Source organism: Mirounga angustirostris, unplaced genomic scaffold, assembly GCF_029215605.1.
Source record: "Mirounga angustirostris isolate CCGP_5_RB_7025 unplaced genomic scaffold, mMirAng1.0.hap1 SCAF_9, whole genome shotgun sequence".
NCBI lineage: Eukaryota > Metazoa > Chordata > Mammalia > Carnivora > Phocidae > Mirounga > Mirounga angustirostris.
The window spans coordinates 11,627,815-11,771,993 of NW_026991717.1; the positions used below are offsets into that span (position 1 = coordinate 11,627,815).

A 144,179-nucleotide genomic window follows, 5' to 3' on the forward strand; every position below is an offset into this window, starting at 1 on the left:
CAGAGAGTGACCTCACCCAAGGGCATGTCTTTCCTAGGGTAACACTTCCAATAACCCATTGTGGGGAATATAAATATCTGGCATTTTCCACTCAATGGGGAAAAACTCTGATTGGCCAAATATGATCAAGGGTTCTCCAAACAGTTGACCAAGCTTTTTGTTAGGCCCACATAGCAGTTCCACTCCCCCCACTACCAGCCCAGCCTTGCTTCCTTTCCCTCTTTTCCATTGTGGTTCACAGAGAAATGAGGTGCCCAAAACCCCGTTCAAGTAAGGACGTGGTGTCCAGTGTGGAAGATACAGTCAGCAGCCTCCAGTGTCAGCTCCTTCCAGGTCTGTGTCAGGGGCAGAGAGCCACCAAGCAGAAGTCACCCCCCTCTTGGGGACAGCCTACATCCAGCAGCTCAGCAAGCAGGGCTATAGAGGCTCTGCCATTTCAGCCCCATTCAAGACACATCTCCTGGACAATATTTGCTCCAGAGTCCCCCTGCCTCTGAACCGCCCCAGTTAGATTGAGGCTGTATTGACCTGCACCGCAGTTCAATTCGCTTTCTGCCCAATCCTGCTCCGTTCTCCTTCTTTCACAGGTGTTGATCCCTGATAAACATCTTTACAACCCAAACTGTGTTCCAGAGAACCCAACCTGCAACAAAGAGAAGGGGGAAATATGAATGAAAGTCACCCCAAATCATAGTTCCCACCATAACTATAGAGTATGTCTCAGAAACACGATAGCTCTGTCATAAGTATATGAAATCAGCCAAATAAATTGTAAACTGTTAAGTCACCCTTCTGTTTACTCAATGACAGTGTCAAAATCTCAATGTTTTCATCAGAATAAAATATAAAAGCCTGCCAGTACCTCATCTAAGTGATGTGTAGTCCCCAAACATTTTAAGATTGCTACATTTACACCATCCAGACATCCACTATTCTCCTATATATACCTCCAGATCTCTCACCCTGAGTATTAGTTATCTAGTGCTACAGAACAAATTACCACAAGCATGACAGCTCAAAACAACACACATTTATTATCTCACTGTTTCTGTGGGTCAGGAATCTAGGAATGGCTACACGGCTTAGTTGGATCCTCTTTTTTAGAGTCTCCCACAGGCTGCAATCAAAATGTTGTCCAGAGTGGGGTCTCAACTAGAGGCTCAATGGGAAAAGCTCGCTCGATGGTTGTTGGCAAGATTCATTTCCCTATGGGCTATTGGACTGAGGGCCTCAGTTCCCCACTGACTGTAGCTAGGGGCCACCCTCCATTCCCTGCCAGGTGGGCCTTTCTGACATAGCTGGTTGCCTTCATCAACATAAGCAAGCCAAAAAAGCAACAGAGCCCAAAAGCAAGACAAAATTCACAATCTTTTGTAACCTAATCATGCAACTGACATCCCCTCAGTGTTGCTGGATTCTGCTGCTTAGAAACAAGTTACTCACCTGAAGAGGGTTATACAAGGCTGTGAATACCAGGAAGCAGACCACACCATGCAAATATGTACATGTTAGTGTTTGCAAAAGTGGGATCATATGGTTTTATAATCTTCAACTTCCTAAAATGCAAACCAACTTCTATATACATAAATATCACCAAGTTATGATTGTTAATGACCACACAGTACTCCACTGAATAGCTATCACGTGATTTGTTCATGAAGGCCTACTGCTAGCCATTAGGTTGTTCTCAATATTTCATTTCTATAAATGACATCGTTATAAACATCTTTGTATCTGGACATGTCCACATGCATTTACGTATTTCCTTAGGAAAAAAATGTCTAAAGATGGGCGGAATTATTGGGTTGAGGGCATGTTCTTTTTAAAGATTTCTGTTACTTTGTGAGATGTTTCCAACTCCAATTAATGGACTTGTTTGGCTAACGAGAGGCCTCCATTCTTCTCTGTAACTCATACCATTAACTGCTCCCAGACTGTGCAGGAAGAGCAGACCTCCCAGGGGTCTGCATACTTCTATTCTCACTGACCATCAATTCACCTTACAGAACAAGTGTCTCCTATAACAGGGCTTCTGCATATCATTAAATTGACCTCCAGCGAAGTTGTTCCAATTTACCCTCCTGTGAACAGTATATGGGATTCTCCCCATTTATTGAAAATCTATTATATGAGAAGGTGAGGACCCATCATCAGTGAAGTATGCACATTCTGGGTTCTTTTTCCCAATAATGTGGGCTTCGTGTTGATTCAGTTCCCAGATGCCCTTGGAGCCAGACAGAGATCACAAGTGTATGAATCAGACTAGATCCAAAACAAGTGGTGGAGCCTATTGAGAGCTGGGAAGTCTGTGGTACCCTAAAGGTTTCCAGACTCAAAAACATTTTTAAACACTTTGCTGGTCCAAGAAAATATTTGGGAGGCTTAGATTAAACTTGGGCTATGAGTTTATGATCCATGATTTACACTTGAGAGAAAGTTGGTGGAGAACAGTTATTACATCTGAACATGGAAAAAAAAAAAAAAAAGCATTGCCTAAGCAAAGCTAATTGCCTCATACAGGTGACCCAAAAGCAATAAATATATCCTTACTACAAAAAAAAAAAAATCTCATCCAAAATGGGCCAGTAGGTACTGCAAGATGGACAAAGTGCACAAAAATTAATAAGCTTTCTCTTCTCGGGAAGCAAAACTAGGTGTCATAAAAAGCATAAATGAATGAACAAACGATGACAGCTTTTGGGTACAGCGTTCACTTCCTCCTTATCTGCCACAGGAGCAGAGCTCACCCGCTTTCAGAACCTGGGAGCAGTGGGAGACGCACTTATAAATACTCCCACACTTGCCGTGAATCACAGTCGCTTCTCATCCCTGGGGGACTGACTATACGAATCCATTAAGTTAATGAGGGGTTGGGTGCAGCTACATCTGTGCCACATGTGACAAGCGTCACCCCGTAAGTGAACCAGGGATCTTTTCCAAACACGCTGGGGGTGCGGAAAAGCCCTGGCATCTATTTCTTCCCATCAAGGCACTGGGTACAGCGCTGGGCTCTTAAAGGGAAGATACTGAATAGTGCCTCATGGCCGGTGCGTGAGCTGTGAGGACACAGACGCTGTACTAAGATCACCCTCTTCCTCCATGCCCAAAGAAGTGGATTTTCATTTTATGTACCTGCCTTGGGGGAGGGGGAGATGCATGGAGAGAAAGGCTGATTCTTGGTCAGGATAACTGGGGAAGTGGAAACATTTCGTATTTTCTAACTCTCCGATTTAAACAGCTAGAAACGCACATCTACTGTAGTTGTGCCCAAATCAGGGACAGTGCAAGGTGTTGATCTATTACTGATTTTCACTGATAGTGTGATGTGTCCATCTATCATTGATCTCCATTATTGATTATCTGAAGAACTGCTCCAATTTCATTTCCTCACCAAGGCTAGAAGGGACGTTAAGAAAAGGACCCCTCTGCAGAGATAACTGGGATCATCCAACCAGTTTCTGGTGATTCATGTCCATCTCCCATCTCGTTTGTTTTGAATACTGATTTCCCGAGATAGTGTGTCTACTTCTTATCCCAGTTACATGCTTGAAACTGGCTGATGGAAACTGGCTTCTGTGGGTCTAACACAGGTCAATAAGCAAAATGCAAGATTTTTGTCCTCTGGGTGATTGTGTCCTTTCTCTGTTCGCATTCTCTCGATTTCTCTTTTGACCCTCCCTGGCCCAGCATCTACCCGACACAGGCTCAGCCCTGCAATGCCACTTCATTTTGGAGACCCTTGTCTAGCACCATGCCACCTGGTGGCCCCTCTCTGCTGTTGCAACAGGACAACAAAAGCCAGGAAAAGATCACCACATGCGTGAGCATGAATAAACCCAGGATTGACCCATGCAAGAAATCAAATGACTGGGGGGGGGGGGGGGGGGGGAGAGGGAGAGGGAGAGAGGGAGGGAGAGAGAGAGAGAGAGAGAGAGAGAAATTCCTCCTTTTGTGGAATGGCCCATAAATTCCTAAGTTGTATGAAAGCACAGGAAGGATTGATTCTGTGGAGACTATTTGACAAACATCAAAACTATACTCCTCTCCACACCTTCTCTCAAAATACCTTTTCTATTGTATTTTGTCAGCGGACAAGGATCACTTTTGAGTGGTTAACCACTCCCTATGGAAGCCTTCTCTTTACTGGCTTCTGAAAGCGAGACTGTAAAATGGTTTTTTATTACCTAGCAAATTATGATGAATCATCAATATTATTGATACTTAAGAGTTTATCCGTTCAAAGGACTGCAGCCACCTTGGAAGGGTAATTCCTGCTTCAGCGGGAGGGGACTGGCTCTCACAATGGCTAGCTGTGCGTTACAGTCCCAGATCCCCATGGGTCGTCTGCCCCGCGAGGGAAAAAAAAAAAAAGAATGAAGTGGCAATTATCCCTTTTTTTTTTTTGACTACACTTTGGTAATGACAACAAAAATATGTGTTTGGTGTGATTTTTAAATTTCTCCACCTTTTAAAGTGGATGCTGCTGAGTGATTTCCACCCCATCGTTATTTGTGGTCAATTCCATTCTAGAAACAGGAAAATAAAAGTTCTTTTCTTGCCAGTCTCACCTTTCCCATTGGTTTCCTCACGCCATGCGAGCCCCTAATGGATTTTGAAAGGAATGCAGTGTTGCTTTGGCTTCCTGGTTTGCGGAAGGGGCACAGCTGTGGTCTGAGCGGTCGGACCCCCATCCTGCAGGAAGGGCACTGGCCCCTCCCAAAAGCTGGCGGACAGGAGGGAAGGAAGGGGAGGGGAAGATGTGTTCCCCTTTGCTGGGCCTGGAACCATAAGAGAATATTGTCTTTTGACATGAACCTCGCTACAGAACATAAAATCTTCCTGAAATACATGAGTCAGGAAGTGAGCAATTCAGGTGGAAAGGGAGAAGGGCAATGCTGGAAATGGGAGTGGTCCTTAGAAAAAGCCAGATGAAGTCCCTTATACCTCCAAGTTTTTAAACTACAAAGTAAGTACCACAGGACCCATCTTAAATGGTCCAAACTGGGGATTATTCACACAGAGTACGAGAGAAAAGGAAGGACATTGTCAAGAAAGTCTTCTGAGTCCAGCCATCAGTGGTTCCTTTTGGACCTTCCCTGTGCACTCAAGAACCACACTCCACATACACAGCTGAATCAGTGGACTGGAGCCAGTGGGTCCCTCCGGTAAAATTTAGAGAGTTTGGCCGAGGATCTTATGGGTACTTAGAGAAGTATAATAACCCTCTATGGGGCCTTTCTGGATCTGAGACCCTGGCATTTTCCTTTTGGAATAAAACTGAAAGATCAAGCTTCCTAATCTCTCTTGGACATATGTTCTGCTGTATTGGGAAAATCACATAGCATTTTTCTGACTCAGTATGTGAGTAATTTAAATGATCACTGGGGTTCTGTTACTGGTCAAGGTCTTGCAAGCAAATAAATCATGGCCATTACCAATAATATGTTGATCCAAAGGCCGGTACACAGCCATAAATCTCCATAACCATTTGGAATTGTCAAAATTATCTCCCTGTTGGTAAACATTTACTCTAAGCTTTAGTTATTTTTTTATTTTATTTTGTTTTGTTTTATTTTATTTTATTTTATTTTAGAGAGGAGGAGAGAAGGAGGGGGAGGAGGGCAGAGGGAGAGGGAGAGGGAGAGAGAGACTTTTAAGCAGGCTCCACACCCAGCATGGAGCCCGATGCAGGGCTCTATCTCTCGATCCTGAGATCATGACCTGAGCTGAAATCAAGAGTCTGACACTTGACTGACTGAGCCACCCAGGCGCCCCCTAAGCTTTAGTTACATGCAGGATCCCAGGGCTCTCTGAAAAATACTTGTAACAAAAAAACATGCAACAACTGGGTCATAAAGATCATCTTTCCCCCCAAAAATGTTAACTATGATAAATGTTAGGTAGTAATAATGCCCTCTTATGGGCGCCTGGGTGGCTCAGTTGGTTAAGCAACTGCCTTCGGCTCAGGTCATGATCCTGGAGTCCCTGGATCAAGTCCCGCATCAGGCTCCCTGCTCAGCAGGGAGCCTGCTTCTGCCTCTGACCCTCCCCCCTCTCATGTGCTCTCTCTCTCTCATTCTCTCTGTCTCAAATAAATAAATAAAACCTTTAAAAAAAAATAATGCCCTCTTAGAATCTGGAAGAGTTGGAGACACTTTGGATTTTACAGTTTGGATTTAAAAATAAAAAAACTCTCTGGGGAAACTTATATTATTGCTTTCTTTTTCATCTCAATAAATTTCCTCCCACTGAAAAAAGGAGGGGAGCAGATATTCCAAAATATGAAGTAGTCACATAGCTGGCCTCAAGGTGAGGATCATTCTGCTCTCAAAGAGAGCTTTGCATAGTGAGATGACCTGATGGCCCAGCCAAGGACTTTATGTGATGACTTGAAGAAAAAGGATGTCTTGATTATGACCCTCTTATTTGTCTTTTCCCCTCTGCCCCTCGTTTTAACATATCCTCAATATCGCTGCCTGCCTAAAACCATTGGCAGCAGAGTTTGAGCTGGAGAGTCCATCTCTTCAGCCCCAGGAGCTGGGGGATTGGGGCGCCATGTGGGTGTGAAGCTATTGCCCTACTGTCCCTGCACACAGCTCTCTGAGTCACCCCTTTGCTCCAGAAGCTGGGACTTGGCCGTGATGCAGAGCAATCAACAGAGAAGCCCAGGTTAGGTGATGATCGGGTGACATCAGGTAAGAAAGTAGGAGAGAGACACATCTCCAGGGCTTTCTGATGCTAGTGGGCAAAGTTTTGTAAGACTGTGTATTCCTTCATCAGAAACTGCAGTATGAATATTAGGTAGCTGTTCATGAAACATCAAAGGAAGGTTGGAAATTGTTTGCAAAACCAATTTTCTTTACTATGTGTGTTTCTATTGGGTTATTAAGAAAAAATATTAAACTCTGGCAGGACAAAAAATTCAGTGCAGAGCAAATAGTCACCACAAATTGTAATGACTTTTTTCCCTGATTACAGAGTAATTTATGGTCATCGTAGAAAATTTATAAAATGGAGAAAAATAAAGATCAACCCAAATTTCACCATCTGGAGATAACTGCTATTTGCATTTTATATATGTGTGTGTGTGTGTGTGTGTATCCTTTCTATTTTTGCATTATCCTAAATAATAAACAGAAGTCCATATGTAATGAACACTTACTTTATGCCAACATGCTCTTAAGTACTTGAGTTATATGATCTTAGATCATTCTTACCAAAACTCATGAGTTAAGTGTTATTATCTTCTCCATTTAATATCGGGAAGACTGGAACTTAGATCCAAAAAAAAAAGGAAAAAAGCTAAGTTCCAAACAGCAATCTGTGTGGTCTCAAAATCAGCTCAGAGCAAGAACCACTTGGAGTGTGGTCCAGGGACCAGTGTGTGAACTGGGCGTTTCTGGTCCACGCTGAGATGCGCACAGAAATTGAATTGAAGACAAGCCTTTAGAAACATTCACAGCAGTTTCACGTGTTGCGGCATCTGTGTGATCAGTGACTCCCCTCGATGAAGAGTGTGGAGGTGCTCGACGCACATGGTGAGAGGCCCATGATGTGAAACGCACACAGTTCCCATGGTAGGACACCTGTTGTTCTGCAGTTGATGAGATTTAAAAACAGAGAAAAACCCTGGTCCTATACACAAAGAGTTTGCAAAGTTCTGCTCTAACCCGTGTTTTTAAATGAACAGGTGTTGCTATAATTCAGCTGCGGGGAAGCCCATGATCAGGAGGCCGTGGCCATTGAAAAGATAATCTGTTACAGCTCCCAAGAGGAGGGCGCAGGCCATGCGACACGGGAACACACACACACACACATACACATACACATACACAGAGGCTCCAGGGTCGGTCAGCAGGCAGAGGAGTGGGAAAAAAACGTGGGCAAGGAGCTTCCTGGTGGTTGTCATGGGAAGGAAGAGGCGAGTCAGGGTAAACAAGCTTAGGATTCACTCTTTGTAATTTTGGTGGGCCCTGGGGCACAGGGTATGTCCCTCGTTGTCTTTTATGGGGCCTTGGGGTGATTAGGGTGGGGGGAATAGTGCCCCAGAGAGTGACAGCCCATACAGGAGGTGGATGGGGTGTAGGTTCTGGATTGGCTTGTTTGCAGATGAAAGGCATACTCCCAGACAAATCCCTTACTCTCTCTGGGATTGACCAGCCCCAGGAGAGTACTTTCCAGGGTCAGGGAAAGCCTAGATGTCAACTCATTAGAATAAAAGGATCTGCTTAGTACAGATCAAGCCTCCTAGGATGCCTCCCTACGGTGGTAACAAAGAAAGAGTGTGGCAAAGTAGGGCACTAAGAAACAGGAAGCTAGGACAGTCTGAAACTCAGCTTCAGGAACAGCTCTGTGGCCACAGACTCGGGTATTTCTGGTCAGGCCACACAATCATCTTAAGGCAGGGCTAATGTGGAGAGAAAAACCCTGCGGTGGTCTTTTCTGTCCCCCATTGTGGCAGAGCCCACCAGTTGCTCCTCACATCTGCCCTTCCCCTTCTTCCACAATGGGCTTCTCAGCTGAGTGTGCAGAAGGCCCAAATCCCCTGCAGCTAGGTGTGGTGGCATGACAGTGTTCTGGACCAAGAGGAGTCAGCAGAAGTACTGTGCGGTAGGTTTCGGGAACTTTCCTTTCTTTTTATCTCTTCCTCCATTCTACCCCTGGGAATCTGGAGGTGATGAGCGGTGAGGCAGGGCCTCATCAAAGGGATGGCAGACAGGAAAGCTGGAAGGACCTGAATCCTAAAGACTTTAGGGAGCTCCATGGCCAAACCAGCCCTGGCTGTCTACTGGGGGCATTTGCACATGAGAGAGAAAGAAACTTCTTTTGAAGAAGCCATTGGCATTTGGGGTTTACGTTGCTTAACCTAATCCAAATATACTCATGCAGCCAAAAACCACTGTCTCTTGATCTTCCTGCAGTTTTCCAGTCTGTTTTGTCAAACCAGACTGGGGGAACTGGGAAGAGAGGATAAACAACACAAAGACTCTGTGTGGGGTAGGGAGACGTAGAAGAGGACTCCCAAAGGGACATTTTACAAGAAACCTACTTGGGGCCCAGGGCACTCTCCTCTGGCCAGTGCACTGTGCCAAGATCCTAGCAGGTTCACATTCCACTGAATGCTGCCACGGTTCAGGAGACTCTCCCATCTGGAGTTTCCTTTAGAAATGGTATTTCGCCAAGCATGCTCACCAATTCGTTGGGATTGTGCCAACCTCCTGTTGCCGCTGGTCACCAGTATCGTGCTAGAGGCAGTTCCTGCTGATTCTGAAACAGCCATTATTAGAAATTAAAGCCTGCAAACTTCCAACTACATAAATGTATTAAAAACAAAGGCCATACATGCTCAGAACTCATCACTTCCAAACTTTATCTTCTAACTTTTACCATTATCCATGCCCTTGAGATTATTGCATCTATTGTTTGTATGTGGTGGGCATACCATATCATGGCGGGCCAGGGCACACCCTTCCCAATGTTGCCTTCAGTGACATAATGATGGTGGCTTGAAACTGGGCATGGTGGGAACACGTAGTCACTGGATAATGTGGGACCAGAAGAGGAAGAAAGCTGCTTACTCCTTGGGAGTTTACAATCTCATTGAACTGTCATGAAAAATGACATGGGAGAGCGTAGGTACGGGAAACCTGGCACGGAGCTCAGCTCAGAGACAGGAGAGACAGAATTCTGCTCTCAGCTCTGAAACTCGCTAATGAAGTACTGTATGGTGACCAACATAACATAAAAAAAATTTTGGGGGGCGCGCCTGGGTGGCTCAGTCATTAAGTGTCTGCCTTCGGCTCAGGTCATGATCCCAGGGTCCTGGGATCGAGCCCCACATCGGGCTCCCTGCTCCGCAGGAAGCCTGCTTCTCCCCCTCCCACTCCCCCTGCTTGTGTTCCCTCTCTCGCTGTGTCTCTCTCTGTCAAATAAATAAATAAAATCTTTAAAAAAAATTTTTTTAATTAAAAAAATAAAATAAAATAAAATAAAATGAAACTAGCAATGGACCTGTGGGCCATCTCTTGATCTCTGGGTCCCAGGGTTTTCCATCTGTAAAAATCCCACGGGACTCCAAGCTCCATAAGGGCAGAAACTCTCCCTAGAGTTCACCACTGCATGCCAGGCTTCTAGCATAATTCCTGACACACCATAGTTGAGTGAGTGAATGGACAGGGGTACACCCTCTCTACCAAACTGCCCAGCTCTGAGAATGCAGAGGTCCATGATCCAAACAGAGGCTACAGAAAGTGACACAAGACAAGACGGAGAGCCAGGGATGGCTGACCAGGGCCAGCTTCCTTAGATGTTCCTGGGAAGGGGGTCGTGCTGGAGTTTGGGCAAAGTTGGATGAGCTGATTCAGAGATCCCAGTTGTAATTTCGCTGAAGCACTGTTGAGAAACGTGAGAGGACATTCCTTTTCATTTATCTCTGCCACCTGGTCCTTGACTTCATGCTTTGGTTCAAAACCACCTTTAATCCTGACTGAAGAATTTGGAAAAATCCCAGCAAAAAAAATGAACCACTGCCCCCACCCCCCACTCTTCTATCACTTCCAGCTCCCTGTGGAGCTTATTCCCACGTCCCTCAAGGTCTCTTGCAGATAATCCCAGAAACATTTACAGCACTTGCCTGGGTATATTTCTTTCCTTTCTTCAGCTAATATACAATTTTGCTATTTACAAAAGCTACAAATGGAATGCAAATGTGCCCGTTTATTTTCCCATATTGTTATCACTGGATTCTGATTTTGAAGGGGGAAATGTTGCATTTGTGAGAACATTCAAATTTAGTATAAATTTCAAAAGGGAAATCTGGTTCTCTCAGTTATGGGAGGTACAGGAATACAATAGCCTATTAGTCTATTCCAACTAAGATATTCTACGTCTTTACACAGACCCCCACAGCCCCCCCCCACACACACTGAACAATTCCTAGCTCCTCCTTCGGAGATGATGATAAAGAAGACTGTTACCACTCTAGTTTTTTCTTAAACATTCTAAATTGCTTTCTGAGCCAGTTCAAGGGTAGTTTGGTACTGGGTCAGAATTTTGGATAAGAAAAATTATTATTTATTATTGAGGTTTTTTTTTTTTTTTAAAGATTGGATTAAAAAGACTGCTTTCTTCTGTGTGGAGAGATGAAAATTGAGATTTATGATTACGATCTCACCAATGATGGAGGGTGTGCAGTGAGTGAAGATAAATTTGTTCCCTGAATCCTGACATACCAGAATGAAGGGCATTCGGTAAAAATCAAAGGTGGTGCCTATTTACAAATCCATTTAGAACTGCCCAATGGGCTGGAGAGGACCTTGGCATTCCCACAATCCCAGAAGTCACCGAGGCCCAGGGGAGGCCGGCTGCACTGAAATTCCCTTTCTGCCAACAGAGCTTATCTTGGGCAACCGAGCCCTGTCTGAGCCTCAGTTTCCTCCATTGTAAAATGAAGATGATGGTACCTGTGTAAAAGGATTGCCAAGAGAAGTCTTTATTACCCCCAAGACGTAGTTCAGATGAAAACTCTCCATATCTGGAGTGAAAGGCACAGAGAGGTTAGTTGATGTGTAAATGATACATATGGTTTTTGGGTTTTCAGGACCTTCAACTCTGGTTGGGGGTCCCCACTCTTGAGGTCAGCGCCTAGAAGGAAAAGCATGCCCTTAGTCAGAGTCGGAGACAAGGAAGAGCTGTCCGATTGCTGCGTGTGATTCTAAGGGACCCCTTCTGGGCTCTGCAGAGCTCCCTGCTCCTCTATCCCTCATTCATACGAACTTCCCAGAACCCTATCAGTTGCCTGAATAGCTAATCTACTCCATTAATTTGAGTTAAAATGTTAGTGGGTGGTAATGACTTTTAATTTGCTGCCACTCCCATATAACTCTTGTGTTTTAACCCAAACATTCAATAAGTTAACCTAAAGAAGTGATTACTGTGAGTTCTCCCAGTTTCTTAGAAAGACCAACGCAGGAAAAGGGACTTGTTTAAACAGAGGGGTCAGGACAGCCGAGCCAAGTGTGTGCCCATGTGGCAGTTTATACCGCATGAGCAGACACGACACTTGATGCCAATCCACTCATCTTCCCTCTTTCCAGACCCCAGGAACAAACTCAGTTTTCAGAGACAGCCTCGAGGCAGTGAGCATGTATAGACCACCATAAAAGGAGCTGGCCCACGTCGATTCAGATGCAAGTGCTGCTTCCAGACAGCATTCTGTGGTCAGCTATGACCAGGGTGCCTACCACTCTCCAAGTAAAACCCCGTCTCAGTGACTCTCAGTGCAAGGATAGGCTCAACATTACAAAGCTAGCTCTTTCCCAGCAGGTGTACTTGATGGATGTTGCTCTGTGGCTCTCGTTATAAGGATTTCTCTAGAAGGGATGGAAGTGTTCAACAGTTTCCACGTTTCCTGTCCACTCATGATGACTCTTCTCAAGTGAGTCCAGAGAAGGGAGGCCCTGAGCCTGGGATGACAACTGGGTCACCTAATAGGAGATGGGTACACTCTGTTGTCACAGTTGCGATCTGGGTGAATTTAGGATCACAGCAATCTCTCCATGATGTTCAGCATAGTAAGAGTGTAGTTGGCTGAGAAGCAGAGAGCAGAGAAGAGGGAGGCCAGCCAGTTTCTTCTTGCTCTCTTGTGTGGTCTTATTAATCAATTATAAGCTATGCAGGAGATCATAGTTGTACTGTAGCTTGCTCACATCCCACACCATAATTACAGCTGTCTTCCTCCTAAAGCATGAGCCACTAGAGGGCAGGAAATGCCTCTCTCTCTTTCTTTCCCTCTCTCCCTCTCCCTCTCTCCCTCTCTCCTCTCTTTGTAGCTCTAGCCCCAAGCACAGAGTGTCTAGCACAGGGTAAGTGCTCAATAAACATTGCTGAGTAATGAAGTCAACAAATGAGTGATTGAAATATGGAGCAGCATAACAGGTGCACCCTGTTTTTACCTCTCCCTGTTCAGATACCACAACCATTCATCTCAGAAAAACAAGACAAAACAACAACAAATACAATTCTACAACTCCTTAACCACCCATCAAGCAAGACAAGGGAAAGATCAAGGCACTCAGAAAAATTGGAGACATGATGGTTAAAACCATGTGGTCAGCCACACTGATGGTAAACCCTCTTTTGATGACTGTTACCACCTCTAATGGACCGGGAGACTGACATCCTACGTTGTACTCAATATCACAAAATCTCACTCCAAGAAAAATAGGTGGTATTCCAGAGGAGCTCACTGTAGGAGTGGAGGTACACAGATTTTGTAAGGGGCTAGGAAAGAAATGAAGTGCGGTCATGGGGATCAGTGCACCCCTCCTCTGGGGAAAAGACATCTGTTCCCCACACCTAGAGCTTTCCCCCTTTTTCTGGGCTGCTTCCCTCTTCTGCTCTCCAGGCAGGGTGATGGGAACTACTCTTGCAGGGGAGAACTTATCTTGGCTTCCAGGGTCAACAAGAGCTGTCCAGCAGCCCCCTAACTTGGAAGACTTCCTCCTGTCCCTCCTTCCTACACACAGAGGCAGAAGGACTCTGGGCACAGGCAGCCCTCTTACCCCACCCCACCCCCAAGGGCTTCTGAAGGGACTTAGCCACTGACATCCCCTCCCCAAACCCCTGTGAGAACTGGTTCTGTGTGGGTGGTCCTGGGGGAAACAGCCAATCTGCACCTCTCCCCTTCATTCCTGAGTCCTTTCCAAGCAATTAGGATATTCCATATAGCTTCTTGAACAGGACCCTTTTCCCTAAACTCAGACCTCAAGGACCCTTTCATAAACCAGATGATCACTTCTGGGAAGTTACATTTCCTGATTTGAGGATTGTTACAATTAGTGCAACAACAACAAAAAAAAAAATAGGTAATTATCTAGTTCCAGTAAAACTTAATGGGGCCCTTCCCAGGCTAATGGTTGGTGCAAAATGTCATTTGAGTTAAATTGTCTAAGGCTGGGGAAGCGAAAAATATTAGGCTCGGGGGGCATTACCCCTTGTGGGAGCCATATTTTCTAGCAGGCCTTTAGATCAAGATAGGAACCCCGGGGCGGGAGGAGGGGGGCGCTACTGATTTTGCAAGGAGAGGGCAAGAGCTGGGGAGGCAAGCCCACCCCAGAGTCAGAAGGGCCAGGGCTGAGGCAGGGCAGGGCGGATGCTGAGTCTGCCACCGTGGGTACAGCAGCCACTCCAGAGTTCTAGCCAAGACTGCGTGACCTCAGGCAACTCGGGGAGCCTCTCCGGATCCAGTCTCGGTTCTGTCGGTGGTGACCAAGATGACCGCCCGGAGGGGGTGGCTTTTAGGGGGCTGAGCACCTCGCCCACAGATTGCAATCAGCATCTCCGCTGAAGTTGGCCTATCTTGGATTATCTCTTCTCTCCTCCCCTTCCCCCACCACCCCTCCTAATTCGTCAACTGCCGAAACATCTGCCTGGTTGAAACCGCCTCCTCGCCGAGCGCCGGGGGCTGTCCCCAGGTGTAGGTCTTTGTGTCGCCAAAACTTTGCGAGAAAGCGAGGGCGCTGGACAAAGAGGAGCGCGGGAGGGCGTTTGCCAGCGGGCTGGGGACGCCGGGCGGTGCGCACTCTTCCCTGGGTTCAGCTCGCTACCCGGACGCCCGCGGTGCCCCGAGCCCAGCCTCCCTCGGCGGGGAGTGGCGGTTTCTGGCCACATCCGAGCGCCCTGGGGAGCTGAAAGAAGCCAGGCGGGAGGAGCAAAGGCGGATGGCTGGACCTAGGAGTTGACTAGGGTGGGAGGAGGCGAGCAGAGGCGCCGAGCAAAGCTGTCAAACTGCACTCTGAGCCCCGCGCGGGGCGGAGGAGGGAGGGGAGGGGAAAGGGAGGGGAGGAGGAGGGAGGGGAGGAGGAGGGCGGGAGCGGAAAGGGAGCGAGCGAGCTCGCCGCGCCTGAGCAACCCCTGTCTGCCGCTGTCGCCGCCGCCGCCGCTGGCCCGCACTCGCCCGGAGCGCAGGGTGTCTGCCCCGCTGCGCGCCGCGCGCGGAGGCTCCGGCGCCTGCCGCTGCGCCCTCCAGCCCCCGCTCCTCGCGCCGGCCCGCGCGGCTCCCGGCGGGCGCGAACCCACCATGCAGCTGCAGTTCCGGAGCTGGATGCTGGCTGCGCTCACGCTGCTCGTGGTCTTCCTCATCTTCGCAGACATCTCGGAGATCGAAGAAGAAACCGGGTAAATAGCTGCGCCCAGGCCCGTGCAGAGCCCTGGCGGGATCTCTCCCACCCCGGTACTCCGCCCCCCACACCCGCTTTGTGTGCGCCGCGCCCCCCTATCGCTCAGCTGGAGAAGTGGGGGAAGGTTTTGGCCCGGGGAGGCGGTGCCGGGGGACCGGGACGCTTTGGGGAGCGGAGCATGGGGGCGCGGCTGCCGTGGGGTGTCCCCAAGCCGGGAGCACGGGCAGCCTCCAGCTGGCCCGCGTCAGGGAGCAGACTCGCCTACCCTACCCCCCCTTCCCTAGCGTGTCCGCGAGCGATGTCGCCGGGGTCGAGGGAGGGCGCCGGGGAGTGTCTGGGGTGGGCGGAGGGGCCGAGAGTGGAGGAGGCAGGAGTTTCTTTGTCTCCAGCTCGGCCGCTTTCTCGCCTTGGCAAAGTGGGCAGGGGGCGCGCGGGGATCTCTGCGCTGGGGGAGGGGATCCCCGGGTTGGAACGGAGGGCGGTGTCTCTGCACTGGCTCGCGGTAAGGGGAGTGTCCCCAGTACCTACGGACTGGCACACGATCCTCCCGCCGGCCCGGGAGCCCGGCGTTAGGGCGCCGGCTGGTACCGCTAGCGGCGGAGCGCGCAGGGCTGGGCTGAGACTCTCTCCCTCGCCTGGCTTTGGACGCTCAGCTAACCCCACGGCGCCCCCTGCGCCCCCGGCTTCGCGTGCGCTCTCATTGCGGAGACGGAAACCTTTCGGGAAAGTCTGTATCGCCGCCGGGTGGTCTTCGGGGCCCCCAGGCGCGCTGTCTCGCCCGGGCTTCTCTCCCGATCTCTCCAGAGGTGGGGCGGGACCGCGAGCCCCTGCCCTGGCGCGGGACTTCGAGGAGTGCGCGCTTGCGGCGCGGGACGCACCCGCCGTCGGTCCTGGAGGCTGGGACTCGTGCCCCGCCCGGCAGCCTCCAGCACGCTCGGCCGGGTCTCTCTGCTTCGGCGCCACAAAGAGCGTCCAATCCGCGGCGGGCAGGTGGGGAGGCAGCTAGGGTTCTGAGGGGCCCTGAGGAGAGCTTCCTGGCCCAGGGCAGGGAAAAGGTGAGGTCGCCGAGTGGGCAGAAGGTCCCCTCCTCCTTGGGGCTAGAGCCGAGCCTGGCGCCCTACTTGAGTCCCGCCCCGCGTGCGCCCCCTCCTTTGTCCCATTTGTTTCATTCATTATCAGCTCGAGTTGGAGGGCCCGCTACGCTGACAGGTCCCTCAAAGGGAAATGCCAGGATCCCGAGGCCCTAAGGAGCCAAACCTGGGGCAGGCGCCAACTTCCTGCTTTCTCCTTTTCTCCCTGCCCCTTCCCATCTCAGAAACCCAGGAATTCCTTCTGTGAACTCCACCACACTTCAAGAACCCCTCCCTGTCTGCCTCCTCCTCTTCCTCATCCTCGGTTTCCCCAAAGCTCCGAAAACTTTCACAAATACGGTTCCGTTAATACGTGACGCGCTCCCATGCGGAAATAGAGAAATCCGTTACTTTCCATAGCTGTTCGCCTCAAAAACCAGGGTCGGAGAGGAAATCAGGAAAGCCAAGTCGTGGGTGATGGATGACCCGGTGAGGAGGGCCTTCCTCTTGGTTCTCCCTCTCTTCTCCCAGCTGTGGGCTCTGCTTGGCCGGACTACTTGCTGACCTTGACAGGTGAGAGGGAAGGACCAGCAGCTGCCCATTGTTCTGCTATAGAAACGTAAGAAGTGTGGAGCTCATTCAGGGATCCCTGGCTTACCCATTCACTGAACTTTTACTGAATAGCTTCTACATGCCAGGGACTTTTAATTTTTAAAATGCAATCAGGAAATCATTTTGCACACAATGCTGCACTTTCCTGCCAAATGCTTTACAGAGCCCTCCACCCCCCACTCCACATCAGGTTATTCGAACAGGGTATCCAGGGATAAGCTCCTAGGCCAGAGCTAAGAAGGGCATTTACCTATATATTTAAAACCCAGAGCTCCTCTGCTATGGGTGTGCCCTGGGACCTGTTTCATTAGGGAGGGGAGTGTCTGTTTGGGCTGACCCTGGGAAAAATTGTCAGATGGGTCAAATGTGTAATCTTCTGTGGCATTATCCCTCCTTCTTGGTGTCCCTGTCCTCAGGCTGACCCCTGGCTAGACCAGTTTTGACCCAGGCTTGAGACATCTCCCCCAGTCAATCCCTCCCCCAGTCCCACCCCCAGTCTGTCCCACACATGTTTAAGTGGAGTGGAGGCATATCTGGGATTTGGCAGGGCTGGAGGAAGAAGGACATCGGGCAGAGGACCAGAATCCCAACAGGTCTGATGTCTGCTTAGAAGCCAGGTTCCAAGCTCAGTCACTTTAATCCTTGGAACTACCCCAACTTTGAGTGGCCAGCCAGGGCTCAGTGGGTTAAGGGCCCTGGCACAGTGGCCAGTGAGGGGTGCCAGGAGTGGGGCTCTGTCTTTCTCATCTTATTCCTTCCTGGGAGACCTGGATGCATATTCAAGACCATGGTGCCTCTGAACCAGCCGTGCCCACCCTTCCCCAACTTGATCTCGACCTGCACCAGGGACGATTGCAAATTACCTGCCAGTGTCAGTCCCTGGAAGAAAACATTAGTTCTATAAACGGATGGTTGTTTCTGGAAGGGGGGACCCTATGGTGTTGTTAGGAAGGGAGGAAGGAAGACGTCTCTTTCTGGAGTAAGTGTTCAAGGATTAAGGAATGAGAAGTGAATGAGGAAAGAGAATTGCACACGCATTGTCTGGTGGAACAAAAGTGAAATACACTTTGCTTAAGCTCTTGATCCCCTTTCTTCTAAAATGAAGCTTTTGGTATGGTAGTCTCAGAGGTCCTGTCTTGCCCAAGGGATCATACAATGGGTTGCGAGGGGCAGGTTTTTCTTCCTGAAGCTTTTTCTGAGAGACTCGTTTCTTTTCCTCAGTGATGATTTTCAACTTCTAACTTGCTTGCTTGTGGAAACGCCTCCCTGGGGCTGAAAGGGAAAAGGAAATGTAGAAAGATGAGTTCTCTGCAAAGCACTCAAAGAGCGAATTCAAATTCTGTATCAGACATTGGGTGGGGCTTTGATAAAACAGCCTCCATCAATTCATGCAGTGCCCCAATTTTTAGACCAAGTTATAAGCTAAAATGTTTTTTCTGATTGTCCCCTGAGCTTTAGTCTTGAGGGTAACTTACAAGAGAGGGGAGTGAGGCCTGACTCTCTTATCCACCGAGGTGTCCCCAGAACCCGGCGCACAGAGGCGTTCAATAAACTTCTATTGCACTGGCCCAGTGATGGGCACATATGGTATCTTTGGGCAAAGCAGACACCCACGCAGCCTTAGGATGGGAAGGAAGTGTGAGGTTCCTCCTAGGAAACCTCTTTTTTTACAGTTAGTATAAATGTGACCCTGCGAAGCAATATCGCCTATCCAATATCACACCCTGACCTGGTAAAGAGAGGACAAGCCTGCACAAGTCTCCTTATTTGCAACCCAATGCCCTCATCCCCAAATGAGCTCCTTGAACATAGTCTCTGGTTTAAAAAAAGGTTACTAGTGGGCGCCTGGGTGGCTCAGTCGTTGGGCGTCTGCCTTCGGCTCGGGTCATGGTCCCAGGGTCCTGGGATCGAGTCCCACATCGGGCTCCCTGCTCAGCGGGAAGCCTGCTTCTCCCTCTCCCTCTCCCCCTGCTTGTGTTCCCTCTCTCCTCGTCTCTCTGTCAAATAAATAGATAAAAAATCTTTAAAAAAAAAAAGCTATTAAAAAAAAGAAGGTAACTAGTAATAATAGTAATAATAATGATAATGGTGAAGATGCAGGTGATGATGGTCATTAGCATTTATTGATTTATTGAGTGCTGGCTATGAGCCAGGAGCCATTCCAAGCACTTCATTGATCTTAACACATCTTTTCGTCATGGCAACCCAATAGTCACCTCCCCGGGGCAACAAGAGCTCCTACTGGTCGAACTCTGTGTGCCAGACTCTGGGCTAATGGCTTTAAAGTAGTACTTTGCTCAATCCTCTTGAACCTCTTTAAGTTGGTACTGTGGCTATCTCCGGGTTGTCAGTGAGGAAACTGAGGCTCAGAGAGGTTTGGTGATCAAGCAAGGGACCCTAGTTCTGTGAGAAGCCAAAGACCACCTTGCTAGACTGCCCTGTCCTCTGGGTTCTTTCGCCCTGCAATAATACTACGGAATGGGTCTCAGAACTTAACTCATTTCCCAGGGATGTTGCCCAGGCCGAGAGTTTTCCTAAGAGCGTGGTCTGGCCTCAGCAGCTTGCAAAGAGGGAAGGAGAGTGAAGGAGACTGTGGGAAGGACGGAGGGCTCGTGTGTGTCCCTGAAATGCCCCTTTGGTCCCATCAAGTTCAGTGTGATGCTAGAGGACAGTTTGGGGCACTATTTGGCCCCTGGCTTGCCAGACAAGCTCACGTGCCACAGGCAGGAGCATCCTAGACTCACAGGTGGGGCCTGGGGCTGAAGCTTCCGGAGAGAAGACTCCCATCCATTTGCAAATCTGATTCGGATGTCAATTGAAAGAGAATTCTGGCATCTACACACCATATGATTGGGCACCTGGGGGCCTGGAGCAGGTGTGATTGTAGAGATATTTCGCAACGGGTCCCTGTGAACACTGGCCTATTGGCATGGACGTCTGACTGGTCAGGACAGATGCCATCCAGGCACCCTGGCCAGGGGTCCCTGTTCACCCCAGGCAGACATCAGGCCACGACTGGGGAGAGTTAAGACGGGGGGCAGGGCTAGCTCTGGTCCTTGGCTGTGACCAGGTCTGTGAGGAGGCAGCCGCTGTGGCCATCAGCCAGGAGTGAGGTGAGGTGCACCTTTTGGTGGTGGGTGAGTGCAGGCTGATGTGAAAGAAAATGAGCTCCTCTTTGAGCACTTGAAGTGCAGGCACCTTGTAAGAAGAATACATATTTGCTCAAGACGATGCAATCTTTTTTTTTTTTTGGAAAAAGCTCATTCTTCTTCCCAATCCTGATGTACTTCCCTCTCATATAAACATGACTGGAGGATAAAATAGGAGAGAGAAAACTCTGGTTTTTAACTCACTTGCTCCAAGTCCTGTTGCCAACTGTTCCTAGCATCAAATTTAAATTGTAAATAGATATCCATCTTAGAAACCGATTCACCACTCAAGGCCTCTTTCCCCTTATAAAGCAGGGTTGCTAGGTTTTAAAATTGTTTAGGTTTTACAAATTGGGGATATTGTAAATTGCAAATTATAAATACTTCTCAGAGAGAGTGGAATTCTAGAAAGGCTCCCATGCTTTGAGCGTGGTGTACAAGGTAATACATAATCTGGCCCCAGCCTCCTGTTTCAACCTCCTTGGGCTCCAGCCATTCTGTTTTGCTCACAGTTTCCTGGAATGAGCCATAACTCCATGCCTCCATGCTTTTGAACGCATTCTTCCTCCTTTTGGGAAAAATCTCTTTGCACACCATTTCCCTCCTGACTCCCACCCCATGCTATCCTACCTTCCCCTGACTCCACCTTCAAGGCTAAGGTTGGTAGCATTTCCTTTGTAAAGCATTCCCAGGGTCCAGACCCTCCCTGGACAGTCTGGGGTGGCCATCCCTCCTGTGGATTACCCTTAGCACACTGTCATGCCAGTATCTACACCAATGGAGAGGGCCTCAACAATTCTGTTTTATTTCTCTCTGCCCCCGGCCCCTGGTGATAAGCATATGGTTTAGTGCATGAAACGCATAATATAGTTTTCGGGCCTAGGATGTGGCAAAAATAAGCTTTCAGTCTTCTCCCAAAGGTCTATACTATTCTTTTTTTTAAAAGATTTTATTTATTTATTTGACAGAGAGAGAGCACGCACAAGCACAAGCAGGGGGAGAGGCAGGCAGAGGGAGAGGGAGAAGCAGGCTCCTTGGGGAGCAGAGAGCCCGACACAGAGCTCGATCCCAGGACCCTGGGATCATGACCTGAGCCAAAGGCAGACGCTTCACTAATTGAGCTACCCAGGTACCCCTATACTATTTTAATAACAAGTAAACACCCTCTACTTACTTGGAAGGTCCTGCTTTTCTCACCTTAGGTATCCGCCCAGTTAAGGGCGTTGTTCATCATCCTAGAAGGTCGGAGGCGGACCAGTGGAAAAGCCCTTTCTAGTTTGTAAAAGTAGAGGGCCCAGTGGTTAGGTTTCCAGCTGCCAGTTCAGATAAAAACCAAAGCTGTCGAGACCCACCTCCACGCCTCTGTTCAGCCCTTGACTCTCCAGAGAGCAGGCTTAACTTAGAGCCAACTCTTTCCTTCCAAGGGCTGGTCCCCAGAATGGATGCTGGAAGTTGTGTGTTTGAAACATTGAGAGAGTATGAAATGTGAGGTCAGGCCAGTGTGTGGGATCTCCAAGACTTTTCTTATTAAACATTTTTAAGTGGTGCTTTGATTTGCAAACACTGATCAAACCAGGGAACCGTGATGGATGGGTCAACACTGTGGCAGCTGCGTGGACCCTAGAGAAGCTCCAGAACCTCCTATCTCTTAGCTCTCTCAAGCAAAAGTGAGTTCTGGAGACAAGATGGAACGATACAGGGAAAGGACTGTGGGAGGTGCAGAAACATAAACGATGTCATGGGGGAGGGGTAGAGCAGGAGGGGGGTGTGCATCAGGTGGCTGTCTGTCTCCTGCAGGGGGTGGGGGGTGGGGGAGGGGTGGAGCAGGAGGGGGTGCGCATCAGGTGGCTGTCTCCTGCGGGGGGCGTGGGGTCGGTCCATTTCTCCAAGAGAAGCCCCCGGGGTGAGAGACACTTGGGTGCCATCTGCGTCCAGGAAAACCATCTCCTGTGTCTGAATGACTGCCGGTCTGGGGCTTGTCCTTAAGTGTTGAGATTAGTCACTCTCCTGGATGGCAGCTGGGCTGGTTTTAAATTCTCCCCAGTCGCCTGCAGTCAGTCACTCGGCTAGGAAGCCGCCCGGTGTCCTGACGGGACCTGTTTGTCCCAGCATTTTCTCAGCTTCAGCTGTCACAGACTTCACAGTGGCAAAGGGAACTGCTCCATCCGGGGAGATGGATACAAGCCATGTATCCGTGTTATACGCCAGGAGCGGCTCCTCCTGACACTTGTCCACTTGGAATCCTGACTCGCTGCTCTTGGAGATCCAGCGTCCCGCCTTCCGATGTGTGTGTGTGGGGGGGGGAGGGGGGGTGTGTGTGTTCCTAAATTGCTCTGCAAGAAGGAGGCTCTCGCTTTGTCGGAGAGTTTCCCCAGCACCTTTTTTGTTCTGACTGGGGGAATACAGAGGCCCTCAGCCCTGCCTCCCAGCCCCTTTTCCATGCTCAAGGCGACAATTTTTCCTCCTCCTCTGGCCTCTTAGTCAGCGGCGGGGGAATCGAAATGACCCCGAGGTCAGCGGTCCCCAAGGCTGATCTGCAGAAGACCGGGGATCCAAAAGGGAGAAGAAAAGAAAGAAGAAAAAGAAAAAGCACAACGTGTCCATGACAATTATGTTCATTTCAAGTTGCTAACCACCAATCCTGAGAATGACTCTTCTTTGTTCTAAGATGATGTTCTTCTTTCCTTTGGGGTGTAAAGGTGTCCTCTCTTTCCTGAGAGAGGGCAATGGTCTTCCGTGGCCGAGGAGGTTGGTGACCCTGTGACTCCCCGACCCCAATTTTGGGGAAATGTTACCGATCCCTGAAATCTAACAGTCTGGGGTCCGAGTGTGCCTTGAAGGGTAAGCGGGGGGGATGGCTTCACTCCTCACACATCTTTTCCTCTCAGAGGTGGACGCCGCAGAGAATAACGCATCACTCTGGGGTGTCTGCTCTGCGCTGAATGATACTTGAAGCCCGTTAGCCTTCTTCACAACCTGTCCTCTCAGCAATCCTGTGAGGGCTGTGCTACTCTTACCTCCATTTCACAGATGAGGAAACTGAGGCACGGAGCAGTTAAGGAATGGGACCAAAGTCACACAGCTAGTAAGCTGCAGAGCTGGTATTTGAACCCAGGCTGCGGGGAGCAAGGAGAACTACCCAGAAATGATGTACTAAATGGCATCTGGTGGCACATCTGGGAAATCTACACACACCTCCTTCCAGAGGCTAAAGCTGGGAAACTTGAAGGTCTGTGGGGAGCAACGGTACTGAGAGAGAGCTCCAGGGCAGTGGAAGGAAGCTGGCTGGGAGGGGACAGGCTGGTGCAGGGAGGTGGCATGTGCCCAGGGAGCCCCGTTTTCCAGGGACTGACACGTGTGCACCGTTCCACTCCCTTAAACCCCACAACCACCCCGTTTGCCCATTTGCAGATGAGGAAGGGGAGGCCCAGAGAGGTACCAGGATTTGCTAAGGTCACACAGGTGGGAAACTGAGGCACTGGAATCCCAGGCAGGCTTGCCTGACGCCACAGCCCACGCAGGCCTTAGCTACTTTGGGTACTGGAATTATGGGGCTGCTGCCCTATTCCAACAGCTCCCTCTGTCCCACACAGAGAGTTTGTAAAGGGAAGCTGGGGACATCTGAGACATCAGGAAAGGCTCATGGCAGGTCAGAGGAGCCCCCCAGACGCAGTGCTGGCTGCTGCCGTCGAGCGCCCCATTTCAGCGGATGCTGAGGAAGGGGCAGCCACACTTGCACTCTGCCCAGGGAGGTGTGGGCGTGTGTTGTTAGCTCCCCAGCTCCGATTTCCAGAATAAGAACATTGGCTGCGCTTGGAGGAGCGATATCCAGGATTAATTCACACCTTCTTTCTCGGTAAATGCCAGCGTGGCTTAAATAATGAAGGGAGGAGGCATAAGATCTCCAGAGAAAATGAGTTGGTAAATTGATAGGGTTGGTGACTTTCAGTTGCTATTCTCCTGTAAGAAGCAAAGCCTCTCCGGGGCGCCTGGGTGGCTCAGTTGGTTAAGCGTCTGCCTTCGGCTCAGGTTGTGATCTTAGGGTCCTGGGATGGAGCCCCTCATCGGGCTCCCTGCTCAGCGGGGAGCCTGCTTCTCCCTCCCCCTCTGCCACTCCCCCTGCTCATGCACTCCCTCATGCTCTCTGTCAAGTAGATAAATAAAAGCTTAAAAAAGAAGAAGAAGAAGCAAAGCCTCTCTGACTGTACCTCCATGGTTCCCAAAACTTGGGATTTGACCCTCAGAGGACTCTGTATGATGTCTGACTGTACCCGGATCAATAGGTTGAGTTCCGAGGAGAAGCAAAGAGAAGAGCAAGACAGAAACCCCCAGGGCTGTATCCATCCTGGCCTGCTCAGGATGCCTCTTAGGCCGTGGAACGCAAGGACAGCGTGCTGGCAAATGGCCTTGCTCAGATCCGCGGCGGTCCAGCCTTGGGCGTGGAACCAGCCAAGACTCTGAAGCCCCTTCCCTGGCCTGCCTGGTGCTCCCCACTAAAGCTCTAACCTCCAGCAGTGTCAGAATAACTCGCTTAGGTCTTCACTGTAAATTTCTCCCAGCTGCCGATGTGAGGATAACTATGGGAAGATTGAGGCTCTCATCTCTGGAGAAACACTCCCTGTGTGACCTCAGGCAGGTGACCTCACCTCTCAGAGCCCCAGCTTCCTAATCTAAATAACGGGGTTAATAATATCCAACTCACAGTGTTCTGAGGTTTAAATAAAACACACATCATGGGAATGAAAAATGGTGCAGCCATGATGGAAATCAGTGTGGCGGTTCCTCAAAAAAATTAAAACTAGAATTACCATAGGCTCTAGCACTCCCACTTCTGGGTGTGGACCCAGAAGAACTGAAAGCAGGGGCTCGAACAGGTATTTGTATACCCATGTTCATAGCAGTAGTATTTGCAGTAGCCAAAAGATGCCCAAGGATGGATGAAAGGATAAGTAAAATGTGGCATATAGGTATGAGGGGATGTTACTCAGCCTTAAAAAGGAGGGACATTCTCACACAGGCTACACTATGACATGGATGGACCTTGAGGACATTATGCTAAGTGCAATAAACCGATCACAAAAGGACAAATACTGTCTGATGCCATCTCCATGAGGTGCCGAGAGTCATCAAATTCCCAGAGACAGAAAGATGAATGGTGGTTGCTGGGGGCTGGGGGAGGAAGGAGTTATTATTTAATATGTACGGAGTTTCAGTTTTGCGAGATGAGAAGAACTCTGGAGATGGGTTATACAACATCGTGAATGTCCTTAACACGACTGAACCATACAGTTAAAAATGGTTAAGATGGGAAATTTTATGTTATGTGTATATTAACCACAATTAAAAACACACATATGGATGCGAACCGCCAAAAAGAGCACCTGGCAGGTGCTCAAGACACATTGATTTATTTTAAGAGGGTGGTTATGCTTTTAACCAAGCAACATCAATGGGAGTACTATTTAATTCAAAAAACAATAGAGTACCAAAAAGCATGGTGGGGAGGAAGTAGAAGGAGAAAAAGGAAGAAGGAATATAGACCTAGATTTACAGAAATACAAACCACTTGCTGGAGGTGGCCAAATACCCAACACTTGGGATTTAGGATTGTGGAAAGTGCAAACACAGGATTTCTTTGTTGTACTCTGTGAATACTTGTGGCCTGCCTGCCCGTCTAAGTTCAGTGGAGGGGCCCATGAGGTCTCATAAAAGCCCAAGCTGCATGGAAGGCACAGAATGGTGAGGGGAGTAGGTGGGGTAGGGGGATAGACAGCCCAAACCACCCTCCCACCCAGATCTAGGTCCTTATGGCTGCCTCTTGCCTTAGCACCTGCATCAGGATAGCCTCGGTAAGTGTTTTTGGGTCAATGGTCAATCTGAAAAAAAGAAGAGAGCCCCCAAATGCTAGCCCCCAGAGATTTAGCTCTCTCTGGCCTGGGAAGGGCTGAGATACAGCTGTATCTCTCTCTTTTAGGCTCAGGCCACACAGTTCCCCTAACACAGGAGGAATGAGCAAGTGCCGTGGATTCCAGCGGCAGGAAGTGCCAAAGCTATGGCTCAGCATCCCATGAGGGTTGTAAGAAAGAGTGCTAGCCCCACCCCAGGGTTTCTGATTCAGCAGGTCTGGAGTGCGGTCTGAGAGTCCAAATCTCAAATGAATAAGTTCCAGGTGATGCTGTTACCCTTGGTGCCTCCAAGGATCACACTCGGAGAACCACGGGGCTAGAGCCTTGTCACTCAAAGGGTGGTCCTCAGACCAGCCACATGGCATCATCTGGAGTTTTGGTGGAAATGCAAAATCTCAGGCCTCACCGTAGACCCTAATGAAATTGAATCTGCATCATTATAAGACCCCAGGTGATTTGTATGAACACTCCCTCCATTGGTGGGAATAGCTGGTTTCCTGGCCTTCTGCAGAGCCCCAGCCCAAGTCAGTGAGGTTGGCCCATCAGACCAGGGGAAACTTGTCCAAGGATCCCTGTTACCCATCACAGAGTTGGCCTAGAGTTACTCTCAAATGTCAGAAAAACTTATGAATAGTTATTATTATAGCCACTCACTGGATGCCTATATATGCACCAGGAGCTTTTCATACATTATTTCACACATTTATTATAAAATGTCTACAAAACCCACTTTATGGAGAGGTAAACTGAGACTCAGGTAAAGTAACTGCTTCCTAAACTCAGAAAAAGAGAACTGAATTTTCTCAAGGTCTAGATGGCCATTTCCCAGGTGCTGGAGATTCAGCCCCAGGGATTAGCCTGCTTCTCTCTCTGCCCCTCCCCAGATGAGGCCCAAGACATGAGGCAAGGCAAGGAGAAATCCCAGCCAAGGGTGGAACTGATTTATGAAATCAGTTTTTTAAGGAGGCTGCAGTCAGTGTGTCTATACCAGAAACAACCTCAACCCAGAGCTACAGCACATGGTTGAAATTTCCAGAGAAGCTGGACAGCAAAGCCCTCGTTGGCTGGATCATTAAGCCCCCTCATGAGCTTGGCTGGGATGTGGTCATTCACACAGGAAATGGCCCCCCTTCCCTGTTGGTATACGCAGTAACAGTACCCTGGAGTTCCTGGGGTTCCTGGGTGGTTTTGGTGGCTTACCCAGCCTGCAGTCTCATCCCAAACTCTGCTCTGTTACAGAAAGCAGAGGAATTGAGGTGGGGGAAGACTCTGGGGGTGATCAGAGATAGGTATAAGGGAGCCCTTAGAACCAACCTGCTCCTTCAGGTAAAGACAGCCTCTGGGCAGGCTGGTAACCAAGAATTTAATTGTATTTATTTTTGCCATTACTTTCTATTTAGGGCAGGGGATATTGGTATTCTATTTATAGCAGTGATATAAAGATTCCTTTTATGATAAATTCATTTACGCTTTTAAGTGAGTCATTGTAAAGAAAAGTATTAAGTCAATAAAGTGGAGTTAGCAAAACCCGAAGGTAGATCCAGGAAAAGACTGATGTCTACGCAGTGATGATGGGCTAGCCTTACTTCCTCCCTGTGATCGTTATCTGCCCCTTTGGTAGCAAAGCTGTGACAATCCTTGCAAAACTTCTATAGAGAGGAAGTGAGTTAATCTTCCCAGAAAGTAACTAGTTACAGAGACACTTGCTCACTGGACCTGGGAAATTGCCCAGGGTACAAATAAGGAATTGGCCAATGAAACAGTCTTGTGAATGCCTCGAAAGGCAAGGGCGATTTAGGCCCAAGAGGCGCCTCACCCCCAGCAACGCCACGAGGTTAGACCCCTATCTCGCAGTCTCCTGACACACTCTACTTCTCTTTTGCGCTGCACCTTATGCTTTGTGTGTCTTGCGTGGTACCTTTCTTGCCTGCGAGATGGTAGCCCTAGGAGGGCTGGGGCCATTGCAGACCTGTGCTTCTTGTGCTTCCAGCTCCTTGCATGGTGCCTCTCAGAGACTAAGTGCTGGTTTGGAGAAAAAAGGAAGGAAAAGAGAGGGGGCAGGAAAGGGGGGGAATTCGTTCCTTGAGGCTCAGAAAGGCCCCTGCTGCCTACATCCTGAGATGGAGTCTACGTTTCTCTCCATGGCCAAAGGAGAGAAAATGTGAATTATACGAGCCCCCCGTAGAACTGTCTGATTTGAAATCCATTAAGTGCCATCCTGTTTACAGAGGAAGCCCTCTTTCCTTTTTCCTGGTTCCATGAAGAAAGACCAGCCCCCCGATAACATAAATATCGCTCGCAGGGTAACTCACGGTTCTATACAGTCTCCGTGACCTGGTACACAGAAGCCAGAAGACTGGAGAAATGTGGCCAGAATCAGGAATCAGGGGAGCTGGTTCCTGGCAGGCTGAGATCAAGCTGATAACGAGGAGATTAATAAAGGTCTGCAACCTCCTCCATCCTGTAGCAGCAAGGAGGGTTTTTAAATCAAGGCTGGTCTGGCTGGCTTAATGGTACCTAATCTTACCTTTTAAAACTGGAACATTTGGGAGTTGAGATCAATTGAGAGAAAATAAAGTAAAATGTGTTGACTTTTGGATTTTTTAGTCTTCATCAGAGTGCCATTGTGTAGTGTTGTTTTTATTTTCTGTCTTGGAAATTGGCGGAGATTAGCTGCTGAGATGATTGTTCAGCCTGGACTAGGCGGTGGTGTATTTACTTTTGTTCTTATTGTTTTCATCCACCACAAGACAACCTCCACGAGAGAAAGGTCCATTTCCGCCCCGTTCACCAATGTGTCCCCAGTGCATGGCACGTGGTAAATGCTCAGTAACGGTTTCTCAAATGTCACATTTTGGCGTGACCAGCACATACTATCTGCCATGGGCCAGTCCGCTGGAAAAGTCTGCTCCTGATAAGGTTAGAAACAGCATGGTGCCCCTGGAGAAAAACTCCCCTGATACCTAGATTCTGTGACAGTTACCGCAAGCTTTATGTGCTCATCACAAAGCCGCACCCAACTCGCTGTACACAAGCCCTGTGTTGGATGCTGGCGCCCTGCAAAGCTGAACCCAGTATAGAGAGAAGGCTCAAGGCGTTTGTGGTCTGACCGGGCAGAGACTTCTTAGGGGTTGATGACAGATGTGTCTGGAGTGAGCAACAATTTGGGGATCTGGGCTTTGGTTGTGGATTCGCCACCACCAGGCCATTCACCTTAAGGGCAGGCCTGAAGCTCTCCGGGCCTCAGTTTCCCTATCTGTAGAATGAACGGGTCTTCTCTGGCTCCAACGCATCACAACTGGGTGCCTCCCTCGATGCGTTTCCCTGTTGGAGGGAGTCCAGACTCACTGGAAATAGCAAATCCTTTTGTTATGCCTCTGAATTCCTTGCCCTGAAATTTTAGAGCAGGGCAATAAATAGGTGCTGGTCTATTTTCACCCACCACCTGCTCTACATTAAACAGAAAAAAAAACGGCCACCATCAGAGAAGGCAAACTTACATACTGAGCACCTGTTACATGCCAGGCATTGCAATAGACACTCTCACGTCTCAATGAAGCGCCTTGATAAACTTGCAAGAGAGGTTCAGTAGCATCACTGTTTCCTGTCTTCCACTACCACTTGGAGAATCATTATATTACAGCAGGACTGGTGTTCCAGATAAGTTATGCTCAATATTCCATGTGTTAGAAAAGCACCTGAGTGTGTGTAATAAAATATAAAAAAGCTGTTATCAAAGATAGCTAAGTTGGGCAGTTTTGGAAGCCTTCTTCCTTTGGTTATCAGGAAGATTCATGTGACCAGCAAGCCTCTCGGGTGTGCAATGGCAGTGCCTGTCCTCAGCGGTGAGCCCTGCCTTGTAATAAAAATGAAAGTGACATTATTGTGCCAACAGCATTGATGATTCGTATTATAGGAGCTCCAAAGAGGGCTGAGGACAAGAAAGGTATTTTCCAGAGGAGGCAGGATCAGGGTGGGACTTGCGTCCAAGGAAGGGTCCAAGGACTTAGCCAGAAAAAGAATGAAGGTGGTGATCCAGATGGGGAGAATGGCCTAAGGCAAAGAAGGTATGAGTGACAGCAAGGAGCTTGGCTGGAGTGGAGGCTTCAGGAGTGCCTGGAGGTGGATGGAAATATGGCAGGACAGAGGGCTCAGAGCCAAGCTGTCAGCACTGAGGATATCACACTTGGTTCTTTTGGGAGCCACTTTGGTTTAAGCTGGGGTCCAAAGACCTCTAAAGAGTCTGTGATGGATCTTAGGAGATCCATGAACCTCTTGAAAGTCTAGGCATTTTTCTGGGCAAAGGATCCACATATTTTAAAGGATTCTCAAAGGGATCCACAAAGCTGAAGAGAAGATGCTATGGACAATAGGGACACTTGAAGCGTTCTGAACAGGATTGTGCAGAGAATATGGGAGCTGCTTAGAGGAGGATGAGCTGGGGAGACCACTCAGGTCATTCACAGGAGGAGCATGAAGGGTATGGGCTGCAGTTGTGTTGATGGAAAGGAAGAGAGAGTTAGGGCATCGTGGTACAGAGAAGAAGTGACAGCACTCTGGGGACCATCAGTGGTGGCTAGGACAATGGTTTGGTCTTAAACATGATGATTATAAAAGGATGCAGTTTATTTATGTGGAGATGAAGACATTTAAAAATCACTGAATCACTAATTATCGGAGCATAGGGACAAAAGTCAGCTGGCTCATTCCCTTTATTCTTCAAGTGTGACAACAAAGGGCCCCGAGATGAGAAGAGATTGTCCATGGTCACGTAGATGGTGGGCAACCAGGGACCAAGCCATAAGAGAATAATATTTAGGAGGGAGATTGTTGGAGATGGAGATTGGAAGCCATTTGTAGGGAGAAGTTGAAGCCAGGAGTGGAGACAAAATCCCTAAAGAAGCAGAGACCCCAGGATTAAGCCTTGGTCATCGCCCTCATTTAGAGGGTGGGAAGGAGAAGCCAAGGTAGCAAAGTCCATGGAGAAGGGTGGACAAAGATGAGAGGGGAACCAAGGGCCCAAAGCAGTGAGCAAGAGAGGTGAGTGCTCCTGGCAGGAGGACCTTAGGTTTGAGGGTGCTCAGGGGCCACTGGGCTTGGCCATCAGCAGGTCCCTGGTGACATTTGGGAGAATGTTGGTGTGAAAGAAGATTTCAAAGAGAGGTCCCTGATCAAAGGGGCAGCGACTACAGTCTGGCCGCACAAGAGGCTTAAGAAGGAAGGAGAAGCATATCAGGGGTGTGGAGACCAGGCAGGAGGAGAATCGTTTACAAAGGAAAGAGTATGCATTTGTAAAAGTAAGGTAGAGAAACAAAGATGAGTGGGAGAAGGACAGGAGAGGTTATATGATAAAGCCACAATGTTGAGGTGAAAATGGGACCAATAACCAGAGTTGGGGAGAGGAAGAGTGGGATGAAGGCTCAGAGACCATATTCTAGAGTGGGGAGTCTCCAGAAACATGAATTTTAAAGGAGGGAAGATCTGGGATCCACCAATCCATCAGGCTCTTCTTACCTGAGCAGACCCATCTGCCTGGGGCTCTTTTCACAGCCCTTTGTGAGTCTGGCTCCTGCTCAGATTTCAGGATTCTGATGGAATGCCGGCTCCTTCGGCAGCTCCTCCCTGTCCCCTACGGAGCTTGCCTCCAGTCCCTACACACCCATCACCACTCCTATTTTCTTCTTAGTGCCACCGAGTACATGTTTACGACTCTGTTCCTTTGCTGGGGTATTTGCCTTTCTTGTATGTGTATGTGTGTGCTTCCTGTCTCCAAAAATTCGATTTTTTTAGAGATTTTATTTATTTACTAGAGAGAGAGAGAGCACAAGCAGGGGGAGTGGCAGAGGGAGAGGGAGAAACAGGCTTTCCACTGAGCAGGGAGCCCGATGAGGGGCTCGATCCCAGGACCCCAGGATCATGACCTGAGCCAAAGGCAGACGCTTAACTGACTGCGCCACCCAGGCGCCCCTCCAAATTTAGATTTTAAGCACCTTCAAACCTGGTGCTATCTGTCTATCCCCACTGTGCCCCCAGCACCCAGCTCAGGGCCTGTCGCATAGTAGGTGCCCAGTAAGTACATGCTAATTGGAAGAAAATGACGGGAAGACAAAGGAATCCAGCCATGACCTATCTCTCTTCTCAGAAGAGTTTTAATGAGAAAAATAATAAAAATAAAGTAAAAATAGCATCTGCCAAGCTGTTTGTATATATTCATTACCTCATTTACTCTTCAAAGTTTACTCACTTTAAGAAGGGAAGAGGCTCAGCTTTAAATACTCTGCTCGTGAAGGCAGAGCTAGGGATCACACCAAAGCTTGTGTTCTTCTGCCACTCTTTTTTTTGACAGTATTGGATCAAAGAGGCATCTCTGTCAAAAAAAATAAAATAAAACAAAATAAAAATGCAGAGAGGCTAGATCCCTTTCTGCCATCCCTCTGCCAGGGGGTGGGGAGGTCCTGGGCATCCTCTCCTCGCTCCTCCCCATTCTGAATGTGCCCATGGAAAGCCCTTCACATGCCAGGGTGTTTTACAAGAGCCTAAGAAGGGTTAAATTTCCCATCCACTTATCCAGTCCACTGTGGGCACATGGAGAAGTCAGCTGGTGAAGAATTCTCTTTGCCTCTGGATTTTTCTAAAGTCCAGGGAGGGGCAGACTAGCCCTCACTTCACCCTAGCTTCTTCCCTGGCATTTTCTAGGTGAATTCAGTGCAGAAGTGAGGGAAGGGGTAAGGCTGAGGAAGCCCCAGTCCAAAGCCAGAAATTCTACCTTGAGCCATTGTCCCCAGAGCACCATGCAGAGCCACCAACCCAGACCCTGGAGGCAGACAGGCAGAACCCCCCTGGGAGTCCAGACTGATGCTCAGGGCAAGAGGAAAAGCAAAGGAGGGGCTACTTGTCCAGTCCATCTTTGCGCCTCTCACTTTTGCGTGTTCACAACGGAAACCAGGCTCCCTGAAAAGCTTCTAGAAAAATTTGAAGCATTAGGGCCAAACCCTCCTAGAATGAGAAGGCAGGAATCCAGTCAATGGACAACCCCAGGCCCCTGCACACACACCCCCTGGAGGACTTGGCTTCCTGCTTCCTCCTCTTGGCTCTGCCAGGGGACGTTTTGGGCATCTGTCTGGAGTCTAGTGTAGTGTCCCAGGTACAATGGCCATCTGGCCCTGCTCTCTGGCTTCTCTTCTGGGTTTGCTCCAGTTTTGACTCCACTCGGACTTTGACCACCCCCACGCCCAACCCTTTGCACCATGTTCCCAATTTGGAGACAATCTGTTAGACAAAGCCAGCTTCAGATCTTGCCTCTAGCCCCTCCTTGCTGTAAATCCTTGGATTCAATGCTTAACGTCTCTAATTGAATAGGAATACTAAAATTGCCCACCTCATAGGGTTGTGATAGAGATGAAAGGAGAAAATCCACAGTGAGGGCATGGACTGTGATGCTGGATGCTGTGCTCAGGCAGTAAGAACTCAGGATGATCAGTCCTCTGGGCTCTGTCATCCAAGCACAGTCCTTCTCAAGTCCCCACCCAGACACCTGTTTCTAGCATCAACCTGACACACGCTTGGGTGCCACCATCCTCTACGCCCATCCTCACCCCACCCCCACCTGCTACAAGCTAGACATTTGTTGAGTGATGTCATTTTCTAGACCCTAACTCAACATGGCTGGAGGTCATGTTTTCCACCCTGAGCACCACCTCTGGGCTTTTCTCCAAGAAAATCAGGAATTGGCTCACAGGGAGGACCCAACTGGCAGAACACCTCCACCATTCCTCCCCAGAGCCCCAGACTCTTACAGAACACAGGGTGGGTGTGGGGATGGAGGCCGCGGCTGACACCTGAAGACATCAGGCTGAGTATCCTTCCAGAGCTTGGGCTGGTTTCCTCTTACTAGTCTATGGGTTGGCAATTCAATCAGTGAGCCTTGGGGAGCAGCCTCTCACTGTATGGTAGGAAGAAGGAAGCTCCCAGATTTTCCTTTCTAGCAGCTTTGTTTCTACACATTGCAGGGGGCAAAGGACTAGGCCTCTGGGTGTTCTTCTTCTGCTTATGGTTGACTTTATCAGTAAGCACCTTGTCAGTTGTCACTGAGAAGGAACAAGAAACTAGTACCCCCTGCCGCTCCCCTCACACCCTCAGGTCCAGCAGGCTTGCTATACCTGGCATAAGAGGGGCTTCTGAGTCAGGGGAGTTAATGGAGAAGGTGGCATGCACTGTTCTGCTACCTGAGTAGCAAAGAGTCGGTCCAGGTAGAAGTAAGTTCAACTACGGAGCCCAGGTAGAACACATACATAAGTGAGGAATCTCAGTGTAAGACAAGAGAAAGTGGTGAGGACTGTGGGTAAATGGAACCTATTCCCCCCACCCCCCAATCCCAGCAACCTGAGGCACAGCTGCTTCTCAACTCAACCAATTACTATGGCTCAGTGTGGCCAGATCTTCTGATTGTTCAAAAGAGCCAGAAATTAGCATGCTTTACAATAACTATTCCCTTGAGTTTAAAAATATTGGCCTCTGATTTTTAAAATGTTTAGCATATACAAGCTACCCCCACCCAGACAGGTATTTAGGCCAGATATGACCTGGGGCTGGCACTTCATAAACTCTGAATTAAGTGAATACAGATAGAATAAAGGATTCCTGAGGGAGAGCCAGATGTTCAAGGACACAACCTTGGATCCGACCCACATATTCCAGAAACTTCCCTCTGCTTGGTGGAGTTAGCAAGTGGCTATGTGGGAAAATGGAATACAAAGACAGAGAGGACCAGCTCAGAAAGTGTCTCCTGTGCTCTGCTAAGGACTCTGAACTTTATTTTGAAAGCTGTGAGGGTCTGTGAGGGAACCCTGAAGAGTTTCAAGGAGGGACTACCACACTGTACTTGGCATCTCAGAAAGCTGGGTCCAGTGTGGGAGGGCCTGGCAGAGAATGACTCTCCAAGACAGAGAGGCAGAGAAGATGGAGACCAAGCAGGGATCCAGGGTGAGGCCATGAAGGTCAGCACCTGCTCCCCTCAGGTGTACAATCTGAAGGCTGGGTGGTCTTGGAAGGGGGAATGTGGTGAGGGCGTGTGGGGAGTGTAGATGCCACCTTGATTCTGAATGACCTAGGTAGGCTGTCATCCTGGTCAGGTTTGAGTTCTGTGTGGAGGTATCCAGGATGCCCATGATTCTGGAAGCAGCAGTGAGGTGTGCCTGCCGGCAATCAGGCAGTCATGGCATAGAGACAAGCAGTGAAGTTGGGGTTTGGACAAGTGACCCATGCTCAGCAGGGCTCTGAGCTACCCCAGCATGGAGGGGAGGGAAGGCAGGTGGGGAGGAGCTGGGAGAAAGTAGTGTGAAAGGTTCAGGGAACACTTGAAGAAGTGAGGCCACTCGATGGAGGAGGACAGTGTCCATGGCTCGTGGCATATTTCGGGTCTTGCTCAGTTCACCAGCAGAGCAGAGAGAACCAACATGTGGTCGGACCCGCTCAAGGACCAGGTGGCACTTCGAGAGTTTCTGCAAGAGAGTCCTCCTGAGAGCTCAGTCCAGCACAGCCTGGTAGCCAGTGGATACACCACGCCCAGCTCTCAACAACCTCCAGTGATGCCTCCTGCTATTTAGCTGAGAGTTCCTTTGCTGAAGAAAAGGAAGGGCACTACTTCAGTCTCCAGCACACCATCAGTGAGAGTGACGGCAGCCGGTACCACGGCTCTGCCATGGTGAGCCCACGCCTTTTCTTCCATCTGCTGGTCCTTATTTCTCCCTCATGGGCTGCACTGCTGAAAGGCAGCTTCCCTGAGGACAGCTGTCCCACGGGGGCTCAGCAGAGTCCACGCCCAACCATGGTTTGCTCTGATCCAGAGGGCAGAAGCTGTCACCTTAATACTGCAACTGACGTCCCTGTCCGTCCTGTGCTTCTCACTCAGTCCCACAACAGGACCTTGCTTTACCGAGAAGGACATCAAGACCTAGAGGGGTCTAGAGCTGCAAAGCCAGAACCATCAGGAGACAGAGCCCTAGTCCCCTAGCTGATGGTCCTGGCCGTCCTCCTTCTTCATGACACCAACTCTCTGTGCATGGCAACCGCTGGAAAGGCAGGCTGGGGACACATCTGACACCCAGAAGAAACAGGACTTCAAAGTCCTCTCCAACATTGGTGCCCTCGGGGGGTTTCCTCGGGGAAAGGCTGCAGGTGACATTAACGGGGATGCTGTTTCTGAATGCGGCTCCATCAAGAGGTGAACAAAAGAGAGGGAAGAAAGGCTGGCTTAAGGTAGAGGCCTTTCAAGTGGCTGGCGAACCGAGGCAGGTTCAAGAGCAAAGCGCGGCACGCTGGACGGGCATTCTGCTTCTTTTTAAAGAGCACAGATTTATCCATAGCAGCCACATGAATGAAATGAGAGGTTTTCAGAGCTGCCAAGCTCCCGCTCGGGTTTTTTGCAGGAATATATTTCTAATGCAACGCAAGAGGCAAAGATGACAACCCCAGAGGCCCAGGGGCTGCCGATAAATGGACACTAAGTAATTGGCCAGTGGAGGTGCTATGGTCTGAATGCTTGTGTCCCCCCAGATTCAGATGTCGGAACCCTAGCCCTCAATGTGAAGCTGTTAGGGAGTGGAGCCCTCTGGGAAGTGATTCGGTCATGCAGGTGGGGCCCTCGTGATGGGATGAGTGCCCTGTTCAAGAGACCCCACAGAGCTCCCTCGCTTCCTCCACCACACGAGGTTAGAACAAGAAGTCAGACCTGGATTGGGGTTGGGAGGAAGGGGCTCACCCGACCATGCTGGCTCTCTAATCTCAAACTCCAGGACTGGATCATGTTCTATCCTTACTGGTGTGGTGCAGGTGAAGAATCTAACTTGAATATTTCTCCAGTCAGCTCACCAACTGTCTCACAACCACTTGTTGAGTTCATCTTTGCTTCCTCTTAACTCCCTGGCATCTCCCTGACAGTATATTAAATCCTTACTAGCAGCAGGTGAAGGGTGGGGTGCGGGCTTTCTGCAGGCACAGGAGACCCCCGTTCCTGCTCTGCCACTGTTTTCACTGGGCAAATCACTTAACCTTTTGGGACGTGTGTGTTTTATTTTTATTTTTAAAACTACAATATGGAAATTAACAGGTCCCTGTTACAGAGCCCAGCAAATGAGGTTATTAATATTTTTCACTGATCTCTTTGGAATCTGCATCCCCTTCCTAGAAATATGTTTTATTAACATGTCCATCTGGGACAGGGATTGTCACCCGGATTGGTAAAGGCATCACTCTTAGGAAGTAAATTTTGCTGAGAAAAGAGAGGTTACTTCATTTAAAAATATATATATTCCAGTATATTTCGTATTTGAAAATTTCATAAAACTAATATTTTGTAAGAAAAACTGTAGAAAGTAATGCTGAACAAAATCTTGTTGAGTGTGAATATAGGGAAAATCAAGACTTCTAACTGAGGACACCCTCTGTCTGGGGAGTAGTGAGAATCCAGCAGGGATTTTATGTCGTTGTAAGTGGAACCTTAAAGTGTTAAGCGGTGATGATTTAATATAACAATGGATTTTCTGAGCCAGAAGGAATCTTAACCATGCCCCGAGGACTCTAACCCATCTCTTCGGTGGGGATCATTCATCATGTCCCTTCCTAGTAGCATATTTCCTCTAGAGGGAGGTCTGTCCCATAGCAGACCCAGGAAGCCCCGACTTTACCTATCCAGGAGGGAAGAAGTAGCCAATGTCATCACACAAGGATGGGGTTCAAATAAGATGGGGAATAAGTAGCATCCATTGCAAGACATTCACACAAGAGCTCATTTTGATAGTGTGACGGGGACCTAGACCAGATTGGAGGGGTGCCAAGAAAGGGTAGAATGAGGAACACAGACGATTAGTGTAGACAATGCTTTAAGGAGTTTGCAAAGGGCTGGCAAGACATAGAGAAGGTGCTGAGGGGAATATCGAATTAAGGTTGGGTTGTTTATTTAAGACGAGAAAAGCAAAGATATATGTAAGTGCTAGTGGGTATGAGCCAGTGACATGGCAGAGGAATCAGGAGCTGGGCTCCTGAGCCAGTCTCCTGGGTCCAAATCCTGGTGTCCCAACTTAGTCCCTATGCTGCTCTAGGAAATATTTCACCTTCTCTGTGCCTGTGTCTTCTCACATGGAATGGATAAGCAGTTCTGCCTCACAGGGCTATTGTGAGGTCCAGGATAAGTATCAGAAGTATGACAGAGCTGAAAGGACATTGTTGAATCTATGGAAGAGAGAAGTAGTTGATAGAACAAGAGTCTCAAAAGGCAGGAAGGGATGCAATTCAGAGCACAGGCAGGTTTGGGTAAGAGAACAGCTAGCTCCTACAGGGTTCCTGGGTTTGGAGAAGAGAACAGCTAGCTCCTCTCTTGGAACAAAGGAAGGGAGGAGGCAGACTCCTTCTATTTACAAATATTCATTGAGCCCTTATGATGTCCAGGCACTGTGCCCAACACCGGGGGTGCAGCTGTCAACAAGATAGACACAGCGTTTCCATCTCGGAGCTTACATTCCAGGGGCAGAATCAGATACTGCATTTAATACATGACTATGGTGATAAGAAGACAAAAGGAGATGGGAGCGGGGAGGGCCATGATGGGGGGTATAGCAAAGCAGACGCTATTTTAAATGGGGTGGTCAGAAAAGGTCTCTCTGAGAAAGTGACATCTGAGCCCAGGTTTGAAGGAACGGGGAGTGAGTCATCGAGATATCTACAGGAAGAGTGTTCCAAGGAGGGGGGACAGCCATTGCAAAAGCCCTGAGGCTGGAGCAACCCCCTAGAGGGACATGGGTAGGTGGGCAGTGGTGGTGGAAGTGAGGCTAGGATTTCCCTTCTTCCTCCCCAAGCCATGCTTCTGGGAGGCTGAGTCCTCTTCTCTGCAGTGGAGGGACACCTTCAGCTTTCCTGACTCATCTATTTATTCAGCAGCTCTCTCCCCAGCATGTTTGATGTGCAGGAGAAACACACCCCACCCCCCACAACACGGAGATGAGCAGGACCCTGTCCTATGCTTGGCGGCAGTCTGGCAAAGCCACGTGCTAGGTGACGCTGCAGGGGTAGGGAGCACCTTGATGCAGGTAGGACCAGGACACAGAAGTAGGACAAGTGCTCTGGCTCGCTGTAAAGCAAAGCCCTCAGGATGGGGGCAGGGGGCTCTCAGAAAAGTCTCTATAGCCTTGAATGGCTTATAGAAGTCTTCTCTGCTGACAGCTTTACTGTCTCCAGCTCAAGTCACAGAATAAATATGTCTCACATCTGAGATTTAACTGCCTTGGTTTCTGGGTTTTCGAGTGTTTTCAGGGTTTTGGAATGCAGCATTCTCTTAGAAGTCTTTCTTTTATAAAGTCCATCTCCTTTATAAAATGGGTATGGATTAGAGGATGGCGAGTCCCACGTGGATGGTAATCAGTGCCTCAGTTTACTCCAAAAAGGCTCTGGTTTGGATGATAAATCATATGGTCTCCCTCTCCCTCACCCCGTTAGAGGTGACTGTTTCATGATGAGAAAGGATCAGCAATAAACAGAGTACAAAATGTTTGGCATCCAAGTGACTTGTTTACTTGAATTTTGATGTGCAGATGCCTATCTGTACTTTTATACGAAGACTAGAGAAATTCGCTGGAACATAATCAAAGCCCTAAGTTCACATGGATGTTTTCTGAACTTGAGCAAAGGGAAGAGCCAGGAGTGAGCTGGTTCCTTTTTGTACACCGATGGAAGCTGATTAACAAGCAAAAGTTTGCTGAAATCAAAGCAAATGGTTAATATTTAATAATTTAATAATATGCTAATATTTAAAGTGAAAGAAGGGAGGACAGCAGAGAAAGGAGCTAAGCGGCCGATGAGGAGAGCTCAGGGGCATAAGAGACACACCTGTGAGCTCGCTGACTTCACCCTTATCCCTGGCACGGACAGCAGAGATCACGATCGTCATGGAAACACCATTGTCAGGGTCGAACCCCACCCAGGTCTCTTCAGAGCTCTGTGCCCTGCATGTTTCAGTATCTGGGAGGTCCAAGAGCTTCTGTACAATAAGACTTATTGTACAGGAAAGGGTGTCAAAGAGACTTTTGAGCACATCAGTAGAGCTTGAGGCTGACCTGATGAGCAAGAAGCTGAGTTCATGGAACCGGAGGGGAGAGACAAGCTGGTGACAAGCATGGGTGGCACTGGGAATAAGTCTGAATCTGATGGCACTACCAAGCCAGAAGCGTCATTTGCTGCCCATAAAACTGAAGCTGCAGTGACCTTTACAGTCATGCCATGTCCTGGCTGGCGATCCAGAAGTGACCGGCTGGTTCCAGCTTCCAGTGCGATCCACAGTCACGTGGTAAAGAGCTGGCAGTGCAGGAGTTCATGGTCCTCCTTGGGAGCTGTGACTTCAGGAAAGCTGTGCTTGATCAGAAGGATGTCATCAAAAAGAAATATGGCAAAGACGCCTCCCACGAGGGGGATGAGAGGCATTTTGCTCTTAACTCCCTAGAGCAGAGGTCAGCAAAATGTGGCTCACAGGTCATATCCAGCCAGCCACCTATTATCATGTGGCCCTCAAGCCAAGAATGTTTTGACATTTTTAAAAGGTTGGGGGAAAAAAAATTAAAGGAAGTGTAATGCTAATATTGAGTGCTTTATAATACGTCCTGCGGTGTTCTAAAGCCTTGCATTCATTAGCTCATGCAATCCTTACTAAAACCCCATGAAGTGGATACTGTTACTCATTTTGTAGACCAGGAAACAAACAAAAGCTTCTAGATCAGTTAAATAATAGTCCAAGATCACACAGCTAACAGTTCAGCTAGAACTCAGACTCAGGGATTCTTATCACAGAGCCTTGTGCTCTTAACCTGTAAGGTTGGTTAACCTGTAACCAACCCTGTAAGTGTAGATAGAGTAGAAGTCCAAAACAGACTCGAGACACACGTTCTGATGAGTTCACAGGAAGGAAGAAGGAAGGGAAGGCTTTATAGAAGAATGACGCCACCTTTCTATCATGATGACAGGACTACTAACTTTGAATCTCAATTAAGCAAACTCCAATCTCCCCCCCAAAAGAATTGCATTCTTCTCATTGTAAAACCTTCAATTTTTCCTCTTGGTCCACAAAACCTAAAATATTTGCTGTCTCTGGCCCTTTAAAGGAAAAGTTTGCTGACTCGTATCCTGCAGAATACAGGACCTTGGAGTTGCTATGGAATGTGACCAGAAAGGCTGGCTACACTTACAAGGTGGCGAATGGCATGAATGTAGTAGCCTCTAGTTCTTAGAGTTTGGAAAGTACGACCTCAAACTTCAGGTCTCCTCATGAACCCAGCCATTGCATTGCATTACTCCTGACTAGCTGGTGACTGGGTACAAGTCCTTCATCAAGGACTACGCAGTGGTATCTACTGAAGATGCCCTAGATCAGGATGACTAGAAAGCTGGGAAGAAGTTCCCACAAATGCAGGTAGTATACAGGTGTTAGGGGGTGGTCTCACAGTGATCAACCCAAAACGAATTACTAAGCCTATGGACAACACCACATGTAACTGCCTTCTGTTCAGAGTGAATCAGAGACCAGTGACAGAGTCTCTTCAGGAATGCAAATTGGCCTGGTCCAAAGGATGGGGTGCCATGTTTCCCACTGTGCTAGGGCAACTGAAAATACTTTTATTGCCAGCCTCATGGTGAGGATCTGCACTGGATCAACAAGGCTGGGCCCCTTGCCCATCTGAGCACTTGGCCAAGTACAACCAGCTCCATGGAGGAGGAGATGGACAGCAAAGCTTAATTTTCTGGCAACAAATTCAGGAAGCTGCTTGCCAAGTAAGTCCTGGGCAGGAGAGCCCATGACCCATCCAAGCACTGGTCAGCTGGTAGAATCTCTGTTCCTGTTCTAATCACAGGTGCTCAAGGATCAAGACACAAACACTTTGGAGGGGTCTTTCCCTCTCTTGTCTCTGTGATATTCTCCTCCTTAGAACAGCCACATCAAAAGCTAGGTTTCTGATGCATATTACTACATGAAAGAATCTTTAAAAAATTATACTAAGTGAAAGAAACCAGACACAAAGGTCAACTATTGTATGATTCCACTTATATAAAATATCTAGAATAGACAAATTCATGAAGATAGGAAGTAGAATAGAGGTTACCAGGGACTGGGGGAAAAAGGGATCAGGAAGATATTGTTTAATGGGTACAGAGTTTCTGTTTCGGTGATTAAAAAAATTTTCTGGAGCTACATAGTGGTAATGGCTACCCAACACTGTGAATATATTTATGCCATTGAACTGTACACTTTAAAAGGGTTAAAATGGGGATTTTATGTTAAGTATATTTTGCCATAATAAAAAAAAGAAAAAACCCACACTTGAACCCTGAACCCAGGAGCCCTAGCTCTGTCCATGTGGCTAACCCCAAATGAATCATCCCTTTCCTTACAGTCCTCCCCACCATGCATCTCTGGGGCCATCTACTTATAGTGTGTCCTTTGGATGTCAACAGGTAGGAACCCCAAGTGGTTTATACAAAAACTGAAGGGAAAAAAATGCATTCAGTATCCTCCCAAAACTCTGAAGGAAGAACCATCGGCAAATTCATGATTTGTGCTTTAGTTTAATCTTTTATTCTCAAAACTAGTCAGTTGTTTAAATTGGGTCTAGACTCTTAATTAAAGCTGACAGTTTGTTTACCGAGCCTGACTCTCCAGTGAGAAACAGAGAACACAGGAGATTCTAAACAGCTACAAGACCCCAACGCGCTAGATGTTACCTTACTCATAAACAACTGGGCTTGGGTGAAGAGGCAACACAGAAATGCAGCTTTCAGGTTTGCTAATTGCTTTTCACTAAAAACAGAGCTAACTGTACATGATGTGTGTGTTGTTTTTTTTTAACATACCATTTTTACGTATTGTCTTAGTTTACCAAGTACACTCTACTCGGAGGGAGTATTGGGTCAGTGGTGGAAAGGAGATCACTGTCCTAAAATGCAGGGCTCTAAAGCAATTTCTATCATCACTGTGGCTGAGAATATTCAGCCGGGCCAAATGCACAGTGGTTATTACTAGTATTATACCTTGTTTTATAGAGTTCTTTATGTGTGCAAAGTGCTTTCCCATATGTTTTCTCCTTTGGATGATAAGTGCCTTTGTTTCTATGACTTCAGCACACTGTGAATTATCTTTAGCAACTTTTTTTTACCTGATCATCTTCTTAAGTCACTCAACCAAGCAGGTATCAGCATTCCTCCATTGTAAGGAAGGTAAGCTTAGTTTAATAACAGTGAAGGCAAAAACTAATCAGAAAAAAAAAAAAATCCCTTGTCAATTCATGTGATTCTTGTTGAGCGAAACATCTGCAATCTATTTCTTTGAATGATGGTCTGCCCCATTCTATGGATATCTGAGAGGTGAAACTGTATCTTGTACAGGTGTAAATAATATGCAGGAACACGGCATGCTCACTGGAAGGGAAGACTTTGAAAGAAAAGTCCCACTTAACCTTGAAGTTAGATTTGATTCACTAAGCCATAGTTGGGGAAGGCTGTGAAGGTGAACAAGACAGGGTCCCCCCCTGTTTTAATATAAGTCTTATTATTATGTAGGTATGGTCAGGCTAACAGATCAGGGGATGATTGCCATTAAAAAGATAGTTCATTAACTGGGGAGGGTATGTACTCTGGTAAGCGCTGTGAATTGTGCAAGACTGTTGAATCTCAGATCTGTACCTCTGAAACAAATAATGCAATATATGTTAAGAAAAAAAAAAAGAAGAAGAAGAAGGTAGCGGGAGGGGAAGAATGAAGCGGGGGAAATCGGAGGGGTGGACGAACCATGAGAGACGATGGACTCTGAAAAACAAACTGAGGGTTCTAAAGAGGAGGGGGGTGGGAGGATGGGTTAGCCTGGTGGTGGGTATTGAGGAGGGCACATTCTGCATGGAGCACTGGGTGTTATGCACAAACAATGAATCATGGAACACTTCATCTAGAACTAATGATGTAATGTATGGGGATTAACATAAGAATAAAAAAAAAAAAAGATAGTTCATTATACTCCCAAATCCCAGGTCACTCAGGAGGCAGAGAGATGGGGAAAACTGTGGGCAAGAGCCTTTATTATTGTTCTCACAGGCAGGGCAAGCAGGCTGAGGTTGGCTAGTTTGAATAAATCCAGCAGGCTGTAGGACATAGGGTCTGCCCCTAGCTGTCTAATACCTGGCTCTGGGGTGATTAGGGCAGGGGGATAGTAGCCCAGAGTGTGAGACCCCAGTAAGGGAGGTGGCAGGGGTTGGTTGGTTTGCCTTTGAAAGGTGCACTCCCAAGTGAGTTGTTTACTCTCTCTAGGAGTTGGCTAATCCTAGGAGGGGCAGTCCCTCCAGAGTCCACAAGGCTTCAGAATACAGAAAATATCCATTCATCTGGATAAAGAAATGTGGTATATATATATTCAATGGAATATTATGCAGCCATCAAAAGGAATGAAATCTTGCCATTTGCAACGACGTAGATGGAACTGGAGGGTGTTATGCTGAGTGAAATAAGTCAATCAGAGAAAGACATGTATCATATGACCCCACTGATATGAGGAATTCTTAATCTCAGGAAACAAACTGAGGGTTGCTGGAGTGGTGGGGGTGGGAGGGATGGGGTGGCTGGATGATAGACACTGGGGAGGGTATATGCTATGGTGAGTGCTGTGAATTGCGCAAGACTGTTGAATCACAGACCTGTACCTATGAAACAAATAATACATTATGTTAAAAAAAGAAGAAGAAGAAGATAGCAGGAGGGGAAGAATGAAGGGGGGAAATCGGAGAGGTAGACGAACCATGAGAGACGATGGACTCTGAAAAACAAACTGAGGGTTCTAGAGGGGAGGGGGGTGGGGGGATGGGTTAGCCTGGTGATGGGTATTAAAGAGGGCACATTCTGCATAGAGCACTGGATGTTATGCACAAACAATGAATCATGGAACACTATATCAAAAACTAGTTGTAATTTATGGTGATTAACATAAGAATAATAATAAAAAAGAATACAGAAAATAAAAGACCTGGTTAATGCATACCCTCCAGGGGCTGACATTCTAGTGTAGTGAGCAGCTGAGGAAACTGCAACCAGGACCAAATCTCCAGGCCCTGGTTTCAACTCTAAGAAGAGGAGTTTGGACTATGCACATGAGATTTCTTTAAAGCTCCCCCCAATTCGTGAGTTCATAAAATAGTTGAAATAATTAAATACACCATGAAGGTGACAAATGCTGTAAGACAATTGAATGCTCTGGGAGGAGAAGGAAAAGATGGCAGAGAAATGAAAATGGGATGGTCTGGAAGGGAGGCACAGATGTTGGCTCAGGGTTCAGCTCGGGAAGGTGACACGGATGGGCTGGCTGGTAGGAGATCCATTTTCCCAGGGACACTGGGCAGAAACAAGAGCTAGAGCAGAGATTCTGAATGGAGACAATTTGGCCCCCTGCCCCAGGGGACATTTGGTGATGTCTAGACATATTTTTGGTTGTCATAACTTGGGGGGTGAGGAAGGGCTCCTACTGGCATAAAGTGATAGAGGCCAAGATGCTGCTCAACACCCTACCCCCAACCCCACCAACAAAGAAATATCCCACCCAAATGTCAACAGTGCTGAAGCTGGGTAGTCCTGAGGTAGAGGAAGTATTGGTATGAAAAAGGACCTGGATTTGTGGTGCCCACGTCAGTAGGTCTTGGTGCACCCAGGACCTGGCCTGGAGGCAGAAGAGAAAGACCTGGGACAGCTATAGTCAGGCACGTAGTTCTCTCCAAACCCCTGGTCACCTTAAACCAGAGGGCTGCTCTCTCTTCTGATGCCTGCTTCAATTTCATGAAAGCCACTGTGCCCAGGATTTGTTGAGGATTGCTTTTTTGTATAAGCAGAGTTTAAAAATTTTTTTTTTAATTTTTTTTTTTAATTTATTTATTTGACAGAGAGAGAGACAGCTAGAGAGGGAACACAAGCAGAGGGAGTGGGAGAGGGAGAAGCAGGCTTCCCGCGGAGCAGGGAGCCCGATGCGGGGCTTGATCCCAGGACCCTGGGATCATGACCTGAGCCGAAGGCAGACGCTTAACGACTGAGCCACCCAGGCGCCCCGAGTTTTAAATTTTTATAAAGTCAAATCTGTCTTATATTTTCTGTTATGATTCTTCTTACCCTTCTTAATTTTAAAAAAGTCCTTCACACACACTCTTCATACCTCATCAAAGATTTGATAAATATTCTCTTCCATTTTCTCACCAATTTCTTATGGGATCCCTTCCTTAAATTGGTACCTCTTCAATTCAGTCTTTTCCAGAGGGTGCTAGAAGTATTCTTGGGGATAATAAGACTTTAGGAATTCCAATGATAAATATTTTTGTGTTCATGACTTTGTGTTCTTTTCAAATGCGTATATAATCACAATATCAACCTGTATTTTCACAGATGGCATTGCTTAGGATCAGGAGTTTTTAAAGATGAGTCAGTTTTAAAACTTAAGTAGGTAATGGTGTGAGTGATAAACAGAAAATGGCAAACTGGTGATAGGAGTATGAGAATGGCTGGCGTTTAGGAAACACTAGTTAAATCACTTGAAATTTATTTTGCTGTGTAGTGTAGAGTAACACTCAACTCATTCCCCTCCACCTCACCTCCAGGTTGTTAACCAACTACTCCTAACCATTTATTGAATTTCTCATTGATCATGATTTTTTAAAGTCATACATCAATTCTTATATGCAATCTTTCTGGATGATCTTTTTTGTTCCATTAACCTTTCATTAGCCTTCAGCTATTACCACACCATTAATTATTGCACTTAATATCTAGCCCTGCAGGTCTTCCTTCCCCGTGAAGAGTACTGATTTTGAGGAGGGGGGTCAGGATGGGGGATGTGAAAGGTCAATGACATGTGAACAGGGGTACAAACAGGAAAGCCCTTGGGGTTTGATTTGAGTAGATAATAGTTATAGGGCCAGAGCTGGCCGATATTCCCAGATCCCTGAGTTAAAAGTGCCAGAACAGAGCTCTGTTCCCAGGGAGAAACAAGGAGGAACAAAAAGGAAATAGTAGGCATTGATTTAAAATGTGAAGAACCAATGATACTCCATGCAATCAAGAACTAGACGGGGAAGGATGGAAATTTGAGACCTGAGGAAAAACCTGAGGGAGGAGGCTCTCGGCAGGACGTAGCATACTTCCTGTTGTTGGGTTGTCTGGCTGTGAAGTGGGAGAATGTTGCCTGTTGCCAAATAATGCTGAAAAGACATTTCAGTCCATCAGGAAAAGGCATGTATGTTTTCACACACATGTATACACAAAATGTACACACAGTGTTATAACTACAGATATGATAACCCTAAAGAAAACAGACAGAAAAATCCAGACTTATATCCAGTGTAGAGATAAGCATTCACTTCCCCCAAAGAGTTCTCATTAAATCACAGGATCCCTTGAAAGACATAGCTTTGCCAGTGATTTAATTGTTTCTTTGGAGTGTTCCAAACCCTGACTGAAAGGCTAGATGGAAATTTTAAAAATGAGAAAAGTATGAAGAAAGAGCTCCTCAACCACACATCCTTATAAATCAGTGGTAGAAAAAAGTATTTAATTTAATAAAAATAATTAGTCTCACAACTTTTTTTTGAAAACACACACAGGGAACAGAGTGGACTAGGTACTGAGGATGGATGGATGGATTCATCTATTCCCTTGGCCCAGTGCGCTAGCAAAGCAGGATGAAACTTCATGGCCCTAGAGGCCCCCTTCAGAATGGAATTTTCCAGAATTGAATGGATGGTGGTGCTGGAAAGAGACCTAGAAGGCTTTTACTCCAAAAACCTATATTCCAGAGGAAGAAGCAAAGGACCCCATTATTAGGACCCCAAACAGCATCTCCCGCTTCCCGCGCCCCAAAAAGTTACACCACTTATTATTTTTCCTGCCACCAGAAAGCAAATCATTATCACATTTGGTTGGAGGCAATGACTGAGTCAATCATTGCTGCCTCTGTTGAACTTCTGGTGTCTCAGGTTTGGAATGTGATGGACAACATCCTAACACATGTGAGTGAGAGCAAGAGAAGACCAGGGGCAGATTCTGAATCATGCTAGAGTAAATGCCAAGTCATGCTAAGTCATGCTAGAGCAGATGCTATGTCATGCTGAGTCATGCTGAGGTGTACTATCCTCTGGGATTAACTAGGGGAGATTAATCCCAAAGAAGTTTGCCTCAAGACTCAAATGAAAATCTCAAGTGGAAACCCTGGTACGAATTGAAACAGTGTTCAAGTGGGAAGCCGGAAGGATCTGGAGGCCTACTTCCCTGTAAAATGCTTGGGTCTGTGGCTGGGCCAGGATGTTGCCCATTCTGGAGAAGCCAGAGTGAGATCTCATCCTCCCTCTGTAGTTCTCCAGGCGGGCTGTAGGATCTCCTGGTGATTGAAGAGGGCTTTGCGAAGAAGAGCTGGGTTTATAAATAATGCATTTCCTTTGTCTTGCAGGGATTCTGGAGGCAGAGGTACAATCAGATCAGCTGTGAACAGCTTACATAGCAAATCTAATAGGTTTGTAAATTAGATTTTGTGTTCATTTGTTTTTGCTGTAAGGCAGCTATTAATCTGCTTCTCCTCTTTGCTGGATAGTGCCCTTCTTACTTAGCAAATAGATCCGTTTCGTTTCACTTTGGCTTTGCATTTCCCTAATCACTTTTGGGGAGGAGCTGTCGATAGAAGAGCCCATGAAATGGCCCAAGGTCTAGAGGCTGCAGAGATGGAAAACTCAGATGGGTAAGGCTACTTTCTGGAAAAGAGCCCACATACTTAGAAGCAGTTGAGCCGCCAATGTGCTTATTCATAACTTGCGTTTTTGCTGAGCAGTGGGAGCTCTAATGAGAATCGGGTCTTTCACTCGATTTCATTGTGGTAGATGGCTTATCCAGGAGATTAAGATGGAAAATAAAACATTCAGGAACTTCACAAAGACCTCTTAAAAATATTTAGGGAGTCAACTCAGTAATGTTAATCTTGATTGTTGAATGTACAATCTAAGTTCTGAAAGAGTGTTTTTTCCTGTGATGATCCTTGGCTAGGGGCTGCTCAATACACAGAAGCAAGCAAATGCTTTGCAAGCCAACAGACCCACACTTGCCACTGGCTGTGGTTGGACCATACCTCTGAGTTCCCATTCTCCACTGATGACAACTGCCCCATAGCTATGACCTACAGTCTATGAGCCTGAGCTTAAGGAACATTGGAAGGAAGAAAGAATGCCACATTATTTGATGTAAATAGCCACTACTGAAAACGAAGACCTTGTTTTACTTTCTAAATATCCTATTGTGGTCAGTCTGGGAATGAGAGATCCAAATTATTTGGAGTAGGGTCATTATTTGCCCTTCCATAGACTTTTTTTAGGTCTCTTGACCATAAGACCTATTCAATATGTCCATTCCTGACCCCACATGATTCAGGAAAGTGACCCTCTCTCCCTGACGTCATTGCTTCTAGCTATCTAATGACCTCTTAACCACCTGGGAGCTACAAATGAAGATTGCACTATCTCTTCTACTGTGGAAAAAATGTCCCCTTTTGGAGAAACAAGATCTTGACCCTTGATCTTGCCACAGCTGTGCCCCATGGTAACTTGAGGGTGGAAGAGTCTTACTCAAAATCAAGTATGAGAAGCAGGAAGAAAAAGTCTTGGGAGCTAAGCAGACCTGGATTCAGTCCCCGTGCTTGTTAGCTGGGGCCATGGGCAAATTATTTCTCCCCTCTGATCCTGTTTCCTCATTGAATTAGAACAACCCACCAGTCCAGCTGAGTTTGTGCAACCAAGAGCATGTAAAAACCAGTGACCTGAGGTGGTTCCTGGGTCACCTAATCCATCCCCTTAGTGTTACAGAGAAGAAGGCAGAGGCCAGATATGCAAGGTGACTGACCAAGTCCCCCAGCTCGACAGCCACAGAGCCAGGTTTAACTCCAGGAAGACCATGGCTGGCAGTGCAGGGTCTCCACCAAGGTTTCACTAGGAAGTGGAGACAGAAATGGAATTTTACCACTAGTCATGCCAGCGTTTATCTATTTCCCTTCCTCACCTCCACCACTCTGTGTCCCAGAGAAGCCTGGAAACTCCTTCTGGAGTTTTCCAAGAAAATCCCCTGGGCAAGCATCCAGGATAAATACCTCTGCAGATCTTTCCGGCCTGAGAGGGCCCGGGGTCACCCAATGTGCCCCAGTTTCTGGGAAGCTTCACCTTAAGACCGAATCCACCTTAAGCCATAAGATGCCAGGTTCTGGTCACTTATTACCGATGAGAGCGTCAGCTACCCTGTTAGGAAGACGATGTCCCATCACAAGAAGTCAAGTGTTTCTATCACATACACCATCTGATGTAAGCTACAGTGAAGTTCGGGTTCTTGGGGTGGTCCCGAGTGTCACCGCTCCTGCCTGTGGCAGGAGGCAGTGCCAAAGGGTTAGAGCCACAAGCAGCTCCTCCTGGAGCCTCACAAGAGGGTAGGCAGTGAGAGGTGCAGGAGACCTCAGGGTCCTCACAGAATTCTAGATCCTTAATGCTGGATATCTTCCTTTCTCCACCCTCTTTCTATAAATGGGGAAACTGAATCTCAGAGAGGTAAAATGATTTACCCACAGTCACACAGCTTGTGAAATCTTTCCATGACACCTTCTGCTTCCTTTTATGAAAGCAGCAAAATTTCCAAGGGTCTTCTGTTTCCTCTTCTAGTCCTCTGCAAAAGTTGCATATGTTTGAATCCAAGACCAGCGATATCAGCCAGAGGAGTCATGAATATTGAGCAATGGAGGTGTGTGGGGAGAATGTGCAGAGACGATTTGCCACCCCCAGCTGTATTTCTTCTCTACTTACAAAAAGCAAAATAGAGCATTGGCTGTAGACCTCGTTAAAAGAATTGCATCTTTTTTAACTTGGCTGTTTCAAGATAAATGCCGAGGACATAGATGTTTGGTTTGAATTCTTTAGAGCTCCAAAGTTTGGCATCACAAATCCACTTATCACTCGAAGTGGGAGAATCTGCTTTCAGCACAGACAAAAGCAACACCTGATGTGACCCACACGCATCTGTGCACATCTGACAGAGGCAGGCTAGCTACTACGCTGCCTTTAGAGATGTAATTGTAACCTAGTTTCTTAGAAACCTACTAGCATAGATTTCAAACCTCAGAATTCAAGCGGGTCCTGAATGCTCAGTGTTCCTGAGTCAGGTGGAGAGACGGTGTGCCACCAGAATTGTGATTTGCCCTGGGCATACAGGGCCAACCAGCTCCTTCATCCATCCAGGCTCCCCCAGGGTGAAATTCAAATTCAAATTCAAATTCAAATTCCACAAACATTTATTGAGCACCTGCTATGTTAGACCTTTGGGGAATGAAGAAATGAATGAGGGAGCTCCCCTGCTTACAGCCTAGTGGGAGAGGGAGACTGAGCACCGAGAGCTGTGGAACGAGGTGTGAGGTGTCATCTGAGAGTACAAACGGGGCACTGACAGGGTAAGGGGGAGGAGGGGGAAGCTGCAGGCTGCTTCACTTTCCCCTGGTATGAGCTTTTGTTTTTTCTTTATTAAGCTTGTAGACCATCTGATGACACCCAGCTGCTAATGCAACTGCAGAGTTTTGCAAAAGTAACTTGAAGACGTATTACTATTCCAACGGTGACAGCTAGATTTCACTGGGAGGAGACGTTAGGGTGGGGGGTGGGGCGAAAGAAAGTTCTACCACCCCCTTCCCCGTCTCCAAACTGGATGTAGTGTATGCCTGAGGGAGAGAATTTGTGCATTCTAGAGGATAGACTTCCTTCCCTTCTCGGGTAATAACTGCAATTTTGCTCTCCCGAAGTTTACATCCAAGCCCGTGCAAAAACAAAACTATTAGACTTGTCATTGGCGTGCTAACAGATCATGTCTACCCTCTTTCTCGTTTTTTTCCCTTCCAGAGCTGAAGTTGTAATAAATGGCTCCTCGTCACCAGCTGTTGTTGACAGAAGTAATGAAAGCATTAAGCACAACATCCAGCCGGCCTCGGCCAAATGGAGACACAACCAGACGCTCTCTCTGAGGATCAGGTAGTGGTAATCACCTATAGGACAAGAGACAGCCTCGGCCTTCTTCAGCACAAGCGGGCAAATTGCCGCTCTCCATCACCTAAAGAAGTCAGGATAGAAATAAAATGTTTACCTCCCACTGAGGCAGGTTTCATCTGTAAGCGATCAAATGGAAATAAAAACCTGAGACAAGCCCAGCGGCCCAACACACGTGTGCAGTGACTGGGGCTGGGGAGGTGGGCAGGAGCACCCTGCCGAGGTCCTGGGTTCTGGAAGGAGTGAGGCTCTCGGGTCAGCAGCAGCAGGAACCTGGGAGGTGGAGACCACAGGTGGCTTCTTCCAGGGGATCCAAAGCAAGAGTCCTTCTCGGGCGGGAGACATCCCCTGCTTGCACCAGCCTGGCATCTGTGCCGCCAATTGTGGGTGACCCAGGAGCTGGTACGAAGAGGAGAGGTGTGCTTAGCCAGAGAGCAGCTCTTGTCCTGAGCTTCGAGGGTGATGTCTCAGAGCTCTGCAGTCACTGCGGGGTGGCAGGGATGGAGAGCTGTAAAGAAGGAATTACAGCATCAGCATCTTGAGTACTTGACGTTGATATAGCCATGACTGAGCCAGCAAAGCTTGGTCAGTAGAACCCTGGCATTGTGCTGGGGGCCCGGGGTGCTAACATGAAACAGACATGCTAGCAGGGAGACGCAGATGTAAGACAGGACAGTGCCACGTGATGCACACATTATGAGATGTACTGCATCTCATAAATAGGTGGAAATACAGAGATCACACTGAGGAGAGAACACTTCATTTTGTGAGGGGACGAAGCAGGATAGTCAGGAAAGGAGCAGTGGGATTTGAAAGGTAATTAGGAGTTTGCCAGGCACGCCGAGCTTCGTCCCGCTTGCGCACAGCCTGATGTCTGCTGTTTGTTCTCCGTGCTGCTGGAGCACAAAGTAGGAGGTAAGGCATGTGGATGGAGAGGTTGGCGAGGTAGCCTGGATCAGATGGAGAAAGCCTTGACAATGGCGGCCAACCTTCCCTGGCCTTCCACCATGGGGAGGGAGAACAGGGGGCCCAGACCTACCGAAAGTGTCACCGCATGGAGCAGGGAGCTACCCCTGTAGGGTAGGCTCACTGTCAAAATGGAAATGCCCCCACCCCCCAGTTCTCAAGGCTTCGTTTGGGGACATGAGGGGGCGTGGGGGGTGGGGGCTAGAGAGGCATGAGACCCAGGACCCAGCAGCTGAGAAGCCATCTGAAGGAACTGACTCCTGGCACCACCATGCTGCCATCCTCACCAGTGTGCCTTCTGAGGCCCCCTGAGTAGACAGTTGCAGGCCTACGTCACTCACCCTTGGATCAGCAGCACCCTTGGATCGGTCAGTGAGAACACATGCAATAATCTCCCAGGGTTGCGTTGCTCTTAACCAATTCCCACCCACTTGGTGGCTTAGGACAACAGAAACGTATTCTCTCCCAGCTCTGGGGCCCAAGTTCCAGTTGCTCCCTCTGCAGGGCCGGGGGTCGGGGGGGGGGGGTTGTTCCTCCAGCCCCTCCTCAGCCCTGTGGCCTCATCGCTCCAATCCCTGTCCCCATCTCTTCTCTGTGTCTGAGTATTTCCCTCTCCCACTTCTTGTAAAGACACTTTTCATTGGCTCTAGGGCCCACCGGATAATCCAGGACCAACTCAAGAGCCTTAATTTCATTACATCTGCAAAGGTGCTATTTCCAAATTAAGCCACATGACAGGTTATGAGGCTTAGGAAGTAGACATATATTTGGTGGGGGGAGCACCCTGCCACACCATCTGTGAGAGAAATCTTCCCACCAGCACACGCCCACCTGCATCCCCCTGGCTCTTCCTCTGCCTCTGGGTAGACAAATGGACACTTCATACACACACATACACACACACACACACACTTTCAGAGAAGACCAGGCCATGAGGGCCTGCAAACACACACCCACTCTAGCAGAAACAATGTGCCTTCACCCAGGGGGAAGAAAGAATTCCCTTCAACTTCCTTCAATTAATCACCAAAATTATTATTAATAAAAGATGCTGTAAGTGATTTGGAATGATGTTTAATAATTGATAGTAATTTCTTGTAATTAGTTATAAATCAATTCACTCACAGAGGTGTTTATTTATGGACTTTCTGGGAGACTGTCCTTACTTTTAAACACTTTGGGGTAAGTAATTGCAGAGGTTTTAGCAATTTCCATGCTGTACCAGTTTGTCAAGTTGTATAATTCTTGGTAAAGGGCAGTAAATAAATATAATGCCTCTTTTCCCATCAAGAGATACAAATTATTAAGCAAGGGGTGTCTCCCCTGCACGATGGCAATAGATCCAGGTCATTAATAAGAAAAGACTAGTGGAAGAAAAGCCTCGTGCCCTGCCGAGCATTCTAGCTACCCCCTGGCTTTGCCAGTCTCCCAAATCCCGGCGCACGTTAGAGCCACCTGCTGAGCTTTAGAAGCATGCAGACACTGAGCCACTCTCAGAGTCAGGATTTCTCAGGTGTGAGCCCAAAGCTTCTGAATTCTTTATAGTTCCCTGAGAGCTTGAATGGGCACCTTACTAGGACACACCGCTGGTGATTAACATCTCCAGTCCTACAGGCTCTCAAGCATCCGTGTTACCATCTGCACAATGGGGCAACCATCTTGCAAATTCGCCCATTGGCAAAGTGCAGGAAGAAGTGTTGTCCCTCCAGGCTCTGTGGAAAATAAGACTGGCATCATTTTATCTATGCTCGATAGGGGCTTGCTGCAGGAAATGAAGTTCATGTAGGCTAATGTGGGGACCAAATTTCTTTCTCGGACTTGAATCATTTCTCAAGATCTCTTAGGAGATTCAGACAGTAAACACCCCCACCCCTGGCTAGGATCCCCCAGCTAGGCCTGAGTGGTTTGAGTAAATCTCCCCAGGTGATTCTAAGAAGACACCAATCCTTTTTCTGACCACACCCCATTCCCTCTGTGTACTTTGCTAGATGATTCTAGAGCATTCCCGCTAAATCAAAGTCATCCTGGAGCCTAGGGAGCTGTCCTTTGCTCACCTTTGTTCTGAAACAGCACAAAGGAATTTCTCTGAGGGACCAGAGAGGATCAATTTTTACAAACCCCAAACTAGACAGCAGCGGGGGGCAGGACAGCACACTCCACGGAATGGACCAGTTCAGGGACAGCAGGCCATGTTCTCCGTCTCTCAAAGGGAGAGTTGACACACCTCACAGTCTCCACACTCCCGTTCACCCCATGGGATATCCCTTTGCCCAGAGAAGATTTTTGTGGAAGAAAATAGACCACTGGGGAGTGAGAGACAGGTGTCATCCTGGCTTCCTAATCCTGGTCCAGGACCCCCTGTCAGATGCTGGCCCCGAATCCCACTGAGAGGGGAGTGTGATGTATGGTGACCACTGTTTGGAAATGTCCAAGAGAGGGGTTCCCTGGGACGTGGGATTTTCAGTACCAAAAGCAGGCTGTCCTGGGCAAACCAGAATGGTGGATCACCCTTCCTTCCAGGGCCTTCTGTGATGAGTTCACACTATGTCCTAATGGTGTCATTTCCCTGGGCAGTTATCAGCTCTCATAGGAAGAGGCTGTAACCACAAAAACCAGACTGGCCCCCACCTTAGTTGCCTCTGGGCTGTTTCTGATCCGCCCCACCTAGAACCCATTCTCAGAGGGCACCTGAACTCAGCTTCACCTGTGTGCTGTCTGCATCGGGCCCCCGGGGGACAGAGGACAGGAAAAGCTGGTTTGCCAAAAGGCAGTTGGCAACAGGGAGACTTTTTCCTCTGTGCGTTTGGTTTCTGTAGGAAGCAAATCTTGAAGTTCTTGGATGCCGAAAAAGACATCTCTGTCCTCAAGGGGACCCTGAAGCCCGGAGACATCATTCATTACATCTTCGACCGTGACAGCACAATGAACGTGTCCCAGAACCTCTACGATCTCCTCCCCAGAAGCTCTCCCCTGAAGAACAAGCACTTCGGGACTTGTGCCATCGTGGGCAACTCGGGGGTCTTGCTGAACAGCGGCTGTGGGCCGGAGATTGACACGCACAGCTTTGTCATAAGGTAATCATAGCAGGGACTCTGGGCCCAAAGGGACAGGTAGACTTAAGTGGAGCATGGCCAGTTGTCCCGAGAGGTTGAAACAAGAGACACTGCTTAGGTTAGTCCCTGTTCTCAGCTTTGTGCATTAGAATTTCTTGAGGTGCCTGTAAAAGTCCCAGTGTCCAGACTGCACCCCAGGCCAGTTATGTCAATCTGAGGGGTCAGCAGGATGTAGCCCAGGGAACCCAAACCCTTCTGGTGTACAGCCAAGGTTGAGAATCCCTAACCTGGCACAGAGGTAGGCAGACAATGGCCCACAGCCTGTTTTTATCAATAAAGTTTTATTGGAACATAGTCATGCCCATTCATTTTCATATCCTCAATGGCTAAATTAGTAGGGCAGAGTTGAAGTGTTGCAAGAGAGAGAGCATATGCCAGAATCTGAAAATGGTATCTAGCCCTTTACGGAAAAAGCTTGCCAACCCCTAGATAAAGCCTAGGCCAGCCAGTTGTCAGTTCAAGTTTGCAAACCTCTTATAAGTGTTCTCGAAGGTGGCTCTCTGCTAGTAACTATTATCCTGTAGTCAAAATCTGGGCAGTGAGGGGGTGGCAGAGAAACTTGGACTTGACCATCATTCTCCCTGAAATATCAGCTCTTTGTTCAGTCTCCTGGGACCCATTTGGACTCAGTTACCAATGGCCCTGATACCTGACCCCCAATCCAGACAGACTGGGAACAAGGCCTTGCTGTCCCCTGGTCAGAAGTAGGGCACACAGAGCCTCGAGTTTCATCCCAAACAGTGCCCCAGCCCTGGCAGAAGGGCATACCACATCTCACGTTTCCTCCGGGGCTGTTCTGATGCAAAGAGAGCCTCGTCCTGAGGCTTTGGGAAGCGGCCTGCTCACAGAGCACCCTGAACCTCAGGACGTGGGATTAGACGCTGTGTTTACTCTTTTTTTTTTTTTTTTTAAGATTTTATTTATTTGACAGAGAGAGACACAGCGAGAGAGGGAACACAAGCAGGAGGAGTGGGAGAGGGAGAAGCAGGCTTCCCGCGCAGCAGGGAGCCCGATGCGGGGCTCGATCCCAGGACCCTGGGATCATGACCTGAACCGAAGGCAGATGCTTAACGACTGAGCCACCCAGGCGCCCCAGACGCTGTGTTTACTCCCGCATCCACTGTGACGGAAGCAGCCGAACTTGGTTTAGCTTGTTAGCCTTTGCCAGATTCTGCCTGTGCCTGGCGTAGCCCGTGGCTCAGCCCCCATTGTCAAAGCCCTCCAGTCTACAGACTCAGGGACAGAGGGGGGATGCAAGGGGGAAGGAAGCAGGGCAGGTGTCTGATGGAAGCCAGAGCAGGGGTGAGGGTGCGGTGGTGGGGGTGTTAAAGGTGCCAGCAGAGGGTAAGAGTAGGGGGTGCCAGGCAGCATGGAGCCGGAGGCCTTCCTGGCTTGGTGTCACATTAAGCCATGCCTCTTCCTTGTTTGCATGCTCCACCCCGCCCTGCCCTAGCACTTTCCAGAGGCAAGGACACATTCCAGCCAGTGGTTTCCCTCTGGGGGCACTGACAGCGAGATGAGCAGTATGGTGTGAGAGTCCGGTCTTGGCTCAGCTGCTCATTTGTCACATGACTTGGGAGTGTGTCACTCCCCTTTCTGGACCTCAGTTTAACCACCTGTAGACCGAGTGGGCTGGACTAGCCGTGTTTGAGGTCCTTCCGTTAGGAATACTGTCTGTGCTCTGGCCCAGGGCCCGCAAACCCTGACCAGCCCAGGAGTCAGCGGGAGCGCATTCAAGGGTGGAGTCATCAGGGGTGGGGCTGGAGACTCTGCATTCCTAATGTCCGGCCAGCTGTGGTGCGGCCTGCACTTGGAGAAGCACGGCCACAGCATGCTTTCCTTCCCCCGGGGGTCGTGTCCACACCTGTCCACGGGTGCTTAGTAAAGAGGGCCCTGACGCCAAGGAGAGAGCTCCCCAGAACAACACGTGGTTGTCCTCTGACCTTTAGGTCTGTCTCTGTGTGTGGCTCGCACACAGCTGCATGTTTTGGGGGGTGGACTTGAGTGATCTTTTAGGACAAAATTACAAAGGCGCACTGTGACAGACGCCTCGTGATGCCGAGTGGCAGCCCTGGCCACCCCCCCCACCCCACCAGGGGCCACTCCTCTGGGCTCTTCCCACCTTGGGGGGATCACCCACCTCAGCCCGGGGGATCCTACAGGCCACAGCCCCCACCGAGAGGAAATGGGGTGCGATGCTGTGGCCACTGCCTGAGTCGGCATGTGTGAGTGTGCCTGGCCGGTGTCTCCCACAATAGAGCACACTAAGTGTCATTCCCTGCCCTGCCTTTCCCTGGGGTGCAGGGAGGTCACCCCACGATTCCACATCACCTCCCCTGTAGCATTTGCCTGTCTGAATGAGAGCTCTCCATGAACCCTGTGTCTCCACCCCACCCACCTCACGCTGACCATGAGCTCCCCCAAAGCAGGCCGCTCCTGTCCATCTCTGGACGCCAGTCCAAGCCTGTGCCTGGCACAGATGAGGGGCTCTGAGCTCTATGGGATAACAGACACCAGGAGGGTCCTGATGGGATGTTCTCGGTCTCTGTCAATTGAAGTCTTCATCACTTTGCCTTGCTCTGTGTTAATTGGGCCCCTCCTCTGTGTGGGAGACACCAAGACCTTGCCCCCTCTCAGAACACTCTACCCTGAACAGTGGGAAGATGCCCTGCATGCAAAATGCAATGAGCTTGCAAAACGCTCAGCCTTCCTGGGGGAGTTCAGGGCAGCCTTCTGGAAGAAGTGGCATTCGAGTTGGCCGACGTTGGCAAATGAAAAAGGTGAGCAGGAGGAAGGAGCATGAGGAAAGGCATGGAAGTGAGAATAACTAGATTCATGATCGTGGAGGCTGGGGCTTGACTGAGCCCACTGCCAACATATGGTGCTGCTGGGAACTGGGGCGGGATGGGAGGGCTGGTCCCCGCAGCATCCACGTGGGCCTGCAATGGCAGGTTGAGGAGACTGCCTGACTCGGGGTCATCTATGTACAGAATAAATTCCCAGATGTTTGCGGATGAAAACTTCATTGTGTGCTCACCCTCACACACTCACTCACACAAACACATACACACGTGCACACCCACCTTCAATAGGGAGGACCTAATGAACCAATGCCCCTTCACAGACCAATCACCACCCTCATCATGCTCATTAGGCACTTAGCATGTACCAGGTATAATTCGATGCACTTCGTGTTTATTGCCTTAGGTAATTCTTGCAACAACCCTATCAGGAATGTTCCATTTTGGGCTGGCTTCTGAGATGCAGAGAGCCACAGGTCCACAGCATGCACTCGGGTGACCAGGCTCAGGCTGTGGGTCTAGGCAGTCTGGCTCAGAGTCAAACATGAGCCGCCTCTCTCCCCGGCAGATTGCCCCTACCCCGTACCTGTGGCCCTGCCTGTTTCTGGAAGGGACAGATTCCTTTCCAGCCCAAAGTCATGCCTATCAAAGCAGTGCAGCCTACCTACAGACCCCCCACCCAGAATTTGCTCTGGGAGGCCTGGCTTGCTGTTAGATCAAGCTTACTCCCAACCTGATTCCCCCCTACCACCACCCCCATAAGGAAAATTGCCCTGTGAGGGAGGGGCACAGCAGGACAGAGCTGCCCCCATCATCTTCACTCAGGAAGTGACCCTGAGACATGATCATGGGACTAGCCTGGCCCTCACAGCCCTCTCCTGCCTGGAACACCTGCCATGAGCTGGATCCCATGTTGAATGAGGTGGGGAGCCTGCCTCAGGTTGCTCGCAGCCCCAGGGCTCCTCCAGAGTCTGCAGTAGGGCACTTGGACGACACCCCGACTGACCAGTATTGTAGCTGGGCATGCACTTGCCCGTTTCTTCTCCCCTGGAGAACCTGGAAGCCTACTGGGGGCAGGCTCCACATCACTTCCTTCTCTGCCTCTCCTGCAGCCCCCACTGGTCCATGATAGACTCAGTAGATCTGAATCACATTGAATCCACTCCCCTCTGCTCTCAGGACCTGGAGGTTGGCCCCGGGGGAGGCCCCAGGCTCTCAGGAAGGTCTTGGAAGCCTGGTTTAGCCAGGCTTCAGGACTGTAGGGATAATTGTCCCAAACTGGTGGCCATGATAATGATACTCCATTTCTCTGGCATCTGAGGCAGGGGCCCCTGAAGGTGTCCCAAAGCATTTCCTCCCCCTTGTAGAGTGTAGCCACAGTCAGAGATAGCAAGGTCAGGGTGGGGATGGGGACAGTGGATATTTTAGGAGGTCTAGTCTGAGCACAAACAGGCTTTTGAGTCAGACACATCAGAGACTGAATCCTGGAGGTTCTCTTACTAGCTCTGGGCCTCTGAGCAAGTTATGTTGCAAATTCTGGCCTTGGTTTCCTCATCTGTAAAGTGAGGGTGATTAATACTGAGTCTGAATAAAATGAGCCGACCTATGTTAAAGGACCAGGGGCTGGCACACACCAGGAGCGCAAGGATGTTAGTTTTCTTTCTGATCATGCTACTTTTTCTCCCCAAATGTTAAAGGAAGAAAGTCCTGGCTTGCAAAGAGGGTGAGTGGTGTCTCTCTGGATTTCATCATTTGGCAATGACCTGTGCCCCTGGTCTTCATGTCTCTAGCCTCTGTTCTATAAACACTTATTCTAGTTGCTCAGACTTAATTCCATTAGTCAAAAGGCTCTTCCACCATCAAATCCTCCATGCAGGAAGCAGCCAGGTGTCCCCTGTGGCCACCCCAGGGTGCACACCCAAGCTGGACCCATGAAGGTGGGAAGGTTCCCCACAAAGCAGGCCTCTGGTGAGATATCAAAGGTTGCCCACCCAGGGTCCCTGTCGAGTTCAGCACGAAATTGCAATGGCCTTTTATAGTTTGTCCTCCCAGACCCAATTCCATCCAACCCAATACGTACTACAACTTCATCTTATTGTTGTCTATCTGTTGCCTAAAATGCAAATTTATCATGTTACTCTCCTGTTCAAGAATCTTCCGTGGCTCCCTTTTGCCCTTGGAACCACATCTGTGACATGCAGTCTCTGCTTGCTTCTCCAGCTTTGTCTCCTCCACACACTATGCCCCAGGCAGAGCAAATCACTTGCCCCGCCCCCAGATACCCACACTGTTTGCCACCTCTATGCCCTTAGATACATTTCTTGTGCCTACAATGCACAGTGTTTCCTAAACTGCCTGGTCATAAGAATTACCTGACGGGCTTGTAAAAGTGTCAGTTCCTCAGCTCACCTGTTGAATCTGGGTACCCAGGTGAGAGACCTCAGGACTCAGTATTTTTAACTACCGCCTGAGGTGATTCTTCCACTCTGCAAGCTGGAGAAACACTCTTCTAATTGCCTCATCCTCAAAGGGACTAATGCTCATCCATCCTTCTAGATTTCCCTCAGTGGTCACCGCCTCTGAGAATACCACCTAATGCTCCTCCTTCCCATAATAACATGACACTAGTTCACATTGAGATCTTCGTGTGGTCCAGCAGTGTTCTGAGTACTGGGTACGTAGTGACTCCTTTAATCCCTGGGAGGGGGTGCTCTTGTGATCCCCGTTGCAGCTAAAGAAACCATTGTGCATATTCCTGAGCTGTAGGGAAGCTCTTAGGAAGCACAGAGAGGTTGAGCGGGTTGCCCAGAATCACACAGGTAGAAAGTAGCAGAGGTGGATTCTGAACCTGGGAGTGTGCCTTCAGAGCCCTCACTGTTACCTAACGTGGCCAGGTCACACCTGCCTGTAGCATGGTCGCCTTGTGGGCTGAGGGCTGGCTTGCTTGCCTCCTTCCTTCTTGACTAGATCTGGAACTCCAGAAGGCACGCATTGTACAGCCCCAGGGACTAGCGAAGTTCCATGTGTGTGGTAAGAGCCTAGTAAATGTGTGTGTCAGGGAAGAAGAAGCAGGGATGACTGGAGCGGGGAGCAAGGGGGGCAGTGCTGGAAGGTGAGGAGGAGGGGACAGGAGGTAAAGGTTGGATAAAATGAACTACAGGCAGCAGCATCTCATCTTCCCCAAAAGAACTGTGACGCCTTTCTCTCTGGCAGGTGCAACCTGGCCCCAGTGCAGGAGTACGCGCGGGATGTGGGGCTCAAGACTGACCTGGTGACCATGAACCCCTCGGTCATCCAACGGGCCTTTGAGGACTTGGTCAACGCCACCTGGCGGGAGAAGCTGCTCCAGCGGCTGCACAATCTCAATGGCAGCATCCTGTGGATTCCAGCCTTCATGGCCAGGGGCGGCAAGGAGCGCGTTGAGTGGGTCAACGAGCTCATCCTGAAGCATCGCGTCAACGTGCGTACTGCATACCCCTCTCTGCGCCTGCTGCACGCCGTCCGCGGGTGAGCGGCCTCTCCACGGGGCAGGGGGCAGTCAGGGAGTCTGGGAGGGGCTTGGTGGGCAATATTCCTCTCCCGGATGCACCTGCAGCCCAGTTTACCACTCAGCAAGCCCCCAGGCCTTTCTGCACTTCCCTTCCTGGAGAAAGGAGGGGGGCTGGCAAGTGGGTTTCCTCCGGCATGCCAGTTTTGTCCAATCCGTAGTGCCCGCCCAGAGAGCTGTGTTGAGAACAGTCCTCCCACTGTGGCTCGGGGGGAATAAACCATGAGGGGCAAGGATGGAAGGAGGGAAATGTGCTGGAAGCTCTTGCAATAGTCTGCGTCAGGACTGATTGTGGCTTAGACTGGGGTAATCGTAGCAGACAGGCATCAGGTGGCACAGATCAGCTGGAAACTTTGGAGTAGAGGCCTCAGGATTCGCTGATTGGTTCTATTTAAGGACCTCAAGGAGGGCGAGAGAGAGAAACATCCAGGATGGCTGTTAGGATTAGAGCTTGAGCATTTGGGTGTGCATGTTTGGGGCTATTACGTTTGGGCATATTAAGTTTGAGACGCCTGTTACAAATACACCTCTCCACACTCCTGACCTTGCAGCTTGGGATCAGGCCTTGCATCCATTTTGCTCATCCAACCACATGGCAGTTCACCAGCCTGCGTCCTAGCGCACTACACGGACCCCCGCTGACATTGAAAGGCTCTTTACTGGGGCCCGAGCATAACTCAGTGTGACCCTGGGAAGCTCTCTGACCAACCCACAAAGGGGTCTGGCTGTCCTCACAAAGGTAACCCCCGAATCCCCCGAGCCTGTGACCAGCCCTGGTCTCATTAGGGTGGGTTGCCAGCACAGAAACCCATTACCCCCAAGAAAAGCCGAGCAAGACATTCAGTAAGAAGTGGCCACACTTGTGGCTGATGGAGCAGAGTAACACCTGATGGACACAGGGCTCACTGGGCCACATCCCTTATCCTGGAGTTTGACCTGTGAGGCCTGCCCTGAGCATCCCCTTCATCCCTGCTGTCTGTCATGGCAACCCCCATCTCACAGAATCTAGGCTCCATGCCTTAATTGTTGTCTCTGCCTGGAAGGAGCAAAGTCTTTGCATGGTTTGGGGGTCAGAGGGGACGAGAGAAGAAGGACTAGCCCATGGTAAAGAGAAATAGTCCCTCGGACAGGGAATGGACTACTACCTAGAAGAAATGTATGCAGTCAGAGCTATTTCCAGCTATAATTGACTCACTTTCATCTGTCAAAATAGCATTAAGCACCAGTAGTAAGCCCTTTAAACAAACAGGCTGTTAATCCTGGGATGGCAACATCTTCCCTTGCAGGAACTCCCAGGAGGAAATACTGCAGGAAAGAACGGGGCTGGTTTCTGCTTTTAGCAAGGGGAGGAGGTGGTGGGGAAGAGGGTTTCGGGGGCCTTGGAATGGATTTCCACCAATGGCCCTCTCCCTCTGCAGGGTGCGGGGTCCAGTTGGGCATTACAGGAAAGGTGGGCAGCGTCTGTAGTGAGAGCGAGGGCTTGCCCAGACTTGGTGGGAACTTCCCCAGTGTTTGCTACAAGAGAAGGAACGGGCTGGGGGGATGGGCGAGGCACGCAGAACAAAGCCACGGAAGAAAAGACCAAGACCAAGGGTTCGTAGAAAAGATGGCTGAGGAGGAACCTGGCCCAGAGGCAGTCTGGTCTAGCATGACAATCATGGGCTTTGGAGTTAGGGACACCTGGGTTCAAATCCCACCTCCATTACTCAGGTGGTGGAACAGGTCCCTTGTCTCCCTGAGCCCTGTTTTCTCTGTCTCTTGCTGAGGAACACTGCCTACATCCGAATGTGTGTCCTGTGCTGGCCAAGAGAGACACACAGTCAGTCATGGCTATTGCCACCAACCACCCAGCAAGGGATTAGACTTGTCCTGTAGACTTAAGAGGTAGAAGTAGGACCAGAGGTTGAAACCACAGGAGGAGCATATATTTAGGCTCAGCTTGGTAAAGGATTCTGTAGTAGAACGGTGGACAAAGTCAAATTCACCTGTCAGGAGTTCTTCACCTCAGAGTTCCAGTATGGTCTGTAGCTTACAGAATAGTCTTGTTTCCATATTTAAAAACCTATCATTCAATAAACCCTCTATTTATGAGGTGGAGGGGATAAACTTTTTTACTGCGGTAAAATATACACAACATAAAATTTACCATTTTGACCACTGTTAACTGTGCACTTCAGTCGTGTTAAGTACATTCACAGTGTTGTGAAACAAATCTCCAGAACTTTTTTATCTCGCAAATCTGAAACTCTATACCCATCAAACAACAAGTCCCCTTTTCCCCAACCCTCCCTCCCTCTAGACCCTGATACGGTAAACTTTCTACTTCGGTTTCCATGAATGTGGCTACTTTATATTCCTCATACAAGGAGATTCATACTGCATTTGTCTTTCTGTGACTGACTGATTCCACTTAACATGATGTCCTCAAGGTTCATCCATGCTGTAGCCTGTGTCAGAATGGCCTTCCTTTCGAAGACTGAATAATATTCTGTTGTACATATATAACAGATTTTGCTTGTCCCTTCATCTGTCGGTGGACATTCAGGTTGCTTTCACGTCTTGACTATTGTGAATAATGCTGTTGTCAAACTGGGTGTGCAGATATCTCTTCGAGACTCTGTTTTCAATGGCTGGATCATATGGTAGTCCTGTTTTTAATTTTTTAAAGAACCTCCATCCTGCTTTCCATGGTGGCTGCACCATTTTATGATCCACCAGCAGGTGCACGAGGGTTTCAGTTTCTCCATATTTTCCCTGACACGTGTTATCCCATTTCACCACATCTTTGCCAACACTTGTTATTTGGTAATAGCCCACTTTCACCACTTACAAGTGTACAATTCGATTAGAATAAATTGGCTGTTAGAGGAAAATGTAGTGGAAAATTTTTATAACCTTGGGTTTAGCAGTGGTTTCTTAAGTATCAAAACACAGGCAACGAAAGAAAAAAGAGATAAAAGGGACTTCATCAAAACTAAAACTTTTCATGCACTAAAAAGCCAACATATTCTGAGAGGGGGAAAAACCCACCCACAGAATAGGGGGAAATAGTTGCAAATCATGTATCTGATAAGGGATAAATATCCGGAGTATATGTGGAACTCCTACAATTCAACAATACCACAAATAAATCAAACAACCCAATTTTTAAATGGGCAAAGGACTTGGATGGACTTTTTTACAGAGAAGATACACAGATGGTCAATAAGCACATGAAAAATGCTCAACATCACTCATCATTGGGAAATCGTAAATCAAAACCACAGTGAGTTACCACTTTCCACCCCCTGGGATGGCGGCTATCAGAAAAGTGGGAAATAACATGTGTCGGTGAGGATGTGAGGAAATAGGAATCTTTGTGCCTGCTGGTGGGAATGTCAAGTGGGAATCACTTTTGAGGCATCTTAGTGTGTTCGTTCTGCAAAGGAGGAAGTTGATGCCCAGATGAGTTGGGTGATTTGTAGGAGGCCACCAAGCCAGTGAGGAGCACAACCAGGAACTGAAGTAGAGCACCTCACTCTGGCCAGGGCACCAGAGGCAGCAAATTCACACCCAGACAGTTCTGGGTTTGGGGACCCCATCAGCTCAGTGGGCCGGGTGCTGTCACACCAGAGAAGTGGTGTTAGGAGACCACAGAGGGTAGCGGTGTATCAAGACTCCCTGGGTACATGGCAGTTCTTCTGAGTCTGGGACAGCGTTCCCACCAGGCAGAACAAGCTGAAAGGTCAGAACACCCCAGGGTCCCACCAAACACCAGCGGGCATCTGAGGCTTGACACAGTCTTGTGGAACCGCCTATCGAGGCTCACAGTGTTGTTCACCCCTTGACCGCGTCTTGGCCTTTGCCTCCCTCGTTCGCTTGACTGCTCCTTCACATCCAAGCCATCTTTCCGAAGGAAAACAGCTGTCCTCAGATAGCAGCTGTGCATCCACACACTCTGAATGCAGCTGGGTGGCTTGAAATACCCAGACATGTCCATATACAAGTCATTGTGCTCCTAGGGCTGGTTTAGTGTCCCTAGTCCATCCATTCGTGGGGAAAAATCTGTGAGATGCTCTAGTAACAGCAAATAGGCTTTTCACGAAGACCAAATGAAATCATTTATATAAATCACTTTAGAGCCCAGGGCTGGTCATATTACGTCCATCTAGCACTACAAGCTGGCACATGGTAGAGCCAGGCTTCATGTGAAGAGACCACATGACCACGGTTTCAGTTCTCCTGGTTAAACAATCTCCTCCTACACTTTTGTGATTATTAACCTACTTTTTATTATTAATTGTTTAAGTTGTCAGTGCCTTGAGGTCAGGATAATGGCACTTCATACTGCATCCCTGACCCCTGCATAGTGCCTGATACTGAGAGAGCATCTGGTGACTGGTCAGGGGGTCCCCAGTGACCTCAGATTGAAGAAGGACATGTAGGAGAATAGATGAGGGGCACAAATAACCATCCCTAACACTGCTGTGCTAGACACCATGCTAAGAATTATGTCACGTAATGAGAGAACTAGAACCAACATCCTATTTTAAAGACAACAAATTGAGCCTCAGGTGGTAAGTAACTTGTACGAGGTTGCATGGCTGGTAAGAGACAGATCAGGACTCCTCCCTTGCTCCTGATCACCACCCATTTGCCCCTGTGAACAATAACCAGGAAATAATGACAGGGACCCTAGAAGAATAATGTGGGGAAGGCCAAAGCCAGAGTTTGAGCTTATGAAAATATTAAGAAAAACAGAAAGGGGGCTCCTGGGTGGCTCAGTCAGTTGAGCCTCTGACTCTTGATTTCAGCTCAGGTCATAATCTCAGAGTGGTGAGATGGAGCCCTGTGTCAGCCTTCGCGCTGGGCATGGAGCCTGTTTAAGATTCTCTCTCTCTCCATCCAATCCTCTCCATCCACCCCTCCCCACCCCTCCCCCCACTTAAAAAAAAAAAAAGGAAAGAAAAACAGAAAGTGTATTTTATGTTTCAAGTAAAAAGAACCGAAAAGTTAAGGACAGGCAGTGTAGAGGCTATGAAAGACAGATGGGAACTGGACTCTTGGTTCCTCTTCTACACCTATCTTCTCAGCAAAGGAGAGCTGTCTTTTACCTGGATAGCATAATGAATGAAGCCTTTGGTATCACTTACAATCCCACTTCACTGCCCTAAACCAGGGGTTCTCAACAATGGTCCCTGAACCAGCGGCATCAGCATCACCTGGGTAGTTGGTAGAAATGCAAATTCTCAGGCCCAGCCCAGGCTTACTGAATCCAAAATCGTAGGTCTGAGGCCCAGAAATCTGCATATTAACAAACCCTACAGGTGATTCTGAGGCACAGTATAAGTTTGAGACCTCTACTCTCAACAAAACCAAGACCTATTAACATCCCAGGAGATATCATGCACCAAGACCACTGAGCAGCTGGCCCTGATCTTCCCCAAATCATACAAAATTGGAAAAGGACAATCTGGAATTGGCCATCCCTACCCCAATTTTCTAAACATGGGGAAACAATGGACTCCAGTGAGCTTGTTGTCAACCCCAAGCCAGAGCTTCAAAATGGTTATCAGTGCAATGGCTCAGGAACACCTGAAAATGAAGAAGCAAATATCAAGACCAGATGTCCTCATGGGAAAACAGCAAGGCACACTGCTCCAGTCTGCTCTTCTGAAGGAGGGCAGTAGACAGGTACCAGGATCAGGGTAGTCATTTCATATCTTGGGTTAAGTCAGATACTTTGACAAAATATTTCTTGAGCAGCATGGAGAACTGTGACATTTCAGGGAGTAAAAGGGAGCAAATGTTAAGTCTCTTCTTAGAGAAACTTTGTAAGATAGATACTATTTTCATCCCCATTTTACTCACAAGGAAACAGGCTCAGAGATGTTAACTGAATTGCTCCAGGTCACTCAGATGAGGAGGAGGGAGACTAGAACCCATGTGTATGGGTTTCAGTTGTGTCTACTGCCATCCCCCTTCTCATGTCCTTGACAGACTGACCACAGTCTGTTGACCACAGACACCCAAAAGACTAATTAATTAAAGGTTGACTTCGTGGCGATCTCTAAGAACACACCACCGGCCTCCTGTACTGCCAACTGTCCCCATTTTTACCAATGACTTAAATGAAGGCATCAAATGTCTCCTTAGCCAGTTCACAGAAGACACGACTTTGGGGGGATTCCTAATAATTGGGACCTCAGAGTTGAATCCAAACTTCTTTTTGATGGGCTGAAACAATGAGCCAATCTAAGAGGGAGAGATTTAATACGAACAAATGCAAGATTCTGTACTTAGGTTCTAAACAACTGTAGAGGTACAATGAGCAGTACCAACCAGCAGCAGGCATGTGGCTGCTCAAAGGGTAAGATGATCTTAGATCACAGTGACGGATGTATAATGGTTTGAGAGTCAAGGAGGTCAGCGATGACCTTGGTCGAATCCCACTTGGAGAGGTTTTGGGTCCCAGTCTGGAGATGGACCACAGTGGCAGAGAAATTCAAAAGTCAAAAGGTTTAGGGAGAGAAGTATCCAAGGAGCATGAGAGCAATCTTTCTTCAGTTAGCAAACATTTATTTGCTATAATCTAGAAGGCTCCAGGCCTGTGCTGGGGGAACACAAAAATCAATGAAACAAGGCTTCTGACCTTGAGGGGCTCACAAATTTGGACTGCAAGGCTCCAGGTGTAGAACTAGGGTTAAGAAGTCATCTACACGGAGTCAGGTTTCATCTGGGCCCTGGGAAGAGCATTCCAACAAACAGAGGTCATCTGAAATGAGCTTGGTTGCCTCTTGTTCCGGCAGCAGTGAATGCCCCTTGCTGGGCCATGACTTGGAAAATCCGCATCCTACAGAGTTAGTGGATGAGTCTGCCAGCACTGTAACAAAGAACCACAGGCCAGGTGGCCTAAACTGGCAAGAGAAAGTTACTGTCTTGTAGATCTGGAGGCTGGAGGTCCTTCTGAGAGCTCTGAGAGAAGAATCTGTTCCAGGCCTTTCTCTTGTGGAGGACCATCTCCATCATTATCTCTGTGTGCCTGTATATCTCCAAATCCCCCCTGCTTATAAGGCCATCAGTTGGATTGGAATAAGGGCTACCCTAACAACCTCATTTTAACTTGCTTACCTCTGTAAAGACCCTTATCTCTAAATAAAGTCCCATTATGATGTACTGGAGGTTGAGCTCCACAGATGAATTCTGAGGGAATATAATTCAACCCATAATGGTTGAGCTAGAAGGTCACCCTTTCCGCGCAGAGATTCTTTGGTTCATCAGACCTGTACCAGGAGAATCTCTAACCACCGGGTACTCTGGACATTCCTGCCCATCTGAGGCAGTTACTGGGCCTGGGCATCTCAGGGAGGGGGCAGTGTGGTGCAGAGAAGGCCTGCTCTTTAACTCTTACTGGCCCTGTGCCAGACTGAGCAGCTCTTCCAGGGGGCTTTGGGCTCTGCCAGCCTGCAAGAGTGGCACAGTGCCCTGGCTGGCTGTTGGCAAGGGAGGTGAACAGCCCAGGGGAAGGACACCCAGGCAGCTGAATATGGCTGCAGGAAGGGGAAAACTCTGGTCCGCAGATGGTAGTGAATGGCTCAGATTCAATTACAACAATGAGGAAGGCTGTGACCCACAGAGAGGGTGGCCCTCGGGCAGGAAAGCAGCCCATTGCCTGGCCCCATTTAGCCACCCAGACCACAGGCCTGATGCAGAGGAAGCCTGTGAATTGGTGCTTAGTTAGGCACCCAAAGTGCTGAACATCAGCCCTAGAATGGCAGGGATCCAGCAGGCATCCCTGCCAGGGCTGGAGCAGTGGGTCAGCAGAGTGAGCATTGCTGCCTGGCAGCAGGGAGCAGAAACCTGCACGCTGGACAGGCAAGGGAGTAAGCATGGTGCAGAGAATGAGGCGAGACCAGCGCAGGTTGGAGGTGTCCCCTCCCAGGCATGCCCATCGCCGTCCCAAGAGCATGTCCCCAGGGCCAGTCCAGCAGCTGGGTTTGCAGAGAATGAGGCGAGACCAGCGCAGGTTGGAGGTGTCCCCTCCCAAGAGCATGTCCCCAGGGCCAGTCCAGCAGCTGGGTTCCGGTCTCCTTCAGGGGACACGGAGTGTGGAAGTATATTCCACGGCAGTGATACATAGAGAAAAAGAGAAAGGTCTGTGGTATGAAGGCACAGATGGCATTTCGTCATTTTTCATAGATTATCTCTATTTTTTTCAAATAGCAATGCACATAGTAAAAAGAAAAATCCAAACAGTATAAAAGGATTTAAAGTGAAAAGCGAGTGAGCCCTCCTCCACAGAGGCGACCTGTTACACTGGTTTTCTGTGTGTATTCTTCCAGAAATATCCACTTTTACACATAAGAGAGCATGTTTTAAGCATTGTACCTTGCTAAATTCTGGAAACTATTCCACATCAATACACACCACCTTGCTCTCCTTCACAGTGTCTGGACCATAATTTATGGGAGCAGAAGCCATTGGTGGGCATCGCGGGTTTTTCCAATCTTTGGCTAGTATAATCGGTGCTACGGTGATCATCTTATACCAACATCTGCACACGTATGTACATCTAGAGGCTCGCTCTTTAGGCGTGCCATCGCTAAAAAGAGACGCATGTAAGTGTTGTTAGTTTTTATAGCGGTTACCAAATTGCCCTTCCTGGAGGCAGGTACCGATTTACACTCCCACCTACGATGATTGAAAATGCCTGTTTTTCCATAACCTCACCAGTGTGGTAGATTACCGACACTTGTTCTCTTTGCCAATCCAGTGGAAAATGCCATCTGATTGTTGTGTGAAATTGGATTCCTTTAATTATGAATGAGGTTAATTATAATTTTTTTTTCGCATTTGGAGTGGTATCAGTTTAGATACCAGAATCCAGCCAGGAGTTTTCACCCCCAAGATGTGGTCTTTCTGGATCCCTGCTGGGCCAGAGGTGATCCCTGTGGGTGAGCCACAGTCTCTCAACTCCCCTGGGGACCCCCCCATGTAGCAGGAGGAAGCTCTGAAATAATCAGCGTCATGATTTTTCCTCCTTTCTTTTGGCAACAAACGGTCTAGGGCACCACCAGCCTGCCTTTCGCATGTGCAGACCTGTGGGTTTGCGGGAAAGCCTACCTCCTTGGCTTCTGCCAGTGCCCCCCCCCGTCCCCAAGGGAGACACTAGCCTCTGCTTGCTCGTTTTCACTCCTGGCTTCATTAAGTAGAGATTTGTGGTGCACCCACTTTGCGCGTGAGCTATGCTAGGATCTGGGGCTATATAGGAGCAGGAAGTCAGTCCACTGGCTCACAGAATTGTAACTTGTAGGGGAGGAGAAAGTCAAGTAAATGAATAATGATAGCATAGAGTGATAAATGCTATAATCAGAAAAGAGCAATGTACAGGGCACAAACCCATCCGGGAAAGTCCGGGAAGTAACATTGAAGCTGAGACCATAAGGAGGAGTTGCCAGCCAGGAGAACGGGGAGTTGGTGGTGTCCTGGTAGGAATGAAGAGGGTCCTTACAGCCGTGTGGCTGTGCAGGCCAGGTGGTGGGAGGGATCTCAGGCCCAGGTCACAAGGACTTCACAAGCCCTGCCGAGGCCACTGGATGTTGTCCTGGGGACTCCAAGAGTCTCTGGGGAGTTTTTGGTGGCATGGTCATCCTTGAAGTTAACCTTGCTTACTTGAGTGAAGGGCACTGGCTTGGATAAGCATTGAGGCCTGGGGACCAGGAATCTGCCTCAAGCATCCATAGGACTTGGTCAGCGCTGCATTCCAGCCCCAGATTTTGAGACACAACCCCCAGCTCTCCATGCTCTCAAAGCTGGGCAGCCTCATCCTGAGATGTTCCCCAGGATACCAGAGCCCTAGGCAGTGTTCCCAAGGAAAAGACGGCAATGGGCTATGGGCCCCCAGACCAGGGCCCAGGCTGCTGATGTGGATAATTGGAGACCAGGGGTCTGAGGGCCCTGTCCCATTTTGCTGCTCATCTCACACAAAACATCCCCAAGTGTCCCATGGCAACCACCTGTAAGGCATTCCTGATCCTTAAGGGACAATATGAGCTATATTCCACAAAGTGCTTTTAGCGTCTTAGAGAAAGCCCTTTGGGTCTCTTTTTCCAACAGTGGCAGCCACTGTGCTTGCCCAGGAATCCAAAAGGACAAATGTGCTTTGGAGATGATTTTGGCAATCCTCATCTGTAGCTGTCCATGCTCATAAGATACGGCGCTTAATCGTCTTGGCGATTGGGGTAACCAATTCGAAAAATAATTACTGCCTTCTTTGAGATTACTTTGCCTTCTAATTAAAATCTCAAGACTGGGATATGAAAGGTGCATTGTCAATACAACGTTCCCGGATGCACCCAGCTAACCTCATTTGGAAAGGCAAAATTAATTAGTTTGTGTTTTAACACCCAGCTGTTATCCTGAGGAAGGAAATCGTCTACAAGTCGGCCACACACACAGTCTCTAAATTGGCCAGAGCGACTGAGGGGGATAGAAAGGAAACCAAGGGTGATTTGTTCCCGCATAACTCAGTCAGCTCCTATTACAAGCTGCTCATTAAACGGCAACCGCGCGTCCCTGTCAGACATGGCTCAGGAGTGTTCTTGTTCACCCGTGGAGGCAGAATGGGAAATGAGTGGGTCCCTCCGTGCCACTGAGCTCCCCCTTCATTCTGGAGCCTCCTTTGCTGTTAACACCTCTCCCAGTGATTGATTCTTGGGGGGAAGCCGGCAGCGGATCCGAGAGGGTGGGCACCTCTCTCCCTGTCCCCGACGGCCGCAGGTACAAAGCTGCCTGCCCCGCTGGTTTCCCTCTTCCTCCTTTTCGACTTCTTCCTATTTTCCAATTCCATTTGAGTCAGACATTTGCTGAGCACCATGGAAGCCAGGATAATAATGGTTCTAGGCTGTGCGACAGTCACGACCCCCCAGCCCCTCGTGGTTTAGCACAACAGAAGCTGATTTCTCGCTCATGCAAAGTGTGAGAGGCAGAAGAGAAGGTTGGCCCCCAAGGGACACACTTCCTGTCACAGCCTATTGGCCAGAACTGGTCGCGTGACCCCAGCCCCATTGCAAGGGATGCTGGGAGGTGTAGGCAGGCACATGGAGTGTTTGCTGAGCGCTTCTGTCCCTGCCACAGTGCCCTGGCTGCCCCATGCATGCAGCCAGGTGCCTCTGAACCCCCTCCAGGAGTGTGAGGCACGGCTCCTGCTCCCGGGGAAATGCCCACTCTGTTCTGTGTGGGAGGCCAACCCGTACAATCGTGAATTATCAGGCAGGATTGATAAGCACAACAGGAGAAGTAGAAGCAAATTTCATGGTAATGGGTGGAAGTGATTACCTCAGCATGAACTAGGAAGAAGAGGGTGGGACAAAAGGAACATTTCCAGGAAGATGTAATGCATGTGCTTAGTTTTGCGGGGGAAGGGGAAGGAGGAAAGTCACATCTGCAGGCAGGGCACAGCCCGCGTCCGTGTAACCTCAGACCTCCTACAGATCAAATTCTTCCCTCCCCGTCTCTGAGCACAGCACTGATGTCCTGAAAAGAAATTCATTTCCGAAAGCCTTCCCACGCTAAGGCCTTACAATCAGAAAATAAACAAACCACAAATCCCTAATACGGCATTTGTGACCGGTGTTAGGACTTGAATTTGCTCAGGGAGCAAACAGCGCTATGCTCTCAGGCAGGGACACTGCGGTGGCTTGCACTTCCCTGGGGAGGGTCAACAGCCGCTAAAGCTGGCTCATGCCAGGCGCGACCCTCCCAGAATCGCCATGGGGTGGAAAAGGCCCAAGAACCAGGAGTGGGGAGGCTAGGCTGCGTTTTATCTAAGCCCTGTCTAACCAGCTGCGGGAGGAGCGCCTCTGCTCGGGCCTGTCTGCCTGGACTCCCACGTTTTCCTCTGGAACCTGAAACAAGAGGACACGTTCAACCTAGGAGGCCCATGGATCACCCACAGATATGGTCTGTTGACTCACACAACAGGGCCTCAGATGATGTTTTAAAACTTTTTTTAATTAGTTGCCAACATTCAAAAATGTGGAGAAATTGCATAAAAATCCCCATCTCTGATACACACTTTGGCCCTACTATACTGGACAATAATAAAACTGTCTACCCCTTTAGATGCCACAGTCCCACCACTCCCTGTTGCCTTGGCAACCCTGAGGCCAGGCATTGGTTTTCCCTACACATATCCCAGCTCTCAGCTCACTCAGTTACATCCCCTGCCAGGCCACTGGGCTACACAAGTTCCCCGGGCACAATAATCTTTAAAACTTGACAACTATTCCTGAGGCTTACTCTTTTCCCTTATTTTCTCTAAATATACCTCATTCTTAGCAGAACCACCCACCAGTGAGAGCAGGACTTCTTAGCCTTGGCTACACATTTGAATGACTGGGGGAGGTTTTAAAAATCCCAGTGTCCAGCCTGCACCCAGAGGTTGCACTCAGGATCGGTCCTCTAAAGCTCCAGGTGGTTCAGTGTACAGCCTAGGCCAAGAAGCATTGAGTCAGAACCAAAAATACAATGGACTAGCTTAGGAGGGGGGTGAGCTCCCCATTATCGGAGTTGGTAAGCCAAGGTGGATGAGCACTTCGCAAGGATGTGTGGGGCGATCCAAACATCAGCTGCTACTCTCCTGGGATTCTTCCCTCCTTCCACTTCCCTGCCTTTGCCCCTCAGCACCCTCCCAAGCTCAGCTCAGCCCCATTGAACCTACAGTGTGCACGTGATCTAAGAAGGGCACCTTATCTCTTGAGCCTCATCCTCAGCACCACGCACCCCCTAGGCTTTTCCTTATTACTTCCCAATTGTGTTTGTGGTTAATGGAGCCATTGTCTAGCTCCCTGCCTTTGTCCCCTCCATCTGATTCTGGGTTGAAAAATTCAGCCACAGGGAAGTTTCTTGGCCCAGACAGGATGAAATAGGAGGAGATGCAAGCAAAGTGGTCTTCAGCTGACAGGCTTACGACCAAAGACTGGTTGTCTAGAGGCTCTCCTGGAGGTCGGCACAGTGCCCCCGAGAATCATGTTCATAGGATGGGGTGGGGGTCCTTGAAATATGTTTCATTATATCAAATATTACATTATTTACTAAAATTATATGGGTTACTAGGAATCTGTAACCTTGTCTGTTTCAAAGGCTAACACCTCCTCCTCCAAAAAAAAAAAAAGGATTTAAAGTTAACTTTCTGGAATGTCTTGGGGTTTCCTTTTTGGGTCTGCAGAAAGAACCACTTGCAAAAGGAAGGGCATGCTTGATCTTCTAGAAAATATTCCCCCTGCCCACCCAATTTTCCCTAAAAGCACTGCGAAGAATATGAAACAGTTTCAACTTTCAGCAATGTGTAAAAGTTTTGCCTGGCATACTTTTGCTTCTGGCGTGAACGTAATTGGTTCATTTGACTATATAGTCACACCTGTCACTGTGCTGAGGTGTCATCAGGAGCCGAGCTGGGCTTGGGGAGTAGATGTTTCTCACAATGGCAGGTGGAGCAGGTGCGATGAGGCGCACAGAGTTTGAGGACAGAAAAGCACGGCCAATGTCTGGTATGGACCACAGTAGTGAGGAGTTGGTGGTAAGAAATTCCATCTTTCCACCAAGGTGTACGCATTGCATTTAAAGGGATTCAGCTTTTTATGAGAAATAAAGAGGTTAAACCACACATCCCAGTGAGTTCTAAATCCAAGCAGAAGAACCACTGTGGAAAGCCAAAATGGTGGCAAAGAGAATGGACGTTTTCCCGCTTCTGGAGAAACATCTAGATTGTGTTGAAACTTGGAGATGCCCTGGTCTGTGGCCCATCATCGTATAGATGTGAAAAATTAGGTCCAGCAGGGAGAAGTGACCTGCCCAAAAGCATGCAGGTAGCTGTTGACAGAACTTTCACTTGAAACTCAGGTCTAAAAAGTTGGTAGCTCCCCAGACCTCTGTTTCCTAGTCTGTGGAATGGAGACGGGGTCTTCATCACTGCTGTCTTGGTTAAGGTAAACTGAGACCCTCTATGTGCAGAGGTAGCTCAGTGCCTCGCCCAGCACTGGGGTCCGTTAGCCCAATGCCATGCTCTTCCCAATTCTCCATAGCTCCTCTCATTACCCCTGCCAGATTCCTAGGTAGGAAGCGGGAACTCCCATTTCAGAAGGGGATATGCCAAATGCCATGACAGGCCTTGAGAAGAGATCATGGCAGAACCCGGCTTCACTGGGCAGAGCACCGTCTGGTGTCCCCTTAGCTCTCAGGGAAGCCACCCAAGGTCAGAGGTGGGCAACCCGCATCAGAGGGGTGGGGGTCCTGCAGGCAGGGATGGGAAGGAAATCAGATGATGCTCAAGGGACAAGGAAGTCAGTCTCTGCTGGAGTCAGGAATGGTGACATGCAAAGGGAAGCACCATGGGACCCTCCACAAGGGGAAGATGGGGGCACCATGCAAGAGCCACCCCTTTACAGGAGGTCTGCATGCGGCAGCCCAAGCAGCAGGCTGCCACACCCACGTGTGTCATCTGTGGCGCTCTCTCTCTCGTGCTCCCACAGCAGAGGCCAGGAGCATGGCTGCAAAGCCAAAAATATCTACCAGCTGGCTTGTTATAGAAAAAGTTTGCCCGCCCCCACTTTAGATTTCAACAGGCCTGAGCCCAGGTCAAGGTCCTGCCCTTTCTACCTAGGTGACCTCGGGCAAGCCACTTTTGTATCTGAGCCTCATTTCTGCATCTGTACCTACTACCAAGCTCGTCACGTTTCCATAAAAATCATATATGTGAAAATTCACGATGTAGGGAACAGTTCTGTTGCTTAATAAAGGTTGGTAGTCAGTCCCCTGAGAAGGGAACTGGGAATCAGTGGCTGGATTGGTCTCCACCACTCCTGGAGTGGCAGGAGGCAGGCTGCTGGACAGGTTAACATTGTCCTCTTCCTGGAAAGGATGATTCACAAACTCATATTTCTTTTTTTTTTTTTTTTCCAGATACTGGCTGACCAACAAAGTCCACATCAAAAGACCCACCACTGGTCTCTTGATGTACACACTGGCCACACGTTTCTGCAACCAGATCTACCTCTATGGCTTCTGGCCCTTTCCACTAGATCAGAACCAGAACCCCGTCAAGTACCACTATTACGACAGCCTCAAGTATGGCTACACCTCCCAGGCCAGCCCCCACACCATGCCCTTGGAGTTCAAGGCCCTCAAGAGCCTGCATGAGCAGGGGGCTTTGAAACTGACTGTTGGCCAGTGTGATGGGGCCACGTAAGGTGGGCTCCCCGTGGGACTCAGTGGCTCACATTTCCTGCCAGCTACACCACAGGCAGATGGGAGTCGGGGTGGCGCAAACTGTAGAACAAGCAGGCTAGTGGTTTTCTTTGTTAAAGTGTAAAACAGTGACCAGAATATATATATCTATACCTGCATATATATATTGACCTGAGTATTTATAACTGTGTGGTGTTCATCTAGCATTAGGCAGATAAGCCACAGGAAGAAGGTGTGGAGAACCCACCTAAACTGGATTGAGACTCAATCCATCTTTAGGGGCAGAAGGACTCGACATGAAAAGAAGCCAGTCCCATGACTTTGGATGACAAACTGCCTCCTGGGTTGGACAGATCTTTGGGCTCATGGATGAATGGAGAGCCACCTCTTGGCAGCGACCCTGAGCCTCTGAGACACCTGGATTCTGGGTGAGCCAAGACCCAGAGGGGACAACTTGACCCAAGTCTAAAATGGTGCTGTTGACAGAGGAGAGGAGGTTGAGGGGTTCAGCCTGGCAAAGAAGTACAAGGACCTCAAGAAGCAGAGGCCACTTCAGAGGCGTGGGCCTTGTTCCACAAACTTAGAGTTTAACTGTCCGAGGGACGATCCACGGTGGACCCACCTGTCCCAGACAGGCTTCCACAGCTATGAAGAGAAGGCTAGAGAAGTAACCATGAACAGTCTATACTCTGGCTTTGCAAGAACCACCAAGAACCTGGACAGAGCAGGCAGATGACCCTAAAGAGCTGGGGTGTTCCCCTGGCATTTTGGAAAAATTGAGATCTCCCGCTCAGGGGCAGCACTCCACCCCACAATAAGGCAGAAGAGTGTCCAAAACGTGGTGGTTTGGTGGGTGTTCTTTAAAGCGACTAGAGTCCACCAAGGAGGAAGGAACCCTGGGATTTTACCCGCTTGGTTACCCCCTTCCTGCTTTCTTAGAATGTCACATGAGGGACCATACTGTCCCCTTCTGCCACCAGAGAAGCCACAGCAAAAGCTTGAAAGGGCCCTGTCAAGATAAATGTCATCCTTTTTAAAATACATATGATTGCCTTTCTGGGTGCCTCACAGAGCCCCAGAGTGTGAGACCTGAAAGGGTGTTAAGCACCTCGCTTCATTTCTCTGTGACCCCTCTGTTTCCTTTCTGCGTTGTGCACTCGAGGGGCCTCTGCAGCCATTTCTCATCATCTTCCTATCCTGATGGTCACACTAGCTGGCACTGAGCTCCAACATGGAGCTTCTCCAGTCTGCAGGGAGAGGCTCCAGTGTCCACCCCCACCCCCACCTACCCATCCTCCACACAAAGGCAATGATTTTAGAATTTCACAAAATCCTTTTTGCCCCCTATGAAGATTAATAGTGAAGACTTTTTCTTTTTTTAACCCAAAGCCAAATGCAGTATCCAAATACTGGGCATAATCTCCCTGGGGAAATCTGGGCTCCATGCCAATCACTTAGGGGCTGGAATCAGAGGTCACATATAGACAAGCATTAGGCGGCTTGATTTGTTGGATGTATTCCCTTGCCTGATAAATAACACTGTTTTAAAACATATTTGAAAGATAAGTAAAAAACCATTATCTTGAAGGTGAAGGGAGTTAAGAAAAGGAACCGAGATCTGCTCCCAAGCACACGAGACCGGACATAATTAATCAGCGGCAATTCAGACCAGGACGTTTGCTCTAAATTAATGGCTGGCGGGCAGCAAACGGAGGCAGTGGGAGGATGCTCAGAACCATTCACCCCGCACGTGGGTGCTCCAGCTCCAAACCCCAGCTGCGACTGCTCCCCTGCATCTCTTGTGTTTCTTCCCTTGTTGTCCTTCCTGTTCATGCTTCAAGTCTGAGATTTGGGATTTGCATTATAAAATGAATATTTAAAAAAGCAACAGCCCTAACAGCCTCTGTGGGAACTGCATGGTTTGGACTCCCTCGCAAGAAGTGGAAATAATTAGTATCATATTTTACACTTCTCCAGAGCCTTTCATCTTGAGGATCTCACAGGCCCTGGAAGACAGTTAATGTCTGAAGCTGGCAGTGCCCTGGGGAGCAGGTAGAACTGCCTGGGCCTCCTTGGATTAACCAGGGCTTTGGACTCCAGAACGTTCCAGTGGTGAGTCCTGAGGGGAGCTGGGATGGCAGGTCCTGGGGTTGGCCCACGCTCCGTGCACCGGCCGGCAGCCCGCCCTGTGGGGCAGTTCAAGGCCAGAGCTCCATGGAAGAGCTAGTTTTCCTTCTGTCCCATATTGGTCTTGGTTCCTTAAGTAGACACCAGTGGCTGTTGAAGTAGAAGGAGCCCTGAGAACCTGCCCTGGGAAGCCAGGACCATCCGCACCCCTCCGTTCCCCAACTCACAGGTCCTGCGCTGCCCAAATGCACTGACCACCTGATGACAGGGGCAGAAGGACTCGACCCACCCCGTCCTGCTCCTCCACCTGGGCGCACAATCAGGAGGCAGCCTGTCCCCTCTGCCTGTTTAGGGCAGCTAAATGCACAGGCCAGCTAGCCTGGGTGGCCCCGAGGAGTCCCAGCCTGCCCCTTGTCCCTGCCACCCTGGTCCACTGCCCTGTAACTGCAGTGGTCACGGCCGTCCTGGGAGCAGGAGACCCTTCCAGTCACCTCCTGTTGACTGTTAATCAGTCCCCAATCACCCTGCCATCACCCACCCTGGAGCCTCTCAGACCTGCAAGCTCCTCAAGCCCCCAAATAACCACTCCCCTCCATCGGCCACCTCCTTGGCTGAAGAGAAGGAGCCATCTGAAACGCCAGCTCCCCTCCAGATCTCCTGATCCCTTTCCTCCCCACGCCTCTCCTTCCTCCCATTTCTGAGGACGTGACATCCGTCCTCTGGGCAGTGACATTTTCCCACACACCCCAGCCACTCTTCTGCCACCTCTGTCTGTCCTCACTTCCACCAGCACACACTCTTCTCCTCATCCCGGCTCCTGCAGCCTCTTCCCTCCCCTTCCCTGCACCACCAGCCCCGGGAAGGGGTCTCCGATGCTTGCGCTGCCGTCCCCCATGACCTGCCTAGCCTCCATGCTCCAGGGACCTACGATTCATCGCCCTCCATGTTGCTACATCAAAAGACCCCTTGTCGTCACCAAGCTCCCCACATCTCTGGGCTCCACAGCGACCCCTGCTGGACACCCGTCCCCTCCGTGCCCAGGATGCCACGTACTCACAGTGTTTCTCCTCTCTTCCAACGTCTCTTCATCACTTATTTATGTATTTATTTATTTATGTATTTATGATTTATTTATTTCCACCCTTCCCTTGATCTAAAAAGGACCCGAGGTGGGTCAGACCATTATTTCCCTCCCTCCGCCTTGCCCCACCGCACGGACACTCCCTACATTAGTGCCTTCCATTTTGTCCCCACCCCACCTGCTCTAGACTCCATACATCCGAAGCCAAGTTTATCATCTCTGCTTCCCCTTCCTCCACGATCCCCCGTCTTCTTGATAGAATCCCCGTGAGCCTCTCAACCACCCAAGTCTGAGACCCTAAAGTCATCTTCGACTCTTCTCTATGGGTTCCCTTGTCACCCTTCCCCACCAGTGCTGCCCTTGCTTCCCTTGTTTGCACAATTTTAGCAGCGTTCTCTTCCCTACCCCTCCCCGTTTCCCCTCTGGGCATGCTTGCACATCCCCGTCTGTCCTGCACATTCATAGTGATTTTTATCTCTAGCCATTTAGAAAACTTTAAAAGTTCCTGGCCCACAAAATAAGGTACAAATCTCCACCCTGACATTACAGATTACCCAGTAAGGCCCCTTCCTTCTTTACACCCTGCACTGGTCCCTAGAGAATCATCATTTTTGGAAGAGGTGCCTGGTTTTCCTGTCTCTGTGCCTTTGGTCTTGCTGTTCTCATCTCCTTGGACCCTCTCTTCTGTTCCCTTCAAGGCCCATGCAGAAACCACATCTTCCATGAAGCCCTCCCTGATCTACCAACCACTGGGATTTCTCCCTCCGCTGAACCACCGTAGCACTTTATTTGTACCTTTCTCATGGCACTTACCATATTCTGCCTTGTATTATAGTTATTGTGCACTTGTCCTATGACCGTTCTTAGACTGTAAGCTCGCCAAGGGCAGGGACTGTGTTTTATTCATCTGTGTCCATCACAGCACCAGGAGTGGTGCAAAGCACACAGCAGTTGCTTAATAAATGTTTGTTGGATTAAATCCTTAATGCCTGTGGAGGGCTATATAATTAATGAGGTCATTTTGCATCTGTAATGTCATAAGAACCTCCAAAAAAATCACATGAGTTGGGCAGACGCAGAAATCATTATTCCTATTGGATGGGTCATAAAATTGAAGCAAAAAAAACCTGTGTGAAGCCCCATAGTTCACTAGCAAAATTCACACGCCGGTCTTATCCCCACTCCATGGCATCTTCTATTAACCCCTGTGGCTGGGTCACTGTAAATTGGAAACTGACCCCAAGTCTTGGCTGCCATGGGTCTGGGATCACCTTCACAGAGTCAGACAGACCTCAACATGAACCCCAGCTTGTGTGTGCCCATCAACAAAGGCAAAGTTTCCCTCCTTTGGGGGGAGGACAAAAACCATTCAGGTTTTACCAGGCCCAGGGGGTGGAGCTGTGGGACCTCATAAATCATTCCCCTTGCTGTTGTCACGGGGTACAAAGCCATCCGTCCAGATGGCAAAGAGACCAACAGCTCCAAGGGGCTGTTGTTTGATAAATCTCTTCATGCCTAATTAAAGCTCCCCTTCCAGAATGAATGGAACAGGGGCATTTGTTGATGCCGGTCAGATGGGACTCCAGACGTGCGTGCTGCCTCATGAATGCCCTTAATAGCATCCCCAATGACACTGACAGCCTGCCCTAGCCCGCCTGTCTCTCAGCAGCACTGCTGGATGTCATCATTCCTTCCTGTCTTCATTCCCATCCTTCTGCTTCCCCTCCCCAGGGCTCTTCCCTTCGGCATCCACCAGGAGCCCGGTGAGCCTAGGGACCTAGGTGGCAGCTCTTCTTGGGAACCTAAGCCTTGACTGGGGTAATGTGGTGGGATGGCAGGAAGGGAGAGGGTGGGGAGAACTCTGTGCCATCTCTCCAAAAAGCAAAAACACCAGGGTGCTCTGTTCCAGTGGCAGGTTATCCACAACAGAGGGCGGCTGGAGGGGTTTCCATGATTACTATATGGAAGCAATGTTTTTGTTGCCCTTGGGCTTCATGGAGATTCATATCCATCCTTAGTGATCCAGGTGGTGGAGCCAGTTTCCACATACTGTGCATCAAGCCATCCAGCCCGGGATCATCCAGTTTCCAGAATCACCCCGGTTGTGGGTAGCCACAGCCCCACGAAACCACCCAGCGAGATCACTAAACGTCCCTTGTGGCCCTTCTTAGTCTTCCTCACAACATCCCTCCCCTCCCTAGAACCTGGGGTGTGAAATGGGTCACCCGGGGGTTCCAAGGGCTGTGTCAGGAAGGACCCAAATGCTCCAGCCATGACCCCATATTCTAATATTAAAGAGGCTTCTCCAAAACTGACCCAGCAACAGCTGCGAGCAGCCAGTCCTTGGGGAATTAATAGAAAATGAGAGCCCAAGGCCAAGCAGTGGGACCGCTGCCCAGAGGCCTGCATGGACCCCAGCAGTGAAGATCCCAGTGCCAAACACTGAGGTGAGTCACTTCGGAGTTGGCTCCGCAAAACACCCCTTCGATTTGGTGCAAAGCACCTTCATTTCTTAAAATGAGGTTGTCCCAGTAGAGCTGCTCGTCCGAGTCCATGAAGGCACAGCTAGCAAGCAGAATAATTAGCTCTTCATGGAAGTTGGGCTTTGCAATGAGGACCACTCTGCGGGGAGCTGTTTTGCTCAAGGAGAGCCAGCATCGTGTGTTTTCCTTCCAACCAGGGCTTGGCAAGAATGTAACTCACTGTAGTAACAACCGTGGCTACTGGTGCTCAGCAGCAAACTGTCTCCCCGCAAGAGCTCTAGGACAGGCACCAGATGATCTAGAAACCAGTCGACATTGGTGCCATCTCATCTGTAACACGGATAGGACACCTACCCACCTCCTTCACAGAGTTACCGTGAAAATGCAGATAAAGAATGGGGGAGAGAGAGAGACGCTGGGTGGGAAGGAGGTTCAGGGCCATAAAGCAAATCAAGCGCATACAGCTGTGAGTTTGCAGGACTGTCCCCATGCCATTGCCCTGCCTAAACACATTAGTGGCTTTCCTTTGCTCTTGGAAGAAAATGCTTACGTTTGCTTGAAAGCTCCTCCCCTCTGGTTCACTACATTCCAGCCACACCGGCCCTTTTGCTTTTCCTCAAACTTTCTAGCCTCATTCTAGTCTCGGGGCCTTTGCACGTGCTGTTCCCTCTGCCTGGAAAGCTGCTTCTCCTGCTCCTTGCAAGCTGCCTCCTGCTCATCGTTCAAGTTTCATATTGCATGTCACCTCCTGGGGAGTCCATCCGTGGTCTCCCTGAGCTAATTACTCTCTATTACCTTTCACATGATCCTGCTAGCTGGCCTATATAAACTATCTGACTTATCTCATTTATTTTGTAGTTCTCAGCCCCGTTTTGCTCAAGGAGAGCCAGCCTTGTGCTTTTTCCTTCCAACAAGGGCTTGGCAAGAATGTAACTCACTGTAGTAACAACTGTGGCTACTGGCGCTCAGCAGCAACCTGTCTCCCCGCAGGAGCTCTGGGACAGGCACCAGATGATCCAGAAGCCTGCACGCAGGAGCAGCAACACGTGAAAGACCCTGATGCCCAGGCCACACTCCCTGCACCTCTTCCTTCCAGGCAGCTTCCCTCGGGCCTCTGGATGGAGGTCGTTCCTTTGTTTCCGGCTTCTGGGGTTTTCCTTCTTTGATTTCAAGCTTGGCTCTGTTTCGTCCGATTGGTTCTGCTGATGCTGCTGATGGGTCAGTCACCTCCAGGATTTGGGCTTTTTCTGTGTGCTTGCAACAGGAGAAAAGGCCTGGCATTGCCTGCCTCCCCTTCCAAAACGTAAGCTCCTGGAGGATCGGGCCCCACCTGGCAGGTTCGCTGAAGCACCCCCAGCCCCTGGAATGGTGCCTGGCACACAGTAGGCACTTAATAAACTCCTGATGCCTGAATGAAAGTACGGGCATGGGTGCTTTAAGGGAGACATGCACCCCATTGACCCCCAGAGTGGGGAGGACTCCTATCTCATGGAAAGAACACCTCCTGAAGAGGGGCAGGGGTTGCTCCCTTGTGCTCTGCTAAGCCCTGCATTCTGGGCCCCGTGCTTCCTGGAACATTTATCCTTACAACAGCCCTGTGAGCTTCACTGCCCCCATTTTTATAGATCAGAATACCTAGGTTCTCAGAGGCTCAAAATTTGCTCAAGATGCCAAAGTTCATGAGCGGTTGGTTTGATGCCCAAGCCAACACTTAGCACCAGTCCCCCAAAACTCTACTACGTGGTCATAGGGTGAACCCACATACAGGAGGCTGACTCCTCACAAGCTGCTGCTCCCATTGGCCCTTCCCATTGGCAGATCTGCTACAGACCCAGCACACACTCGCGCACCAATGTCAGTTGTTAAAAATACTTCCTTGCCAGTTGGTTAAGAGCTACTGCGCTGAGCCCCCCACCTCCCCCGAGAAGGCCATGCTCCAACACCATGACCAGAGTACATTCTGACTGGCCAGGACCCCTCTGAGTTCATAACTATTTCACACATCACCCCCTGCTCCCAGACCCTCCAGACAAGCGGGCGGTTTGAGCATCTGAACCAAAGGGCAAGACACCAGAGCCTCATCTCAATGCTGTGTTCCTGGTAGCCAGGCCTGAGGAAGTGGCTGGCTTTCCCCACTTTTGTTTTCCATGGACACATCCTTGGACCCAGAGCAGATGTCCTGTGCAACTCACGTGAGTACAGATTGCAAATTCAATTGTGGAAGCATCGAGAAGCATCTTAGAGCAATCAGCCCGGGCTGGTCATGAGAAATGATTGCCTCGAAGAGTATCTGTGAGGTGCAAGTGGAGGGAGGGAGATGGGCCAGGGACAGAGAGAGCAGCAGAGGACCCAAAAAGGCAGGCACATTCACTGAACACTCACTGAGTGCTTTACATGACGAATTCATTTCATCCTCACCGAGGTCCCCTGCGGGTGAACATTATGATCCTCCCCACTTCACCGATGAGGAAACTAAGTCTCAAAGGGTTTATTAACTTGCCCAAGGTCAAAAAGCTAGGAAGAGGTCGAGCTAGGATTTGAACTTAAGCCCACATGTTCCAAAGTGGTACAGGAAGCCCTTCAACTTCACCTTGATCGGCATAGGTCAGTGCGCTGGGGGCTGCATTAGCCTCATCGCTGAGCAATGCGGCGGCTTCCCACAGGGGCCATGCCCACACCAGTCCCAGCCACCGGCCCCTCTTCGCCCCCAGCTGCCGCCATCAGGCCCACTGAGTGGAAACGCTCATTCATGCAGGGACAGTGACAGGCTCTGGCTGCACGGCCTCGGGGCCTGGGGCTGCAGCTGCTACCTTTTGAACTTGGAGAGGAAGCTGAGACTGAATATGTCCCTCTGCACACGCCGGGCCACTTGGCCCAGTGTCTGGGGATGAGATAGGGAACAGCCAAGCCACAGGCTGCTAGGAAAACGTGGAAGCACCCTCTGGCAGAGGCCAGCCTGGAAAGAAGTGAAAGTGAGCAGAGGACAGAGTGAATGAGAAAAGAGTGGGAACAGAACAGATAGAGCGTGCGAAAGGTCATGGCACTTTCCTGTGAACTCTGCCAGATGTCACCAGTTGTCCTAGTCAAGCCTCTTGCTCCAACAGCCTGCCTCAAACCTACATATTCGCTCGAGGCTGGGTTACAGCAGAGAAGGGACCTCCAGGCCTCCTTTAGGGCACTGAGGAAACCGAGGGACCCCAGGTGACCCATGCCCCAAACTTTCCTCCACCGCATCCTATCTGAGCAACCTGGGTCCAGCCACTTCACCTCCCATCTCTGTTTCCCCATCAGCAAACTGAGAATTTGCCTGCTTGGATGCTCCTGTGACTAAGCCTGACCAGGCGCCTTGAGTCCTTCGCCCCCAGAAGGCTAGCCATGCGTGGTAACTCGCTGCCTTCTCCGAGCAGCTCAGGCCAAGGGGGCGAAGACTTGTCTGTGATGAGTTCTGGTTCAACCTGGCTCTGTAGCTGTTGCAGAAGTGAGTGGTAAGACTTGGCATGCAGTAGGTGCCTAATAATGAATGAATATCTGTTGAGAGAATGAATGCTTTCCAGTTTCCTGAAACCACTTCTCTCCAGCTACTCAGCAGATGGGCTCCCCAGCCTTGGTTTTCATTCCTGAACAAAAGAGATACATTCCTCTGCCTTCCTCTGCCTGAGAGTCACAGCTAGGATCATAGTAGAGCAGCAGATAACTAGGGGTTTTGAGTGCCATTTGGCACCCCTAAATTCCCTCCCCACTACACACCAGAAGAGGCCTTTGCCTGAGTGGCTTGGTGTCCCTGCAACAAGACCTTGACTCAAGTACTTTTAGGACCTGCCATTTGTTGAGTTGTCTATCATGTGCCTGCCGCTACATTGGGCACTTTGCCCTCTGGGGTCAATAGTATTATCCCCATTTTATGGATAAGGAAGCCAAGACCCACAGCCTATCAGATGGTTAATATGGCAGAGCTGGGATCTAACTCAGAGGGAGAATTCCTTCTAGGAATCTCTCCCTGCCTAATCTACGCAGCAGTTTGAGCTCATTCATGCATGCATGCATGCCCCCCTTTACTCATTCATCTCTTCACCCACTTAAGAAACACTGTGGGGTGGGGGGACACCTAGATGGCTCAGTCGTTAAGTATCTGCCTTCAGCTCAGGTCATGATCTCAGAGTCCTGGGATCAAGCCCCACATCAAGCTCCCTGCTCAGGGGGGAGCCTGCTTCTCCTTCTCTCTCGTGCGCTCTCTCTCAAATAAATAAATAAAATCTTTTGAAACAAACAAACAAACAAACACTGGGGAGTTCTGTCTGGGTGCCATGGCACATGAACAGCCTGTCCTCGCTTCCGAAGGGCTCGCAGTCCGGTGGTGGGAGTGGCGGAGGGAGGGCAGACACAAGGCGCAGCGCTGTAAGGACAGGTGTAATGGGAAGGAGCAGATTGCCCGGGGACAACAGAGAGAAAAGAGTGAGAAATTCTGTTTACAGGAGGGCACACCAGGGAGAAGGACCCCAGGAGGGGTGGCTTGCAGAGGAGGCGGCATTTGAATTCTTATCATAGGCGACTGTTCCCCTGGCTCCAGCCCACCCAAGTCAGCTCCTTCCTCTCCCGCTTGTCCGTCCTCCCTGTGACGCCTTTTACTCCAGCACGGCAGTGGAACTTTGAAACATGCCCTAGGGACTGAGTCCGTGTGCCTGTGAAGAAAACTCTCCTTTCCTCTACAGACACAAGAACCACAAGGGGAGTGAGGGCTGGCACACTCGGTTCCCTTCTTCCCCATACCCTCAATCTTGGTGACCCTTCAGCTCAGGGGCCGTGGGGGTAGTCCACATACATAGCAAACAGCCCCCACCAGTGAGCTCACCAACAGGAACAGGGCAAGGAGAGGTGCTTAAGCATGTCTGCTTCTAGGTGTTCATTCGATATCAGACACACTGAGAGGCAGCAGTGAACTAGCACTGCTCTGGGCACTGTGGGAGACAGAGTCCCTGAGGCTGGAAGCTCAGGTCTGATGGAAGGAACAATTATGCACAACCAATGGCAGAATGAAATAAAAGGGAAACACCAGCCCAAGTCATTGGGAGATTCAGAGCCAACTTTACAGAGGAGATGATAGATGAGCTGAGCCTTGAGGAATGAGAAGGATTTTGATAGTTGGATGTTGACTTTCTTGATGATCCCCTCTGGGATGGTTCCCCCCTCCTCTGCACCAGCGAGGGACAGGGGAAGGTTCAGGCAGCCGACTGCCACACTGCTGCCAATCCCACCAATTTACAAAAGCCACCAAGGGAATAAGCCCTGCTGCCACCTGTCCAGCCTCCCCTCTAGGTCGAAATGCCACCCCAGGTGAGGTTACCTGCATGAGACCCTTGCTCTGTAGGTAACGGTCTCTGCCATGCTAGGAAAGGACAGGCAGGTGCCCACTCAAAATGCTCCAAGACCTGCAGTGGCAGCTTATTTCCAAGTCCACCCCCCTGCCCTCATCCTTTTCCCACTTCACCTTCTTCCAAGGTGCGGCTGGTAAGACCCCAGCGTCCCACTTCTATTCACAGCCTCCTTAGTCTGTTTGCAGTTCTTCTCACTGTAACACCAGTCATCGGCCCAGTCCTCAAGCAAATGCTACAGCTTCCCAGGAGTGCTGGCAACTAGGCAGGTCACTGAGGCACAGATTTGCTTTCTCCTGATCTTTCTCAGGGAAGATAGAAGCCTCTTGCTGCTCACCAGTGGAAGTCAAATGGATAGAAAGGAGGAGCTAAGGATGAAAGTAGTGGCAGCTCCATAGATCACTGAGATGGGTGAGCAGGATCCTGCACTTTTTCTTCAGCCCTGGAGAAAAAAAGGACCTGGATATGAGAAGCAGCTTCAGCACCTAATGATGTCATCAGTCGGGATCCCACCAAGCTCACCAGAATCTCCAGGAAACATGGCATCCTATCCCGAATGAGGATGTTACTCTTACCCTGCTCATGAGCATGAAGGATATGTGACAAGGTCCTATATCTGAGCTTTCCACCTAAATGAAGAAGAGGCAGACGGCAGGAATAACTGGGGCCCAGTAAATAGTGGGGCACCTCACAATTTGCTAACAAGACGATCTACCCCAATCATATCTGGAAGTAGGGGTAGAGGACGGAAGAGAAGCCCATTCTACAATGTGGCACATTTTCCAAAATATTTAAGATAATAAGCTGACATGACAATCATTAAGACTGATGAAAAGATGCAAGAAGGAGCGAAGTGAAATCAAGATATAGAGACACATGGTTAAGTGGTGGCATTTAGCTGGTGCTTACGACCTCACACCCAACAATGCAGGTGCCAACAGGGCTCATCCCTGCTTTCAGTCCCAAAGGGACACATGAGCTACACTTCTGTCTGCAACAGATGGTGACTTTGAACTCAGCCTATTTAAAAACAGTATGCACAGGAACGCCTAGGTGGCTCAGTCAGTCAAGCATCCAACTCTCTGTCTCAGCTCAGGTCTTGATCTCTGGGTCGTGAGTTTGAGCTCTGCATTGGGCTCCACACTGGGTGTGGAGTCTGCTTTTAAATAAATAAATAAATAAATAAATAAATAAATAAATAAATAAATAAATAAATAAATAAAACAGCATGCACAATGTGGGGGTCTAGCCATTCTCAAGAGCTGGGGGACAAAGAGGAGCCTTTCCTGCTTTTGACTCAAGCATTGTCCTTGCCGATCATGAAAGAGAATTTTAAAAACAGTGGGACTTCTGTTATGGAATTACAATAAGGTTTCCCAGGAAAACACTGGGTCATAAACTAGATTCAAACCAAACGTTTCCTCCTGCCTGTGTCAGAGGTGGGAAGCTGGCCTAGATAGCTCTATAACTCCAGTCCATGGTTCTTATGCTTAACACAGGGAAGCTGTCACCAGAGCTTAACTCAGAAGGGCCTGAGCTGTATGCCAGAGGACCAGATAATGTCAGACGTTCACACATAAATCTGTATATAGGGGCCAGGCCCAAGATGACTCATATGTACCCAGAGTATGTTTAAAAGCAGAGTTGACTAACGGAGTCCCTACCATCTTCTAAACACTATACCAGGGTTGAGAGGCCAAACCCCAAGCACAAAGCATGTGTTTGTCCTCCCTTTGAAAAGCACAAATAATCACCCATTTCTACTGGAGACAAAATAAGGCCTATGAGAGCCTATTCCAGGCTATACCTTCAATATAGTGTGCCTGTGTTCCACAGACATCCCCTTGAAATCTCCTTTCATTCTGCCATATTCTCCAAGAAAAAAAAACAACAACAACATAAATTACAATGTGTTTCTGGAAATAAGGTCTTTTATAACTCCCTATAAAGAGAACAAAGTGGGCTCTCATCAGGCTTCCAATAAACCATCAAATAAACTCTTAAAACATTAAGAGATGCTGTGCCTCTTCTAAGTTGAAAAAGTCTATGATAAAGCCACAATATACTATTCTTCACACCCTGAAGGTTTATGGGACCAGAGTCACAGCACAACAGTTTCGGGGCGTGAGGGCATATGTGGTGGGTGAATTTGTGTTCCACGTGGTGAAAAAGAAAACTCCCTCTCCACATTCAGTGGTCCTACTCTACCAAGCTTCTTTGAATTAACTATGGTCTGTCATCTACAAAAATGCTCCAAAGCTAAGATACCTACTTATCACCCTTACTAAAGAGAAGGAAGACATGGTGCATAAAATGCCGTTTTGCTTCCTGAATGGGAGTAGGACAGAGCTGCCCCAAGTTCCAATGAAAACAACTTGAAATGATAAGATGTATAGAAGATTGTAGATACTATCATTTGTCAAGAAAGGGAGTTTTATAAAAATTGTGAGAATAGGTCTTCTGCATAAAGATGGGGATTGAAAGCATCCATTTACTTCAACTTACGTTAGTTACCCTATTAAAATGATTTTTTTTAAAGATTTTATTTATTTATTCATGAGAGACAGAGAGAGAGAGAGAGGCAGAGGGAGAAGCAGTCTCCCAAGGAGCAGGGAGCCCGATGTGGGACTCGATCCCAGGACCCTGAGATCATGACCTGAGCCGAAGGCAGATGCTCAACCATCTGAGCCACCCAGGCGCCCCTAAAATGATTTTTAAAAAAGGATACAAATCTGCTGGCACATAAATAATGGGAGAGAAAACAAGAAATTTGGAAGATGAAACGCAGATGGATGAATGGGAACTGACTTAACAATGTTGTAAGCTGGCAGCAGGAAAGGCGGCACCAAGGGCCATGAATGTGGAGATGAAGATGAGGGTAAAAACAGGAAAATTCCCTCTGGGAAACTGGGTGATGGCTCCTCACACACCTAACACTGCAGAAGATAAAACCAAAAAACTGTGGATACCAGGCAGAGGTATAGGACAGACGGACTGAGTGACTCTAAGCATATTAAATGCTGAGGTTCCCCCCGACACACACACACCATTTTAGCTTTCTTTATCCTTCCAGAGCATTGGCTACAAGGATTCACTCTATAGGTAAGAGATTAGGAGGACTTCTTTGGGAATCTGACTAGCTCAAGCCAGATCACTGTGTACTGGAGCCCATAGTCAAAAAGCTTGTGGCAAAGGCAGAGATTGTCAACATGCATTCCATCTGCTCTCCCATATTTTCCAACCCACTTGCAATGAGGCAGAACCTAATTCTAACTATATCTGGCCAATTGACTATAGGCAGAAGTGGCACAGTACTTCTGGAATAAGACATACAAGAACCAGCACACACACAACCATCTGGCTGTCTTTTCCTGTACTAGGGTGCCCAGAGAGACAACATGACCCAGATGAAGCAACTACAGAACAATGGAACCTCCATCAAACTGGGTCCCTTAGTGTGGAGCAGAGTTCTAAAGCAATCTTCACTGAGTATGTTGTGTTAAGTCACTGAGAACTGGAGATTGTTTCCAAACATAAGTCTATGGGAGCTCCCCTCTACTTGCTAAATGGGATACTGCTCAATTCATAAATTGCTTAATAAAGCCAGTTAGATCTTCAAATTCAAAAAAAAAAAACCATAAGCATAGTCTCTCATGACTAACACAAAGCCACGCGCACACACACACACACACGAGTTTTCAAATGCTCTTTTGGTTTGCAGTGCTAAAATATGAACACTGAAGATCACCAGACATCTGGTCCATCATCCTTCCAATTATACTTCTTGGGTAAAGTCTCCAGACCAAATCTCCTCTTCACATCTATTCAACTCATGGAAAATCCACAACATTGACTCCCAGCATCCCCCATCCTCCCAGCTGTGATGCCTCAATCTATAACTTAATCTTTATTCCATAATCTGTAATTCCAACATTTATCAGGCCACAGTCCACTGTGTCCCCCAATTCCAGAGAAGAACAGCATTTTGGGTGGTCCTCCAGAGGCTGCTCTCACTTCTGCCTCCTCTCTGCTGTGGTGTGTGCATTAGTATGGGGCAGGTCACATCACCTACCAACAACTCTCCCCCAAAATATCCTCTCTTTCCAATTGCCATTTTCAACAATTCTATACCCTTGAGATGGGTGATGGGCTAAGGATCAGGACCTGGTTTTAGGTCACCCCCTTGGCAAGTCTTACATGGTTGTGTAGCTCCTGGCTTTGGATTGCAAGAGTGCATGGCTGCTTTTGTTTTGTTCTTGGCCTGTGACATCCCAGCTAAAAGAGAGGCAGGGGTGCCTGGATGGCTCAGTCAGTTGAGCATCTGAGTCTTGGTTTCAGCTCAAGTCATAATCTCAGGATTGAGAGACCGAGCCCCATGTCGGGCTCCTCACTCAGCGGGGAGTCTGCTTGAGGTTCTCTCTGTCTCTCCCAATGCCCTTCCCCTACTTATGCTCTCTCACTCTCTCTATCTCTCTCAAATAAATAAATAAATAAATCCTTTTTTAAAAAGAGAGAGAAATTTGAATTTTAATACATTGTTACAGGTAATGGTTCAGGCAGCTTGCCTGAAAGCCCATCCTACTGGGTCAAGCAATCTCAGGGGCCTAGATTTCTCAAAGGTCAATCTCTAAGAACCCAGAAAATAGACATTTGGTAACTCAAGGGCCATGATTATGGCTTATCAAAACCTAAAGAGCTGCAAGAAGATATGGGCCACACCTTGGTGATCTGAAAAACGATGAGATTCCATTATCTGCCACTTGCTTTTTGTTTACAATCTCATTAAAATCAGAATTCCAGATTAGTTGCATCTGTGTTTCTGTGACATCAAATAGTCTGTTGTTAGAACTGTTCCCTAGCTCAGGAGTAAAACTTCACAGCAATGGGCAGAAGGACATAGGGGTTTGTATATAGGCAGTCCTCATATTAGAGAATGGTTTGAAGCTCAAGCACCCTTCTTCAGTCACTAAGAGGTTTCCAAATGGTGCCCAGTCTTCATAAGGTCAATTGTTGAAAAAACTCAATCATAGTTACATAATTACAAAATGTTATTGCTGGAAAGGACTTTAGAGACATTCAATTCTGAACCAAATAAGTGGTGACCATGCTCACTCTCAGGTCCGAGGCTCTCAGCAAACATCGAATTGATTTTACCACTGTGCACACTAAGCCCAGCTTCAGCCAATACCCACCAGTGCAAGATGGCATGAGAGATGAAATTTATTTGCCATTGCCAATTCTACCTAATTCCCTTATTTTTTTATTATAAAGATTTTTATTTATTCGAGAGAGAGAGCATGAGTGGGAGTCAGGGGAGCAGAGGGAGAGGGAGAAGCAGACTTCCCACTGAGCAGGGTGCCCAACATGGGACTCAGTCCAGGACCCCAGGATCATGACCTGAACCAAAAGCAGACGCTTAACCGACTGAGCCACCCAGGCTCCCCTAATACTCTTATTTTATAGGTGAAGAACATAATCCTAGCACTTGCTCAAAGTCACACAGTTAGTCAACAGCAAGAAAAGACCAGACTCTTTTTTCAATGTTCTTTCAACCACTTCAACCTAGGTAAACAGGAAAATGAGCCCTTCCCCCTTACTACCTGTCTTCTGTTCCTCCTGTCAAGTTCTCTCTAAACACTCAAGGCTTATTCTAGTTGTACATATGATCCAGATGCCATATTTACCAGTCTCTCTTGAGCCGCAGTACTTCTGCTTTTCCATTCTGAGATCCCCCCAAGAAGCATCAAGTTAAATTCAAATGGGTTTGAAAGGACCAAAACAATTTAACTCATTGTTTATAGAGTCTCCAGACCTTAACAAAAAGTCAAATGTTATGCTTTCGAGTTAAAAGTTCTAACATATTCCTGGAAAAGTAAAAATGGAATACTTCCAAGTGCCATATTATGGATGCACTAAACTCTTAGAACTGATTTCATTTGAGGTTTTGAGTTTCAAAGGGGCCAAAGAAAACAAAAACCATCTCTTCAGACTCTCAGCATCTTTCTGAATCTTTTCCAAATGAATTTGTCTACCTCGGTCCAGAATAGAAAGTGCTTATGGGTTAGAGGTGACCAGCAATGCAGAGGTAGAGAAATAGTGCATTCTATTCTTGGATTGCATATTACTGTTCCATATGGGGGGGGGCAAGCCAAAACATATGGCATTCCATCTGCAAGATGGGGCTGGCTGGCTCCCATGAATGGCTTTTAATGTGAGTAGATTCAGCCTGATTTGGTCTGCCTCCAAAGGAGAAGAAAAACCAGTGATTCAAATATTGTGTAAAGGCATTGAAATTAATGGCACAAAACAAGACTCATTTGTATTCCACCTAATTTAAAAGATGTCTGCTTGGTGTAAAGTAATGAATTAGTTACGGGGGTGTTTTGACTGAATGTTCAACATTCTCCTTGAAGGAATAAATGCCTTTTTTCCTTCTCTCAAGCCACTCTCTGTTATTTTGTGCTGTTTCCCCCAGGAAATCTGCTAAGAATTTTGGCTTCTATAACCAGCCAGATTTGACGAAGTTCACAACACCGGGCACAGCTGATCCTGTTTCAACTCCCCAAGACCAGGTTGGGAGAGAGGATTCAAGAAGATGTTCTTTTAAAAGCTGCCTAATGAGGAGTTGAGTTCAAGACCGCAGTATAGGAAGATCCTGAACTCACTCTTTCCCATGGATAAAATAAATGTACAACTACGTATGGAAAAATTTCCTCTGAAAAAGACCAGAAAACTGAATGAACAGAGCATCCACAACAAAGGACAAAAAGGATGGTATCGGACAGGTAGGAGAGATAAAGAACGGTTCCCACACAAAAAAACAAAAACAAAAACCACATCCCAGACATAGCAATCCACAATTGGGAGGGATCTCAAAAATACAGAACTTCATCCTGAGGAGTGAGGGGTTTATGCTCCACATCAGGTACCTCAACCCTTACATCCTTCACCAGAGAAATAGGTCCCCTAAATGCCAGGCTTTGAAAAACACTAGGGATTATGTCCAGGAGAACCACAGAACTGTAGGGAATGGAGAAACCAGTCTTAAAGGGTTCATGCACAGACTCTCACCCTAGGACTCAGCACAAAACATCAATTTAAGAAGCACCTATACCATATGTGAAAAAGACCCCCTTAATAACCTTAAGTCACCTGCCAAAGAGGCAGAAAACTATTAGGACTTCCTCTCGGGACAGAGACATTGGTGGGCACCATATTTGCAACCTCATTCTATTTTGCTAATGTTGGCAATGGGAGGCACCATTTTGAAACTATCTCTCTAACATGCTAGAGCTGGAGGTCTTACCCAGCTGAGAACACTGTCCACCTCTGTAGTACAACAGCAGGTCACAGATGGGCCAGCCACTAGCCCTGCCTGCCCCTGCACCATAGCACAACTGCACATTGCAGCCAGACCAGGAGCCAGTCTTACCTACCCCTATGCCACAGACATAGCTCTTATGCCACAGACACATGGCATATGCAGCCCATATAGGGGACACCCCTTGAGTGATGCTCTGGTAGTCAGAAGTGATTGTGCTTCTGGGCTCCATATGAAATCTTCTACACAAGACCACTCTTTCAAGACTGGGAGAGGTAGTTGATTTGCTTAACATATAGAAACAAATGCAGAAAGTCAGGCAAAATGAGGAGACAGAGGAATATGTTCCAAATGAAAGACCAAGACAAAACAACAGAAAATGACAGTAAAGAAATGGAGATATACAATCTACCTGAAAGAGACTCAAAATAATGATTATAAAGATGCTCACTGAACTTGGCAGAAGAATTAACAGAGTAAGACCATCAATAAAGAGATAGAAAATAGAAAGTTCCAAACAGAAGTTACAGAGCTGAAGAATACAATAATTGAACTGACAAATACCCTAAAAGGGTTCAACAGCAGACTGGATGAAGCCAAAGATAAGATCAGCAAGCTGGAAGACAAAGCAATAGAACTAATCCAGATAGAGCAACAAAAAGAAAAAAGATTTTTAAAAAATGAAGATAATTCAAGGGCGCTTTGAAACAACATCAATGAAATAACATTAGCATTACAGGGATCCCAGAAGGAGAAAAGAGAGAGAGAAGGGGCGAGAAAACTTATTTGAGAAAAACGACTGAAAACTTTCCTAATTCGAAGAAGGAAATAGACATCCAGGTCTAGGAAGCTCAGAGAGTTCCAAATAACATTAATCTAAAGAGATCCACACCAAGATACTGTATAATTAAAAAGGTAAAAGTTAAAGATAAAGAGAGAATCTTAAAAGCAGGAAGAAAAAAAAACAACTTATCACATGTAAGGGAAACCACATAAGGCTATCAACAGATTTTTTTTAAAGATTTTATTTATTTATTTATTTCAGAGATAGAGCAAGAAAGAGAGCGAGTGAGCACAAACAGGGTTGGGGGGGTGGAGCAGTGGCAGAGGGAGAAGCAGACTCCCCACTGAGCTGGTACCCCCAACAAGGGGAGAGGAGAGGAGAGGAGAAGGGAAAAGATCAATGACACTAAGAGCTGGTTCTTTGAAAAAAAATTTTTAAGTTGACAAATATTTACATAGACTAAGAAAACAAGAGAGCATTCTAATAAACAAAATGAGAAATGAAAGAAGAGAAACTCCAAATAATACACAGAAATACAAAGGATCATAAGAGACTATGATGAACAACTATATGCCAACAAACTGGACAATCTAGAAGAAATGCATATATTCCTAGAAATATACAATCTTCTCAGACTGAATCATGAAGAAATAGAAAATCTTAATGGGACTGATTACTGGAAAGAAGATGGAACTGGTAATCAAAAGCCTCCCAACAAACAAAAGTCCAGAACCAGATGGCTTCATTGGTAAATTATACCAAACATTCAAAGAAGATTTAGTACCTATTCTTAAAAGCTTCTAAAAAATTGAAGAGAAAGGAACACTTCCAAACTCGTTTTATGAGGCCAGCACTACCCTGATAACAAAAGGAGACAAGGACACAACAAAAAAAGAAATATATAGGCCAATATCATTGATGAACACTGATGTAAAATCCCTCAACAAAACATTAGCAAACCAAATTCAAAAATACATTAAAAATGAGAATTCACCACAATCAAATGGGATTTATTCCAGGGATGCCAAAGTGGTTCAACATATGCAAATCAATCAACATGGTACACCACAAAATGGTGTAGGATAAAAATGAGGGATAAAAATCATATGATCATTCCAATAGATGCAGAAAAAGCATTTGACAAAATTCAATACCCATTCATGATAAAAAAAAAAAAAAAACCTCTCAACAATGTGGGTAGAGGGAACGTACCTAAACATAATAAAGGTCATATATAACCAACACTTAGCTACCATCACATTCAATGGTGAAAAGCTGAAAGCTTTCCTCTAAGATCAGGACAAGACAAGAATGCCCACTCTTGCCACTTTTATTCAAAATAATATTGGCAGTCCTAGCCACAGATTAGGCAAGATAAAGAAATAAAAAAACATCCAAATCAGAAAGGAAAAAGCAAAACTCACTATTTGCAGATGACATACTATATATAGAAACCCAAAGACTCCATCAAAATAACTGTTAGAACTAATAAATGAATTCAGTAAAGTAGCAGGATATCAAATCAACATACAGAAATCTGTTGTGTTTCTGTACACTAATAACAAATTATCATAAAGGGAAATTAAGAAAACAATCCCATTTATAATTGCATCAAAATGAATAAAACACCTAGGAATAAATCTAACGAATAGGGTGAAAGATGTCTACACTGAAAACTATAAAACTCTGAGAAAGAAATTGAAGAAGACACAAGTAAATGGAAAGATATTTCATACTCATGGATTGGAAGAATTAATATTCTTAAAATGTTCATACTACCCAAAGAAATCTACAGATTCAATGTAATTTCTATCAAAATTCCAATGGCATTTTTCACAGAACTAGAACAAGTAATTCTAAAATTTGCATGGAACCATAAAAGATCCCAAATAGCTAAGGCAATCTTATGAAAGAAAGACAGAGTTGGAGGTATCATGCTCCCTGATTTCAAACCATATTACAAAGCTATAATAATCAAAACAGACACACAGAACAATAGAACAAAATTGAGAGCCCAGAATTAAACCCACATGTAAATGGACAATTAATTTGTGACAAGGAGCCAGGAATATACAATAGAGGAAGGACGGTCTCTTCAGTAAATGGTGTTTGGAAAACTGGACACCTGCATGCAAAAGAATGAAACTAGGTCACTATCTCATAGTATACACAAAAATGGAGTAAAAAATGTATTAATGACTTGAATGTAAGACCTGAAACCATAAAATTCCTAGAATAAAACATAGGAAGTAATCTCCTCAACATTGATCTTAGTGATATTTTTGTAGATCTGACTCCAAACGGAAAGGAAACAAAAAATAAATAAAATAAACAAATGGGACTCCATCAAACTAAAAAGCTTCTACACAGTGTGAGAAAAAAAATCATCAAAATGAAAAGGCAGTCTACTAAATGAGAGAACATTTTTGCAAGTCATATATCTGACCAGGGATTAATATCCAAAATATGTAGAGAGCCCACACAAGTCAACAACAACAACAAAAAAAAACAAACAGCCCAATTAAAAAATGGGCAGAGGACCAGAATAAACATTTTTCCAAAGAGGACATACAGATGGCCAACAGGCACATGAAAAGATGTTTAGCATCATTATTACAGAAATGCATATCAAAACCACAATGAGATATTATTACTCTACACTGGTTAGAATGGCCACTATCAACAACAGAAGAAATAACAAGTGTTGGAGAGAATGTGGAGAAAAGGAAATATTTATACAGTGTTTGTGGGAATGTAAATTGGTACATTGGTAATGAAAAACAACATGGAAATTCCTCAAAAAAGTAAGGCTAGAACTACAATATGATCCAGCTATTTCATTTCTGGGTATTTATCCAAAGAATACAAAAACACTGGTTCAAAAATATGTAGGCACCATCACTGATGGCAGCATTATTTACAATAGCCAAGAAATGGTAACAATCTAAATCCACTCATCAGTGGATGAATGGATAAAGAAGATGTGGCATATATACAATGGAATACTAATCAGCCATAAAAAAAAAGAATGAAAACTTGCCATTTTTGACAATGTGGATGGACCTAGAGAATATTATGCTAAGTGAAATAAGTCAGACAGAGAAAGACAAATATCATATGACTTCACACATATGTGAAATCTAAAAAACAGAACAAAATAAAAACAAACTCATAGATACAGAGAACAGATTGGTGGTTACCAGGGGGCAGGGGGTGGGGAGGGGAGGAGGGGGCAAGTGAAACAGGTGGAGAGTGCCAATAGTATGGGTATGGACAGTGATCATTAATGGTGATCATTCTGTAGCATACTGATGTTGAATTATAATGTCATCTACCTGAAATTTATATAATCTTGTATACCAATTTTACCCCAATTAAAAAAAAATGCCTAATGGAGTATTCTTGTTCATGCCTCTCCAGCAAATCTCCAAGGGCCACTTATCATCAAGGGACCAGTGGACAGACCTTGCCCTTCCTGAAGTAGCAAGACAGAATTTGGAGTTCATCCTTGAATAATTGGACTGTGTGCCCATGTGTCACTTTTCACATCCCAAAGGGCTCACCCGCAGCCCCTGCACCGCTCAGGCAATAAACAGGCCATCCACTCCCAAGATGATGATGATGATGATGATTCAGTTAGACTCTGATTTGTGCCAAAGAGCATGCTGCACATTACATGTGAATGATTTGATTGCATTTTACAATAACTTCATAAGGTAGGCTCTGTCCCCCCACTTTTCAGATGAAGAGGCTGAAGTTCAAAGAGTTAGTTGTCACGGTCACAGAGTCAGTGAATGGCAGACCAAGAACACCGGTGTTCCTGCCCCCAAAAACTATGCTGGGATCAAATAGGAAAAGGTGGGGCGGCTGCCCCTGTGAACACCCAACCCCTACCCTGCTGTGCCTTTCAATGGGATGGCCCAGCCTGCTTAAAGTACTGGTTGACTCAAACCAGGGCTATTCTCTCTAGTCATGACCCTGAGTCAAAGCAATACCAGAAGACTGCACATCACTTCAATGGCATCATTCAGATGGGACTGGTTTCCTCAACACTATTATGTGACTCAGATTGGGACACTTCCAATCAAGGCCAAAGTTAACCAAAACCCCCACACTCCATCTTTTCCTGTGGAGTGAAGGCTTTGTGCCTTATGGTCCATTCACAGCTGTCCTAGTCCCATGGCTTTCAAACCTATTTCAGCAACGTAGAACTTTTTCCCTCCAAATGAAATCAGCAAACAGAACCCCTCCATTTGAAAAGAGGGGGCCGGGGGCTCATGGCTTCCTTCTCCTCTGAAGGACAAACTCTGACAATTCTAAGGATTGTAAAGGCTCCAAGCACCAGTGCTGGAAAGCTATAGTTTTAGACCCATTTTTTCACCTTCTACCTGTAAGTGTCCTGACAGACCAGCCATGGAGACATCCCCTGGCTTCTTGCAAGGAAGCAGAATTGCTGTGGAAAGCCACCAGGCTTACTGTTAACAAGAGCCATTTTCATAATTGCACACATTAAGCAAACTATACCATCCTAGATGATCACAGAAGGTGGAGTTCAAGGGAGTCCCCGCCTGAATCATTTCCAAGAGAGAGTGTTATTAGAACGCTTCAGTCAGGAGCTGCCTTCCCTTTGTGGCAGGCTGCGCGGCATGTGCAAGGCGATCGTGCCTTGCTCATTACTTGATAGGAAGGAGGTCATGGAAGCCGCTGCACCTGTTATATGTCTTCTGGTGTTTTCAAGATGGAAGTAAAAGCTATTAGGAACTTAAAAGAAAATAGTTTTAGCTCTCCGGTATCCATTCTAAAAAAGAATATTCTAAAAGAATAAAATGTGGATATCCTTTGCTGGAAAATTGTGGACTTCCTTCCTTCCTTCCTTCCTTCCTTCCTTCCTTCCTTCCTTCCTTCCTTCCTTCCTTTCTTTCTTTCTGGTTCCTCCTCTTTCTTCATTTTGACACCCAGTGTGAGGCTTAGCACAATTTATTTTAGGTTTCCCTGTCACAGAGCACACCCATCAGAGCATTCACTGAGAAGCTATTTGTCAGGAGCTGGCCCAGCAAGTGCCAATGTAGGCCAGTTCCATGGGCAGGGTTGTAAAAGCAAAGAAGCCGTGTGAAGTAGGAGGTGCAGAGTGGAGCTGGAGGTCCAGGAAGGGGGCCTGACCAGCCAGGCTAGGAAATTTCTCCTAATTCTACAAGAAAAACGTTATGGCGGCCAAGTCCTGGATAATTTACGTTATGCTGAGACATTGGCCTCTGTCTCCTCACCCCCTTCCCTGGGACAAAGACACGAAATTGCATTCGCCGCCACCACCACCACGCACCCCCTCCCCTTCCCCACTCTGCCTCTACCCATAAAGCCTATGTCACCCTCCCCTAATTCAGGACCAGCCCCTCTTTCCTTCTCTGACATCCAGTCTGTAAAAAAGGCTGGAGTTCTGCTTCCTGAAGAAAGGGGCCTTTAACAAAGAAGTCAAAGTCTCACTCTTTGCAGATGATATGATACTATATGTGGAAAACCCAAAAACTCCACCCCAAAACTGCCAGAACTCATACAGGAATTCAGTAAAGTGGCAGGATATCAAATCAATGCACAGAAATCAGTGGCATTCCCATACACAAACAACAAGACAGAAGAAAGAGAAATTAAAGAGTCGGTCCCATTTACAGTTGCACCCAAAACCATAAGATACCTAGGAATAAATCTAACCAAAGAGGCAAAGGATCTGGACTCAGAAAACTAGAAAACACTCATGAAAGAAACTGAGGAAGACACAAAGAAATGGAAAAACGTTCCATGCTCATGGATTGGAAGAACAAATATTGTGAAGATATCAATGCTGCCTAGAGCAATCTACACATTCAATGCAATCCCCATCAAAATACCATCCACTTTTTTCAAAGAAATGGAACAAATAATCCTAGAATTTGTATGGAACCAGAAAAGACCCTGCAAAGCCAGAGGAATGTTGAAAAAGAAAAGCAAAGCCGGCAGCATCACAATTCCGGACTTCCAGCTCTATTACAAAGCTGTCATCATCAAGACAGTATGGTACTTGCACAAAAACAGGCACATAGATCAATGGAACAGAATAGAGAGCCCAGAAATGGACCCTCAACTCTATGGCCAACTAATCTTCGACAAAGCAGGAAAGAATGTCCAATGGAAAAAAGACAGTCTCTTCAACAAATGGTGTTGGGAAAATTGGACAGCCACATGCAGAAGAATGAAACTGGACCATTTCCTTACACCACACACAAAAATAGACTCCAAATGGTCGAAAGACCTCAATGTGAGACAGGAGTCCATCAAAATCCTAAAGGAGAACACAGGCAGCAACTCTTCGACCTCAGCCGCAGCAACTTCTTCCTAGAAACATTGCCAAAGGCAAGGGAAGCAAGGGCAAAAGTGAACTATTGGGACTTCAAGATAAAAAGTTTTTGCACAGCAAAAGAAACAGTCAACAAAACGAAAAGACAACCGACAGAATGGGAGAAGATATTTGCAAATGACATATCGGATAAAGGGCTAGTATCCAAAATCTATAAAGAACTTATCAAACTTGGCACTCAACAAATAGCCCAATCAAGAAATGGGCAGGGGGCGCCTGGGTGGCTCAGTTGGTTAAGCGACTGCCTTCGGCTCAGGTCATGATCCTGGAGTCCCGGGATCGAGTCCCGGGATCGAGTCCCGCATCGGGCTCCCTGCTCGGCAGGGAGTCTGCTTCTCCCTCTGACCCTCCCCCCTCTCATGCTCTATCTCATTCTCTCTCTCAAATAAATAAATAAAATCTTTATAAAAAAAAAAAAGAAATGGGCAGAAGACATGAACAGACATTTTTCCAAAGAAGACATCCAAATGGCCAACAGACACATGAAAAAGTGCTCAACATCGCTCGGCATCAGGGAAGTCCAAATCAAAACCTCAGTGAGATACCACCTCACACCAGTCAGAATGGTTAAAATTAACAAGTCAGGAAACAACAGATGTTGGCGAGGATGTGGAGAAAGGGGAACCCTCCTACACTGTTGGTGGGAATGTAGCTGGTGCAGCTACTCTAGAAAACAGTATGGAGGTTCCTCAAAAAGTTGAAAATAGACCTACCGTACGATCCAGCAATTGCGCTACTGGGTATTTACCCCAAAGATACAAATGTAGGGATCCAAAGGGGTACATGCACCCTGATGTTTATAGCAGCAATGTCCACAATAGCCAAACTATGGAAAGAGCCAAGATGTCCATCAACAGATGAATGGATAAAGAAGAGGTGGTGTATATATATACAATGGAATATTATGCAGCCATCAAAAGGAATGAAATTTTGCCATTTGCAACGACATGGATGGAATTGGAGGGTATTATGCTGAGCGAAATAAGTCAATCAGAGAAAGACAAGTATCATATGATCTCACTGATATGAGGAATTCTTAATCTTAGGAAACAAACTGAGGGTTGCTGGAGTGGTGGGGGGTGGGAGGGATGGGGTGGTTGGGTGATAGACATTGAGGAGGGTATGTGCTATGGTGAGTGCTGTGAATTGTGCAAGGCTGTTGAATCACAGATCTGTACCTCTGAAACAAATAATACATTGTATGTTAAAAAAAAAAAAAAGATAGTAGGTAGGGAAAAATGAAGGGGGGGGGATCAGAGGGGGAGATGAACCATGAGAGGTGATGGACTCTGAGAAACAAACTGAGGGTTTTAGATGGGAGGGGTTGGGGGCATGAGTTAGCCCAGTGATGGGTATTAAAGAGGGCACATACTGCATGGAGCACTGGGTGTTATACACAAACATTGAATCATGGAACACTACATCAAAAACTAATGATGTAATGTATGGTGGTTAACATAACATAGTAAAATAAAATTTAAAAAAAAGAAAGGGGCCTTTAAATCTTGCAACATGGGTCCCCCATTCAGTGTGCAAGTAACAAAACTTGCCTGTCTATAACTTGTGTTTTTTTCTATTTCAAGCCATCACTCCACAAGGCTGGGCCTGACTCAGTTCAGAATGTCCTCACCTCCCTGCACCCAACTTCTGTGGTCCCACAGCATGGGTGTGGGGGGTGCCATCTGGTCCTTGGTGTCAACTGTCAACTCAGACATCTGCTGGCATTTCCTTTGTCCCTTTCCTCAATGCCCTTCGGGCCAGCTCTCCACTGCTTCTATGCCTGGCAGAAGGCCCAGGAATGATTTTGCTCTTCTGGGTCCCAGGGTGGGGTCAGTGGGGCCGGGGGTAGTCACCCAGCTTCCAGCTTCTACCCTCGGTGTGTCCATGAACACACTTGCTGCCTGGGGCTCTCACCTCCCTTGGAACGCAGTTGCCTGTGGGACCCCAATGATTTTGTTTAGTTTGAGGTGACATGGTGTCGTGGTTTGCGGTGGAGTGGGGATAGCAAAGACACGGATTGTTAAGTGACAACAACAGAACACAACCTTAACATCTTTTAAAAATAGGACACCCCCCTCTAGATGTCCACACGGCAGCAAGTCAGGGTCCCTCTTAGAAGGTGAACCAAGCCTGAGAGGATGGGAGAGAGGGCTTCCTGGTGTCATGGTGGGGACAACCTGGGACCCTGTCCCTATGAGGCAGGTTATAAACTAGAATGGGCAGTGGCGTATTTCTGGAAAGGATGTCCCTGTGCAGATGGGGATGGCCTTCCCCAGAGCTGGTCATTTATGGAGCAAGCTCATAACAAACTTGGAACGCTTGCAGCTGGTACTTGTTGTGTCATTCATCTGACATAACACAGAGCAGGTGCTCAGGATGGGCTCCCCTAGACCCCTGGGGTCCTTCCAACGACCCAGGGAATTGACGCTATGGCTGCTGTTGCAATGAAGATGTTTTTGTCAGTCTCCACCTCTCAGGTGTGAGTCTTTAAAAACCGCTCAAGAGCCCCCTCTCTCCACCCACTAAGGGAGAGTGGTGAGAACCCATTGGTCAGAACCCTTGAGAAGGCAGGTTTTAGAATCAAGGGATCAAGATTTCAAGTCTTGCCATGACAACCTAGCAGTGTGATGTGGGTCTCCTGGAGTCTCCCATTTCTCTGTTTAGTAACTCACAGCTACCTGTAAGAATCGGATGAGAACATTTGTGTGCAATCCTTCACACAGCATCGGGAACACAGTGAAAGCTGATGACCCAGAGAATTCAGCTAATTCCAATGTCATAATCACCAGCTTCACCCCCAGCCCATTTCCTTGCCCCTCTTCCTGGGCAGGCAGACCCAGGGAGAGGTTCTCCAAGATTCCCTTCCCTCCTCTCAGGAGGGGGACATAGGCCACAGCAACCCTGCCCCATGGAAGCCCTGTCTCTAGGACCTGACACGGTGGGCCCTGATTTTGTCCTCTGTTTGCAGAGTTCAGAGAGGGGGTGGGAAGGGTAATGACCACCTAGGACCGACTCTGGGACCCTCTCTTCTTCCCCACTCCACTTAACTCTGCACAGGGATATGTTCTGAGTTCCCCAGGTAAGCATCGGGGACAGAGACAATGCCCTTTCTGTGCCAGCCACACCTCCTTAGGCAATCCTACTGCCCCTATAAGCTGAGCCTTTCTGGGCCAGCCCACTGTCCCTTAATGTCTTAGAATATCATCTTGACCTTAGTTTATGGGCAAAGAGACCTGCAAAACCAGGGTCCATGACACTGAACCCCAATATCTCTGAGGCTCAGAGAGCTAGAAGCCAAATCCTGGAATAGTCATTTCTAGTGGCTTTGGGGCAGAAGTTGTGGTTTTTCTTTGGGACAGGCTCTGCCTGCTGTTGGGAAAAGCCACTCCAGTGGCTGTTTTCCAGGGTGCAGACACAAGTCCCCATGTAAGTGTCCTGAAACAGGGAGTGCTCGACAATCCAGAAGCAAATGCTATGATCAGGATGTGGGTCTCCAGGTGCAATAACCTAACAGGAGAATTTCACAGAAGGTGGGAGATACCCCTCCAAAGATAGTTTTGACACCAGCTCTGACCTGGCCAGGCATGGGGGGGTGACAGGAGGCTCCAGAACTGAGGTGAGGATATTAAGAGGATAACACCAGATTAATTCAACTGTGGGAGGAGGGGCCTTACAAACTGGGGACAGGCCTGGGGCTCAGCAAAAAGATTGCTCTGGGGAGGGGAGGGAGCTGGAAGCAGAAACTCTGAGACCTCGAGGAGACACATTTTGAGGAAGTGAAACCTCAGGACCACTTTTAGGGTTTTATTTTCTTTAATATAAATCCTTCAAGACTTGGTGAAGTTTTTTAAAACAGGTCCATGTTTGTGTTCATCCCTTAGAAGACAAAGAGAAGAACCAGTGTTTAACTCTGGGGCCAGGGCAGCTGGAGGAGGTGGGGACCCCTCTCCAGTGGAAGGTCCTCCTTCAGAACTTGTGCGTAGATTTTCCAGATGTATGCAGGAGTTTGGACACTGACTTAACAGAAAAGCACCTGAGTTGTGGTCATTTTTCTAATAGAGGGAGAATAAGAATGCTTATAAATTTATTTATAAGCATTTATTATTTATTTGTTTGTTTCAAGTTTTTATTAAATTCTAGTTAGTTAACAGATGGTGTAATATTGGTTTCAGGTGTAGAATCGAGGGATTCATCACTTACATATAACACCCAGTGCTCATCATAACAAGTGCCCTCCTTAATACCCGTCACTCATTTACCCCATCCCCCCACCCACCTCCCCTCCAGCAACCCTCAGTTTGTTCTCTATAGTTAAGAGTCTCTTATGGTTTGCTTCTCTCTCTTTTTTTTTCTTCCTTCCCCTATGTTCACCTGTTTTGTTTCTTAAATTCCACACAGGAGTGAAATCATATGGTATTTGTCTTTCTCTAACTTATTTCACTTAGCATAATACACTCTAGCTCCATCCATGTCCTTGCAAATGACAAGATTTCATTCTTTTTGATAGCTGAGTAATATTCCATACTCACCATTTCTTTTTTTTTTTTTCCTTAAAGATTTTATTTATTTATTTGACAGAGAGATAGAGAACACAAGCAGGCAGAGAGCCAGGCAGAGGGAGAAGCAAGCTCCCTGCTGAGCAGGGAGCCCGATGCGGGACTAGATCCCAGGACCCTAAGATCATGACCTGAGCCGAAGGCAGACGCTTAACAACTGAGCCACCCAGGCACCACTCACCATTTCTTTTTAAGCACAAGCTATGTACTAGGCCCTGTGTAAGGTGATCAGGATACAGGATGAAGAAAATAGTCATGGTTCTTGCCCAGATGTAGCTTCCAACACCAGGAATGAATGAACAATAAACCAATAATGTTGCATGCAATGTATTAATTAGGGCTCTGCAGAGTGGAACAGAAGAGATCAGAGAGCCAAGAGAGGGTATAATGAGCAACCTAACCTACAACTTTGATATTTTATTGGGACATTATACTTTGTTATATTTTTAACAGCAGATCACTGTGTCATTTAAACATCAAATTTTGTTAGCATTCCATCATAATGGCAACTGACATCTAGTAAAAATGAGATCCCAGACACTGTTCTGGTTTGCTTCTGAGACATGCTTTCAGAATAAAATGCTGGTTGCTCCCCCCAACAAACACAGCATGGGGGCAAGAGTGGCCCAGAAAAGAGGGCTGGTCAGGAACAGATGACTATTTGGGGTTGAACTGCATCCTATCAAAGTTCTTATGTTGAAGTTCTAACCCCCCACACCTCAGAATGCAACTCTATTTGGAGACAGGGTCTTCAAAGAGGTAATCACAGTAAAATGGGATCCTAGGGGTAAGCCCCAATCCAATGTGACTGGTGTCCTTATAAGGGGTGATTAGGACATAGATACTCACTTGGGAGACCATGTGAAGACACAGGAAGAAGACAGCCATCTGCAAGCCAAGGAGAGAGGCCTCGGAAGGAAACACTGTGCTGCCATCTTGATCTGAGACTTCCGGCTTCCAGAACTGCCAGGAAATAAATGGTGTTTAAGCTGCCCAGTCTGTGGTATTTTGTTATGGCAGCCCTAGCAAAGTAATATGGGGGGAAGACCTTCTGGAAGGAGGTGAGGACCAGCAGGGCCCTCTCTTCTGCCTGCCCACATCCCCATCCTATCTTCCCTGTGTATCAGCCAGAGAGTCGGGCCTCCCCTCCTCTCAGAGCAGATGTGGGACCTCTGTTTCTAAGGGCCGGGGGACTGCAGACCATCAGCAGCACCTGCCCTTTCTAGGAGTGACCTTTATCTTCCCTGATGCCCAATCATCCCTTTCGCCAAACTGACGGTTAGCGAAGGAATGAGAGCCTGATCTATCCTCCCAAAGATGTCTGCAAGTGTCACATATTTCTTGCCTTCTCCCCTTCTTTTAACCATGGGGTGAATACAAAACAACCTCTTGAAACTCCCCAGCAGCAATTGCGTATTCCAGCTCTTCTCCTGAACAAGGATCACCAGGCTTGTAGTATAAAGGAGATTATCTTCTCAGATTTAATGAGAGTCACTGTGAAAACAGAGTCCCCAGGAAAAGGAGAAAAACAGCACAATAAAAAAAAGGGGGGGGAAGGAAAAAGAATATCCGTCCAATTAGTGTCTCTAACATGACCTCATTATACATCCACTTCTGACATTTGTTAGTGGTGTTCGAATTGAGCCACAAAAGAATGTCTTCTGAAAGGCAAACTGACATTTGCCATAACTATCCCCACCCCTTTGCCCCCTAAAATGTAAGCATTTACCACAACAGCTGGGATTAGTCAGAGGAGCAGGGCAGGGGCTGAATTCATGGCCAGGGAGGAGAGGTTGGAGATCTGGTGATTGGGGAGGGAGACAGGGCAAGAGCACATCATGGTTACATGTGAATGACCCTCATCGTCCGTGTCTCTGTGTGATTTCCTTTTTAGGGAACATTTAATAAGATACAGAAGCCAGATTTGGTTGAGCTGAATGCAGGATCTCCATGGCAACCTTCCTTTGGAGGTTATCCAAGTCAGGTAGTGACAGCAAAGCTGAGTTAAAGGTCACCCCTACAGAGAACGATGGGCACTGATAAAGTATTTTAACAAGACCCAGAGGAGCTGGTATTTGAAAGCTACCTACAAAGGACCAATAGGCACCGGGAACGGGAAGCAAACAACAGCAGGGTGAAAGGGGACGTCCTGTGGGGTATTCCACCAGGGCCAACACTGTAAACAACCTCGTCCTACTGCAGACAGAGAACTCAGGTCTCCACCAAAAGCTCAGACTTGCCACAGTCCGTCTGTGTTCAGTGGAAGGCTTCACAATCTTTGTTACCCAGGCATTTGGATGGTAAAGAAATCTGCTTGTGCCCAAGACATGCATTCCTGAAAAGTCCTGAACAACCACATTTTTGCAAATGGAACAGCACTGACCTTCTTTATCACTCCGCAGATGATTTATTTACTCTCTTTTCTATTAGAATGTCACTTTAAAATCTTGGAGTTCAGAAGACCCTTCTTTGCATGATGCTGAAGCCAGAAACTTTCGAGGAAACCATATATATATATTATCTGTGTGGCTGGACCCTCGAGAAAGATGTAAAGATGAATCTAAAGCATAAGAAAATATGGAAAATTAACCCAACCTTCCTTATATATAAGGAAATGCCAATTTAAATAACAAATAAAAAGAGGTACATTAAAATAATAAATTTTTGCTTCTCAGATAAGCAAAAATCTAGAAAGTGTGGTACTACCTAGAGCTGGTGGAGAATGGATCTCATACACTGTTGGTGGGAGAGCAATTGGTACCACTCCAATGGGGAATAATTTGCAAATAACTTTCTAAATTTAAAATGGACCTCCCTCTGAGCTGGAAATTCCATGTGTACACATCTGGTCTCAAGCAAAGATATGTGGACATAGATGTTCATTGCAGCATTGTTTATATTAGCAAAAGATTAGAAAAAATTTCAAGGGCCATCAGTAGGAGACTGACAGAATAAATTAATGGCATATTCATGAAATGGAATAATATACAGCTTTTAGAAAGACAGATTTATGGGTGTGGGCATAAAACAATCTCCCTGATATACTGAATGAGAAAAGCAAGTATAGAATCATGCGCATCGTATGCTTACCTCTATACCTTTCCAAAATTAGAAAATTTTGCTATGTGCATGTATTAATTTTTTAATTTAAAAAGTTAGATTTAAAAGGTCATCTGGAGGGGCACCTGGATGGCTCAGTCATGATCCCAGGGTCCTGGGATTGAGCCCCGCATCGGGCTCCCTGCTCAGCGGGAAGTCTGCTTCTCCCTCTTCCGCTCCCCCTGCTTGTGTTCCCTCTCTTGCTGTCTCTCTCTGTCAAATAAATAAATAAAATCTTTAAAAAAAATAAAAGGTCATCTGGAGTTTGAATTATGGGTCATTTGTCCCCTGTAGTGGACTTTGTTGGTACCTCTCCAGCTTTCATTTTTCCCTTCCCCCCTCACAGAACCTCAGCTTTGTTGGGGGAGGGGTCTATCCCTCCCTTAACTATCCTGTGTGATTCAAGGGACATAACCAACTCAGCTTCAGTGGTGGGCCCTGAGCCAGTGGGTCTCAGATTTGATGGGGCATCAAAACCAGCTGGAGAGAATTTCTGATTCATGGATCTATGGTGGGGCCCTGAGAACTTCTACTTCAAAGAAAGGTTGATGCTGTTGGTCTGGGAACACACTGTGAGAACCCCAATTTAAGCCAAGTGCATAATACCCCTCCTTTTTGCCAATGATGGCTTCCGAGATAGGGCACCTACACCTTCTGAGATATAGTGAGATGTTTGATAGAAGTGTTTTGGAAGAAAATTTCCTTCTTTTAAGAGAGAGCCACAGGGCAAGTCAGGCTTTCTCTGCTTCTTCTCGCCCACCCCACCCCCACCCTGAATATAAAAAGAGGAGAGTGAAGCCCTAATCACTAGCAGGTGTCCTAGAACAACAAAAGAAATCAGCCTTAAGATGTTGCTGATACTCTGAAAGGTGGAAAGATCTGAGCCCTTTCTGTGAGGCCAATCTCACTGCTAGACTTCCTGTTATATTAGCCAATAGGTCTGATTACGGTTTAAGCCCCTCAGCATTGTGTCTCCTGTTACCTGCAGACAAATATATCATCACCAACACAAGCTTGGGAGATATTATTTTTAAAATATTTAAAGTTAAAACAGTTTTTTTCCTTTATGGCAAAATGCCATAAACTTAGTACAAATACTAATAACAGATTAAGGGAAATGTCTGCAAAGTGCACCTCACATGCCCCGTCTCAATTAATACCCTGGTCAAGTGAGCCTTCTTGCTCTCCTGAAATCCAGTGTCACACAGAGGTAAGTACTAAAGAAATACAGCTCTGAATCAAAGCTCAGAAAAAGAATTTTATTGAATAAATAGCTCAGGGAGGGGGACGGAACCAGAGTCTACAAAGGAAAGGTTACAACACCCAGAAAAATGTCCTTTAAAAGAATGTTTAGCCCATCTATCTTCCCCACATCCCGAAGTGGAGCTGCTGCCCTCAATCTTCTCTCTACATGTGCCCCTCATTGATTCTTCTCTTTATGCTTCCTGCCTTCTTGGGATGTGTCACTATTATGTAGACACCCCATCATGGCTGCTAACAATACTGTCTCTCAGTTATCCCTGGAGGGGTGTAGTTGAGGTGACAACGTGTGAGAGGAAAAGAGTAATATTTTATACCTGTCCAATATGGACTAATTTACAGATGAGAAAGTGACAGCAGATTTTAAGTATCTTAGTCCGAAGTCAAGTCTCGAAAACCCAAGCACTCACCCATTACTCTAACCTGCCAACAACAAAAGACCAAGATACCTAACACAAAAATAACTCTTACAAATCAGAGGGGAAAACCACCTTAATGGAAAAATTTGCAGAGAACATGCACCAGCAAATTAGGGAAGAAAAACAAATTGAAAAAGATGTTCAAGCTCACTAGTAATAAAATGAATGGAAATTAAAACAATATTTCAGCTAGCAGATGAGCAAAGATTTTTTTAATTAATTACAGCCAGTGTTGGCGAGGGTATGGAGGGAAAGGAACTCCCACACTGCTGGCGAGAGTAACGGAAGAAAAATTAGGTAATACCTCTCCAAATTTAAAATTAGCATACATTTGACCCTGTGGTGCTGCTTTGAGCAATTTATCCTAATGAGTTCATCAGACAAGTAGGAAAGAAATATGTACAAGAATGTTTACAAAGCCTGGTTTTAATAGTAAAACATGAAAACAATTTAATGAATCCACAGGGGATTGTACGATAGAGAGGTGGGGGGAGAGAAATACTGACTATGGCTCTCCATTGGAGAACCCCACCACTGACTGCCTTGCCTACTGGATCACAAGTGACATTGGGCAAACAGAGGCTCACTCAGCAGGACCAGATCCTGTTCCTGTAAGACTCACAGCAGGGAGCCCCAAGGCAGAGCAGGGGCTCTCTGCATGTCCTGGGAAGGAGGAGGTGTTGAGTTTCTCCAAGCCCCTCATCTTCAGAGGACTAAGTGAGGCATTAGAGAAAGACTGGAGTGTTCCTCTAGTGGAGGTCTTACCACATGGAAACATGAAGAGCAGAGAAAGGAGGTTCCCTCTACACCCATCCTAAAATAGATATATAGTCACGGAAGAAAGTCTAGAGATGGATAGCTATCAGAAAGTGGGGGAGTGCTTATCTCTGAGCAGTGGACCCATTTCTTTTTCTTCTTTAATCTACTATTCTAGCATGTTGGGTTTGTGAGAGAATCAGAGTCAAACATGTGGTTGCCTACTGCAGAAAAAGAAGGGAGGGAAAATCAACGTCTTTTGCACACCTACTATGTACTGAGCTGGGCAGTCTATCTGCCTTGCCTCCAAGTATATAAGTTGGCCACTTTAGGATGCTTCCCCAGTGAGAGAGCAGCCAGAACCTTCACCACTGAGGAATGCAGGAGGAAGTAGAATGCTGCCAGTCAGCAGGCCTGCAATGACACTACAGAGGGGAGGAGCAAGGTGAGCCACTGAAGGCAGAGGTTGCAGAGGAGATGGCCCAAGCCAGTGGCCAGATGGAAAGTGAAGAGAGATCTGCAAGGCCTACAAGATCCCACATAGGGCCTAGCCAATAGGGGTTGAGGTAGAAATGGGCCTCACTTTTGACAAGCAATAGATACCAGTAAGACACTCACTGAGCAGGCAGCACAAAGATCCTCTTCAGGGGAGTCATCAAGAATCCAGATGATGGCAAAAAGACCCTTCATGAACCAGCTGCCCACCTCATTGGCATGAAATCACATACACCTTTACCTACACCCAGACACCATCTTGAAAAGTTGGAGACTAGAGAAAAGCATTCAAAAGAAGAAAAATTGGCCCAGAAGTTTGAACACAGAATTTGATCAGATATTTATAGACGAGAGAACTAACTCATGAGAGCTGTTACAAGACTACAAGACTGTGTAAAAAAGAATTTTAAATTATATCTGGTATTTGACTAGCATATGGAGGAAAAGGAATGCCCGTACTCAGCTGATAAGACAGTAACTGAAGAAAAATTAGGTAATACCTCTCCAAATTTAAAATCAGCATACATTTGACCCTGTGATTCTGTTTCTGGTAATTTATCCTAACAAGTTCATCAGACAGCAAGAAAGAAAGAAATACAACCCTGCTTATAGAGCACTGTTACAGTGAAAGAGTCCTCAATCTCTACTAGAATTGGCAGTAACTGACAATCCCAGATGTTTTCTCACATCTGAGCTGTTAATTTCTACCATATCATTTCCACAATACATTAGTTGTATTTAAAGGGGAAAAAAAGGAGAGGGATTAAATGCTTTGCTAGTTGACCTCTACCGGCACCCTGTGAAGACTTGAGGAACATTTCTAGAACAAGAAAATGATGTGTGAGTCTTGTTGCAGGAGGTCATGGGTGAGGTGTTAGAGGCAACTCACACCATACCTTCCGGTAAGCCTGTAAGGATTTTGTTCCTACACTTTGGCCTTGCTTTTCCTCACATTGGGGTGTGTTTAATATGATTTTCTTTTTCTTTTCTTTTCTTTTACTTTAGAGAGAGAGAGCGCACAATGGGGAGGGACAGAGGGAAAGGGAGAGAGAGTCTGAAGCCGACTCCACCCTGAGCACAGAGACCCACATGGGGCTCGATCCCACAACCCTGATATCACAACCTGAGCCAAAACCAAGTCAGATGCCTAACTGACTGCACCACCCAGGTGCCCCTAATGTGATTTTCACGTAAGAGAGTGTTTTCAGCACACAGGATTGGTTGCCTGCCCAATTCTGTTCCTTTCCTTCCTTTACTGCCAGCAGAGCAAAGCCCAGGTCTCCCTCAAAGTAGAACATGTAATTTGACACCCCCAACAAAAAGCTGGGACCCTAAAAGCTATCCCTTAGTGTCAGAATGATCTAGAAATAAACCCATCCCTTGAGGACTACAAGGAAAATAACCTGTCTTAAACCTCTGTGGTGAGTAGAAAAGAAAAAACATCTCCCCTGAGACTTTGTAATCTCAAGTCTGACTCATGCAGGTTCACAGGCTGAAATAAAATTACCTGCTCGATTTAAAGAACCTCAAGGAGAGAATGTAGTTCAAATAGTCCTGGGTGGGTGATTCCCCAGAGACCTGACAGCAAGCAATGCCTTCTCTATCTGAGGGAAGCCATCTTCAACTCAGCCCTCAGACCACTTCCTCAGATAAAGACACAAAAATATGAGTTCACAATCGACAACAAGGAATCATGAACCAGAACCAGCTGAAAAAACAGCAGACTGAAACCCAAAAACATGGTAGATAAAGGGATTATTGAACACAGAATATAAAGTAAGCTTAATATGTTTTTAAAAAGTAAAGGCAAGTCAAGTAGGGAACAAGCATAACTAAAAAGGGTGAAGCAGATTTGAAAAAAAAATGAACAGAACCTCTAGAAATGAAAAATATAATAGGGGCGCTTGGGTGGCTCACTTGGTTAAGCGTCTGCCTTCGGCTCAGGTCATGATCCCAGGGTCCTGGGATTGAGCCCCGCGTCAGGCTCCCTGCTCGGCGGGAAGCCTGCTTCTCCCTCTCGCACTCCCCCTGCTTGTGTTCCTGCTCTCGCTGTGTCTCTCTCTGTCAAATAAATAAATAAAATCTTTAAAAAAAGAAAAATATAATAATCAAAATTGCAAATATATTGCAGAAACACTATACACTTGCTACAGCAGCTAAACTTAAAAAGACTGGCAATATCAAGTGTTGACATGGATGTGGAACAACTGAAATGCTCATACATTCTCAGTAGGAATACAAAATGGCATGGAAAGTTTAGCAAATGTTCTAGCAGTGTTTTATAAAGTTAAACATACATTTACCCTACGATCCAGAAATCCACTCCAGGTATTTATTTATAAGAAGTGAAACATATGTCCACACAAAGACCTGTAAGCAAGTGTTCATGGCATTTTTATTCATAATTGCCAAAAACTGCAAACAACTCAAATTCTGTCAATTGAAGAATGGATAAATTGTGGTACATCCATACAACGGGATACTCTTCAGCAATAAAATAGAATGAACTACTGATAAACGGATGACTCTCAAAAACATACTAAGTGAAAGAAGCCAAATCAAAAAGCTGTATATACTGTATGATTCCATTTACATGGCATTCTGGAAAAAACAAAACTATAAAGAATGAAAATAAATCAGTGGTTTCCAGGAGCTGGGAGAGGATAGAGGGAATTGATTATGAAAGATCTGGAGGAAAGTTTTTGAGGGGATGGAAATGCTCTATGTATTGATTGTGGTGATGATTACACTATTGTATAATTTTGTCAAAACTGATCAAACCAAACAACTAAAAATGGTGAATTTTACTGGCTGTAAGTTATATATCAATAAACCTACCTTTAAAAAAAGATAACATTGGGGGCGCCTGGATGGCTCAGTTGGTTAAGTGGCTGCCTTTGGCTGAGGTCATGATCCTGGGGTCCTGGGATTGAGCTCCACCTCGGGCTCCCTGCTCAGCCAAGAGCCTGCTTCTCCCTCTCCCTCTGCCTACTTGTGCTCTCTATCTCTCTGTCAAATAAATAAAATCTTAAATAAATAAATAAATAAATAAATAAATATTAAAAAAGATACCATTGGAAAATTTTTCTTTTCTAAAAACACACTGCAGAGGTGGAGCACCTTAGACAGAGCTGAAGAGAGAACTAATTAACTGGAAGTTACAGCGGAATAAATTATCTAAAAGGCAGCACATGGAGAAACAGATGGTAAGTATGAAAGAAAAAATAAATATAGAGACAAGAGTAGCCTCATATACATCTAATCAGAGCCCAGAAGAGAGACATAACCTACAAGACTCCTCAGCTTGAGTCTTTCTCCACGTGGCCCTCTAACCATAAAGAAAATGTATTTAAAAATAAGACATAACACCCCGAATCAGTACAACTAGAAAGTATCTTTAAAAAAAAAGCTTCACAAGGGCACCTGGGTGGCTCAGTCGCTTAGGCATCTGACTCTTGATTTTGGCTCAGGCCATGATCTCAGGGTGGTGGTCAGGCCCCATGTGGGACTTCCCACTTTGTGGGGAGTCTGTTGAGATTCTCTCTCCTTCTCCCTATGCCCTTCCCCCCCCAAAATAAATAAATCTTTAAAAAAAAAAGAAAGTAAGTAAAAGCTTCACCAAGAACATACATTTATGGAGGAACTTATAATTCAATAAAGAATAGAAGGGGGCGGAGCAAGATGGCAGAGGAGTAGGAGACCTGGATTTCGTCTGGTTCCAGGAATTCAGCTGGATAGGGATCAAACCATTCTGAACACCTACAAACTCAACAGGAGATCAAAGAAAAGAATAGCAGCAACTCTCTGAACAGAAAAGCGACCACTTTCTGGACGGTAGGACGTGTGGAGAAGTGAATCCGAGGCGATATTCGGGAGGATAGACGGCAGGGGAGGGGGCTTTCGTTGGCTGCTTCCAGCAAGTGATAGAGCTGCAGAGCACAAAATCGGGACTTTTAGAAGTTGGATCCGCTGAGGGATGTCACTCCGGTGCCTAAGCGGGGGGTGGAACCCTCGCGGGACAGTCTGGTCTCAGGACCCTCAGGGTCACAGAAAGACTGGGGTTGTCTGAGTGTGGCAGAGATCCCAGGTATTGGAACAGGGAAGCCTGCTGCAGAGACGGAGCCGAGGAGCAGGCTCTCAGCTCGGGGTTGTCATAAACCGTGATCTGCAGCACAGTCGGGCCACTGCTCCTCCAGCAGGGACCCAACAAGCAGCAGATCCGGGGAGACTCTCCTTCCTCCCCCAGGAGGAGCAGCGCGGGAGCGCACCACAGGGATCTGCTGGGTTTGGAGACTCCACATGGGGTCAGGTGCCAGAGATAGAAACCCGCGGTCACAGGCCGGCTGAGCACGGAGTGCGGCCAGAGACCGGGGAGACGGGAGTAACTGATGGCTTTTCTCTGGGGGCTCACTGAGGAGCGGGGCCCCGAGTTCTCAGTTCCTCCGGGGTGGAGATTGGGAGGCTGCCATTTTCACTCTTGGCCTCCAAAGCTGTACGGAAAGCTTGCAGGGAACAAAAGGTCCCGAGAGCAAACCAGAGCAGTTTACTTAGCCCAGACTGGGCAAGGACGGGGCAAAGACATTTGGGAACCACGGCAACAGGCCCCTCCCCCAGAAGATCATCAAGAACAGCCAGCCAATATTAAGGAGGTGCAATCAAAAATGGGGGCGCTAACTGCTAGAATAAATGAGGCAGAAGAGAGAATCAGTAATATAGAAGATGAAATGATGGAAAATAAAGAAGCTGAGAAAAAGAGAGATAAACAACTACTGGATCACGAGGGCAGAATTCGAGAGATAAGCGATACCATAAGACGAAACAACATTAGAATAATTGGGATCCCAGAAGAAGAAGAAAGAGAGAGAGGGGCAGAAGGTATACTGGAGCAAATTATAGCAGAGAACTTCCCTAATTTGGGGAAAGAAACAGGCATGAAAATCCAGGAAGCACAGAGAACCCCTCTCAAAATCAATAAAAATAGGTCAACACCCGACATCTAATAGTAAAACTTACGAGTCTCATAGACAAAGAGAAAATCCTGAAAGCAGCTCGGGAGAAGAGATATGTAACCTACAATGGTAGAAACATTAGATTGGCAACAGACCTATCCACAGAGACCTGGCAGGCCAGAAAGGACTGCCAGGATATATTCAGAGCACTAAATGAGAAAAATATGCAGCCAAGAATACTCTATCCAGCTAGGCTGTCATTGAAAATTGAAGGAGAGATAAAAAGCATCCAGGACAAACAAAAACTAAAGGAATTTGCAAACACAAAACCAGCCCTACAGGAAATCTTGAAAGGGGTCCTCTAAGCAAAGAGAGAGCCTAAAAGCAACATAGACCAGAAAGGAACACAGACAATATACGGTAACAGTCACCTTACAGGCAATACAATGGCACTAAATTCCTATCTTTCAATAGTTACCCTGAATGTAAATGGGCTAAATGCCCCAATCAAAAGACACAGGCTAACAGACTGGATTAAAAAACAAGACCCATCGATATGCTGTCTGCAAGAGACTCATTTTAGACCCAAAGACACCCCCAGATTGAAAGTGAGGGGGTGGAAAACCATTTACCATGCTAATGGACACAAAAAGAAAGCTGGGGTGGCAATCCTTATAGCAGACAAATTAGATTTTAAACCAAAGACTGTAATAAGAGATGAGGAAGGACACTATATCCTACTTAAAGGGTCTATCCAACAAGAAGATCTAACAATTGTAAATATCTATGCCCCTAACATGGGAGCAGCCAATTATATAAGGCAATTAATAGCAAAAGCAAAGAAACACATCGACAACAATACAATAATAGTGGGGGACTTTAACATCCCCCTCACTGAAATGGACAGATCGTCTAAGCAAAAGATCAACAAGGAAATAAAGACTTTAAATGACACACTGGACCAAATGGACTTCACAGACATATTCAGAACATTCCACCCCAAAGCAACGGAATACACATTCTTCTCTAGTGCCCATGGAACATTCTCCAGAATAGATCACATCCTAGGTCACAAATCAGATCTCAACCGGTACCAAAAGATTGGGATCATTCCCTGCCTATTTTCAGACCACAATGCTTTGAAACTAGAACTCAATCACAAGAAGAAATTCGGAAAGATCTCAAATACATGGAGGCTAAAGGGCATCCTACTAAAGAATGAATGGGTCAACCAGGAAATTAAAGAAGAATTTTAAAAATTCATGGAAACCAATGAAAATGAAAACACAACTGTTCAAAATCTCTGGGATGCAGCAAAGGCAGTCCTAAGAGGAAAGTATATAGCAATACAAGCCTTTCTCAAGAAACAATAAAAGTCTCAAATACACAACCTAACCCTACACCTAAAGGAGCTAGAGAAAAAACAGCAAATAAAGCCTAAACCCAGCAGGAGAAGAGAAATAATCAGGATCAGAGCAGAAATCAATGAAATAGAAACTAAAAGAACAGTAGAACAGATCAACGAAACTAGGAGCTGGTTCTTTGAAAGAATTAACAAGATTGATAAACCCCTGGCCAGACTTATCAAAAAGAAAAATGACCCAAATCAACAAAATCATGAATGAAAGAGGAGAGATCACAACCAACACCAAAGAAATACAAACAATTCTAAGAACATATTATGAGCAACTCTATGCCAGCAAATTAGATAACTGGGAAGAAATGGATGCATTCCTAGAGATGTATCAACTACCAAACTGAACCAGGAAGAAATAGAAAACCTGAACAGACCTATAACCACTAAGGAAATAGAAGCAGTCCTCAAAAATCTCCCAACAAACGAAAGCCCAGGGCCAGATGGCTTCCCAGGGGAATTCTACCAAACATTTCAAGAAGAATTAATACCTATTCTTCTGAAACTGTCCCAAAAAATAGAAATGGAAGGAAATTTTCCAAACTTGTTTTAGGAGGCCACAATTACCTTGACCCAAAAACCAGACAAAGACACCATCAAAAAGGAGAATTGCAGACCAATACCCTTGATGAACATGGATGCAAAAATTCTCACCAAAATACTAGCCAATAGGATCCAACAGTACATTCAAAGGATTATTCACCATGACCAAGTGGGATTTAATCCTGGGCTGCAAGTTTGGTTCAACATCTGCAAATCAATCAATGTGATGCAATACATTAACAAAAGAAAGAACAAGAATCATATGATCCTCTCAATAGATGCAGAAAAAGCATTTGACAAAGTACAGCATCCTTTCTTGATGAAAACTCTTCAAAGTGTAGGGATAGAGGGTACATACCTCAATATCATAAAAGCCATCTATGAAAAACCTACAGTGAATATCATTCTCAATGGGGAAAAACTGAGAGCTTTCCCCCTAAGGTTAGGAACCCAGCAGGGATGCCCACTATCACCACTGCTATTCAACATAGTATTAGAAGTCCTAGCCACAGCAATCAGACAACAAAAAGAAATCAAAGGCATCCAAATTGGCAAAGAAGAAGTCAACTCTCACTCTTTGCAGATGATATGATACTATATGTGGAAAACCCAAAAACTCCACCCCAAAGCTGCTAGAACTCATACAGGAATTCAATAAAGTGGCAAGATATAAAATCAATGCACAGAAATCAGTGGCATTCTTATACACCAACAACAAGACAGAAGAAAGAGAAATTAAGGAGTCGATTCCATTTACAATTGCACCCAAAACCATAAGATACCTAGGAATAAATCTAACCAAAGAGACAAAGGATCTGTACTCAGAAAACTAGAAAATACTCATGAAAGAAATTGAGGAAGACACAAAGAAATGGAAAAACGTTCCATGCTCATGGATTGGAAGAACAAATATTGTGAAGATGTCAATGCTACCTAGAGCAATCTACACATTCAATGCAATCCCCATCAAAATAGCATCCACTTTTTTCAAAGAAATGGAACAAATAATCCTAGAATTTGTATGGAACCAGAAAAGACCCCGCATAGCCAGAGGAATGTTGAAAAAGAAAAGCAAAGCTGGCGGCATCACAATTCTGGACTTCCAGCTCTATTACAAAGCTGTCATCATCAAGACAGTATGGTAGTGGCACAAAAACAGACACATAGATCAATGGAACAGAATAGAGAGCCCAGAAATGGACCCTCATCTCTATGGTCAACTCATCTTCGACAAAGCAGGAAAGAATGTCCCATGGAAAAAAGACAGTCTCTTCAACAAATGGTGTTGGGAAAATTGGACAGCCACGTGCAGAAGAATGAAACTGGACCATTTCCTTACACCACAAACAAAAATAGACTCCAAATGGTTGAAAGACCTCAATGTGAGACAGGAGTCCATCAAAATCCTAAAGGAGAACACAGGCAGCAACCTCTTTGACCTTAGCCGAAGCAACTTCTTCCTAGAAACATCACCAAAGGCAAGGGAAGCAAGGGCAAAAATGAACAATTGGGACCTCATCAAGATAAAAAGCTTTTGCACAGCAAAGGAAACCGTCAACAGAACCAAAAGACAACCGACAGAATGGGAGAAGATATTTGCAAATGACATATCAGATAAAGGGCTAGTATCCAAAATCTATAAAGAACTTTTGAAACCCAACACCCAAAGAACAAAGAATCCAGTCAAGAAATGAGCAGAAGATATGAACAGACATTTTTCCAAAGAAGACATCCAAATGGCCAACAGACACAACAGAGCACTTTTGTGCTCAACATCGCTCGGCATCAGGAAGATCCAAATCAAAACCTCAATGAGATACCACCTCACACCAGTCAGAATGGCTAAAATTAACAAGTCAGAAAACGACAGATATTGGCGGGGATGCAGAGAAAGGGGAACCCTCCTACACTGCTGGTGGGAATGCAAGCTGGTGCAGCCACTCTGGAAAACAGTATGGAGGTTCCTCAAAAAGTTGAAAATAGAGCTACCATACAATCCAGCAATTGCATTACTGGGTATTTACCTCAAAGATACAAATGTAAGGATCCGAAGGGGTACGTGCACCCCGATGTTTATAGCAGCAATGTCCACAATAGCCAAACTGTGGAAAGAGCCAAGATGTCCATCAACAGATGAATGGATAAAGAAGAAGTGGTATATATATACAATGGAATATTATGCAGCCATCCAAAGGAATGAGATCTTGCCATTTGCAATGATGTGGGTGGAACTGGAGGGTGTTATGCTGATCAAAATAAGTCAATCAGAGAAAGACATGTATCATATGACCTCACTCATATGAGGAATTCTTAATCTCAGGAAACAAACTGAGGGTGCTGGAGTGGGGGGGAGGGATGGGGTGGCTGGGTGATAGATACTGGAGAGGGTATGTGCTATGGTGAGCACTGTGAATTGTGCAAGACTGTTGAATCACAGATCTGTACCTCTGAAACAAATAATGCAATATATGTTAAGAAAGAAAAAAAGAAGAAGATAGCAGGAGGGGAAGAATGAAGGGGGGAAATCGGAGGGGGAGATGAACCATGAGAGACGATGGACTCTGAGAAACAAATTGAGGGTTCTAGAGGGGAAGGGGGGAGGATGGGTTAGCCTGGTGATGGGTATTAAAGAGGGCACGTTCTGCATGGAGCACTGGGTGTTATCCACAAACAATGAATCATGGAACACTACATCTAAATGATATAATGTATGGTGATTAACATAAGAATAAAAAATTTTAAAAAATCAATAAAGAATATTTAAAGGTATCTAGTTAAATGCATAGATATGACATTTCATTTTCTTGAATGGTATAACTTAATATTACAAAATATACATTCTGCCCAAAGTAATGTATAAATCTTATGCAATCAAAATTCTGCTTGGATTTTTTAAAGATTATTTATTTATTTATTTATTTATTTATTTATTTATTTATTTGAGAGAGTGAGAGAGCATTGGGAAGTAGGGGCAGAGGGAGAAAGAGACTCACCACTGAGCAGGGAGCCCAATGTGGGAAATGATCTCAGGACCCTGGGATCATGACCTGAGCCAAAGGCAGACACTTAACCGACTGAGCCACCCAGGTGGCCCCAGTAGATCACCTTTTAAAAGTACAGTTAAGAAAGGGTCTTGGCTTACCTTAAGTAAGACCGTCTACAATGACATACATATTATCAAAAAACATTTTGGTAGTAGAGAAAAAATAGATAAATAGGCCAATGGGAGAGAATGAAGAGCTCAGGTCAAACCTACAGATTCTGGTTAAACCTATGTATACATACACATGGATACACACACATATAAATGCATACATACACACATGGGTATCCTTAGGAATTGAATATGTGACAAAGGTGCTGCCATGAATCAGATGGAAAAGAATGGGCCATTAAATCTGAATTTAAACCTGCTATTACACACAAAGATGGACTTCTGACAGATCAAAGACCTAAATATGAAATGTAGTATGAACATAAAATTAATCAAAAAAAAATGCACGATAACATTCTTGTGATCTGGGGGCAAGGAAGGACTTTGTAAACAAATTTTCAAAGGTATAAATCATAAGGCAAACACATGGATAAAACTGATTTCATCAAAATGAAAGTTTCCTGTTTTATGTCGGACATCATGCGCAAACTTAACAGGAAGTGGACCGAATAGGAAAAGATATTTGCAAAGACTAAAATCAACAAGGGAAAAAAATAAAATAAAATAAAATAAAATCAACAAGGGAATAATATCTAGAATATACAAGGAATCTCTGTAAATCAACAGGAAACGAAAGAACAGGAACCCAATGGAAAAATGAGGAAAAATATAAACAAGCATTTTATAAAACAGAAACCCCCAAACTAAAAAGTATATGAAGTGATGCTCAAGCTCATTAGGATAAAGAAATGCAAATTAAAATAACAATGAAATATCCCTTTACATTAGGAAGATGGCACTTGCCACAGGTTTTGAACAAAATATGTATCAGTTCGGGGCACCTGGGTGGCTCAGTTGGTTAAGCAACTGCCTTCAGCTCAGGTCATGATCCTGGAGTCCCGGGATCGAGTCCTGCATCGGGCTACCTGCTCAGCAGGGAATCTGCTTCTCCCCCTCCCGCTCCCCCCTCTTGTGCTCTCTCCCTCTCACTCTCTCTCTCAAATAAATAAAATCTTAAAAAAAAAAAGAAAGAAAGAAAATAAATAAGGATTGGAAAGGAAGAAACAAAGCATCCTAGTTTGCAGAATATACTACAAACTATGTAGAAAACCCAAAGCATCTACCGTTAGAATTAATAAGAGAGTTTGAGGTTACCAGATTTGAATTCAAAATATAAAAATAGGGGCGCCTGGGTGGCTTTATTGGTTAAGCAGCTGCCTTCGGCTCAGGTCATGATCCCGGAGTCCTGGGATCGAGCCTGCTGCAGGCTCCCTGCTCAGCGGGGAGTCTGCTTTTCCCTCTCCCCGATGCTCGCGCTCTCTCGTTATCTCTCTCAAAGAAATAAATAAATCTTTTTTCAAAATAAATAAGTAAATAATAAAAACATACTTCATTTCTATATACCAGCAAAAAAACGTTCAAAATATATTTTTTAAAAAGATGCAATTTAGAACAGCACACAATTGACAACATTTGTCAACATATAGACGGTATCTAAGAATAAATTTAATTAAAATTGTGCGACACTGGGCTCTTTCCCTTGTTATTTACATAGTATTATTGCTCTATATGAATTATATATAACATTGATTTAAAGACAATTACCTTGGCCCCCTGAATCTTGTCCTCAGAGCAAATACCTCCAGCTTCTTCTATGGCACACGTCCAGACCCCTGTTTACCTTACTCTCGAAAACCCTGGCTTGTCACTACTTCTCTTAAAGTGTATTGACCAAGGGGCGCCTGGGTGGCTCAGTCGTTAAGCGTCTGCCTTTGGCTCAGGTCATGATCCCAGGCTCCTGGGATCCAGTCCCACATCGGGCTCCCTGCTCGGTGGGAAGCCTGCTTCTCCCTCTCCCACTCCCCCTGCTTGTGTTCCTGCTCTCGCTATCTCTCTCTCTGTCAAATAAATAAATAAAATCTTTAAAAAAAAAAAAAAGTGTATTGACCAGGGATTGACCCATTTTGGGCCTGGAAAGTGAGCCAAGGCAGGTAAAGAGGTGATTTTCCTGGCGTAGCACTCAGCAACGAGGCGCTAGCAAGGATTTCCTGGACCCCAACTTGAAAGTCCCTTTTCAACAATGAATCGTGGATCACTACATCAAAAACTAATGATGTATTGTATGGTGACTAACATAACATAATAAAATTAAATTAAATTTTTTAAAAAAGTCCCTTTTCAAGATGCTGACAAGCATTCAAAAGTACTGTCTTCTGGCCTTGCATTCTGAACAAGCCCGCCTCATCCAGCTACCTAGAACTGGCCTTCTGATCCAGACTTCACTCTTTCCATACCAAAATTGAACTCCCTGGCCTTAGCTGTTCAGGTCTGACCTCCAGAATTCTTCTGGTGTCACTTGTATTAAAAAGCTCAGCCACGAGCGTTAGCATCTCCTTAATAAAAAGAAAAGGGTTAAGATAGTAAATTTTGTGTTATGGATTTTGCACCACAATAAAGGAAGGAAGGAGGGAGGGAGGGAGGAAAGAACGATCAGTGGTCAGTGCAGGCTAAGCGTAGAATTTGCAGCACCCAGGAGAGGGGTGCTCCCCACGCCCAGCTTATCCTCTTTCTGTTCCCATCCCGACTTCATGGGACATCACAAAAGGCCTCCCATGCACACTTGTGTCCTGCCCAGCCCATAAGGGTAAGTCCACATGACCGCCTAAACGTGGTTGTTCCTCTGACCTCAAGGTATGCTGCCCAACCTCTCAGGCCCAGGAAGCAGGCAGGAGCCCTGTGAATAGAATATTCCTGGGCCCTGAGGCTCAGCGCATGGTCCGATGAGCAGGGGCCCAGCTGTCTGGCTGTAAGGCGTCCTGCCCAGAATAGCCCAGTGCAGGGGGGCAACCACCATGAGAGAATATTCAGGGTTGGGCAGAACCTTGCTCATTCTAGGGAGGACAGAATATCCGGGGCAAAGCAATAATGGTAAGAGAGAGTCAAGGAACCCGAGGTGCTGCCAACAACCCGATACAGAGCCCAGGGGGTGAGTGTGCTGGGTGGGGCTGGAGGCGAGGGGCAGAGAAGGGAATAATTGGCCAGGAGAGCGAAGGCCAGATCAGGCCTGGGAGGCCATGCTTGGATTGTGTCCGGGAAGCAGTGCAGAAACATGATGAATTTTAGGCTAAGGGGCATGTGATGGAATTTGTATTTTAAAGAGGCCGCACCCTGCCATGGAGGGAAATAATGGAATAGAAAATGAACAAGAACAAAAGAGAATGGCTTGGAAAATGGAGCCTGCTGAAAGCAGATGTTGCAGGGGGCTGCCAGAGAAAACGGGTCAGCAGGCAGGTGGGAGGTTCTCATTCTGGAGGAAGCCAGCAATGTTATTTGACCTCCCTGGGCCTCAGTTTCCCTCCTCTCTAAAAAAGCACAGCAATTTACTAAGAACAAGTGAGTTCACAGAATATAAATTGCAAAGGCAGGCCTTACTCCTTGGAGGTGCTCGGACTCGGGACCCTCTCCCCAGAAGACTTGTGGAGAGCTTCCATAGACAGCAACAGGTACAGGAAGAAAGGCTGGGGAGAAAAGCATCAATTACCACCAATTTTGCCCAGATCCTTGGTAAAGAGAGCCAAAAAAGGAAATGGAAAGACAGACAGACAAGTTGGAGCTTTATGAAATTGCAGAGACCCAGACAGGCCTTGGGGAGGTGTTGTGGGCTTCTCTGACCCGCACCCTGGAACCTGCTAGTAAGGAAACAGAAATAGCTTTCATTTATTAAGAGCATAATTTTGGGGGCGCCTGGGTGGCTCAGTTGGTTAAGCGTCTGCCTTCGGCTCAAGTCATGGTCCCAGGGTCCTGGGATTGAGCCCCGAATCAGGCTCCCTGCTCAGCAAGAAGCCTGCTTCACCCTCTCCCTCTGCCTGCCGCTCCCCTTGCTTGTGCACTCTCTCTCTGTCAAATAAATAAAATCTTTTTTAAAAAAAAGAGCGTAATTTTTTATTAAGATTTTATTTTAGGGAGCCTGGGTGGCTGAGTCAGTTAAGCATCTACCTTCAGTTCAGGTCATGATCCCAGGGTCCTGGGATTAAGCCCTGCATCGGGCTCCTTGCTCAGCAAGCAGTCTACTTCTCCCTCTCACTCTACCCCTCCCCCCTGCTCGTTCTCTCTCACTCTCTCTCACTCTCTCTCTCAAATAAAGAAATAAAATATTTTTTAAAAGATTTTAATTCCAGGGTGCCTGGGTGGCTCAGTTGGTTAAGCGACTGCCTTCGGCTCAGGTCATGATCCTGGAGTCCCTGGATCGAGTCCCGCATCGGGCTCCCTGCTCGGCAGGGAGCCTGCTTCTCCCTCTGACCCTCCCCCCTCTCATGTGCTCTCTCTCTCTCATTCTCTCTGTCTCAAATAAATAAATAAAAAATAATAATAAATAAATAAATAAATAAATAAAATAAAAGGTTTTAATTCCAGTTAACATACAGTTTAATATTAGTTTCAGGTGTACAATATAGTGATTCAACACTTCCATACAACACCTGGTGCTCATCACGGTGAGTGTACTCCTTCATCCTATCACCTATTTCCCCCATCCCCCCACCCACCTCCACTCTGGTCACCATCAGTTTGTCCTCTATAGTGAAGAGTCTGTTTCTTAGTTTGTCTCTCTCTTTTTTTCCTTTCCTCGTTTGTTTTCTTTCTTAAATTCCACATATGAGTGAAATCACATGGTATTTGTCTTTCTCTGATTTATTTCACTTAACGTTATTCTGGCTCCATCCATGCTGTTTCATTTTTTATGACTGAATAATATCCCATTATATATCTGTACACCACATCTTCTTTATCCATTCATCTGTTGATGAATACTTGGGCTGATTCCATAATTTGGCTATTATAAATAAGGCTGCGATAAATGTAGGGGTGCAGGTATCCCTTTGAATTAGTGTCCTTGTATTTTTGGGGTAAATATCCCAAAAATGCAATTACTGGATTGTAAGGAAGATCTATTTTTAACTTTTTGAGGAAACTCCATACTGTTTTCCAGAGTGGCTGCACCAGTTTGCATTCCCACCAACAGTGCATGAGGGTCCATTTGTCTCCACATCCTCACCAACACCTGTTGTTTCTTGTGTTGTTGATTTTAGCCATTCTGACAGGTGTGAGGTGATATCTCGTAGTTTTGATTTGCATTTCTCTGATGATGAGTGATGTTGAGCATCTTTTCATGTTTCTGATGGTCATCTGGATGTCTTCTTTAGCGAAATGTCTGTTCAAGTCTTCTGCCCATTTTTTAATTGAGTTATCTTCGGTGTTGAGTTATATCAGTTCTTTATTTTGGATACTAGCCCTTTATCAGATATGTTATTTACAAATATCTTCTCCCATTCAATAGAGTGCCTTTTAGTTTTGTTGATGGTTTCCTTCTCTGTGCAGAAGCTTTTTATTTTGATATAGTCCTAATAGTTTATTTTTGCTCTTATTTCCCTTGCCTCAGGAGACATATCTAGAAAAATGTTGCTATGTCCAATGTCTGAGAGATTACTGCCTGTGCTCTCTTCTAGGATTTTTATGGTTTCCTGTCTCACATTTGGGTCTTTCATCCATTTTTAATTTATTTTTGTGTATGGTGTAAGTGGTCTAGTTTCATTCTTTCATATGTTGCTGTCCAGTTTTCCCAATACCATTTGCTGAAGAGACTGCCTTTTTCCCATTGCATATTCTTTCCTGCTATGTCAAATATTAATTGACCATACAATTATGGGTTTATTTCTGGGCTTTCTATTCTGTTCCATTGATCTGTGTGTCTATCTTTATGCCAGTACCATACTGTTTGATCACTATAGCTTTGTAATATAACTTGAAGTCTAGAACTGTGATCCCTCCAGTTCTGCTTTGTTTTGTTTTGTTTCAAGATTGGTTTGGCTATTTTAGGACTATTTGCTCTACTTCTGTGAAAAATGCTGTTGTATTTTGATAGGGATTGCATTAAATCTGTAGACCGCTTTGGGTGGTATGGACATTTTAACAATATTTGTTCTTCCAACCCATGAGCTTGCACTGTCTTTCCATTTCTTTGTGTCTTCTTCAATTCCTTTCATCAGTGTTTTATAGTTTTCAAAGTACAGGTCTTTCATCTCTTTGGTTAAGTGTATTCCTAGGTATCTTACTATTTTTGGTACAATTGTAAATGGGATTGCTTTAATTTCTCTTTCTGCTGCTTCATTATTGGTGTTTGGAAACAACAGATTTCTGTGCATTGATTTTGTATCCTGTGACTTTACTGAATCCATTTATCAGTTCTAGTAGCTTTTTGGTGGAGCCTATAGTCTTTATATAGGATCATGCCATCTGTGAAGAGTGAAAGTTTAACTTCTTCCTTTCCAATCTGGATGCTTTTATTTCTTTTTGTTGCTTGCTTGCTGTGGCTATGACTTCCAGTACTATGTTGAATAAAAGTAGTGAGAATGGACATCCCTGTCTTATTCCTGACCTTAGGGGGAAAGCTCTGTTTTTCCCCATTGAGTATGATGTGAGCTGTGGGTTTGTCATATATGGCCTTTATGTTGAGGTATGTTCCCTCTAACCCTACTTTATTGAGGGTTTTTATCATGAATGGATGCTGTACTCTGTCAAATGCTTTTTCTGCATGTATTGAAATGATCATATGGTTTTTATCCTTTCTAAGAGCATAATTTTGTGAGCCTTGGAGAACCACCTTGGGGGCTGACAGTGACCTCCAGCTCATCCACCCCCATCAAGAAACATACTTTCAGGGCATTGAAATGGGTCACATTCTTGAAGTTTCTCCCAAACACGCTTTTCAAGGAGCTGTTCCCACAGAAATGAGCAGAGCTAGAACCGCAGTTTCCTGGTGAACCAAGGAGCCAATAACTCTCAATGACCAGGACACATAAAACAGGACAGTTTCAAGGAAGGTGTGGTGAGCAATGATACAGGCAGGAGTTGGAGAGGAAATAGAAATCCACCAGCTGGCTCAGCAATTTATCAATTGTCCTTTTAAGCCTCTACACACAGAATGCCTTCAATCAAGAAATGGCATTGGTTAGATAGGCAACAGAGAGTAAAATCCCATTAGATCAAAATCAATTAATCATCAATCTGCAGGCATTTATTTTGGGCCAAGTTAAAGCTTACCCTTAACCTATGGCAACAGGGCTTCCCCGCCATATGGTAATTAGGATAGCAAGAGACAGGAAAAATCATCTCACACAGGTGCAACCTCCTTGCCATTTATATCATATTGTACCAAACATACATTCTCTCGTTTTTATTTTTTTACCCCACGGAGTAACACCTAAAGCAAAATTAACTTAAAAGTAGTATGATCCTTCCACCGCCACCCAATTTATCAGTAAAGTCCTTCTCTCTATTGGACTGAATGTCTTGTTATTCACCATGGCAGGAATGGCAAACACAGCACACATACTACCTCTCATCCTGCCCACGTCCCCTGCAGACATGACTAGCTGATCAGAGCTGAAGGATCCTTCTCAATTCAGTGCTGCAAACGAAGCAAGGCATTCTAAATGTTCCTTCTTCCCAAATAATAAATGTGCCATCCTCCTTCCAATGATAAAACGTCTGTTCTGTGCCCAAAGCCCTAGGAGCTGAGGATACTTATTCAGCAGAAATACCCTTTCCATTCCAGAAAGAACCAGCAAAGCAGGTGGTAGAACGGGGCTTTCTAGGGGGAAAGAGAGGAAGGATTCCCTGATGCCCATTAAGCTGAGAGTCAGCCTAGTATAAGAGTTAGGCACATGGCTCTGAGTTCAAATCCTACCTCTCATGCTTACTGTGTGTCCTCGGGTATGTAATTCAACATCTCTGTGCCTTGGTGTCCTCATCTATAAAATGGAACCAACAATACCTGCCTCATAGCATTGTTGTGAGAATTAAATGAGATAACCGGGGAAAAGTCCCCAGTGCATACTACGGTGTATGACACATGTTACTTTTTTGCTGTTATAATTCCTGGTATCAGACAGTGTGTAAGTAACACCAGATTCTGATAATGGTCCCAGTTATCTCGCGGGGAGTCCAGAGGCAGGGAGCTCCAGGCACAGCCGGTCATATCACAGCTGCTTTCATTGTTTCAAGTCTCCAGGAGGTCAACAATTGTTTCCCCACTATTACAAGGCATCCCTGCATTTCCAGATGTCACGTGGCCACTAGCAAAAAAAAGGGGGGGGCATTGCTAGCAAAGGAGACAGAAGAAGACAACTGGTGGGATGCAATCAATAGAGTGTGGCTCAGACTGAATTCAGGGGAACAGGAAAGATGTATTTGTGTGTGTGCATGCTCACACATGGACGCCATATGCCTATGTCCACGGGGCTGCACCTGCATGCCTTCCAGACATCATGGGACATAGCAGAGGAGCTGTGCCAGCCAGTGTGACCGCCCATCTTGCCCTGGGGGGCATTTAGCATGGTCTGGTCTCCACCTGGGCTTCTCCATTGCGTATCAGAGCCCTCAGCTGGGTTCAGCCAGGTTACTTCGCTTTTGAGTAATCAGTGCTTTGAGGAATCCATAGACTGATTCATCAGACTCAGGGACCCATTCACTGGAAGCAGAATTTCCTCTGGGTGCTGCATCATACTAAAATAAAGTTGCCTAACACCCCCTATATACAAATTCTGACAAGAATACAAGGAGATGCGCTTCTTGTGTGGATTGTAAAACGGTTTAGAAGCAGAGGAGTCCAGAAATCTTTTAAGAAGCAGTGGTTTGGAAAAAATGACACTTATTTGGATACATCAGGTTTGGGAATAAGACCTAAGTCTATCTTCTGGCTCCCATTCTTGTGTGACCTTAGACAAGTTACTTAAACTCCCTGAAAGCCAGTTCAGTTCCACGGTCTTTAAAATGGGCATATATTACCTACCTCAGAGACTGACTGCGGAGATAAGTCAGGTAAATCATGGATATAAACTGCCTGGCCTCACGACTGGCACTGAGAAAATATTTATGTGGTGGGTTGAATGGTGACTCCCAAAAGGTATGTCCACCCAGAACCTGGATATGTGACCTTATTTGGGAAAAGGGTCTCTGCAGATGTAACTAAGACTCTCAAGATGAGATCATTCCAGATTATCCAGCTGGACCCTAAACCCCATGACAAGTGTCATAAGAGAAGGGCAGAGGGAAATTTGGAGAAGGCCACGTGACCACGGGGTGATGCACCATTGGGGTGATGCAGACACACGAATGCCATCAACTTCCCCATGCTGGAAGAGGCAAGAGACGGTTCTCCCCTAGAGCCTAGGGAGGGAGGGTGGCCCTGCTGACACCTTGGTTTCTGGTTTCCCAAACTGAGAGAGGAAAAAAAAAAAAAAGTCCCTGTTTTTGGAAGCCACTAAGTTTGTGGGAATCTGTTACAGAGCCTCAGGGAATGAACCCTGCCCAGTACATGTGAATTCCCCGCGTCCCCATGTGAGCTCCAGGAGAAGAGAGGCTGTGTCTCAGGTTTTCCTGCTGCATCTCCAGCAACACACACATTCACCGTGTTCTGGGCTTTGTTTTGATTTTCCTTTGTTCTGCTCTTTCAGTTGTATGACCGAAACTATAAAGGGTTTGCTGAATGAGTTGATACAACGCCACCTCAGGCAGGCCAGACTTACAGACTGAAAAGGACAACCGATTATTTGTTGCTCACACCAAGCCTCCAGCCTGGGGCGGGGCTGGAGAGGTTCTGCTCTGGGAGGGCCTCGCTCTGGGTGGGTGACTTCTGCCACAGGCCAATGGCTCTAACCCCTGGCCCGCGACGTGGCCCTGCTTGGTGCACCAGGACTAGGAATGAAGCAGAGACCCGAGGATGTTAGAACTCCCTTCTGGGGCTGTGAATCCAACCATCTCTTGGCCTCCGCATCTTTTTTTTTTTTTTTTAAGATTTTATTTATTTATTTGCGAGAGAGAGAATGAGAGACAGAGAGCACGAGAGGGAAGAGGGCAGAGCAGGAAGCAGACCCCCCGCTGAGCAGGGAGCCCGATGTGGGACTCGATCCCGGGACTCCAGGATCATGACCTGAGCTGAAGGCAGTCGCTTAACCAACTGAGCCACCCAGGCGCCCTGGCCTCCGCATCTTAACAAAGGCAGAGAACCCTGGTATGAGCTGATCACCAGGCCTGGGTGTTTGCCATCTAGCCATCCAAATGTCGGCCCTGACCCCGCAGACTCCTCCAGGAGGCGGCTATGGATAATCAGAAGCACTATGTACAGCTGTCATTGTATTTTTCTTCCTCTAGGTGACCGCTGCCCACCACCACCACCACCTCGAGATTCATAGGCACTCAGGCCCCGAGAGCCCATTAACCTTCGATGCTCCATGGGGTCCAATGTAAAGAGCTCTGGATCGATGCGGTCAAGCAAACAGTTTCTCAGAAGTCTATCACACAAAGCAGCCGGCTGGCAGCCAGCACGAGGAACCAAGTCTTGTCTTTGTGGACGGCTGGTGGGAGCCTGGGAAGCTGTCATTTTTCTAACGGGCCTCAGAGTGAGAATGGATTTTTTTTTTTTTTACCTGCCGCGAGAACCACCAGTTAGCAAACACTGTTCTTCCAGGAAAACAAATACACAGCTGGGATACTCATTTTTCTTCTGTGACTAAATATTGGGAGCTCGGCTGGAAAAGATTTCAAAGACAGAAGCTCTTTAGAATTCCCTCCCTCCCTCCCTCTCTATCTTTCTCCCTCCCTTCCTCCCGCCGCCCTGCCCCTTGATGGAGATTCAGCACCCACGTGCCTCAGTCACAACTGCCTTTTTATCTTAAATTTCTGTGGCAGCAAATGTAGGTCACTGATCTTAGAAGTGGCCTAGTTTCCCAGCCCTAAATAGAAATCTTTCCCCGGGTTGAAGTTTTTTTCTAGGTTTGTGGCTAATAAAAGTGCAACCTGCTTAGACAGGCCAAACACACTGAGCTCTGGCCTCCTCCTCACACAGCTCCGCACCAAGGAGTTTGGAAGGACAGCCCTGAGGTCACTGCTTTCCCTGCAAGAGGCACGAGGTCCAGAACATGCCTCTGAGAACACGGGTGGTAGGGCCTCACCAGGAGAGCGTGGCCATTTCTGCTCGAGCAGGTCGATCGAGGACAGAGCAACCAGGATTTCTCAGAGGCCCACCTGTGCTGGATACCTGCATCCTGCACATTTCGTCCCTGTCGGGGTCTGCCTGGGTTCTTGTCTTGCTTGCTTTCATTTCCTTCCTTCCTTCCTTCCTCCCTTCCTCCTTCTTTCCTTTATTTTTAATCCAAGTTCATTACAGGTAATTAGAAAGCACCGATGAACAAAAAGAAAAAAATTATCCATAATACTATTAGAGAAAAACTCTGCTAACATTTCTTTCCAGGTATTTTTCTATACATATATACTGATATGGACTTATTTTAGACAAAATTGGGATCATAATATTCTGTGACCTGGTTCTCTCTCTTATGTTGTAAATGTAAACCCTTTTCCTGGTGAATTCACGTGTGTGTGTGTGTGTGTGTTTACACACACAGGACCTTGGGTGTTTTTTTTGTAAAATTACTCACGGAATTTTATAAAATGAAATCTAACCCGAAAGAGATAGCTTGCCAGTTTATTTAGATTATTTTATTTGGGGTGCAAAAACAGTACTCAGAATCACCCCCTCATACCATCATGTAGGTCTGCCTCCCCTCCCCAACATCCTACCTCTCCAATCCTGATTTCCACAAGTAACCACTGTTACCAGTTGAATGGACTAATGAACTTTGGTCCTGCATTCATACAGAACTAACGATATATGCGTGTCTATGTTTTTTAATGGGAACATGCCATCTTTGTCTTTGCAACTTGTCTTTTTCACTGAACAATGTAGCATGGGTACTTCCATGTCAGCACATACGAGAAATCGAGCGCATTCTGTTTAGTGGATGCACTGCACTCGGTTAAGGATGTATAGTAATGTGTTCAACTCTTCCCTACTGAAAGGGATGTAGGACTTCTTGTGGTTTCCTGTCTGAAGTCATGCTTGTAGCTACTCACAAACATATCCCTGTAGGAGGATAGAAATGCTAGGTCGTGACTGATTCTGCCAGATAACCCTCCCAAAGATGCTACCACTTTACTCCAGACCAACACATATTAAAATTTCCATTTCCTTACACATCCTCAACACATCTAATCTTCTCATGTGCCAATAAGATAAATATATATATATATATATATATATATACACATCATTTATAATAGCTACACTGCACTTCACTTTACGATAGTACCGTAATTTATTTATCAACTCTCTCTTTTGGGTCATTGAGGTTGTTTGTGATTTTATGTTGGGATCAACATCTTTGCATGTATATCTTTCCATGTTCCTGGTTTTCTTTCTATATTACATATCTACGCATCAATTTCTGAATTAAGGAGTATTCTCAAGGCCGGAGATGTATTACCAAATTTTTTTAAGTTCGCTAAATGATGTGTCCACTAATATGTTAGGTATTTTGCCCCATGTCCCAAGAGAGGACTCCAAGGGGGATGCTTGTAGCTCCAAGTCCAGGTCTCTGTGGGTCCAGGCTTTCCCACGGTATCTGAAATGATCCAGGGGCTTGGTGACAGCACCTGGCATTAAACCACTGAATACTGGGTAGAAAAAGGTATCCTTGGGCACCTGGGTGGCTCAGTTGGTTAAGCGACTGCCTTCGGCTCAGGTCATGATCCTGGAGTCCCGGGATCGAGTCCCTCATCGGGGTCCCTGCTCAGCGGGGAGTCTGCTTCTCCCCCTGACCCTTCCCCCCTCTCATGCTCTCTCTCTATCTCATTCTCTCTCAAATAAATAAATAAAATCTTTAAAAAAAAAAGAAAGAAAGAAAGAAAGGAAAAGGTATCCTTTTCCAATTCTCTTTCAGTCCTTCTGATCCAATTAATGAGAGATTCTCATTCGGTACTTCTTGCCAATGTCCCTTTTTAACAAAGAAGCAACAGGCTTCATGCTCATGTCTTTGGCTATCCATGGTATCTAGCCTGATTTACAAAGACTGATTTCAATGTATTTGCACTTCCTTTCTCTGAAGCAAGTTATACTGATCTCCCATTAATGAAAGTGACACAGACTTTCATTTTCAAGACACTTTATTAAGGGTTAAAAAGTGACTGAATTTAAAAGAGAAAAAAACAAATAACAGTACAGGTGGACGGTAAATATGGCAAGAAAAATTATGAAGGTTTCATATATAGTTGAGTCCGAGCAATCTTGTATGGACCTTGTTCCCTTTCTGGGATTTGATTTGATTCCCTGTGCAGGGCATGGAGCACACAATCTTAGGAGCACCCTAGCTGTTGCTTCAGGGAGATCAGGCCAAGCAGGTAGCTAGTGGGGACGAAAGGCAGGAGGGTGGCCCAGTGCACCGGGAGCTTCACGATAGCGACGTGAACTCTCTCAGCAGAGGGCACTGGAGGGACACTGCAGGAGGGGATGGCCTGAGGTTTCCCTGGCCAGTTGGAGGTGGCATGAGGCCATCTAAGAACTTGCCCCCTCAACCCATCCACTTACCACTGCTCAGAAAGCAGTCCCTCTGCAACCTGGCAGCCTTGGCCTGGTGATAACCTTTCTGCAACCCCTAGACATGGAAACCAGAGCCACGTGCTGGCGGGTGACATGTTCTGAAGGCCTCCCACCCCACGGCGCTCAGTCTCCCCCTGCACACCCAGCCATTGGTTGACGATGGCTGCACTCCGAGGGTGGCCTGTTGTTTGCCCAGCTACTCCAGACCCACTCCAGCCTGGCCGAACCAGTAAACTTCTGCTACTCGGTGGCCAATCCCCCCGTCAAAGGAGTCCAAACCCCTTCCTTAGACCTTGTAGCTCTTCTGTCATCCTAGTTAATCAGTCTCCAAATTCAGCTTCCCCTGTTTATCATGCTGTATGGCTGCTATCTCCCAGCTGGACCAAGGCTGCTGTGGTCAGTCTACATCCCTCACCTCCCCAAAGCTGCGGGCACTTATGACCAGCCATCTGGCACAAATTGGACCCACTTACACTACAGCCAAAGAGCAGTGGCTCCAGATTTCTTCTGCCCCAGCAAAAGCTGATCCCCTTAACACACATACACATCCTGGTCCACCTTGGTGCTCCTGCTCATTCTTCCCAGCTCTAGTCTCACAAGTCTGCCACCAAAACAGATTCCATGGCTCCCGCCCTTCACATCTTGTTCACAAAGGATCGCACCATCATCTCAGTTCCTTCGGTAGTTCCGTGAACTTTAGGGGTCGAACCCTACTTCATTGTTCCCCAAGCAGGCTCATGGCTATCTCTGCACTTGACCCAAACTGCAGCAGTGTGAGGAAGAACAGGAGCCCTTGGCCCCATTTACCAGACGGGGAAACTGAGCTTCCAAGGTTAACAGCTTACCTCTAACCACACCAAGAACAAACGGCATTTCCAGGATTAAGTCTTCTTGTTTCCAGCCCAGGATATAACTGCAACATCACTGAATCACTCGGCCCCTTCATAGGGGGTAAGAAATGCTCATTTCTGCCTAGCTAAAGGGGATCTAAAGTCATGCACAGAGGGCGTGGCTCTCAGTCCACACTGGGCCTCCACATTCGGCTGCATGGTTAAAGCACCACACAGCTGAGGACTTCCAGGGGTGCTGACATTGGGCCCACGTCCTACATGCTAAGCCACGCACTCTGGCATAAGGCTGACTCAGCCTAGGGCAGGGCTCCATTCTGGCATTTGACTCACCCAAAAGAGGCATTTTTGTGTAGTTCACACAACCACACCGAACGTGCTGGCAGCTGAGAAGTATAAATTTAATGCAATTTGAGGGTATCCCCAGCTTGGGTCAGCATGGAGTCAGCATTCTCTGGGGCTTCCAGTGCAAGGCACCTGGTAGGTAGGTGATGGGCTGGGGGAAGGGAAGAAAGGTTGACTCTATGGCCCTGAGTCATTTGTCCCTGCAGACAACCACCAACCATACCTCATTCTGTCTCTCTGGGGCATCTGTCTCCACCCATCCTCATGGAAACACTCTCTTGCTGGTGCCTAACGCCGTCAGGTCCTGAAGCTTACTTTGCTCCTCCCAGGCCATGTCCTGGGTAACACTCTGACCCTCCCTGTCCCAGTGCAGCATGGAAACTGTCGGCATGGATCGTGGGCAGCCATCCCCCCTCCAGGTCTTATTGCCTCTCCAAGGGGAGAGAAGGCACAGGGATAAGGCCACCCCAAATAGTCTATGTCCCCTTCATCTCTCCTCTTCCTCCCAGACCACATACACATGTTCTGGACTAAACAGGAGAAGCCCTGCTCTCTTTCTTCTGTCCCTACCAAGCATCTTGTCCAGTATTTCCCTAGGGGCTCACGCTTTTGGAGGATAAAATCCAGGAAATGCCTTTTTGTTTGGCTTTAAACTGTGTCCGTGTCTTCCCTGAAAGTCCTAGAGACGCCGGGGGGGAGGGGGGGAGGAAGTAAAGAGAAGTTACAAAAAAGGAAGAAAAAATCCCCTAAATTGGAAATTGTGGAATACTGTTACATCTCATGGTTTTCCTAAACTAACCACACCGAGAAAGGAAAGGCTGCATCTCCCAAGGTGGTATGTGGCAGAACAGCTCACAGACTCTGGTTTCCGGTGCCAACAGTGACACCCAAGTCCTGGCCATGCCAACCTCATGATGCTGCTGGACCTCATGGTCAGTCCAAAAACTCATTCAGAATGATGCTGGGCTTCTTGGTCAGGCTGTGTGAACTCAGCAGCAAGACAGCCTCTGGACTTCTTTTGCAGAGTCAACAAATTTTTCCTGAGCTCGAAGATGAGCAAGACTCCATGGCCAGAGAGGGACTGGGGAAGGCTTTGAGAATCCAAGCAAAAATGCCAGGGCAATGTATTGGGGACTCAGACACAGAGCCAAAGAAGAGACTGAACAACGTGCTGCTTGAATGTCCCATCAACTTTGCCCCAGTCATACCTCCTGCCCAGCAGCTACGGTCCCCCCCACCGCCAGAAAGAAAGAAAAAATGGACGTGAGCCGATACTGTCCTCCACGGATGTGTTAACAGTCAGTTCCTAGCTCCCTCAAATTGCTCCTGACAATGAAAGTCAAGTGTTGGGAGCGAGGGAGTTTTCAGAGACAGCTCCCAATGTACAATTGCCCTTTGGGCAAATCAAAGGCAAAACTGCTAGCCTAAAGTCCAGGAGACCCCAGATCTCCAACGCGCAGACGAAAGGTTAAACTGAGCTGGGATTCCATGAAAAGCCTCCCGGTAATGCATGCTGCTCCCCAAGGAAAGGTCAGCACGGCACCTCTGCTCCCCTGCACGCCCCAGGCTTCAGTCTGCTCCAGAGAAACCCACAGCAACCAGACCAGGGAAAAGAGGGACACACTTGTGCCTGCTCTTTGGAGGGGACCAAAGTTAAATCCAAATGGCCTGCAGTGCACTACAAGGACGGGTAAAAGAAATAACAGCTCTCTGCAGTGGTCCAGCCAGTGTGAGGCGATGAATGCTAATGCACATCCTCCTCTCTGGTTGCTGGTGGACAGTCCCGAGGGGAGCAGAGAGATGGGGAAGGTGCACCTCCCAGATTCCCCTGCCTGACCTTGACATCTGGCCACAGATTAACTGAGGAGGAGACAAGGCACTCAGGCCGATCAGTTCTCCTATTTCAAGATTAGTCTGCAGAAATGCAAAGGACCCCACTCAGAATCTTCCTGGGAGTTCAGAATCCTTTGCTACCAAAAGAGGAAGAAGCTTCCGAAATGCTTCAACCCACTCTCCCTCCCTCACCGTGAGCTGAACCCAGGGGTTTTCACCAGGAATTAGAGGACCCATTGCCTCTCTTGGTAGGAGCGAATCATCTCAACGAGCCTTTTTAGGAAATACAGGCCAGACAGTCTTGTCAGTAGATTTAGCATCTAAGCATTGGCCCTTACTAAGTGAGACAATTTCTTAACCTACTAAAGTTCTAACCTACTAAAGTCCACATAAAGAGAGAATAACGACATGGTGGCGGGGACCTCTTTTCCACCTGCTTTCGCCCGTTTTGCCCGCGTGGCTAAAAGGAGAGCCTGGCTCTCCACACTTAATGCTTATTCCACCCACAGCATTTGGAAGGTCCTCACTTCATCGCATGTACATCTGCTTCTTCTCCTGTTTCGAAACCAAGGGTGTGTCTTAGAGCGGCTGCAGAAGCATTGCACACTCTCAGCTTGGCCCCCAAAGGCCTTGTGTCCTGGCATACACCATGCTTTGTGCAGGACTTGTGCTCACCTTCAGTGGAGAAATGGCAAGTGTGAGCTCTGGCGAATTGATAGTGTTTCTCAAACTTGAACAACGTATGTACCCCCCTTAGCATATTTTTTTTTCTTTTTAACTCCCAATGCCGACCTAAATTATTTTTATTATTGTGTTAATTGCAACAGAAAACCTGATTCAAACTGGCTTGAACAAGAAAGGGAACTAGTCTGGTTCAAACAAATGAGGACCCCTGGGGTATAATGACTTCCAGAATTGTGTAGTCAGTCTCTGGCTGTGTGTGTGTGTGTGTGTGTGTGTGTGTGTGTGTGTAGAGAGGCCAATCCCTACAAGATCCATTTCCCAATCTCCCATGTCAACTGGCATCTGCTGGATTCGGCCAATGGGAAAGATGAAGAAACAGAAGCCAGGGAAAGGGAGAAACTGTAGTATTTCTCCCCGTCTCTATCCGCCTCGGGCAGCTTCTCTGGAAAGAGCTGATCTCCTGCAAAACTCCAGCTGCCCCAGCCAGGCCCTTCATTGTCTCCGCTTTCATCTGGTGGCCCCAGGCTGGGCTCTAAAACCACCGTGTTTTGCCCCTCCAGCTTCGAGGGGAGGGAGCTTCCTGCTGTTGCCAGCGTCCAGAGCACACGTGCATCCCATCGGGGTCTCCGCACTTCCACCCCCATGTACGGCTTCCCCACGAGAAGTTACCTTTGTTTCAAATATTTAGAGTGGTTTCTATTTTCCTAGTAGAACCCTGCTACATTCCTAAATACGTACAAACATAAAACCGAGTATAAACTCTATAAGTATTGGGCTCTTATATAATAATAAAAACAATAAAATTCAAAATAACATTAACTCAACATGATAGGCCATTGGGACTACATTATTTTGTTGAACTAAATTCCCTCTTAAAATGTGAATAGAAACCTATCCGCTACGGTGCGTGTTCTTGCCGAGTTCAGCAACCTTATGCCACCACACATTACACATGACCCTATTCTTCCACTGATTTTCTCTATTTGAATTTCTGTGAAATTTTCATTCATAGAATATGAACATTGATTGCTGGCTTTCACATCTAAAAACAAATATGATGATAAGCTCTGAAATCTCACAGCCAAACTCAGTTTTAAGATCGTCCAGATTTTCCAAATGTGTATATATATATATATGTACACACACATATCATGTTTTTTTTTGTTTTCTTTTAAAGATTTTATTTATTTATTTGACAGACACAGAGACAGCGAAAGCAGGAACACAAGCAGGGGGAGTGGGAGAGGGAGAAGCAGGCTTCCCGCTGAGCAGGGAACCCGATGCGGGGCTCGATCCCAGGACTCTGGGATCAGGACCTGAGCCGAAGGCAGACGCCCAATGACTGAGCCACCCAGGCGCCCCACACATATTATGTTTTTATGATCAGATCAAAAGCACAACATCTTAAAATATACAGGGAAAGAAAAATTAGCGTGGTTTTCACATAGGTACTAGTAGATGAAGACGAGCCCGGGCCATATTTCACAGCCCCGGAATAACATTATTGCGCTCTATGTGCTAGGAATGCCCTTGTTAATCCTAATGACAATCCTTCCTGGCAGGTATTGTCATTTTTATTTTGCAGATGAGGAAGTTAAGAGACTTGCCTAAAGCCTCACATCTAGAATAAGCGAGAGCTTCACGCGTTCTAAAACCCATGCCTCTCCATTCACCTCTTTCAGTGGGCGCTTAGATTACAAAGTACATTCATTCATTCAATAACTATTGGTTGGACACCTACTATGTGCCAGGCACTGGTCTAGGCATTGGGCTAGTGCAGTGAACAAAACAGTCAAACACCTGCCCAGCAGAATGTATGCCAGTAGAAGAATCAGAAAATAAACAACACTAATTAGTGATCTATGTGGTCCATGGATAGTGACAAATGTCAGGAGAGCAGGGAAAGGGAAAAGGAAATGCTCTGGGGGGGTGTGGGGGGGCAGAATTAAAATTTTAGACAGGTGGCCATGGAAGGCTTTTGAGCAAAGACCTGAAGGAACAAGGCATACAGGTATTGGGGAGGAGAGTATTTCACACAGAGAAACAGCCAGCACAGGGGAAAGCATAGCTGGGGGGCTCGTGTGGCTGCAGAAGCAGAAACCAGGGGTATCTGAGGGAGAGCAGGGAGTCAGCCCCATAGGAGGTCATTGTTAAGGATGCGGGCTTTTACTCTGAGACAAACACAAAGCCACCGGAAGTTTCTGGGCAGGATTGCTCTGGCTGTTGAATGTGGAGAAGAGACTGTGGGGCCCTGGATGGAAGTTGGGCCAGGAGTTAGAAATAAAGGTGAGAGTTGGCAGTAATGGGACCAGGTTGTAGGTAGTAAGAAGTCATTGAATTTGGGATATATTGAGGATTTGAAATATGACCAGGCATGCCTTAACCCCTCGGTCTCTCTGGGCCGTCAGTTGAGAAGGACCAAAGTCTATCAGTCCAGGGAGCCACAAGAAGACCCCAGCACCAACACAGTCCAGAGCAGTGTGGCCCAGTAGAATCTTCTGTGATGGGCGCCTGGGTGGCTCAGTTGGTTAAGCGACTGCCTTCAGCTCAGGTCATGATCCTGGAGTCCCTGGATCGAGTCCCACATCGGGCTCCCTGCTCAGCAGGGGGTCTGCTTCTCCCTCTGACCCTCCCCCCTCTCATGTGTTCTCTCTCATTCTCTCTCTCTCTCAAATAAATAAATAAAATCTTTAAAAAAAAAAAAAAGAATCTTCTGTGATGATGGAAATGCTCTGCATTCTCCAATATGGCGGCCACTGGCCCCATGTGGCTCTAGGGCACGCGAGATGTGGCTAGTGTGATCGAAGGACTGGAATTTTTTTTATTTAACTTTAATTAATTTAAATTTTACGAAAACCGTATGGGACAGCGCGGTGCTAGAGAAGCAGCCCGATAAATAGTGCGCAGACCGCGGTTGCCCCTTGTTGGGATTTGCTGGGAAGACAATCGCCCGAGCTTTCATTGTGTGCACTCAGATCCCAACTCCTCGGGCACCAGGCAGAGTGCCTTTGAGAAATGGCGGTGGCATGAATAAAGTGCTAATTTTATCTCTGAAATGGCCCATTAATAAATAACAAAGTGTTTACAAATATGCAAAACACGTAAT

The 144,179-nt window shown here is 47.0% G+C and overlaps 1 protein-coding gene and 1 pseudogene across 4 annotated transcripts; both read left to right on the forward strand.

Moving 5' to 3' along the window:
- The first annotated feature begins 14,859 nt into the window (after nucleotides 1-14,859).
- ST8SIA2 (ST8 alpha-N-acetyl-neuraminide alpha-2,8-sialyltransferase 2) lies at nucleotides 14,860-81,862 on the forward strand. 4 transcript variants are annotated; one of them, XR_010404844.1, is made up of 7 exons: nucleotides 14,863-15,177; nucleotides 48,415-48,477; nucleotides 51,878-52,006; nucleotides 55,804-56,061; nucleotides 62,115-62,408; nucleotides 77,389-79,785; nucleotides 81,580-81,862. XR_010404844.1 is itself a non-coding variant. In XM_045899467.3 (6 exons), the coding sequence occupies exons 1-6, from the start codon at nucleotides 15,080-15,082 to the stop codon at nucleotides 77,672-77,674; spliced, it is 1,128 nt and encodes a 375-aa protein (XP_045755423.1). In that variant the 5' UTR covers nucleotides 14,863-15,079; the 3' UTR covers nucleotides 77,675-81,862. The 4 variants fall into 4 exon arrangements, 2 of the variants coding, with proteins under 2 accessions (XP_064426007.1, XP_045755423.1); XR_010404843.1 differs by having other exon boundaries at nucleotides 77,389-78,101; nucleotides 79,651-81,862; XM_045899467.3 differs by having other exon boundaries at nucleotides 77,389-81,862.
- Nucleotides 35,372-41,994, forward strand: LOC123861982 (alpha-enolase-like; annotated as a pseudogene).
- Nucleotides 81,863-144,179: the final 62,317 nt, after the last annotated feature.

Excerpts from the sequence above, each read along its gene's own strand:
- ST8SIA2 (XM_045899467.3), top strand. The coding sequence starts at position 15,080 with ATGCAGCTGCAGTTCCGGAGCTGGATGCTGGCTGCGCTCACGCTGCTC. Across the intron at positions 56,062-62,114 it reads ACGCACAGCTTTGTCATAAG|GTGCAACCTGGCCCCAGTGC; the intron begins GTAATCATAGCA and ends TCTCTCTGGCAG. Across the intron at positions 62,409-77,388 it reads CTGCTGCACGCCGTCCGCGG|ATACTGGCTGACCAACAAAG; the intron begins GTGAGCGGCCTC and ends TTTTTTTTCCAG.